The sequence below is a fragment of the Diplotaxodon limnothrissa genome, linkage group LG16, assembly GCF_057381915.1.
Source record: "Diplotaxodon limnothrissa isolate DT_005_m linkage group LG16, D_limnothrissa_male_GT1.1, whole genome shotgun sequence".
Taxonomy (NCBI): domain Eukaryota; kingdom Metazoa; phylum Chordata; class Actinopteri; order Cichliformes; family Cichlidae; genus Diplotaxodon; species Diplotaxodon limnothrissa.
In genome coordinates, this window is record NC_140611.1 from 20648023 (window position 1) to 20792201 (window position 144179).

Sequence of the window (144179 nt, forward strand, 5' to 3'; positions counted from 1 at the left end):
GCTGCTGTGTTTGCTTCGGATTACTCCTCACCGCCCACCCGACCCTGTGGCTTGTCACGTGTTCCATAATGTTGTGCTGTGGACATTTATGTGCTTTTTTGTGCAGAGGAGTTTTTTTGTTTCCTGTTCTCATGCTGTCCTCCCTTTTTTCTGTAACGCTACCGATCTCCGACCTGTATCCCCATGTGATGTCTGTGTTGTGTGTGTAAGGTCGGGGGGGAGGTGTCCTATTTCACTGCAGGGCAACCTGCACGTGGCAAACAAAGCCTTGATTGATTGATTGCTGCTCTGGGAGACTGAGATAACTAATAGTGCTGCCTGTTGTGCATTTAGCTTCCAAAACACGTTATTCATGGTTACATACAATTTTAGACTGATGTGGGCCAAAGCCTAGCATAGCCTGTAACATTATTATGACGGACACATTTTATGAGTTAACTTGGCTTTAAGTGACTTACAGGTTTCTTTGAAAAATACTTTCTTATATCCAGGTTCTTCCTTTTTGCTGCCATCCTCCTCTCCTCCTTGCAGGTCCTCGCAGCGCAGGCTTGCAGCTCCTAAAACTAAATAGAGCTCCCTGAAAGGCACAGCCAATCACATTGGCCATATTTGTCACATGACGTAGGATTATTGGTGGGGACAATTCAATAATCGCTGGATATTGGTGGGGACATGTCCCTTACGTCCATGCCAAATCTACGCCCTTGCATCCTACCTAAGAAGCTTTCACTATTTTCTGTTTACTGAAGGAAAAAATCTAAATACATTATTCCTGCTTTGTAAAACAATTACTCAACAAGGTACCCCTTCCCTATTGGTGTTAGATTTTACCATGCCAGCCAATCTAAAAAATCATATGGCAACATGTGGTACTTGGTTGTTTAGGGAGAAGGGGAAGTTTTAGCAGTGACAAGCGGGCGAGCGAAAGAAAGAGAGAGCGAGTTTTCATATGTGAGACATTAGTGACGTTTAGTGTGTTTGGAGGCTGTAGTTAGTGTGTTGTGTAGTTATTGTTTTGTATTGTGTGTCAGTTATACTGCTGAATGTCACATTTGCTCCAAAAAAGCCACCAAAGGCAGATTCCAGTGTAAACACTGTTCCCACATGGAAAACAGGACTGATGCACCTCCTGTTGTCAGACCTGCAGGGTTTAGGCCTGTGCTGCTCTCCTCTGTCTTATACTGAACACAAACTATTTTTTGGACTGGCACAAATAAATTGTGTGCCTTCTTATTTGATGCAGAACACCTGATTGTTCTGTAAATAGATTTAAATGGTTATATAAAAAATGCCTGAGGCCTTGGCTGCATTTTTAGGTAAATAATACCATATAACTTTGTTGTTTGCAAAACTTGTGCATAATTTTTAGAAACGTACAATTTCTATTTGCATTTCAATTTATGAAAATGATTCGTTAAACATGTTTGTGGGTTTTACAGTAAAAAAAATAACTTTTTTCTATTTGGATTTTGAATTTTTTGTCTGAATTTAGATCAATTGTGCTAATATAGTATACCAAAATGAAAAATAACTAAAATTTCAGATATTTGAGGTTGTGCTGAAAAAAATAATACCAAACAAGGCAAGATAAACAGTTTTTAAAGGTGAACTATAGAGGTAAAATCAAAAGTAGTCAAAAACGGCCAATTATACCCTGGACCCCAGAGGGTTAAACCCTTGTGCAGCACCATGTTTTCTTGACAACAGGACACAGTGGTGTATACTAACCTGAAAATTGCGCCCAGTGTTTTATTCAGATTTCATGTGAGCCCCTCTGTCTGGTTTTCGGGTCCTGTGGTAACCAATTAAGGAAAATCCTGGATGCTCCCCTGAAAACAAACCAAAAAAAAAAACCACTCTTTTCTCAGACAGCAAGGATTTTGGTCCTCCCCGTGATCGCCGTTGTTTTGATGTACATTTAAGGTAAAGCCACGCGTGTTTTCGTCGGTTACGCTGTTTAAAAGGCTGAACAGAAAGCTGCATCCTTAATTCATCTCATGCGTGAAAGGTTTTATTTAGCCCCCCCCCCCTCCTGCTCCTCTCTCTGTGTGTCGCTGTGAGTATCCAGCCATTTTATAGCCCGCCTACTTTCTTTGCTAGACTCCCAACAGAATCATCGGTTCTGTTGTGTTCTAGCATTTTTGGGCTGTGGACTTTTTTTCTCCCGGAAGTTGGAATGCGTAAATATTATGATCAGTGGACAGCGATGATTAGCGGATGGATGGAGCTGCTTCCTATACCGTCCATATGTGACTCTGCGCTGCTACGTGTCCTTCTCGTGATCGTGTCTCTTCTATGTGCTGATGTAGAAGGTATTTTGTAGTGACTAGGCTACGATGAACTGAATTTGAATGTTGTATTTATCCACTGCAGCTCCTTATTATCACATTCACGCTTCAGAGATTTGGCTCACAAGACATGGCGTCAATGTGCGCTGCAGGGTCTTATTATTATTATTATTATTTTTTAAACGACCTTTGTGGTTCATAAAAGTGAATGGTGGTGTATTATCAATTATTATCTATTTGTTACATGTGCATATTTAACTTGAAATTGATGGTTTCTGCTTGTAATTTCAGTTTGTGTTAATACAATAAACAGTAGTTCTTTGTTCATGGACGTGCTGTATAATTAGTAGCACTACTCTCTTCCTCATATGCCCTCAAGAATGTTGCTTATTGTTCATTTTTCATATAATGTTATTTATAAGTCAATGAGAGAACAGATGAATCCAAGCAATGGCCTAACAGGATGGTCACATGTTACTGAACTACAATACAGAGTTTTTATGTAGCTAACTGTAACTGAGACTCTGAAGCAGCTGGTTGATCAACTGAAAAACACCAATGCTGTGTTTGATATTCTCCCATCACGCATTGTTAAGGGCTGCTTTGATGTAATTGGAGCATTCTGTTCTTAATGAATTTTTCTCTACTCTCTGGATCTGTCCCACTGGCCTTTAAGCATGCTGTAGTCCAGCCTATTCTGAAAAAAAAGAATCTTGATTGTTATGATCTTTTGAGCTATAGACCAATCTCTAAGCTTCTGTTTCTGTCCAAGATCCTGGAGCGACTAGTTCTTTCTCAGCTTCAGGCATATTTAGACGCGAACAACATTGCAGAGAAATTTCAGTCTGCCTTTAAGCCACGGCATAGCACTGAAACGGCCTTGCTTAGAGTTCTCAATGACCTTCTTGTAAGCACTCACTCTGGTAGTTCTGTGCTCCTGGTTTTATTGGACCTTTCCTCTGCTTTTGATATGGTCGATCATAACATTCTTCTACTAAGACTTGAGCATACTATGGGTATAAGAGGCACTGCCCTCAACTGGTTTAAATCTTATCTTGCTGACAGGTCTTTCTCGGTTAATTTGGGCAACTTCTCATCTTCCTCGGTACCTGTACGCTGTGGTGTGCCTCAAGGATCTGTATTAGGACCTATTCTCTTCTCACTATATCTGCTCTCTCTTGGAGCAATTTTTGAGAAGTCTAATATTGCCTTTCATTGCTATGCTGATGATATACAGATTTATTTTGAGATTACTGACGATCTTGCTATGTCCTTTCACTATTTTTGTGAATGCATGCGTGAGGTTAAAGATTGGTTCAAGCGTAATTCTCTTGTCCTGAACGAAAAGAAAATGGAGATCGTGGTGTTCGATAGTAAAATCTCCGTGACCAATTGTGTGCTGCTCTGATGCCTTTTGCTAGCTCCCCTTCTGATTATGCCAGTAATTTGGGCATATTACTGGATAGCTCATTTAAATTTGACAAGCAAGTGTCTGCTGTTGTGAAGTCTAGTTTTAATCAGCTGCGCCTCATTTCTAAGGCTAAGCGCTATATTCCACACAATGACCTGGAAAAACTTATTCACGCATTCGTGACTTCCAGGTTGGACTACTGCAACTCTCTTTACATTGGCCTTTCCTCCTCCCTTCTCGTTAGATTGCAGACTGTCCAGAATGCGGCGGCACGCCTTTTGACAGGTAGCAGGAAGTTTTCTTCCATCACTCCTGTTCTTTCTGGCTTGCACTGGCTACCAGTTAAGTACCGTATTCAAGTTAAAATACTACTTTTCACTTACAAAATTATTAATAATTTGGCGCCGAGCTACCTCAATGAGCTTCTCAGGTTACACACTCCTGTCAGAGCACTTAGATCTGCTACCCAACTTCTTCTGGAGCAACCTCGTTCTTGGCTGAAATCTCGCGACGACCGTGCGTTTGCTGTAGCTGCCCCAGTCTTATGGAACAATCTTCCTGTTGATATTCGGGCGTCTGACTCTATGTCACTGTTTAAATCACGGCTGAAGACTTATTTATTTAATCTTGCTTTTCCACCAAGTAACATTTGGTGTGCATTGGTACATTTTTATCCGTTATGCTTGTTAAATACTTTTATATATTATGATTGTCAAGGTTTTATAATTGATACGTGCCAGGTCCTTTCTCTTTTCCCTCCCATCTCCTTTTTCCTATTTTATTTTTTCTCAAGCACCTTGGTATACCCTTGGTTTTTTAGTGTGCTTTATAAATAAAGTTTATTATTATTATTATTATTATTATTAACTATGTAACTATATAAGGGCATGGTGAGGATGCTGGAGAATATTGTTTTCATTCCTCTGTTAAGAGTGGAGGTGGGCGCATGACTACGCACATAACCTTGACTGGCTTACATGGAGTTGAAGAAAATAAGCTGTGTTACGTTACCAGACATCTGTGTATTTTCTTATTTTGATCATTTGATGAACAAAATAAGTTTAAAGCTTGAGTAGATTTAACACCACAGAAACTAGTTATAAATATTTTTCATAGTTATTTTTCAATGTCTAAACAGCTTAATTTCAAAATTTGTTTGAAAGATGAAGCATACACACACACACACACACACGCAAAAACAAAAGAGTTCATCACACTTTGATATGAATGTACTTGGATTCTCTTTTGTTTCTATTTTCAGCTCTGCCTTAATCACGTTTTCTGTTCTTTACAGCTCTCCAGGTGACTGGTGGAAGTGTGACAGTGAAACAAGGAGGTACTGCTATCTTATCGTGTTATGTCACTGGTACCAATGATGACCTGACACAGATTACCTGGCAGAGGAAGACGAGAGAAAAACCTCACAATGACAATTTCCTCACTATCCTACCCAGAGAGGGAGTGCAGTTTGTCAATGGAGGTGATGATCGATTTAAATATATTGGGAATTTTAACAACAATAATGGAACACTCCAGTTATCCAATGTTGCCCTGAAGGATGAAGGCAGCTACACGTGCATCTTCACCTTGTTTCCCAGTGGAAATCAGAAGATTGAGATTCCTCTAAACGTGCTTGGTATATAAAAAAAACAACAACTTTATTTAAAATATTGTGGGTGTTTGTTTGTGAGACAGACATTTTACCATGTTGCTCGCATGTTGACTAATTGTGTGCTGTAACTCTCCTAGTGCCTCCTTTCACAAGCGTCAAGGACAATCTTCCCACTTTGGGCACAGAAGAGGTTTTATTTGCTACCTGCACAGCTGCTGGCTCGAAGCCTCCTGCAGAGGTGAGGTGGCTCACTGGTGCTTTGGGAGACAAAGTGAGGACGACGGCAAACTCCACCCAGTATGACAACGATACAACTACCACTGTCAGCTCGTTGTTTGGTGTTCCTACGAGAGAGATTAACGGTCACCAGGTCCAGTGTGTCATCAGCGGTGACTCTCTGTCTAAAGAAGAGAGTCTGCTCTTCACTATACAGGTCTACTGTGAGTGTCAGCTGCTCATGTAGTTTATTATTTGTCTTCTTTTGTGTTGCCGTTGACTGAAGAACGTTAATTATTTAATCAAATATTAAAAGTACACAGGCACACCCAGGATTAACTGATTAAACTGCAACTGCAACTGCAAAGCAATACTATAGAACTTACTTACTTGTTACCAGTTAATCTTTATTATCTACTAATGCAACAGAAATATTTTCATAAATTATGGATAAAATAAAAGTAATAGCTGCACTTTTTTAAAACTATACCCTGCATCTTTGGTTTGAACAAAAGCAGACATAAACCTCATACTTCTAGGTAGCCTTTAGCGTTAAGAGTTGACATGGTTTTGCTTTTTTTTCTTTGTTCATGAGCTGATTTATTGTTTTCCCAGTATGGATACCAGCTTTATCCTTGTTCTCATGCTACTGTCATTCACTCATGTTGTCACAATAGCTGGATAAAGATTTTGCGAAAGATGAGACGAGTAATGGAACCTGATCTGTGTCCTGAGACAGAACCACCCAGTTCAGCTGAAATGCAGAAAACTCAGTAAAGTTGTGCATCAGTGTGTGTATCAGCACGGCTTTGGTAGGGGAAAAGTAGAACTAAAACGATGTATCTTTAATCAAAGTCCAACTGTGGTTTTTTTTTTTACTTACTAGCAGCTGTATATTCCACATCTACACTGCTTGTGTGAAATAATGTGCATCCCTTTTTGACACCAGTTCGATAATTTGAATCTTGAGAGCATCACAAAATGAATAATGTCTACCCAGAATTTGGATATTTCAGCTGCCTTGAATGAGTTTTGTTCTCGGTAAGAGTGCAGATGTTCAGGTTAAAAATTAACTCTCACCAGTTGAGGCAACACCACGGTGCACAGACCAGCTTAAACCTGTTTGTAAAGCTTAACAATGACTTCATTTGTTTGAGATCCATTCAGCACACATGGGAAATGGCAGAAGGTGAAGCAAAAACACTAGAGACTGTTTTCAAAGCATGCTCTTCCAGTATTGTAGGTTCTTTTTTTAAATGACACAGTTCGTCTGTGGTGTTATATTTCTGGTTGAAATCCTCATAAAGGCCATGCTTTTAAACAGAGCACCAACATGCTTGAATGTGTACAAAATGATCTCTGCTTGAAACTAAGTGTAAAGTACCCAAAATGCATTTCTTTGTTTTGATTCAAATATATATGAAAAGTTGTTTGATCTTATTAAGATGTACTCAGTTAAAAAAAAAAAAAAAAGATGTACTCAGTTAAGAATTAACACAGGTCTCTTGTTCTTTCTTTCTTTTTGCAGTTTCTCCCACAGAAGTGAACATTAGAATGATTTCAGAGGACTCGTTCGAGTGTGTGACAGAAGCCAAACCAAATGCAAACTTTATCTGGAGCAGGTAAAGTAGTTTGAATATTGGTTCCAGTTGAAATATTTAATTTCATGGGAGTGGTAATAATAAAGGCACTGAGTCTTATATAGTGCTTTTCTTCTCTCCTGGAGCATTCAAAGCGCTTTATACTCACTCTTTCACATAAGCACTTTCTTCTATGCTTTTTAAGTGCTCATTAGTTAACATTTACACACCAATGGATGCAACTTGTTAGTATCTGGTCAGTATCTTGCCCAAGGATATCTGGCACTCAGACTGGGGGAGTCAGGGATCAAGTCATCAACCTTCCATTCAGTAGATGACCTTCTCTACCTCCTGAGCTACAGCCAACCCCCAGGAAATAATGTTATCACCAAGCACATGACACGTGCTTGGTGATAAGAAGCACATGTCATGCAAAGCAGTTTCAAAGAGACATGAGGGTTACTTCCAAGTCTCACCTGCATCCATCCACTCAATGTCCTCCTCGACCATAATTTATAAAACATACATGTTTAGCTTTTAGCACAACTCACTTTTTTCTGCCCTCTCTGTACATTTCACGTTCAGGTCTCGTTCATGTTTTTCAGATCTGGCCAGTCTTTGCTGGAGTCTTCTGTCAAAATAGACGGTGCAAAGCTACAACTGCTGAGCCTGACCTCTGATATAAATGGCCTTTATCAGTGTGAAGCATCTAACACATATGGAAGTAAACGTGGTCAGCTCTATGTGCATGTGGCATCAGGTGAGGTCAGCTTGGTTTTAGCTGTGCAGTTTGTCCAAATCTTTTTGAACTGGTTCCTGATTTTGGGGGATTTTAGCTTTTGTGGATGTCGTTTCATTCTGATCTTGTTCTGTTTCATGTTCTGTGGACTTCTTTCAAAAGAAATAAATAGAAACTTAAATATCTACTATGAGAGTAAAATGATGGACTTCTGTAGGCACTCCACCCACATCCAAATTAGAGGTTAGGAATCATTTGTAAGCAAATGGCTTAAAGAAATGATTGCCTTTGTTACGGCCGAGAGGGCCAGGCTGTGGGTGTGGACTCAAATGTGAACACAGTATTTTATATACAGTGCCTAGTTAAATTACAAAGCAGGAAACTATGAATGCTATGAACTGTGAAAGCTATGAACTGAAAACTATGAGGCCAAACTATGAACATGAAACTTACCTTAGAGCCAGCCAGGGGCGGAGCGGGGGTATGGCTTACTGGGCTTAAGCCCGGGTTGTTTTGTCAGAAGCCCGGGGTCTTTTGGAGTGTAATTTTTTCATAGTTAGATGCCTGGCTGACAACTGTATAAAACAAAAACTACACACAATATTCGAAGCACATAGTGCACACTGTGGGAATTTACGACTGTGCGTGAATCCCCCCTGATATTGGTATGATCCGAGCTCAGACACTAAGCGGGGGGCGGGGCAGCTGCTGCCTGCGAGTGCGCTGTTGGAGAAACGCAGCCAGGCAGACAGAGGAGAACTGAAGTTCGACCAGGTACCAAAGCAAATCATTCCTACTGTACAAATAATGTAAATATGACGGTGAATCACGAAAGATTGATATCAAACTGATCACTTGACCAATATTACGTTACTCGCTCTTCAAGTGAATCAACAAATGGCGAAATGAAAAGCCGAACAACAACAAAGCTGTTTCTTTAGAGAGTCTCAGCTTACATGTGTTTATTTCATATTTTCAGTTGTTTCCCTCCACGGCTAAATAAATCGGTTTCAGTAATGCACTGATATACAAGAATGGACATAAGGGGCTTCTTTCAAAGAAAAACTCAGGTAGATGTTATTTTATATATTATGCTTTGTATGTTGTTCAGTATAAAATAAATAAATATTGAAATATCTTTTGAATTAGTTAAATGTCAGAATAAAGAGAGACAGAGCTTCTATTTTTTTTATCACTTTCATCAAATTTAGGAGTACATGTACACTAAGTTTATTGTTAATTAATAAGAAACTGCAGACGATTCCATTCTGAGCTGAAGAAGCTTCTGATAGGTTCGTAGAGTCCATGTGAGTAAACTGGTGGCACAGCTGTGGATGCATACAAGGCAAAACACAGAGCCTGTTTCTGTGACATGGGAACATCAAGAGATGTCAACAAAACACCAGGAAGAGAACTGTGGAGCTCCATAAGTGTGGCTCAGTTTGAATACAATTTGGTGCCATTTGCAATTAAGAAATACAGACAGTTTCTCTCTTTACTCTTAAAGTTAACAAATATGTTTTTATATTTATCAACCTAAAAAAAAATAAACATTTAGTCTAATTTGATGTTACAATTAAAAAAGTGTTTGTGTGTAAATATCTGGTTTCAACTGTATATTTGATGATTGTCAGCACAAAGAAGGAGAGAGGAACACACAGAGAGAGGTGAAACAAGAGCAGGTGAGACTCACATGTTAGTCAAATGGTTGTTTACCAAAAGTATCACCGTATCACAGGACCTCATGTATCTCGTACCTAGTGTTTCTTTTTAGGTTTACTATTTTTCAAATTCTATATTTATTAAGTTCTGCAGGCTTGTTTGCACAACAAGACTAAATAATTATATAAACTTTTCTCAATCTAAATATTGTACTTTGGTAGAATTAAAAAATAAGTGTAGTGCAGGTCTATGATGATTTTTAGTGCTGCTATCATCTAGTTCTGATTCTGGTTCTGTCTTGGTTAAGTCCCAAGTAGTCCTGATTTTGAACTGTTGTAGTCCTGTTTTAATTCCGGATCAGTTCTGGGTCTGGTTGAATTGGGGTTTAGTCCCTGTGTCTTGATACAGCCCTGATTTTGTTCTGCCTTGCTGCTTAATTAAAAACCTAGCTTAAGGTGTCCTGTATATGTGATATATTTTTTTCCTATATGAAGTCATTCTTTTTTGAACAAAACTCAAAACAGAGCCTATTAATCTTTCAGTCATTTCTACCTATTCTACCTATTCTAAAAAAAAAAAAAATCCCACATGCATACTACCCTTTAGGGCTAAGCCCCAGGTGTTTCAAATGTCTGGCTCCGCCTCTGGAGCCAGCATAAAACAGACAAGTAAATGGATGACTAATGCTCCACTCAGTGCAGTACATATTACTCAAGTCAGTTCTAAAATTTAAAACTTAAAGCATGTCTTAAATTAAATATACAGTGGAACCCCAGCTTACGAAGACCCCATTTAATGAAAAATTCAAGTAACGGCAATATTTCTGCCCGTGGCAAAATGCCCACTTAACGAAATAGATAAAATAGAAAATTGTAAAAAATTTAATTAAATTCCATAATGTTATGTACATGTACACGTATGTATGTATGCATGCATACGTATGCTTTCTTCAACCTCTGCCACCTCCTCCTCCACTAGGAACTTTGTCTTCAGCCAGCATCGCCTCACTCAAAAGGCGATGGAAAAAGGTGCTTCGACTTACGAAAATTTTGACTTACGCAAGACCCCCAGGAACGAATTAATTTCGTAAATCGGGGTTCCACTGTATTCTGTTCATGGCCATATAAGTTTCTTATGCCTCAGACTGTGTTAGTCTGAGAGATTTTGAATGTGCAATGGGTGCATGTAGTCTTCTTTCAGCTGCCCTCCTTAGAGAAGCTAAGAAGAAATACTTTAAAGAAAGAAATAAAGTCTGGCTCCTTAAAAATAAACTATAAGGAAATGAGGGTTGGCTCAAGAATTTTGCTTATTTTTTTCAGACCATTTAAATCAAATCAAATCAAATCAAATTCAAATTTTATTTGTCACGTACACAGTCATACACAGTACGATATGTAGTGAAATGCTTGGACAACTGCTCGTGACCTAAAGAAAACAAAAAAGGAAAAGGCTATGAATAAGATTGGAAATAAATATGAAAAATTAAAAAGGGTAAATTTAACTAGGAAGGAATAAAATATAAATTAAGGTTAAAAATGAAATAACTGTACAACACAAATTAGAATGAAGGGTAAATTTAACTGGGAAAGAATAAGATAAAATATATAAATTAAAGTTGAAAATAAAATAACTGTACAACAAAATACACAATACACAATATAGAACTATATAAGAATGTATGAAGAAATCTAAATATAAATAAATATATACACAATAACAGCAGCTGTACAAGTATTAACCGGAAATGAAGAATATAGTGACCAGTGTTGTGCAAAAACAATGTCCAGAATGTCCAGTGTGTGTGTAAGAACCATATGTGTGGGTCAGTACTGTGTGGTGGTGTGATTGAGAAACCGTATCGCCTGCGGGAAGAAGCTCCTCCTCAGTCTCTCTGTGTTGGTCTTCAGGGAGCGGAATCGCTTTCCTGACCTCAGCAGAGAGAACAGTCTGTTGTTGGGATGGCTGAGGTCCTTCACGATCTTCCTGGCCTTGGTCCAGCACCGCCTGCTGTAGATTGAGTGCAGGTCAGGGAGCTCGGAGCGGATGGTGCGCTCAGCTGACCGCACAACCCTCTGTAGAGCTCGTCTGTCCTGCATGGTGCTGTTCCCGAACCAGGTTAAGATGTTTCCCGCCAGGATGCTCTCTATGGTGCACGAGTAAAAGTTCCTGAGCACCTTGGAGGGCAGTTGGAAGTCTCTCAAGCGTCTGAGGTGGTAGAGACGCTGTCGGGCCTTTTTCACCACGGTGTTGATGTGACAGGACCATGACCTGCGTGATGTGAACTCCGAGGTATTTGAAGCTGTCCACTCTCTCCACTGGGCACTCGTTGATGACGGGGGTCTGGTAGTTCCTCTCCTGCTTAGTGCTGAAGTCCACTATCAGCTCCTTTGTCTTACTGACGTTTAGAAGGAGGTTGTTCCTCTGGCACCAGTTCTCCAGATTCTTAATCTCCTTCAGGTAGGCCGTCTCGTTGTTATCAGAGATCAGGCCCACCACGACGGTGTCGTCAGCAAACTTGATGATGGTGGTGGAGCTGGTAGTGGCCACACAGTCATATGTGTACAAAGAGTACAGCAGGGGGCTCAGAACACACCCCTGGGGGGCTCCAGTGCTGAGAGTGGTGGAGGCTGAGACATGTCCGCCCATCCTTACTGCCTGTGGTCTGCCAGTTAGGAAGTTGGAGATCCACTGACACATAGATGAGCTGAGTCCCAGATGCTCCAGCTTGGTGGTGAGTGTGGAGGGAATTATGGTGTTAAATGCAGAGCTGTAGTCTATGAAGAGCATTTTAACATAATTCCCCCTTCTAGTGTCCAAGTGAGTGAGTGATGTGTGGAGGAGATGAGAGATGGCATCGTCTGTGGAACGATTTGGACGGTAAGCGAACTGTAGTGGGTCCAGTGTGTCTGGTAGTGAAGAAATGATGAAGTCTCTGACCAGGCGTTCAAAGCACTTCATCACTACTGAGGTGAGGGCTACAGGGCGATAGTCATTGAGAGAAGCAGGGTGGGGTTTCTTCGGGACAGGAACAATGATGGACTCTTTGAAGCATGTGGGGATCACCGACTGAGATAAAGAGATGTTGAATATCTCAGTGAACACAGGAGCTAGCTGGTATGCGCAGTCTCTTAGGATACGACCTGGGATGCCGTCTGGTCCTGCTGCTTTCCTGGTGTTCACTCTTTTGAAGGCTCTCCTTACTTCATGCTCGGAGATGACGAGCACGTTTCCGGTGCTGGCAGTATCTTCCTGTCTGCAGCCGTTACCGCCGTTAACACTAGCATTGTTGGAGACCTTAGCTGCAGCCTCGAAGCGAGCATAGAAAGTGTTCAGCTCGTCTGCCAGAGTCACGGCCGCGTTCGTCATACCGGTTGTTGGTGCTTTATAGTCCGTTATTGTCCTTAGTCCCCGCCACAGGCTCCTAGAGTCACTCTGTTGGAGTTGTGACTCTAGTTTCCTCCCGTAGCGCTGCTTCGCCTCTTTCACCGCCCTCCGCACGTTATATGACGCGGCTTTGTACGGGTCCATGTCCCCCGTTGTGAGTCCCGTGTTGTAGGCAGCGGTGCGGGATCTCAGAGCGTTGCGGATGGTTTTATCCACCCACGGCTTCTGGTTGGGAAACGTTGTGATAGTCTTTGTCTCCACGGTATCATCCGCTAGTTTCCCGATGAATCCCACAACCGCTTCCGTAAACACGTTGACGTCATCGTCGGAGCTGTTTCTGAACATGCCCCAGTCTGCGTCATCGAGTGCGTCCTGTAACGCGGCCACCGATTGATCCGTCCAGCGCGCGACCTTCCTCTGAACCGGAACTTCCTGTTTCAGCCTTGGTTTGTATTTTGGCATGAGGAAGATGGCGGCGTGATCAGATTTGCCAAACGGAGGGCGGGATTGTGCCTTGTAGCCGTCCTTGACCGTAGTGTAGCAGTGGTCCAGTGTCCTTTCACCCCTGGTGGGGCAGGTGATGTGTTGATAAAAGTTCGGCGCTGCGCGTTTGAGGTTGGCGCTATTAAAGTCCCCCGTCACAATAAGCGCAGCGTCCCGGTGTTGTGTCTGGTGCTGTGTGAGTGCCTCATGCAGCGCGCATAAGGCGGTGACCGTGTCCGCTTGTGGTGGAATATAAACGGCACTTACAATGGCCGATGTAAATTCCCGAGGTAGATAAAAAGGACGACACATGATGGACAGTAGTTCCAGATTTGGTGTGCAGGAGCGTGTGAGAGGAACAACGTTCGCACTGTTGCACCAGTTGTTGTTCACCATTAAACACACGCCGCCTCCCCTTGACTTCCCCGAGTCCCGTGTCCTGTCCATGCGGTGAACCGAGAAGAACTCGGCCGGCTGGATGGCGTGGTCCGGCACCGCTGGGTTCAGCCATGTCTCGGTGAAGCAGAGGAGATTGCAGTCCCGAATGTCTCTCTGGAACTTTATCCTGGCCCTGAGGTCGTCAAGCTTGTTCTCCAGTGACTGGACGTTGGCGAGCAGGATGCTAGGCAGAGGTGTGCGGTGTGCACGAGCTCTCAGCCTGTTCCTGACGCTGGCTCGCTTCCCTCTAGGCCGCCGCAGCTTCCCTTTGTTCTCCCTCGAGATCTCACTCGGCCAGCTCGGATCCGGAGTTAAAAACTTCGAATTGTGAGTACATTGTATACCAATAGAAACAAGAGTGTCACTGTCATACCTAATGTACCCAATGGTGATGATTTTGCCGATTTAGAAACGCTGAAAACTAACTTAAAAAACAAAGACAAAGAAAAAGTGGTCGGAGCAGTCGTGACGGCAGCCGACCTCACCGGCGCCATCTTTTAAAGGCACTAATGATTTAGGGATCATTAGTGTTTCAAATTTGCCTTATGCATTCTCATCTTTCATGCTAACCTCCATGTCCTCTTTTATTACATTCATGAAACGTCAGTGTTTCTCTTTTTCTTCTGCCTGGGAGCTAAATATTCAACATCTAAAATATTCACTCTCCCTCCTCTGCACACACCCAAACATCTTAGTCTCTCTAATTTTGTCTTCAACCTTAGCTTTCCCTCTGATTTACTAATTTCTAGTCCTGTCTATCCTGTTCACTCCTGATGAAAATCTGAGCATCTTCAGCTCAACATCCTGTATTTTTTTTTTCAGTGCCACTATTTGGAAACCATATAGCAGTATCATAGCGGTATCATCTCGTAAACCTTACCTTTCACCCTTGCTGCTGTCCTTCTGTCACAAATCACCCCAATATGTTTATCCACCCACTCCACACAGCCTGCACTCTCTTCTTCACTTCTTTTGTGCATTGTCTGTTGCTTTTGATGCTAGTTTTTACAGCTTCAGTGTTACACCTGTCTTCTTCTCATTTACACACATCACATATTCTTTCTTGCTTCTACTGGCTTTCATATCTTCTCTTCAGTCCGTACCTCCATCTCTTCGAGTTGACTTCCAACTCCTCCCCTGCGTCACTTAGTACAGATCACACTGTTGTCTGCAATGATCACAGTCCAAAAAGACTCCTGTCTGACCTCATCTGTCAGAATATCCATTACCATTGGAAACAAAAAGGGGCTCAGAGCTGATCCCTGATGTATTCCCACAACCACCCTAAACCCATCTGTCATCTCTGTCGCATATCTCACTGTCTCACTGTCCTCATACATGTTCTGCAACACCTTCACATGCTTCTCTGCCACTCCTGACTTCCTCATGCAGTATAAGTTTCTTTCTTGGGTCCCTAACATATCCTTTCTTTAGATCCATAAAGACCCAATGAAACTCCTGCTGGCCTTTTCTGTACTTCTCCATCAACACTCTGAAAGAAAACATCTGTAGTGCTCTTTGGCATGAAGCCATACTGCTGCTCATCTCTCATCTTACTTACTGTCATGCTCCAGGCTGAGGGCAATTGATGGTCATTTTATAGTTCTTCCTTTTCCAAATATTCACACCAGCAGTTGTCACCTTCTCACTGAACTACTTGCTGATAGCCTTGTAATCCATTACAGCAGATCTACAGTCTTTTTTTTTCTTTTTTTTTTCTAAATGACATCAGAAACAGCAGTATGCGACATTACGTGATGGCAGAGCTTCAGTTCATCCTTTGTCATTTTTTTTTTTTTTTTTTTTTTTTTTAATAAATAGGACAGGGGGAATGAATGAGAGAAAGAGGGGGAGAGAAAGAAAGAAAACCAAAGGGGAGAAGAGACGGTGAGAAGGGGGGGGAAGAGAGAGAAAAAAAAAAAGAACTCCTGGGTCACCTGTATGGAGAAAAAAAACAAAAAACAAAAAAAAAAAAAAACAGAGGAGACAGCAAACAACAAAGAGCAACATAATAATAGAGAAAACAAAGCACCATCACAATAAACTAGCTAGTCATAGATATCAATATTTACTAAATAATAAACGATATTGTGCAGCACGCAAGATAGACAGCGCACAGTGTGCTTTGAGGCAGCAGCCAAGAAAGCTTTAGTCCGCGTCTGTGAATACCCATGTGTGCATACCTGTGTGGATCAGCATGCTTGCATTCCAAAGGTTTCTCCATGTAATGATCTGCTAGGGAGTGTGGGGGGGCCACAGCCCCGTCCTCCAGGGTGTGAAGCGGGTATGGAGGAGATCAAAACTCCAGACATCCAGAGGCCCCCAGAACACAAGAGACCATGGAAGACCAACAGAGGGGCAGCCGCGCCACTGTTCCAGTAAGAGCTGAGGAGAGTCCCAGATGAGGGCTCGCCCAGCAGCCGCGGAGCAGAAGTCAGGGGGAGTTGCAGTGACGCGCCCGTGAGCTCCGCCGGCCCCCAGCTGTGCCTGAGTGACCGAGCCCCAGGCCGAGAGGCCGGGGGCACCCCACCTCCAAAGGGGCCCGAGCGAGCCCCAGGCCCCAGGCCCCGACAAGCGGCCGCCAAGGAGTGAGCCGGTGTGTACCCGGACGCCCACCCCCAGACACAAAGAACCACCAACACACCGACACCTGAGGGAGTCCGCCACCGGCAGGGGAAGTGGTGGTGGGTGGAGATAGGCCTCCAAACCTTGGAGGGCCTGAGGTGTCCCCAGAGAGGTGGCGTCTGATACCCAACCTGACATATAGACACAGACATACAGGCACACACAGACACAAACATCCATTCCCACCCTCATGCTCTCATATGCACTTACTCCACACTCAACCAACGTGGAGACAGACATAAAGAGACGCTGTACACACAATCACACTCCCCAAGCGTACTCTACAAACCGGGTCTAGGTACCCTTGCCCCTGGAGGGGGGAATTGCACCCAGACCCAGGTGGTGTTACCCTTTTCCCTGCGGTGGGGAGAGGCAGACCACCCCGACTCCGCAGCAGCAGGGAGGCCCCACACCCCAGACCGCAGTCGGACGGCCAACTCCTCCTACTAGCCCTCCCGCTCCAGCAGGCCGCAGAGAATGGGGGTGGGAGAAGACTCCAAACCTCCCTCCACCCGCTCATTGTAGTGTTGATGCATATGTGTTCTAAGGTGCAATTAAAACCCAGGAGGGCATGGAGCTACCTGCCAAGGAGCAGCAGGTAAGCGCATAGTCCCTCCTGCTAGCCCTCAATGACTAAGTGTATTTAAAATTGAGAGGTGGGCAACGACGTCAGGGGTGAGGTATACACCCTGATGGTAATTTGGACTCCGTGATTGTGCCCACCCCCAAGATCCTATATGTATGTGTAATGAGAGTGTGAATAATGTGAATGTCTAAGTTGTGGGATAAAATTGAGGCAGAGGCAGCCAGAAGGGGACAGGGGGGGGTAGCCTCCTCTGCACCCTGGTGACATACCCCCACTCCAAGGCCCTGCATGTGTGGGTGGTTGTGGAGGAGCGGGAAGAGGGAGGCAGCTGGAGATGGGGAGGGAAGGAAGGGAGGGGCAGGTAACCCCTCCCTGGGGCCAGCTCCCCCGCTGACCCCAGTAGGCACTCCCACCCTTCGCGACCCGCCAGGGAAGGGGGGCCCAGGCCCATCAGACCGGGGCCCAGTGCAGTAGCGCCCTCCGGCTCCACAGAGCCCTGGACAGTCCACCCAACCCCACCACAGAGAAAACTGCACCCACCCCACCATCCACACATCTTCCAGACTACATAAGACGGTAAACGCCCAGGCTGAGATCTTCCTCCACCTCTCCTGTATCTCCCCCTCCTGCAGAGAGTTCCTGAAGAGAAGAAAGCTCCTGCAAGATGTGACCATCCCCCCCACCAGTTGAAGAGCCCCCCAGGCGGCTCGACGCACCGGCGGCACCCTGCTCCAGGGCCGGGCCCCCATGCACCCACCCGCCCACAACCCCGGCAACACACCAACCAGGACCCAAGCCCCCGAGGCCCGGCCCGGGCCCCAGCCCAGAGACGGAGCGCCCCCAGAACCTCACGCCCATCCCGGACCCACCCAGGGGCAGCCAGGTTGCCAGGTCAGTAACCCACGTCCGTCAGCACAGACCCTCCCCTAGCCCCGCTGCACGCAGCCGCGAGGAAACAGTCACCTGAGAGCCAACAGAGCCCCCAACCGGACGTGACCGCTACCCCGGGTTGAGCCCCCCAAGGAAGATGCCTCCGGGGAACCCCCCGACGCCCTAAGCCTGTCCCTACCCCCTCACCAATCACAACAGTGAAGGCGGGACCAAACTATGACCCCCCACCCCCACTAGGTGATGGAGCTGATAAAAGGGGCCCAGAGCAATTGATCTAATGTGGTGGCAGAGGCTGTGTCAAGACTAATGTAATCTAATAGATAATTTCTATATTGGTTAGAATTAAGATTATTTTTATTTTTCCAGTTCATGAGGACTGTTTTCTTGGCTATGCATAGGGCAGTGAAGATCATATGGGCTATATTCTTTTCTGAAGTGACATTATCTAAGCTGCCCAGTAGACACACTAAGGGGGAAGTTGGAATGTTACATTTCAGACACTTTGATAAGTCTTCACATATCTCGCGCCAAAACTTTTGCACTGGTGGACAGAACCAAAGAGCGTGGATGTAATTGTCTGGTGTATTGCCTTGACAGTGTGAGCAGTTGTTGGAAGATGTAAAGCCCATCTTGAACATCCGATGACCTGTATAGTGCACTCTATGAAGTATTTTGTATTGTATTAATTGCAGACTGGGATTTTTAATTAATTTAAAAGTTTTTAAGCAAATCTGAGACCAGAAGTTTTGGTCTAGGTTGACTGATAAATCTGCTTCCCACTTTGCAGTAGGAAGGGATATTGATTCATCTAATTTAGAAAGTGTTCTGTATATTTTAGATAATAATTTGGGGGATTTAAGAGTAAGAAAATGTGCCGCACTTAGTGGTGTTTGTAATTCAACTTGACTGAGGTTAAATTTCTTTTTTACTATGGATTTAATTTGTTGATATTCTAAAAACCTTGTCTTGTTGATCCCATATTGTTCAACTAGTCTGTCAAATGGAATAAATTCTGTTCCCTCTAATATATGTTCTAAGTATTTAATTCCTTTACAACTCCATTCTGGGAAATTAATCATATTATTGTTTTGTAATATGTCAGGGTTATTCCAGATAGGTGTACGTTTGCATGGGATTAATGAAGACTCCGTTATTTTTAGAAACTCCCACCATGCTGTTAGAGAAAAGCTGATGTTGATACTTTTAAAGCATTCATGTCTTTTGATGTTTGAGCTAATAAATGGTAGGTCTGAAATCTCTAGATCCTTGCATAGTGCCTGTTCAACATCTAGCCAGGGCTCAACTAAGAAGGTATGTTTTAACCATTCTGAGATGAACTGAAGCCTGTTGGCTAAGAAGTATTGGTGAAAATTAGGCAGATCTAATCCTCCTCTATCCTTGGTTCTTTGTAGCGTTTTTAAGCTAATACGCGGGGGTTTATCTTTCCAAAGGAATTTGGAAATATATGAATCCAGAGATCTGAACCAATCTTGTGATGGTTTGTTAGGGATCATCAAAAATAAGTAATTTATTTTTGGCAAGATCATCATTTTTATAGTGGCGACCCTTCCCATGAGTGATATGGGTAAAGATTTCCATCTAGTCAGATCGCCTTCTAGTTTCTTTAGAAGTGGGATGTGGTTTAGTTTAGTTAAGTCTGAAAGCTTAGGAGAGACATTAATACCTAAATATTTAATATTTCCGGATTGCAGTGGGGCAGAGGAAGAATTATGGAAGGAGCAGTTAATGGGGAGAACTGTAGATTTTGGCCAGTTAATTGAATAATCTGAAACTCTTGAAAACCAGTTTATTAAAGTAATTACCTCAGAGAGGTTGGATTGTGTGTTTTGCAGAAAAAGCAACACATCATCCGCATAGAGACTGATTTTATGTTCTATGTTCTTACATTTTATGCCCTTAATTGTTGTAGCCTGTCTAAATGCTGCTGCTAGAGGTTCGATAAAAATTGCAAAAAGTGAAGGGGAGAGTGGGCATCCCTGTCTGGTGCCCCTCAGGAGACAGAAGCTGGAGGATGTCTGGTCATTTGTTCTGATACGAGCCGTTGGGGAATTGTATAATATTCTTATCCAGTTTATGAAAGAGTTTCCAAAACCAAATTTGTGTAAAGTTGCGAATAAAAATTTCCAATTAACTCTGTCAAATGCTTTTTCTGCATCTAGAGATAATATTATGGTTTCGATGTTTTTATCGTATGAGTAGTCTATTAAATTAAGTAATCTACGAGTGTTTGTTGAGGAGTGCCGACCTTTTATGAAACCAGTTTGGTCAGGATGAATTAAGAGGGGGGTCATTTTCTCTAATCTCTTTGAGAGAGCTTTGCAGATTATTTTAAGGTCTACATTTAAAAGAGAAATTGGACGATAGCTTGAGGGAAATAAAGGGTCTTTGCCTGGTTTTAGCAGGAGACTAATGTTGGCAGAATTCATATTTGGTGGTAGTCTGCCCTTTTCCTCGATTTCCTGCAACATGCTGTGGAATACTGGTGCCAAAATTGTCCAGAATTCTTTGTAGAATTCTGCAGGGAAGCCGTCTGGACCTGGAGCCTTATTATTGGGCATACTTATCAGGGCTTCCTGGAGTTCACCTGGTGTCAGTGGCGAATCCAGTTCCATTGCTTGACTGTCTAGTAATTTTGGAAGAGTTACGTTGTCAAGAAACAGATCAATTTCATTTTTAGATGGGTTTATTTGTGGTGAGTATAAAGTTTCATAGAAATCCCTAAAAATGTTGTTTATTCTTCCAGGATCATATATTGTGTTCCCCGATAAATCTTTAGCAGATCTACAGTCTTGTCCATGATGTCCTTTGATAGCTCTTTGGTCTTTCCCATGGTGCAGAGTTGGAAAAGAAGGAACCAATTCTGTGGTTTCTTCAGTTCAGGCCGTTGAAACCAGAATTCTGGCTATTTGTTCTGGACTTCAGGTTGATATTTTGTCTCTTACCATTAAAATGAAACTACCATAAAAATTAGAGACAGTTCATTTCTTTTCCCGAACTGTATCAGACAGCTTTCTCACACCTTTCCCATCTTCTCTTCCTTTATCTTCACCCAAGACTAGAAAAGTTTTTGCCAGAACATTTTTGACCAACAGTACCAGAAGTGATCATTGTTAACCTGCCCTCAACCTACACGAGCTACATGTTTGATTTGTGTATGGTATATGTTTAAGTATTGTCTGAGTCATCTCAATATATGAAACATAAAACATAAATGCCAGATAATGTAATTCTCATTATATTCTTCATTCTTGTGTCCCTGCAGGATCGTGCTCTGCTGCATGGGCCTTACTTGGTGTTTTTATATGTGTTTTTTTCCTGAGCATCGTTGGGGCTGCAGTATGGTACTTTTATACACATGAAGATCAAAGGTACTTCATACATTAACTTGCATGTATCCAATATGTAGAATAATATTTAGTAGACCTGGCTTTAAAGCATGTGGACCTACTGTCCAAACTGAAGTATAGTAGAGTATATGTCTTTATTTATATAGGAATGGCCTAATTGGCAATTTTGATACTTTCTGTGGGGCAAAAAAAGTGTACTAGTTAGCGTGTTACAATAGACATTTTAGGCTAGATTTCATTTAGCGAGAGGGAAACGGAAGACTAGTTTGTGAACAATGTTTTTTCCACAGATGAAACTAAGTAAATCTGGTACCAAAATAGTAGAAAGGAAAAGGATGGAAACATAAAAAAGGATAATCTGAGAAGTACATATCCTCTTTAAAACACAGTGAATTTAGTCTCATAAAATGTTAATCTCAATGATTTCAATCAATATGGAGAATATGATTATTTAATGAGTATTGAGTGATGTTTTTTTTTTTTTATTAAAAAAAGTTGTATTGTACTGTCTCAGGTGATGCACCTAAATTACTGCATCGCTCTAAAATCAAAAGTGTTTCCAGACAATACATGATGCACTTCTTCGGACAAGCTCCTCGTTTGCCATTTGTCTTTGTTTTGCATATTTGGGTATCTGTCTTTTAACGTCGGGTTATTCATGCACTTGTTTGTTTTATTTCAAATCTATTGTGGTGGTGTTGGAGGGGAAACTGAACATTTTGAATTATTGTCCCAAAAATTCCAGGCGTAGGTTTACACTTTTTTGGCAGCGTGTCCCAACAAATGAACCAGCTGGTAACAGTGCAGCGCAACAAGAACAACATCAGATGGAGGTCAGTAACAGTTAATTCATTGAAATGTGCCATTGTTGTTTTCATTTCATTTTTGTTCCAGTCAAAATTAAATTTCTCTTTCCAAATATTTTGGCGCTATTTACTTGAATGTAAAATTATGTTATGCAGTTATTGCAGATATATTTGTAGTTTTAGTTTTGTACAAGTAATTTTATTAAATCTGCCCTTCTTCAAAAGTAAATCTTTTTAATTATTAATGTGTGCATTGAGTATTGTAGGAGTTTTTTTTTTTAAATATGCAGATACACTGAAAGTCTTTGCATGTTCAGATGAAATTACATGCCGTTTTAAACAAATTCTCTTATATTGTTTACTTCAGTAATCTCTGTGACAGCTGTGGAAGCAAAGGATGAGCAATATCTGGGCTGAATGCTCGACCAACATGTCATTCTAGAGTCAGCTACTAAATGAACAGATGAAGAACAGGTGGAGGTACTTGGTGTCCGTTTATCTCTCTGCCCCACTTTTGTTTATCATGTCTTAGTTTTTAATGAAGTTTCTTTATTGCTTTTTCTTGTACTGCCATGGCATTTAGGTTCTACCTTGACATACCAGCTCTGGCTAATATGAATGGCAGTTTTTCTGTGACATTTATATCTCCTGATAACACAAGCCGTTAAGCTACTGAGGATTTCAACCCACAGGGCTTCTGTTTAAAACAGTGTTATCAGTGTTATCAGTACACCACAGAGCCTCACACAGATAATAGGTTCAGACGGCACAAACAGTCAAGTGAAGCACACCGTCTGATTACCATATAGTACATAACACTTGAAAAATAGAGCCCCACCCTTGTTAGTGCACGGCAGATGTTTTGCTTGGAAATCTAACATAAAGCAACATACAAAGAAATTTGAAAGAAAAAAAGACGTATTTTAAAAAATCATAGTGAGGTTTTGTTACTGTGTTGAATTATTGGTTGTTTCGTTTTGTTTTTTTAATTAATTTGAAGAAAATCAAAGGTCTTCACCCTTGAAATTTTTTAATTTAACTGTAAAAAGCAGTACGTTATAGCATTTTACAGGAGAGTATAGTTACAAAGGTCACATTTCTCTCATTAATCATTAATCTTAATGACTGTATTAACTTAGATTACATGCTGGTCAATGTTTAATGTGAAACTAGAACAGAACACCAAAGCATACACACTAAAATGCTGGAAATTCTGTGGTGGTACTCAACACACTGCAGTTTAAAAGTCTGCTTCAGCAGGAAAGAAAAGTTTGAGAAAATTAAACAAGCTATTTATGATTTTATAGTATTCACACACGTAATAAGTTATTAGTTCGATGTTATCTTCCTATTTTCGCTCTTTGTCATAATGTGCAGTGTGAGGAATAATAAAAAACAGCGACTGATCAGCAAGAGTAACCAATTGATACAGAAGTAAAAGCAAAGATTTGTCAAGGTGTAGGAAAGAAGTATTCCCTACATCCCCCTTCATGAATCACCACCTTATCGCGGTAAAGGGGTTTGCGTGCCTTTCTGATCCCAGGAGCTGTGTTGTCGGGGACAGTTTGTCCCTGGTAGGGTCTCCCAAGACAATTTGTTCATGGGTAAAGGGCCAGACCAAGTGTGATTCAAAAGAGTTCGATGATGAGAAGTTACTTGACAAAATCTTGGTTACCAGTGCCCCTTCATAAGGCCAAACATGGTCAAGGAGCTATTTTTGGAAACACCCATTATTCATGGGTCCTGGCTGACCCCAGTTACTCCAGTGAACCCATCACCTGCTGGAGGGGCCATAGTGGTCCAGTGTTACGTGGATCAGGTGCTAAAACTGGTTTGTGATATACGGTGATAATCAAGTGTTCCTTTTTGAGCAGTGTACTATGTTGAGTATCATACATAATGAGAAAGGTTTTCTAAAATGTCCACTCAGGCAAAACAAGCTTTGTTAACGATTTGTAACTCCAGCTGCTGTAGGTAGAGAGCAGTGACCAGTCTATAAAGTCACACTTCATACATGGATTTATGAAATTTATTGCTAATTAACAAACATTCATTGTATTATGATTAGATTTTTTTCCCACCAGATTTGTCATAGACTGAAATATTATGTGATAGATCAGAAGGTGGGCGTATTGTGTGAGGATGTTAGCGTGATGTCAAGTTGAAAGTAAAATTTTAATCATATTCCATGTTTTCAAGTGTTAAGTGCTTATTCTAAATTATTATCATTGAATTCGGGGGGGTTGTTTTGTTTTTAATGTTCTAGTGTTGTTGATTCACAGTTGCCATTGTCTCACTGGTCATGATGGTACTTATGTGAATGTTTCAGTATAAAACTTTTTACAGTTTTAAATAGTCAAGCAAACTGCAGCTATTAATGATTGCTACAAAACAATACCTCTTTTTATACTTTTTAGAAGTGTATTCTGGTACTGCCTAAAGTTTTTGTATTAAGCTGCTTCACTTTTGTAAAAGGTTAATTCACATATTTAACTGCTGTTTACAAACAAGCTTGAAGGGGGCCACAGCAGCGTGTTGTTTTATACTATTTATATTTTAGGATAGAAACTGCTGACTCATCTTGTCTGGATCTTGTTGCTAAATCTGTTTTTAGATTTAGTAATGGATGTAAAGATATTCTTTGCCTTTTTCCTGCATACTGCTGAATATTGTAAATTTAGTTACATAAATTTTTCATCCTTGTTAGCATTAGCAACGCTTACATGTGTATTTTAACTCTACATACATATATATTATTCATCAGATTTTTTTCTTTCCTTTAAACCTAAAAATGAAGACATGACACTTTATGGTTTTAAACCTTTTCAGAAAGTAAGATCATTAAAAATGTTTTCATTTTTAAAGTATATCCATGCACCGTACATGATAACAGTGGTTCTCAAGCTGTGGAACATGGCCCCACTCATGAAGCATCATGGAAAAAAAAAATTATTATTATTTTTTTGTAAAGCCTAGTTAATTTCTCTGGAAAGTCGGCTTTTAACCTCCTAGGACCTGGCGTCCACATATGTGGACATCACATTTTGGGTTATTTAGACCAAAATACTAATTTTTGCTCTACAAGGGCCTGATATCCACTTATGAGGACATTATACTGCCACTGTTCTATCAAAATTTTAAACAAATATCCTCATATGTGGCTTTCATTTTTCTTAGAAATAAAAATCAGGTTAAAAAAATATATCTGGTAATTCTTTGTTTTTACATTCATCGGGTCCCAATCAGCCCAAATATCAAAGAGAAATTAAAAATGCATGACGTGGAAGAGTTCGGGTCTTAGGAGGTTAATGCTGACTTTGAACTAAAATTCATCTTGTACCTTTTTGATTTGTTAATGAGTAATTAATTACTTAACTAATTACAAACTCCTTGATGTGGACACTAAACTTTTTTTAATTATTGAATTTCATTCATTTCATTTTTCCTTTGTACAGTGGGGCATGTCAGAAAAAGTTTGACAACCACTGTGCTAAAGCATTACACGGGTAGGTTTCCATGTTGTCAGAAAACTATTTACCACCATTAATTATTAGTATTAGTAGTATTATTATTTAATACTGTATAGCCTGTACGGCTGTCTCAAATGGCTGTCTTAATGCTGACAGGAACATTAACCACCTGGTGTTTTTTTTTAAAGGTTGAATAAACTGAACATTTGAAACAAATTGAATGCATCCAGAGAATGTTAAATCTTTATCCCGATTGCCAGGACAAAAAATTTCTCTGAATTGTGTGAATGAATTGTATTCATCATTTTGATTTGAATTAGTTTCTGTAACAACTGTTTATTATTTGTTCTTTTGTCATTACATTGTTATAACTATTTATAATTTGTATGCTTTAAATAACATGCAGTATACCTACTCTGACAGTCCAGGCTGCATTGATATAAAACTTGATTATTATACAATTAATACACAAGTAAGACAACTGGCAAACTGAATAGGTTTCCTGCAGTAGCATTGTGCTAATAACTCTCACAGATGTTAATGTTGCATTCCTTTCTTTTAGTTCAATAAAAATCAATTAATGCCCAAATGTCCTTTGCTGAAAAGCTGTATCACTGTACCAGCGTCATCCTCTTCACAGCACATTAACTGAAATTGGTTCCCTATAGAGCAAGTGCACAGGAAAAAAATATATTTGTTTGATTTTTTTTCTTTATGTCTGCCTGGCGTGCAGGTAACTGAAGAAATTTTATTAACACAAGTAATGACATAGTTATAGCTGTAATGTAATTATTGTAATTACTTACCACAGTAACATGTTACAAAAATGTCATGTGATTACAGTAAAAGACGAACTAGGACTCCAGAAGAACAGGAACTTGATTTGCTGCAGAGATGTTAGACAAATTTTGTTATGACTCAGATTCTCATTTCTCACAAAGTGTTCTCTGTCATGTCTTTGCTTTTCCATGTTTTGTTTTTTGTTCTTGTTTTTGTTCTTGCTATTCCTTTTTTATGTACTTAAAATTAGGTGTTTTAGGAAGACCTTAAATAAAGTATACAGGACAGACACCACTTTGAGAGGATTAATTAAATCTGTAGCCTCTGATTCTTCTGAAAATGCCTGATGGACTTTAAATATCAAATTGTTTGTGACTGAGATGTTTTGCTGTTTTGTTTTTTATTTATTTTTTAATGAAAATTTAATTGATCATACATTTGGCCGACATGTTTTGGATTAGCCTGGTCTGGATGATCTCTCTTCTTTGGACTGCAACTCTGTGCAGTCCAATTCAATTAAGACAGGGAGATGAAGGCAATTCTATAATTAATAGAGTCGAAGATAACTAAGAAAACAATCACATCATCTACTCGACACAGTAATGTTATATAATGTCCACAAGAGGTCACTGCAGACCATAAATTGGCTAAATGGCACATGCCTTATAAGTGACTAGCAGTGAGGCAAGAAAATGGCAAGCTAGCAACAGCTAAACTAAACAATAAACAATAGAAAAGTCCTTTAAATGCTGGATGTAATCATCATGGGAGATTCTGGCCACTGCTATTAACTGAGTACTAAATAATTAAATAATCCTACAAACATGGTATTAATATGCTGAGGCATAACTTTAACATGCACAAACAACTATAGCCATTATCATACCAATGAATCTGTTCAAGGGAATAACACTTACAGGTTCATTAACACACAATTAATCACACAAAACGGTGTTACAACTGCTATGCTTTGCTGCTGCTCCTTTAGACTCCCACTCTCCCTCTGCGTGCTGAGCACATGGCAGGGCTCGCAAAATCGCTAGCCTGACGTCCCGGAGCTAGCGATTTCTCCGTCGGACGACCAAAATCTATCTCAGCCCCGCCCGTCGGGCTATATGTTAACCTGACTGTGGGTTTCCAGCGTAATGTTATACAATCTGCCATAACCTCATGGCCACTAGATGGCACCCTAAGACCATAAATGAATTTCCGGCTTGTGTATATATATTGGCGAACGCCAGGACTGCCATAATGAATTAATTAAATACACCATTAAATAATTAATTAAATGTGGCAATAATTAATTAAAATTGGAATTAATTAATTAAATAAATAGTTATGACACATGTAATTAATTATTGACACATTTAATTAATTATTTATGTATTTCACATTTTAATTAATTATTGACACATTTAATTAATTAATTATGTATTTCACATTTTAATTAATTATTGACACATTTAATTAATTATTTAATGATATATTTATTTATTTCATTTTGGCAGTCCTGACGCCTGGCTCTCGTCATGAAATAATTTTATCTGTCAGCCTCACCCATCAAACTCAGGGGGCGGGGTTAACGCTGCCCATGCAGCTTCTCTAACATTTGATTGGTTGCCGTGCAAAGTAAGTCAAAACAGGTCGATCCTAGAAAATCGATTGCTTGTGTAGACTTGGGGCAGCCAGTTATCCCAGAATGCAGATCAAATCACAAGCAGCAATGGTGGTGGTGTAGTTTTAAAATACCCCGTTTTTCTGTCACCAGCTACACTTTTAACAGTGTTTTAGCCGCGAATGTCGCGACGTATGTCTGGTCAGGTTGTCAACATAGAACATGTTTGCAAAAGTGCTCAGATGTTTTCAGAGATTTCACTAGCTCTGCTAACAGTTAGCATGCAGAGTGCACCGAGGGGGTTACGTTAACCGGTTTGTTTACATATTCCACTCTCCGTGTTCCACATGTTGCATTCGCAGATTCTCATTTTCACCGAACGATCGTCTCTTTCCGCCTGGTCTTGTGTCTCTGTGCTTCTGTAACATAAAGAACGAGCTGACATTTTTCTCACGAAACCAGCGATCAGCTCAACAGACCCTCAGTTTACCTGCATGCATCCTCCTCCTCATCTGTCAGCTGTTTAACACCTGCTGCTAATTCAAGAAACACGCCTAGTTACCTGGTGATAGTCACAGTTTAACTGGGCAGCCGGTGCTCGATATAACGCAATGTCAGCGCATTTTTCTGCACAAGATAAGTAAATATAGTGTTTTCCCCGAGCGCAGAGCTGCTGGAGCTCGTTTCCTTACAGAGCACTTTATAGGCGAGCCAGCTTTATCAGCGGCTGATGTCCAATCACCGGCACACAGCTTTCAAACCTCAGCTGAGTTTTAGCTCTCAGTGGTTAAACGCTGGACTTCATTCACTCAGGTTCTGTCTGTCGGGTCACGTTTACTTCGCTGTTTTATTTACAACTGAGCAAATCGGTTTGGCTGAGGTTAAAGTTACGTTTCATAACTGCATAGTTTCACAGACGTTTAATGGTTCACTGGCACATGTGTTAGACTGAACTATCATCTAAATATCATCTGTTTTTTAATAGTTATTCAACTGTATTCTAAGCACCAGCTGTCTGTTAGAATGTGATTTTTTTTCTCTCTCTGTTGGCAGAGGTATAAAAATGCGCAGGAAAATCTGACATGCATGGCGAACTTCACCGACGATATTTAGGGAGGAATAAACACACATCAAACATAAATGAACCATTTGTCTGTCTCCATAATTGAGAGAATTTTCTCTTCTTATGTCAACACTCTCTCTCTTTTTTTTTGCTTTTTTTTTGCTTTTTCGGTCATGTTATGTTTACCTGTCAAAGGCTTGTTACAAACTATGAAACACATTGTGCAGACTTCTGGATGTTAGAAGAAAACTAATACTGCTCATGAATGAGACTAAAGGCAGGAAGGTGTCCTTTAAAACTAAACATGTTAATAGGACCTCCCTGTTTATATCATAGTTTATGATATAGCACGTGTATTTCAGTAATAGCCTGCTGAGGCCACTATACGTGCTGGCCTCATATCAAATGTGAAGGCAGACTGAGTCTATGTTTGACGTTTTTTATATCTAATCTTCCTTTTCAAACATTTAAACAGCAGCGAGTCTGCAGCTGAGGGAATACAAATTCAAATTGTCGGAACAGGTTTGCTTGTTTCTTGGATTCATTTGGTGATTTATTAAATGTATAACTGTTATTCTAATCTGCTGCTGAGTCTCTTACACTTTTCTTTATGCTGTATATTTTCACGTCTCTGGAATAGTTGGCAGTTAGATAGTCAGCTGGGAAACTTTGTGTTAACTCATGGAGCTGAGGATATCGTGGATATCGTGGACATGCTGACCTCGCTGCGTGGTGTACAGAGCGAGGTCAGCATGATTAATATTCACAATAAAAATATTAGCCGAACATCATGAAGTCTGTATGTGTTTCATAGTGTCGAACAACCTTTGTACAGTTAAAGCCAGCAGTTACTACATGACGGAAACACCAACGTTATCTCTTTTATGTGTTTATACACAGGTCACGCTGATTACTGAACAAAAACCCAAAGATCAGATGTTAAACAGATTTATTTGCTCTCTCTCCTCCTTAAACATGTTTTTAATGTTAGTTATAATTCAGAATTGGCGACTGAAACACGTAGGACACATAAGAACATCAGGAAATAAAACACCGATAAATATAACCTCAGTAAAAGAAGTCAGCGGGGGTTACTACAGCTGTGTACCGGGGCCTGCGCTTTGTCGGTGGGATTGCTTGCGAGGCGAGCGGGTCTATCCCACGCTTTGCCGTGAGACTGGACAGACATCTCCGAAATCATCGAAACACTTTTGCAAAGAGGCTGTATCTTGACAAACCGACCAGACACATGAAGATTAAACCACTACATTCTCGGCTAAAAAAATATTAAAACGGTATTTGGTAACACACAAACAGGGTTTTTCAAAGCTCAGTTCTGTTAGCTTCCACATGCCGGTTGTTGTGATTAAAATTGTGATATTTAAAAAACACACACTGTTTCTTAAAGAACATAAATTAAGAAATAGATTATATTAGATTTATATTTTAAAGAGCATCCTAACGCACGGCATAACAACATGGTATGCAGGGTGCTCAGCTGCGGACAGGAAAGTACTGCAGAGGGTCATCAACACAGCCCAGAAGATCACTGGCTGCTCTCTGCCCAGCCTGGAGGTCACTGCAAACTCTCGGTACCTCAGCAGAGCTGGCAATATCATCAAGGACCACTCTCACCCCAGCAACCAACTGTTTGAACTATTACCGTCAGGCCGACGGTACAGGTCACATAAAACCAGGACAAACAGATTCAGGGATAGCTTCTTTCCCAGAGCTACCACCGTAGTAAATAAGCACAAAAACAATTGAACCTATTCCATACCGTCACTGTCATTATATTATGCTGCTATTCATACTGTCATTATATTAATGCTGCTATCCTGTATATATTGTACATACTATTGTTTGAGTACTTACAATTGTTTTTTTGTACTTTTTATATTTTACATTTATATTTATTATTGAAACTTGCACCAAGGGAGTGGCACTCCAATTTTGTTGTACTCTGTACAATGACAATAAAGGCTATTCTATTCTATTCTATTCTATTAAATATGACAAAATGCTTACTTTACAGCAGCAAAATTATTTCTCTACAGTTTAAACATTTAATAAACTTTCTGCCTGCACAGAGTGGATATTCAAACATACATTATTTTTTTGTAATTATTATTTACTTTTGTATTCTTTTTAGAATAATAGAATAGAATAGAATAGAATAGAATTCAACTTTATTGTCATTGCACATGCACAGGTACAGGGCAACGAAATGCAGTTTGCATCCATCCAGAAGTGCTTTAGTGATATATTTTTAGCCAGGAAAAACATTTCACTGTATGTTGTACTAGCTATAACTACATGTGACAAATAAATAAAGAATTGAATTGAATTGAGATATATTACAATATATATTAGCAATAATATAGATATGTGAGTATATTACAGAAATGGGTCTATTATGGTATGTTATAATGTACACGGTATGAAGTATGTTGTGAATATTCTATAACTATAAGTATTTACTTTATTATTATAGCACTATAAATAAATAATAAGGGAAGGATTCTGTATCAGCACCGTGATGGAAACTTGTGCCCATAGTATATACAGTATTCTGAAGAAGGTCTAAAATGTCACTGTATGTGTGTGTGTGTTTTATTTGTATAGATTTTTTAAATTCTTACTAATAATATAGCATTGTCCAGACATGCCTGGTAAGGACACGAGGAAACAGTGACAAAAATAGCTGTGTGAGGCTACTAAAAGCAGTGGATCCCTCAGCAGCTGGATTACAAAGAGCACAGGTAACAATAACACATGTACCATGTAACATGAATGTTTTGCTTCTATAACATTTTTCCAACATCATTTAGATTAATTGCAAGAGTTGTTAAGTGTGGATAATTAAATAATAGTTTATTGTAATAGCAGTTTGTGCCTTGTTCTCAGATGGACAGCAAGTTGAGAGTGATAGATGAGATGAGGAAATAGAAGGAGGAAGAGAGGCAAAGTGTGATTCACAGGCAGAGCCTAGTTTATTTCTCTCAGTTTTTTGTTGCCTTATGGTTCCAAGCACTGTCACCTATCTTTGCATGTTATTATTGTTTCATAAAACTTGTTTAATCAGCTACCATCTCTCCTATGGGCTTTTTACAGTCTACAGTCTCAGATCAGATCCGATCAGATCAGGGGCGATCGTGGCTCAAGAGTTGGGAGTTCGCCTTGTAATCGGAAGGTTGCCGGTTCGAGCCCCGGCTTGGACAGTCTCGGTCGTTGTGTCCTTGGGCAAGACACTTCACCCGTTGCCTACTGGTGGTGGTCAGAGGGCCCAGTGGCGCCAGTGTTCGGCAGCCTCGCCTCTGTCAGTGCGCCCCAGGGTGGCTGTGGCTACAATGTAGCTTAGCCTCACCAGTGTGTGAATGTGTGTGTGAATGGGTGGATGACTGGATATGTAAAGCGCTTTGAGGTCCTTAGGGACTAGTAAGGCGCTATATAAATACAGGCCATTTACCATCAGCACAGCCCTGACCCCCAGCAGCAGGAGCAGCAGGAACCCCTCAACAGCAACATTGTACCCATCAGGTAAAACATAGGCTACTTTTACTTTGCAACAAGGCAAAGCAAACGTATAGTATGATGCAATCCCATATTAGATTCTTGAATGTGTGTTGTTGTTATTCAACCTGGTTCAATGTGCCCCTTTTTTAACTTTGAACGTCTTTAAACGTCTCTGCACAGCCCTGCACACACACATCGAAAAAAAAAAGATTGCCTCAACAAAAGGGCACTTTGGTCACCCATCAGGAAAGGGGCAGGTGCTCAAGCCCCTGCTGCCCCCCCCCCCTGCACGTGCCTGCTGGTGGGGCATGCTCAGGCTGTAACGGTTTGGTGGGGGGCACTGACTGAGGCACATGTGGTTCTGGCTGTGATGTAACAGGGGAGAGTAGCTGAGGCATCACAAGAGAAGCAGGAGGCGGTGAAATGGGCAATGCAGGCTGCATTAAAGCAGGAGGTACAGGCTGAGTTGGCAACGGAGGCAAGCAGGCTAAGGGGGCTGTGGATGCGGAGGCAGATATAGGCACGGCTTCTGAAGCAGGTTCCGGGTTTGATGCAGCAGTCTCAAGCTGCACTTGAGGAGTGGGGACTCCTGACTGCTGCTGAATGGTGGGTGCATCTCTTCAACTGGGCCAAGTAAGAGCAGAAATTGTGAACAGTCAGATTTTGTTATACCAAAGAACCCCTGGTGGAGATTTAAATTCACAGAAACAGATGAAAATAAATTAATTTCTGAGATTTTATTGCAATGTATTTTTATTAAAAGAATTATTTTGGTTAAAACCACTGCTGCCTGTCTGAATTCAGTTTATACTTATGGTTTGTTTAGTATGGTATTTAAATGTTTTACTAAGTTCAGGAATGTACAACATGACCATCCTTAAATAAACCAGGGGCAAACATCCTATCTTTTTCTTTTTATTTCTTTTCCATAAAGAATCACAGTCTAATGGTGTTACATTTTAGGCAGCAGTAGCTAGAAGCGCAGCATTTTTTTAACGAATCATTAGCCTCCATCCATCATCAGCAGATGAGCATCAGATTAGATAGATTAGTCCCTCTGAAAACTCTTGGATTTGGCCTCATCCGAGTATCATACAGTTAAAAACATGATTGTGGATAACCATAATGAAAAACAGATTCACACACCTGTCCCTGATGTCCTCACAGACATTTTGGGGAGATCAGTGACCTTCATGAGAAAATGTATATTTTTTTGTATAAACTTAATATAATATAATATAATATAATATAATACATAACTTAATAATATAAGCTATAAACGGTATATGTATAGTTTATAGTTTGCACTGTGCCTGGTTGCAGTGTTGTGTGCCACCCCCCCCCCCCCAAAAAAAAAAACAAAAAACAGAAAACAACGGAAACTCCCAAAGTTTCTCTTCTCGCAGCAGCAGCGGGTGGCCACTTGTTAATCCGTCATCGACTACATTTTGATGAACAACCGGTTCCTACCAGTACCCAGCCAACATTTATATGTGGGGCCCATATGGTTTGGAAATGGGCTGAAAAATGGGCCCCATATAGGATTGTCCGCGGGTTCCGTAATGGCCCCATATTAAATGCCCATATAGGTGTTATGTTAGGAAAATCTGGGAACTAAATGGGCCCCAACTGGGAAAAGTACACAGAAACCCACCTGGGCCCCATCTTTCAAGTTTTTGTGGGTACCATGTAGGTACCACATAGGCTAAAAAGTGGGTTTTAAGTGGGATTGTCCGCAGGTTCCATAATGGCCCCATTTTATAAGCCCATCTCGGTGTTATATTGGTAAAATCTGGGAACTAAATGTGCCCCAACTGGGCAAAGTACACAGAAACCCACCTGGGCCCCATCTTTCAAGTTTTTTGTGGGTACCATGTGGGCACCACATAGGCTAAAAAGTGGGTTTTAAGTGGGATTGTCCGCGGGTTCCATAATGGCCCCATTTTATAAGCCCATCTCGGTGTTATATTGGTAAAATCTGGGAACTAAATGGGCCCCAACTGGGCAAAGGACACAGAAACCCACCCGGGCCCCACCTTTCAAGTTGTTTTGTGGGTACCATGTGAGTACCACATAGGCTAAAAAGTGGGTTTTAAGTGGGATTGTCCGCGGGTTCCATAATGGCCCCATTTTGTAAGCCCATCTCGGTGTTATATTGGTATAATCTGGGAACTAAATGGACCCCAACTGGGCAAAGTACAAAGAAACCCACCCAGGCCCCACCTTTCAAGTTGTTTTGTGGGTACCATGTGAGTACCACATAGGCTAAAAAGTGGGTTTTAAGTGGGATTGTCCGCGGGTTCCATAATGGCCCCATTTTATAAGCCCATCTCGGTGTTATATAGGTAAAATCTGGAAACTAAATGGACCCCAACTGGGCAAAGTACACTGAAACCCACCTAGGCCCCATTTTTCAAGTTCTTAGTGTGTACAACATGAGGAAAACATGAGCTAAAAAGTTGGAATGGCATTAGCAGTGGGTTCTGTATTTGCATCTTATTTCTAGTTTGAATTGACTAAGTTCTGGCACTGAGTGGGCCCCATGTAGTAAAACAGTCACAAAATCAATTTTTCAGACGGCTAATACGGGTTCTGTGACACAAAGACACCAAATATATTAAAGCTGACCGCAAACAAAATCTAGTTTGTAAATAAAACCATTTCAAAAATCACGAGGGTACACAAAACAACATTTTTCACATTTATTTTGTCCAACAACTGTGATTTTACGTAACTGTATTCCAAAGTGCGTAAACGTTTAAAAACTAGAAATGTCAAACTACAGCAAAATTCCTTAGATATTTGGAACTGTAGCAACATGGGGAAAAAGTCAGATGGAAAACTCAAAAGCTTATCTTGAATCAGCAGGGTTTGTTTTTTTACAGAGCCGTAAGTCTATTTTGTACCCTTGCAGCCCTCGGTCCTCCTCTGTCTTTAGCTCCACTGAACCACTTGGACAGAGCCTTCTCTGCTTCTTGCAAGTTGACTTTTGATGTTAAATAATTCTTCAGTGCCTCTGCAAATGAAGAAGAAGAAAAACGGGCAAGCCAAAGTAAAGTTAATCTTAGCTTACTTCATTTGGTGATGATTTTCAAAGAACAATGTTTATTTCACTTTATTGCCTCAAAAAATATATACAAATTGCATGATAACCAATCTCAGTTACACTTTCAAACACTTTATTAAAAAAGTTTAGTTTTCTAAAGTTCAAATGTCTCAAGTGAAACTAACTTACCATACACAACATTAAAAAGACGCAAATCTCTGAACTTTTTTTCCCCATGTCGGCCAAGCATGTTGTACTCCACAGCCAGCTCAGGTGATATGAGGAATTTCATCATCCTTCTTGTGGCATCGTCTACACTTGTTTCCCCTGTATCTGCTACCATGGCAACCTGAGGGGAACATACAAAAAGGACAGATTAGATACTGGCATCTGGTTAGGATGCCTCCCTGGTGAGGTGTTTTGGGCACGTCCCACCAGGAAGAGACCCAGAACACCCAGGACATGCTGGAGGGACTATGTTTTTCGGCTGGCCTGGGAATGCCTTGGGATTCCCCCGGAAGAGCTGGGCCAAGTGCCTGGAGAGAGCGAAGTCTGGGCCTCTCTACTTAGTACCGGATTGGGTCGAGGGGCAGCAGCCTAAGCTTAAGATAATGGACCGGAATGGAGGATAAATGGACGCTTTACATATTACTTAATGTTTACTGTGTGGTGATAAAAAAAAAATGGTAGTAAACACAAGCTAAACTAAAAAAATTAATTGCGCTTCCTTAACCCTTTATCCCCAATAATGTTACGCAGGATAACTGGTAGGTCTGGTAGGTTTTTTCCTCTACTGTATACTATATGAATGTAATCAAGGATTAATAACAGAAAGAAAAAAGAAATTGAAATTTTGCCATTTTTACTAAAGGCAATCAAAATGTACATGAATAAAATATTTAAACTAGTCAATTCAAATTAATAACTCTAAAACACTGAACAAAATTAAGTATTTGACCCTGTGGTTTATTTTCGGACATCTCTTTTCTTCTAAAAGTCCAGGTGTGTTGGGCCCCTGGCAGAGCTCAGGTTTGACGAGACAGGTTTGGAAAAACCTGTCGCTGGCGACTTTTTGGGGGCTAAAGGGTTAAAATAAATAGGAATTGGCCAAAATTTGTATAAACTATGAAATAGCAGAACAAAAGTAAAAAAAAAAAAATCTTTATCTGTTATCACAATCAAATATTTGATTAGAATAAAAAAATTAACTTTCTGGAAGATTTCTCGTTACATCTGTCATAAAAGTAACAACATCTCAGAAAAGAAACATGATAGCAACAGAAAAATATGATAGCAGTGTGATGTGATGGTCCCTGGCCAGATTTTTACACATATTATAAGCCCTGTGACACAAAAACCACAGAACTCTGACACGCACAGACTGTTTTCCTTCGTGCTAATGAAGAAAAATGCTGGTCTGGTATGTAAAAGGGAATTTATTCTTCCAGGACCTGAAGCTCCGTAATGCAGCCCTCCAACAGCCAAACCTATCTGTTCTCTGATTGTCTTGATGCATGCTCAATCATCCAGGTAAGTAAATCTCCAAAAGTTGATTCTGTTCATCTGGACGTAGCGCTTGCAGCATTTTCTCCCACTGAAAATGCTACGTCCAGATGAACAGAATCAACTTCTGGAGATGTTCTCTGATTGGATTGTTTAATTGGTGATTGACATGAAATTGACCAATCAGCTGAAAGGAAGAAAAATAGGGTCAAAATTTGGATGTGTAAGTATAAATCCACACACAGCCAGGAAAGCCGAGCGCAGAGTTGTTTGTAGCACCAATTCAGCCAGAGTGGAGCCAGATGGATTTTCCATCCATCCACACTGTAAAGTCTATAGACCAGCAAGTGATAAATTAACAGTGTTGTTGGTATTTTCTAAAACAGTTGTATGCAATAGGAATTGCTGTTTATAGTCCTCCTGTATATCTGCATGTTCCCTCCCAATTAAAACCTGTGATAATGGAGATTCAAATTCATGTCATACCTATACCAACAGTTATCAAGTATCCAGATCGACCTTTACTGATGTGCTCTGTCAGTGCGCCCCAGGGCAGCTGTGGCTACAATGTAGCTTGCCATCGCCAGTGTGTGATTGTGTGTGTGAATGGGTGAATGACTGAATGTAGTGTGAAGCGCTTTGGGGTCCTTAGGGACTAGAAAAGCGCTATAAAAATGCAGGCCATTTACCATTTAAAGGAAAATTGTTATTTCCATGTATTTTCCTGTTCTGCCTTCAACTTTGAGGACTTCCCCCCACATTTCTAGTTGTGACAGTGCACCTACAACAAAAAAAATCTGCTGTGATTTACATTTGTTGAAAGAGCAATTTTGTAAAATAGTCTATTTTTGTATGCACAGTTTACAAATCTGTCCTGTACAGCATGGACTGATTGCATGCTAAAAAGTTGTTGCTTAAAAATAAAACAATAAATTTTTAATTAATAACATCAGCAGAAAGCCTTGTTATTAATTAGATGTACAATTTCTATAGAATACGAAACAACTCAGTTCATTTTTGATCATATCAATACCAGCATATTACACAACTAGTGATGGGATTTTCGTCTCTTTTTAGAAAGCCGGCTCTTTCGGCTCCCAACCGGCTCTTCAGGTTGTTTTGTTGCTTTAATTAATTTATTATTAACAACAATATAAAATTATGAACAAAAGGAATTACTAATGTAAAAAAAGAAACGTGGTTTTATTTATATATGTTTATATATAAATATATATGGTGGCCCCTAGAGACAAAGCATGTACAAACTCCAAAACACATTTCTAGCGTCAACTGAACTTCCAAAACAGAGCTATCTAGATCACTTAATTTACACAATTGAAATCATATGTGTATTTTTTGTGTATTTATACACAAGCACTCATATATATTCATAAAAAATTCCAAAAGCTGTTCATTTACCTGTTACTACCACACACCAAATCCGGTCGTTGGTACTTCCTGGCTTGTGTAGCCACTAGGTAACAAAATCTCAACACTGTGCCTAGCATCCTGGAGCACTTCTGTTGTGTTTTGTACGTGCTTTGGAGTTTGTACGTGCTATGGAGTTTTTACGTGTTTTGGGGTTTGTACGTGCTTTGTCTCTAGCAGCCACCGTAAATATACTTTTATTTATTCTCTCCACATAAAATGTAATAAATAAATCATATAATACAAAAAAAACAACTATTTACATTTCAACTTTTAACTATTTAAATTTTCAGCTTTTTCCTTTTAAACAAATTTAAAGTGAAACAACACAAAACACTGCAAACCACAACACAATTAAATATAAATTATAATATGAAAACAAACAGAAGATGCACATTCTCTGTCATATGGGCCTGCATGAATAAACTTTCTGAATCCTTTATCATCCGCAATTGAAAATAGTTGTGGATGATTACTATACCTTTGTAATGTGACCTTGTTGTCCCTGGCTCTCTTTCTCTCTCTCTCCCTCCTGCTCTGTTACTGTGCTACTGAGTGTAACAACCGCCCCTCCCCCCTCTTCCCAGCGCAAAGCACAAGGCTCGCGTGCAGAGTGAAGTGGAAAAAAAGTGCGAGAGAGAGGGTGAGAGAGAGAGAAAAAACACGCTTGTGTCGTTCACTTCAAAGAGCCGTTTCGTTTTGACCAACACATCACTAACAACCATGATGAAAAACGCTCATCTGCTTCCATCACCATCAGCTGATTAACATTGAGCTGCTGCAGTCAACACCATCAAACTAATTTAGTGTTTAATGTTATGTTATTGAATGCTTTTATTTTTAAATCTTTACCAGCGCTTAAAGACTGTAGATGTTCACACCTGGTGTTAGAAAACCGAGCTCACAGCAGTATTTTTTTTTATAACAGGAAATTTTAATTTTTATTGGTTACCGTGTTTATTACCACTTTTATCAGTAATGTACTTCCTATAAAATATGGATTTGATAAGTTACCGGTTTATTGAAATCAGCTAGTGAACACATCGATCACTTTATTGAACTACACGCCTTACACTCTTGTGAGCTCTGGTTACTAACAGCAGGTGTGAATGTTTGGAGTCCAAAACGCAGATAAAGATTAGAATAACAAGGCAATGTAAAATCAGTTTAATGCAGTTGACAGTAGCAGCTCAGATGGAAATCAGCCAATTGTGAGGAGAGCAGAGGACCAAAACTGTCAGAGTTGTGGGTCAAGTGAAGAGAACACTGTTGGCATTATTGTTAGCATAAAAGATGAAAATTAAATAAATGTTAAATTTTTAAATAGATCATTGCCTCCTGTGCCTAAATAAATATATATACTTAATACCAATAAAAAAAAAAGGATGCCCCAAAGACCATCACTTTTCAAAAATAATAATAATAATAATAATAATAATAAGTAATACAAATAATATGAAAGTTACTTACATGTCAAAGATGGTGCTTGTGATCTTGAAGAATCTAAACGTGATAAGGAAATGAAAGAAAGTGCATGAGAAAATACAAACATTTTTGTTTTTTCCCAGGATAATTCAATATAAAAGATTCTCTTACTAATGCACAAAATGAACAGTGTAATTAAAAGTTTGAAAGGCACTGCATGTGTTTATATGATAAACTGACTAATTCAAGCAGCAAACACTAGCAGTGCAAAAATGTATCTAACTAGCTGACAGACTTTAAAGTCACAGGAAGATATATCAAAATGGTGACTTATGCCAGAACAAATGACTTGACAGACATAAATCCTAAATTCCTTTAAGTAAAAAAGGAATTACTTTTTTATAAGTGGTCCCTAGTGGTTTTCAAATTATTACATGGCTTGTTAATTTTTTATTAAATTATTAAGAAGCCAGATGAGTTCAAAACATTTACAAATGACTATAAAGCACTATCCAAACTTCAAATCAAGTGGCAAAATCTCCAAATTAAAAGTACTCGCAAACTATAAAAATTTGATTATACTTAAAAATATGCAAAAACTAATTTAGTGGAATTTTTACCTGCTCAAGAATACATTGAACATGCAATATTTAATTGAAAAGAACAAAATTTGTGTACTTTTAGAAAGGATTATTAAATATTTGGGGATACTAGCCATAAAGAGGGTCTCGTACATTTACGGGCATCTAATTTCCTGGATTTAATGGTTTAAAAGTTTAATAGGTCTTTGAAGTTGATAATAAAATTGAGTCCATTATTAGCAAAAAGAATTTAAAAAAAAAAAGAGCAAAAAAATGCTTAATATATAATAATTGTTTTAAACTTAAGCTTTGTAATTGTAGCAGATTTCATTATGTCTGTAATTTTTTATTTAGCCCCACAGTAGTAAAAGCCATAAATGGGAGTTAGATTTATTACTAGTATTTTACACAGCATTCAGCTATAATAACATGTTCTGCATTTTCCTACTTCACCATCTGATCTGAACAGCTGCACTCTCTTAATTAATTAATGACCTAACATTTCTCAGTAACCAATAACTAGATGGAACAGCACAGTATCTAAGAGAGTGATCAGACAGTGTTTGAGCTAAAGACGCTGTGTGTTTCTTTTGGGGGCTTTTTACACACTGATCCACCACCGTTTTCCCATAGTACAATGCATATCTGGTAACATTACCGTATTCAGATCAGAAAACCGTTTCAGCTGCAGGCATCTACTCCTGTAATTTAAACAATCACCTTGCTACACTGCACATGAATATTACGTAACATGGTATGACTAGCTCATGTTCAGACATTTAAGATACTGTTCAGCCATTTTGTTTACTGGGTAGTGCATAATGGCCGAGTTAGCTGAGCAGGAATCCACTAAAGCCAAAAAAATAATATAAATTTTTTAAATTAATTACAAAAACCTTATAGGAAAACCTAAGAAACAGTTGCAGAAGCACAGAAAAAAACTGCCGTGTACGTTATAGTGTGTAAATTCAAAAACTGTATAGAGAGAATGGTGCAATGAAAACAGAATAAGATAAGATGAACTTTATTGAGTAGAATATAGGCAGTAAGAGTTTTTTAATTAACTTTAAATTATGTTTGCCAAAGACAATGCAGCAAATTAACCCAGTTCTACCTGCTAGCTAAAGATGTTATGCTTCTCCCCCTTATACCGTTTAGGACGACTATAGAAAGTTACTAAAATAACCATTGATGAAAACGTATCAAACTTTAAGTATTTACCTTTGTCATAGTTTTCGATTCTTTGGTATCCTTTTGTCCTCCACGTTCTCAAACACCAGGGAGAGAAAAGGCGCAACAGACAAAAGACCGCGAAGACTAGACGCTAGGCGGTGCAATCTGCTCCTCCCTCTTTTTAAACGAGCCAATAGGAGCTGCTCACATTAAAAACAACTTTATTTAAAAAGTCGTTTTACACCTGATACAAAAATTTTAAAAGTCAAACAATGCACAAGTTTAAAAGAACAATTTTATTTTTAAAAGTTTTTTAAGCATAGGGATGGTTAATATGTTTTAAAAAGTAATATATAATATTTATCAAAAAGTGTCACCCAAATCAACATCATAATAAAAATATAATTAATAAAAATATAATAATGATAAGAAGAAGAATAACAGTTTACCTAAAAGCTCTTCTAACATTAGACTGGTTTTGAAAAGTTTCAATAGTGTCAATACACCATAAGGACAAGGGAGTTTCACAGTTGAAGTGTGACTGCTTGAAAGACCCCATTCCCTCTCCTTTCCACTAGTTCAAAGAAAATATAAATTATTTCTGGTTATATAATTTGAGGGCACAAGTTTGAAGAGTAACATTTTAACAGATCGGTAATATACTTCAGGAGCTTTACTGGATCTGATTAACCAAAACTTCCATCTTCCATGTAACTAACTGTCTTTTCTCTAATACAGTAGAGTGTGTCTGATCTACTAAAAATCCTCAACTGCATGTTTGCTCAAGTAAATAGTCTTAATTGTTTGAACAACCAGTAATCCTTAATTTGCAAATGCCAAATCTGGATTTTGTCTGTGTAATTCACTTTTATCTTAGGTTTTTTATTCGTATTTTTTGCTTTTCTTTTTTTCTACTCTTGTGTCCGTTTTAATCACTTATTATTGCTGCTGTGACAAGTGAATTTACCTAAGAAGAATCATGAAGTCCTTATTTTATCTTATCTGAGCCTCACCATGCAGCCTACCATGCAGAGTTCACATTAAGTACATAAAATGAAATCTAAAATTAAAAAGTAACCAGTTTCAAACCAGTTATTTGGAATAGTGTGCAGAGTGTTTTGAGTAACATTGAATGTTCAAAAACACCAAAGTTCCTATAGTCTCACTTGACAGCTGGGTTGTAGTGTCTGATAACACATAACATCTTGAGGTCTCAATGTGGACTTTGAGTACATTTGCTAGCCAAGGCTAAATACTGAGAGGGTCAAAAATGAAGGGTCAAGAACATCTGACTGTACGTAAGGGTAGCAAAAGTGATAGACTGAGGTTGTGCCGAATATGTTAAAGTTAGGGTGATTTCTTAGAGAATGGTACCACATGGGTGCCGTCTGCAGGTTATAAAAGAGAGTTATGTTCATACTTTCTTTTGAGATTATTTTTACAATTTGACTTTCAGAACTCCCTGGGTTGTGCGCAATCTGTGATGGGCTTGTTTGGAATAAATCCTCCTTTATTCAAATAACACTTTCTCAGGCTCTTCACAGAAGAAGAATCCTCACATAAGCATGTGCTACCATTTTGAACCAATGTACACATTTACCATCACTAACCCAACTAGGACCTACATTGGATGCCCACCCATATGGATTTGATGTTAGAAACGCAAGTGGGTCCCATATATACTAAACAATCTTGAGCCCATGTAAAATATATGCCCATATTAATTTAACACAACCCATTTGGGGCCCACATAGACATGTTTTCAGGGTCTGACTTGCATTTGCCCATGTGTGACACATATAGTTTGACCAGGTGGGCCCCACCTATGTCATCAGTACCAAAAAATATATACCGATTACCTCACTTTGCCCCACCTGGGGCACACAGCAAATGCTTTTCTTTAAATGACTGTGTTTGCCCATGTCTAACCCAGGTGAAAAACCCAAGTGGGTCCTACGTGTGTTTCCCATTTTGAAACAAGTGAAGTGTTTCCCATGTTTGACCCAGCCAGGACCTACTATATGTTTCCACTCGGTTTTGCCCATATGGCTTTAATGTGAGAAACCTAAGTGGGTCCCATATATACTAAACAATCTTGAGCCCACATAAAATATATGCCCATATTAACTTAACATAACCCATATGGGGCCCACATAGACATGTTTTCAGGGTCTGACTTGCATTTGCCCATGTGTGACCCATATAGTTTGGCCAGGTAGGCCCCACCTGTGTCATCAGTACTAAAAAATATATACTGATTACCTAACTTTGCCCCACCTGGGGCACACAGCAAACGCTTTTCTTTAAATGACTGTGTTTGCCCATGTCTAACCCAGGTGAAAAACCCAAGTGGGTCCTACGTGTGTTTCCCATTTTGAAACAAGTGAAGTGTTTCCCATGTTTGACCCAGCCAGGACCTACTATATGTTCCCACTTGGTTTTGCCCATATGGCTTTCATGTGAGAAACCCAAGTGGGTCCCATATATACTAAACAATCTTGAGCCCACATAAAATATATGCCCATATTAACTTAACATAACCCATATGGGGCCTACATAGACATGTTTTCAGGGTCTAACTTGCATTTGCCCATGTGTGACCCATATAGTTTGACCAGGTGGGCCCCACCTGTGTCATCAGTGCTAAAAAAATATATTGATTACCTAACTTTGCCCCACCTGGGGCCCACATAGACATGTTTCAGGGTCTGACTTGCATTTGCCCATGTGCGACCCATTTAGTTTGACCAGGTGGGGCCCACCTGTGTCATCGATACTAAAACATATATTGATTACCTAACTTTGCCCCACCTGGGGCACACAACAACAGCCTATCCTTAAATGACTGTGTTTGCCCATGTCTATCCCAGGTGGAAAACCCAAGTGGGTCCTACATGTGTTTCCCATTTTGGACCAAGTTAAGTGTTTCCCATGTTTGACCCAGCTAGGACCTACTAAAAGTGCTCACTTGGGATGGCCCATATGGGTTTAATGTGAAGAACCCAAGTAGGCCCCATACAAAAAGCCCAGTTTGAGCCCATGCCCACATGGTACCCATCCAGCCCGAGCAAAAACCAGGTGGGGCCCATATATACATGTTGGCTGGGTAATTTTTTTATACTTTATAAAAACTGCGCTATCTGTTCATTTACTCACATGAATGTAGCTACAAATTAGACATGCACAGAGCCTATCCTGCATCTTGCTTTATTTCCGTCCTAGTGTTTTAAAGACGCACTAACAAACCTAATCTCTCCCGGAAGTCGATATGTGTGGATATCTTTTTTTTCTTTTTTAATTGATCTACCGAGGATTAGTGGATGGATGACATTTCTCCTTTTTGTGGCAATTACCGCCACAGTTTATCGTCCCGATGTCACTCGATGCTGCGCAGTCTGTTATTTCTGATGGTAGCGCTTCTGCACACAGATGTAATAGGTACGTCGATTAAATTCTTTTCTATTTTGTTGTATTTTTATGTTATTACTGCTTCTTTTGTGGAAGGTAGACTCGTACGAAAAAAGGTGAGGCTTTGTGAAACAGCACCTGCACCGGAACTGGCTGCTTTTGTGATCGTCGCATCTTGATAATGATGTTCACTAACGCAGTGACACAGAAAAGTGTTGCAGAATTCAAAATCTCGTGCAGTGTGATTGTTTAGTCCTCATCACGTGTTTCTGTTGTCCTGCATGCATTTTGTTTATGAGATATTTACAACAGAAGAGGGGGTACAAAAGAGAGGAGCGAGACTCATCTGTCTTGCTAAGAAATTGGTCACATTGAATTAATGTCTGCGCGTGTGTGTGTGTTAACACTATTAGTAGGCTACTCCTTCAGTTTCTGGCTGGGTAATTTCATGAATTCAAACCACAATGAACCGCTGGCTTTGTTGATACAACATTGCAGGTCTTAATGCTCAATTCCGATTTTTTGATCAAATCCGATTTTTTTTTTGTCCGGTTGTTCACACTACAAATAAAAAGCGGCCCGCATGCGCAAAAGAAGACGTCACACACAACGCGCTCTGTTTAGACCCAGACCAAACACTATTGTTTGCCTGATGGCTCTTAATAAAAAGACTTGTTTCGGACTTCACGTTTCCCAATTTTGCTTTAAGTTATAAAATTATTTTGTTATGTACATATTGTAAATGACCTTTAAATTTGGTAAAATCTTCACATATGTTTGGTAAAGGTACGATATGGTAAATGTGCCTTAAGGTGAAAAATATGTACGTTGCCTGTGCAAATTAGTACCAGGCTGACAACTGTACATGGTTTGTTAATGTTTCCTTTAATGGAATTAGTTATGTGCAATCAAAATGTTGTTTAATAGAGTTTATGTGTAGTTGTAAGCTAGTTAGGTGATAGTGAATTAAGTGATGCAAATTTGATGTGCATGCTATATGTGAGCAGGAGAAATTTAAAAAAACTTTTAATGAAATCTCTGTGACGCATTAGTATAAGAGACCATCATTCAGCCAGGGATGCTATGGCCTAAAATTTATCCTTATTGCTGTTTCAGAGAGGAGCGGTGCTTCAAAGGATAGTTGCAGATTTCTGTCAGAATCTGTAGATTATACAGTATAAATAAAATGATCACGTTTCTCCAACGTTGTCTCCCCAACAGTTTCACCAGGAAGCAAAACCGATTTTAATTTAATGCACGTATCAAACAAATGCACAGTAATCTATTATTTTTCTTCAGTAATTAAATAGATTCAACATCTTTCTTCAACAGAATTGCAGACTGCACAGATGGTACATTCCCAAAGGAAAGAATACTATAACTTACTAGGGTATATACTAGACTTAATATTTACTGAATACAATAATGGATTTCTATACATTTTACATCAGATGAAAACTTTGGTTGTAAGATTCAGATAAATATTTATTAAAAGCTAGACATTTTAATTTCTTTGTGCCCCCCTTTTCCCTGTTCATGCTCTCCCTGGGCCCCTGGCAGAACTTTGCTAGAGCCGCCCCTGCACAGTTACCAGCTGTCAGCTACATAAAAAAGGATCCTGGTGTTATTTGTCTCTCAGAAACAGTTCATAACTTCCCTTCAACTCATTCATGTCACCTAAAAGGTAAACCTGTTTCTTCATCACCTGTTCAGCTCTGATGATTCAGTAAGGACATCTCCTGGTTTCATCTTCATGTTTCCCTCTCACCAGGATATCCAAACCGATATCATGACCAGCAGTTTTTACGGCTGTGGCTCCAGCAAACCTCATGTGATACTAGAAATTAATATTAAATAAATTCTTACAACAGCTGATCAAGCTTACAAGCTGCTGTTTTTTTAGCGCGACATCCGTTGGTTTCCAATTTCTTGCGCAGAGAGAAAAGCCGATCAGCTGATCATTGATCAGTTTAATGATTGAATTAGCAACTTTCTAGCTGTAGTACGGGACAAATCGCGTTCCTTTTCACCTCGACTTTAAAGTTCGACCTCCTCGGCTGTAATTGGTCCAGCCCAGAGTCGATCATGACCAACTGGCCAATCCACCACCATTCATTTATACCGTAAAAAAAAAGAAAAGAAATAAAACCCCATCGGCCCATAAAAACGAAAAATCACGAGCGGCCCACCGGGCGAATGCCCGGTATGCCCGATGGCCAGTCCAGCCCTGTCAATCACCAATCTCTATTTCTGTCACTCCCTCTCTCTCGTCTGTGACTAGAATCATTTGAATAAGGTGATATTTCTTTAATTAAACTTTGAATGTTGAGGTTTATGTGAATGGAGACCTGCTGGTTTTCATAACCCATCGCAAAGATAATAGAGAGAGAAGGCCTGTTATTTTCTTTTACACGTGCCTATGTACCTGCTTATAAATGTACGGTCACGTGACATTTGTGTTTCGAAAAATCGGAGCTGAGCTCGATGTCAGTGTCGAGCTTCCCATCCCTGCAGAGAATGTTTATCTCATCCTTTGTGTTTTTATCTTCTTCGAGACTTATGCCCTACAAATTTGTTTCACAGTTAGGTGCCTGACTGACAACTGTATAAAACAAAAACTACACACAGTATTCGAAGCACATAGCGCGCAGTCGTAAATTCCCCCTAATTTTGGTATGATCCGAGCTCAGGCACTAGCCGACTGAGCACAGCAGCTGCTGCCTGCGAATTTGCTGTTGGAGAAACGCAGACAGGCAGACAGAGGAGAGCTTAAGTTTGACCAGGTACCAAAGCAAATCATTCGTACTGTACAAATAATGTGAATATGGCGGTGTATCACAAAAGATTGATATCAAACTGATCACTTGACCCATATTACGTTACTTGCTCTTCCAGTGAATCAACAAATGGCGAAATGAAAAGCCAAACAACAACAATGCTGCAAAACAAGACGAATTTCAATACACAGCAGTATAGTTGAAACCAGATATTTACATACACTTTAGGGAAAAAACATAAAAACATTTTTTTTTACTGTTAAACATCAATTTAGAGTAAACTTGTTTTGTTTTAGGTAAATAAATATTGAAATATCTTTTGAATTAATTAAATGTCAGAATAAAGAGAGAGAGAGCTGTCTATTTTTTATCACGTTTTTATTGTGTCTTGAATTAATAAGAAAACTCCAGACGTTTCCATTCTGAGCTTAAGAAGCTTCTGATAGGTTATTAGAGTCCATGTGAGTAAACTGGTGGCACAGCTGTGGATGCATATAAGGCAAAACACAGAGCCTGTTTCTTTGACATGGGAAAATCAAGAGATATCAACCAAAACACCAGGGAAAGAATTGTGGAGCTCCATAAGTGTGGCTCAATTTTGAATACAATTTGGGTTCCATTTGCAATTAAGAAATACAGATAGTTTCTCTGTAAATATATTGTTTCAACTGTATATTTGATGATATTGGTGTTTGGCTTGATTGTTAGCACAAAGAGAGAGAGAGAGGAACAGAGAGGGGGATGGAGAGGATAATGAGGACAGAACAGAGATGGAACAAGAGCCAGGTGCACTGAAAAAAAGGCCATGTTGGATTTACTTAATTCAATAGTGGACATTGGTTGCACACAAATGTTTTGCTTTGGCAGAAACTTAAACAACTGAGTTAAATCAACACAACTTTTCATATTCAATAAACCTGTGCATTTTGTGTTCATAAAACGCGATTGAAACATGTTTAGATGAAGTAAGGTGAGCTCTTGGAATATTTTAATCCTTCACAATTTTGTCATTTTATTTCAATACTATTCAATAACTTTTTACCCCAGTACTACTTGGTCACTTAAATACTACATGTTGTCTTCATATTACACAATGTTCAACAAAGTCTAGAGTCTGGTTACCATAAAAATTGAATGGATCTACAAAAACTGCCATCATCCTATCTTTATCCTGGTTGCAGGGGTGCTGGGAAATAACCCTGAAGTGATAGGTTACAAGGCAGGGTACACCCTGGACAGCTCACAAGTCTATCACAAACAATCATTTGCACTTACATTGACAGGTAATTTAGAATCACCAATTAACCTAACAACTGAATGACTTTTAACTGTGGGAAGAAACCAGTAGACCCAGAGAGAAGCCAGTGCAAACTAGCCAGGTTGTGGATTTGAACCCAGGACCTGCTTACTGCGAAGGAACAGCACTAACCACCATGCCACCAGATTTAGCAAAAATAGGAAAGCTATGATTTCAAGGCTTGATTCAGAATTTTTTGTGCATTTTTGTCCTTGACTGGTTAAACTGCAATAAATAGCAATAGTATACACATGACGTGTGTGTAGTTGTCTGCCTCTTAGAACTCCAGTGATTCTCCTGCAGTTTGACATCTCGTGCGATCTTGTGAATTTCATGAGTTCAGCAACTAACCACTCTTACTAGATTGTATCATGTCATCTTAACAAGAACAAATTAAGTTGTTGAATTTTGTACAAATCCTTCATGATTTAATTACGTTCATAGAAACATGAAATTATTGTGTTCAAATTACAAGGTAGACTTTTTTAATGTAACAACCACCCAATTTACTTTTTTTGGTATACCGAAAAAAGTAGAGGTGGCTGCTCGACTTGACTGAGATGGATGTCTTCCAGAAACCACTATCCAAAGCACGTAAGACTGAAATCCCGTGCAGTGTCGCAGTAAGTCATTGACTTACTTCACTCGAACAGGACATGAACGATTTAATCTAGCCTCCCTGCATATCATGTAGTTTCTACACTATATAGTTACACTTAACTTTGAAGCATGATTTACGTAAGCATGATGCTTATGTAAATCCAAGAGCTGGCCAATCCCTTTTTTTCAGTGTGAGACAGACCTGTTAGTCAAATGGTTGTTTGCCAAAACTAATTAGAACTTTTGAGGTTTGTTATTTTTCAAATTCTATATTTATTAAGTTATGTAGGTTTGTTTGCACAACAAGGCTAAATAATTATATAAACTTTTCTGAATCTGAATAGTGTACTTTCGTAGAATTAGAAAATAATATGGTACAAACTAGTAACTCATCATATTATCTATTGAAAAGGAATACTTGAATTAATTGAAAATGTCATTGACAGGTTCGCAAAACTCAAGCCTTGAAGATACAGTCTCATGTTACCACAATAAAGAGGTGTTGTCATTGTAGTGCAGGTCTATAATGATTTTCAGTGCTACTAGTTTTGATTCTGGTTCTATTTTGGTTAAGTCCTAAAGTAGTCCTGATTTTGAACTGTTGTAGCCCTGTTTTAATTCCTGATCTGTTCTGGGTCTGGTTGAATTGGGGTTTAGTCCTCGTGTCTTGATACAACCCTAATTTTTTTCTGCCTTGCTGTTGTATTAAAAAACTAGTTTAAGGTGTCCTGCATATGTGATATATATTTTTTTCTTATATGAAGTTATTCTTTTTCAAACAAAACTCAAAACACAGCCTAATAAATCTTCAACTTCACGCCATGTTTTTCAGTCATTTCTACACCCCCCCAATCCCACATGCATGCTACCGTTTAGGGCTAAGCCCCAGGTGTATGCATGCATGACCTTCTTCCTATTTTACGTTGAAGGTCCGCGTCATGTGTCAGTTTTGCGTCTTCCCTGTCTCGTCATGTGTAATTGTCATCAGTCGTGTCTCCTAGCTGTTCCCTCTTTGCCCAGTTCACCTTTTGTATTTATTGCCTGTGCTTGCACCTGTTCGTTGTCGCGTTGCCCCTCATGCTGTGTGCATCTCCCTGTGTTCCCCTAGGTTTCAGAAGCTCAGTTTAGCCTGGTTCTGTTTTGTATCACTTCCTATCCCGCAATGAAGCAGTGTTTAAGTTCATGTTCTGCCTGTTAGTCCTGCATTTTGGGTCCAATTCATGCTTGCCACACAGCTGTAACATAAGTTACTCGCGTAGCCTTGATTCGTTCACATGTAGCAAGGGATTCAGTTGTGTTACTTTTGGCTATTTGATAAACAGATTTCATTTTAAGCTTGAGTCCTTTAAACTCCCAAGAAATTGAGAAATTGTTCAAATATTTATCACTGTCACAGTCATTTTTCATTTATATTTGGAGGCTAAGACCTCTTTGTTATGCCACATTTTTCTTATGCAGGAAAAACACTGCAATTGTATGTCAGCAAGATGCTGCAAAACTGCCTAATTTCAAGATTTGGTGTAGAGACAAAGCACACACCAAAAGTAAGATATAGAAGAAATTGTAATCTGATAGTGTTTCATGCTTTTTACAGCTCTCCAGGTGATTGGTGGAAACGTAACAGTGGTTCAAGGAGGTACTGCTATCCTACCGTGCCATGTCACTGGTACCAATGATGACCTGACACAGATTACCTGGCAGAGGAGGACGAGAGAAAAACCTCGCAATGACAATTTCCTAACTATCCTACCCAGAGAGGGAGTGCAGTTTGTCAATGGAGGTGATGATCGATTTAAATATATCGGGAATTTTAATGACAATAATGGAACTCTCCAGTTATCCAGTGTTGCCCTGAAGGATGAAGGCAGCTACACGTGCATCTTCACCTTGTTTCCCAGTGGAAATCAGAAGACAGAGATACCTCTGAATTTGCTTGGTATACTAAACTTTTTTTATCTTTAAAAAATTCTGTGTGTTCGTATGCGTGATAGAGACAGAGTTACTTTGATCATCCTGTATGCATGTTTATTTATTTGTGTGCTGTAACTCTCCTAGTGCCTCCTTTCACAAGCATCAAGGACAATCTTCCCACTTTGGGCACAGAAGAGGTTTTATTTGCTACCTGCACGGCTGCTGGATCGAAGCCTCCTGCAGAGGTGAGGTGGCTCACTGGTGCTTTGGGAGACAAAATGAGGACGACAACAAACTCCACTCAGTATGACAACGATACGACTACCACAGTCAGCTCTCTGTTTGGTGTTCCTACAAGAGAGATTAATGGTCACCAGGTCCAGTGTGTCATCAGTGGTGACTCCCTGTCTAAAGAAGAAACCCTGCCCTTCACCATACAGGTCTCCTGTGAGTATCAGCTGCTCATGGAGTTCCTATTTAGTGTTTATTTAAGAAGTTTAATTATTTGATCAAATATTAAAAAAGGTATACAGAAATTAAATGACACAGCCTATCCTACAGAGTAGAATGTCAATAACCATGTGCATCTGTTTATCTGTTTCTGGCCTTCCAGTTCCAGGTAAGTGACGGAAGTGAGAGGTAAGTGACGGAAGTGATGTTGTAGGTGACGTCAGACGCCGGAGATTTTGGCGGAGAAAAAGCAAATGGTAGCATAGAGTTTAACAAAGGTTTTCCAAGCTTCAGTATTACCAAATATACTATTCAATTGTCATATAACTAACAACATCTGTTTTATCATCTCTAACACCCTGGAGGACAACGGGGAGAGTTTAGACGCTCTCCAAGATTACATCGACCGCTGTTTTCAAGATTTAGTAATGCATAAGGCCCAGAGTGCATCTTCCCCGGCCAAAATCGAGACGCCGTCATCGAAGAGAAGTCGCCAGGCAGACTCCCCCGGTACAACATCGCCTGCCGGCAAAGACATCGCAGAAATCCTGGAGTCCATCGACAAGCGATTGTCCAGTTTCGATGCGAGGCTGTCCCTGGTGGAGATCTTACACCGGGAATTTAAATCTCTGAGAGAATCCCTGGAATTCAGCCAGCGGCAGGTGGAAACGCTTGCCGCTGAAAATGCCACGCTACGGGAGTCGGTTAAATCTCTCACCGATAACGTGACCCAGCTAAACATTGAAAATAAAAAAATAAAAGAGTCCGTTATCGATTTACAAGCCCGTAGCATGAGAGATAATCTTGTGTTTTCTGGTATTCCAGAAACTGCCGGAGAGGACGCAGAGGCAACGGTGAAAAGCTTCATTAAAATCCACCTGAAGCTGCCGGAGGACACCGTAAAGAACATCGACTTCGATAGAGTACATCGCTTGGGGGGCGCGCGGTCGCGGACCGGGAGACCACGGCCTATTGTGGCCAAATTCAGCCAATTCAAACAAAAGGAACAGGTGAAGAGTCGCGGCAGAGAGCTGAAAGGAACGGACTTCAGCGTGAACGACCAGTTCCCCAAAGAGATCCTGGAACGACGCAAGGTCCTGTTCCCAGTTCGACGTAGCTTTATCCAGAAAGGCTCCCGTGCTGTCATCGCTGTGGACCGGCTCTACGTGGACGGACAGCTGTACCGCGACCCCGGCACCACACCGTGGTTATACTGACTGCACTCCAGATAAGAACCCGCTACACTCTTTTCTTATTCATTCACACTTTCTCCTTTAAAATGTGTTTAACCTAGTAATATCAGTAGGATGTCATAGCAGATATAACACCGTCACCCTCCGTCATTGCTTTAATTGGAATGTTTCCGTTTCGTTTCCTTTTTTTTTTTTTTGGTTGTTGCTCACAGTTCATGTGGTTTCTTTCTTTCTCTTGTCTTTCACTGCTGTGGTCACCTACTTCCCCACTCACCTACAAACAACACCCTCTATTTCTCCATATTTTCACAACACGATCACGCAAACACATCAGCTCAACGGCAGCACATTCACAACAGCCTCACAGCACGCACAGACTTGCAGGACACATAAGCAAGCCACGCTTGTTCATATTAGTGAATATTCACACACATAGTCAGACTTATGGAGTCTCTCACCACACTTCTTTTTCTCTTTCTATTTACAAACAAGGGATGTTTCCATATTCTCTCCACCTGTCTAAACGAAACACCCAGCATACATCATTAAACATACACGCACAATTAAGGGCATGCTGAGGTTTGTCACATGGAATGTAAATGGAGCTGGCACCAGAGGAAAGAGGTTAAAAATATTTAACCAGCTTAAAAAACTACAGGCAGATGTTGTTTTATTACAAGAAACTCACAAACCTGTCACAGGTTTAAATGAACTTAAAACACCTGAGTTTCCTAACGTGTTTGCAGCCGGTTATAATTCTAGACAACGGGGAGTAGCAATTTTAATACATAAAAATGTTAATTTTACAGTACTCGATACAGTTATAGATCCAGAGGGTAGATTTCTAATTATTAAACTATCAATATTGAACAAAAAACTATGTATTGTTAGTATATATGGTCCAAATGTTGATGAACCCTCATTCTTCCACGGTTTTTTTAGTGCACTCTCTGAACACCTTGATTGCACACTCATTCTTGGCGGTGACCTCAACCTTGGACTAAATGAAGAAATGGATAGGCTCAACACAACAGGAACTCAGCGTAATTGGCAGTCCACAAATATAATCAAACAGTATATGAACGACTTTGGTCTTTGCGATGCATGGCGCTCTCTTCACCCCACCAGTAAGGAATATACTTTTTTCTCGCATGTTCATCACTCGTACTCTCGTCTGGATTATTTTTTGGTCAGCAGCTCACTGCTGTGTGACATTTCAGACACTGAGATTCATCCTATAGCTGTCAGCGATCATGCTCCTGTATCTTTAACACTAATGCACAAGAATAATACTACGCCAAGTAAAAACTGGAGATTTAATATATCACTACTTAAAGATGAAGACTTTATTAAATACTTTAAAAAGGAATGGACTTCATATTTAGACTTTAATGACACTCCCGGAATATCTGCTTCTGTTCTATGGGAAGCAGGGAAAGCTGTGATGAGAGGTAAAATAATTTCTTTCTCATCACACAAAAAGAAAGAAGAAAACAAAAATATTCAGGAATTAGAAAAAAACATCAAATCACTAGAAGAAGCCTACGCGTCCCACCAAGATCAGGAAACATTGAACAAAATATGCAAAACAAAACTAGAATTAAATGAAACTATTAATAAAAAAACACAATTCCTTATACAAAGACTTCGCTTGCAGAATTTTGAACACAGTAACAAATCAGGTCGATTTCTAGCTAACCAGCTAAAAATAAATAAAGAAAAAACAACTATATGTGCTGCTAAAGATTTATCGGGGAACACAATATATGATCCTGGAAGAATAAACAACATTTTTAGGGATTTCTATGAAACTTTATACTCACCACAAATAAACCCATCTAAAAATGAAATTGATCTGTTTCTTGACAACGTAACTCTTCCAAAATTACTAGACAGTCAAGCAATGGAATTGGATTCGCCACTGACGCCAAGTGAACTCCAGGAAGCCCTGATAAGTATGCCCAATAATAAGGCTCCAGGTCCAGACGGCTTCCCTGCAGAATTCTACAAAGAATTCTGGACAATTTTGGCACCAGTATTCCACAGCATGTTGCAGGAAATCGAGGAAAAGGGCAGACTACCACCAAATATGAATTCTGCCAACATTAGTCTCCTGCTAAAACCAGGCAAAGACCCTTTATTTCCCTCAAGCTATCGTCCAATTTCTCTTTTAAATGTAGACCTTAAAATAATCTGCAAAGCTCTCTCAAAGAGATTAGAGAAAATGACCCCCCTCTTAATTCATCCTGACCAAACTGGTTTCATAAAAGGTCGGCACTCCTCAACAAACACTCGTAGATTACTTAATTTAATAGACTACTCATACGATAAAAACATCGAAGCCATAATATTATCTCTAGATGCAGAAAAAGCATTTGACAGAGTTAATTGGAAATTTTTATTCGCAACTTTACACAAATTTGGTTTTGGAAACTCTTTCATAAACTGGATAAGAATATTATACAATTCCCCAACGGCTCGTATCAGAACAAATGACCAGACATCCTCCAGCTTCTGTCTCCTGAGGGGCACCAGACAGGGATGCCCACTCTCCCCCTCACTTTTTGCAATTTTTATCGAACCTCTAGCAGCAGCATTTAGACAGGCTACAACAATTAAGGGCATAAAATGTAAGAACATAGAACATAAAATCAGTCTCTATGCGGATGATGTGTTGCTTTTTCTGCAAAACACACAAACCAACCTCTCTGAGGTAATTACTTTAATAAACTGGTTTTCAAGAGTTTCAGATTACTCAATTAACTGGCCAAAATCTACAGTTCTCCCCATTAACTGCTCCTTCCATAATTCTTCCTCTGCCCCACTGCAATCCGGAAATATTAAATATTTAGGTATTAATATCTCTCCTAAGCTTTCAGACTTAACTAAACTAAACCACATCCCACTTCTAAAGAAAGTAGAAGGCGATCTGACTAGATGGAAATCTTTACCCATATCACTCATGGGAAGGGTCGCCACTATAAAAATGATGATCTTGCCAAAAATAAATTACTTATTTTTGATGATCCCTAACAAACCATCACAAGATTGGTTCAGATCTCTGGATTCATATATTTCCAAATTCCTTTGGAAAGATAAACCCCCGCGTATTAGCTTAAAAACGCTACAAAGAACCAAGGATAGAGGAGGATTAGATCTGCCTAATTTTCACCAATACTTCTTAGCCAACAGGCTTCAGTTCATCTCAGAATGGTTAAAACATACCTTCTTAGTTGAGCCCTGGCTAGATGTTGAACAGGCACTATGCAAGGATCTAGAGATTTCAGACCTACCATTTATTAGCTCAAACATCAAAAGACATGAATGCTTTAAAAGTATCAACATCAGCTTTTCTCTAACAGCATGGTGGGAGTTTCTAAAAATAACGGAGTCTTCATTAATCCCATGCAAACGTACACCTATCTGGAATAACCCTGACATATTACAAAACAATAATATGATTAATTTCCCAGAATGGAGTTGCAAAGGAATTAAATACTTAGAACATATATTAGAGGGAACAGAATTTATTCCATTTGACAGACTAGTTAAACAATATGGGATCAACAAGACAAGGTTTTTAGAATATCAACAAATTAAATCCATAGTAAAAAAGAAATTTAACCTCAGTCAAGTTGAATTACAAACACCACTAAGTGCGGCACATTTTCTTACTCTTAAATCCCCCAAATTATTATCTAAAATATACAGAACACTTTCTAAATTAGATGAATCAATATCCCTTCCTACTGCAAAGTGGGAAGCAGATTTATCAGTCAACCTAGACCAAAACTTCTGGTCTCAGATTTGCTTAAAAACTTTTAAATTAATTAAAAATCCCAGTCTGCAATTAATACAATACAAAATACTTCATAGAGTGCACTATACAGGTCATCGGATGTTCAAGATGGGCTTTACATCTTCCAACAACTGCTCACACTGTCAAGGCAATACACCAGACAATTACATCCACGCTCTTTGGTTCTGTCCACCAGTGCAAAAGTTTTGGCGTGAGATATGTGAAGATTTATCAAAATGTCTGAAATGTAACATTCCAACCTCCCCCTTAGTGTGTTTGTTGGGCAGCTTAGATAATGTCACTTCAGAAAAGAATATAGCCCATATGATCTTCACTGCCCTATGCATAGCCAAGAAAACAGTCCTCATGAACTGGAAAAATAAAAATAATCTTAATTCTAACCAATATAGAAATTATCTATTAGATTACATTAGTCTTGACACAGCCTCTGCCACCACATCAGATCAATTGCTCTGGGCCCCTTTTATCAGCTCCATCACCTAGTGGGGGTGGGGGGTCATAGTTTGGTCCCGCCTTCACTGTTGTGATTGGTGAGGGGGTAGGGACAGGCTTAGGGCGTCGGGGGGTTACCCGGAGGCATCTTCCTTGGGGGGCTCAACCCGGGGTAGCGGTCACGTCCGGTTGAGGGCTCTGTTGGCTCTCAGGTGACTGTTTCCTCGCAGCTGCGTGCAGCGGGGCTAGGGGAGGGTCTGTGCTGACGGACGTGGGTTACTGACCTGGCAACCTGGCTGCCCCTGGGTGGGTCCGGGATGGGCGTGAGGTTCTGGGGGTGCTCCGTCTCTGGGCGGGGGCCCGGGCCGGGCCTCGGGGGCTCGGGTCCTGGTTGGTGTGTTGCCGGGGTTGTGGGCGGGTGGGTGCATGGGGGCCCGGCCCTGGAGCAGGGTGCCGCCGGTGCATCGAGCCGCCTGGGGGGCTCTTCAACTGGTGGGGGGGATGGTCACATCTGGCAGGAGCTTTCTTCTCTCAGGAACTCTCTGCAGGAGGGGGAGATACAGGAGAGGTGGAGGAAGATCTCAGCCTGGGCGTTTACCGTCTTATGTAGTCTGGAAGATGTGTGGTTGGTGGGGTGGGTGCAGTTTTCTCTGTGGTGGGGTTGGGTGGACTGTCCAGGGCTCTGTGGAGCCGGGGGGCGCTACTGCACTGGGCCCCGGTCTGATGGGCCTGGGCCCCCCTTCCCTGGCGGGTCGCGGAGGGTGGGAGTGCCTACTGGGGTCAGCGGGGGAGCTGGCCCCAGGGAGGGGTTACCTGCCCCTCCCTTCCTTCCCTCCCCATCTCCAGCTGCCTCCCTCTTCCCGCTCCTCCACAACCACCCACACATGCAGGGCCTTGGAGTGGGGGTATGTCACCAGGGTGCAGAGGAGGCTACCCCCCCCCCCCTGTCCCCTTCTGGCTGCCTCTGCCTCAATTTTATCCCACAACTTAGACATTCACATTATTCACACTCTCATTACACATACATATAGGATCTTGGGGGTGGGCACAATCACGGAGTCCAAATCACCATCAGGGTGTATACCTCACCCCTGACGTCGTTGCCCACCTCTCAATTTTAAATACACTTAGTCATTGAGGGTTAGCAGGAGGGACTATGCGCTTACCTGCTGCTCCTTGGCAGGTAGCTCCATGCCCTCCTGGGTTTTAATTGCACCTTAGAACACATATGCATCAACACTACAATGAGCGGGTGGAGGGAGGTTTGGAGTCTTCTCTCACCCCCATTCTCTGCGGCCTGCTGGAGCGGGAGGGCTAGTAGGAGGAGTTGGCCGTCCGACTGCGGTCTGGGGTGTGGGGCCTCCCTGCTGCTGCGGAGTCGGGGTGGTCTGCCTCTCCCCACCGCAGGGAAAAGGGTAACACCACCTGGGTCTGGGTGCAATTCCCCCCTCCAGGGGCAAGGGTACCTAGACCCGGTTTGTAGAGTACGCTTGGGGAGTGTGATTGTGTGTACAGCGTCTCTTTATGTCTGTCTCCACGTTGGTTGAGTGTGGAGTGAGTGCATATGAGAGCATGAGGGTGGGAATGGATGTTTGTATCTGTGTGTGCCTGTATGTCTGTGTCTATATGTCAGGTTGGGTATCAGACGCCACCTCTCTGGGGACACCTCAGGCCCTCCAAGGTTTGGAGGCCTATCTCCACCCACCACCACTTCCCCTGCCGGTGGCGGACTCCCTCAGGTGTCGGTGTGTTGGTGGTTCTTTGTGTCTGGGGGTGGGCGTCCGGGTACACACCGGCTCACTCCTTGGCGGCCGCTTGTCGGGGCCTGGGGCCTGGGGCTCGCTCGGGCCCCTTTGGGGGTGGGGTGCCCCCGGCCTCTCGGCCTAGGGCTCGGTCACTCAGGCGCAGCTGGGGGCCGGCGGAGCTCACGGGCACGTCACTGCAACCCCCCCTGGCTTCTGCTCCGCGGCTGCTGAGTGAGCCCTCATCTGGGACTCTCCTCAGCTCTTACTGGAACAGTGGCGCGGCTGCCCCTCTGTTGGTCTTCCATGGTCTCTTGTGTTCTGGGGGCCTCTGGATGTCTGGAGTTTTGATCTCCTCCATACCCGCTTCACACCCTGGAGGACGGGGCTGTGGCCCCCCCACACTCCCTAGCAGATCATTACATGGAGAAACCTTTGGAATGCAAGCATGCTGATCCACACAGGTATGCACACATGGGTATTCACAGACGCGGACTAAAGCTTTCTTGGCTGCTGCCTCAAAGCACACTGTGCGCTGTCTATCTTGCGTGCTGCACAATATCGTTTATTACTTAGTAAATACTGATATCTATGACTAGCTAGTTTATTGTGATGGTGCTTTGTTTTCTCTATTATTATGTTGCTCTTTGTTGTTTGCTGTCTCCTCTGTTTGTTTGTTTGTTTGTTTTTTTTTTCTCCATACAGGTGACCCAGGAGTTTTTTTTTTTTTTTTTTTTTTTTTTTTTTTTTTGTCTCTCTTCCCCCCCCTTCTCACCGTCTCTTCTCCCCTTGGGTTTTCTTTCTTTCTCTCCCCCTCTCTCTCTCATTCATTCCCCCTGTCCTATTTATTAAAAAAAAAAAAAAAAAAATGACAAAGGATGAACTGAAGCTCTGCCATCACGTAATGTCGCATACTGCTGTTTCTGATGTCATTTAAAAAAAAAAAAAAAAAAAAAAAAAAAAAGTTCATGTTCTGCCTGTTAGTCCTGCATTTTGGGTCCAATTCATGCTTGCCACACAGCTGTAACATAAGTTACTCGCGTAGCCTTGATTCGTTCACATGTAGCAAGGGATTCAGTTGTGTTACTTTTGGCTATTTGATAAACAGATTTCATTTTAAGCTTGAGTCCTTTAAACTCCCAAGAAATTGAGAAATTGTTCAAATATTTATCACTGTCACAGTCATTTTTCATTTATATTTGGAGGCTAAGACCTCTTTGTTATGCCACATTTTTCTTATGCAGGAAAAACACTGCAATTGTATGTCAGCAAGATGCTGCAAAACTGCCTAATTTCAAGATTTGGTGTAGAGACAAAGCACACACCAAAAGTAAGATATAGAAGAAATTGTAATCTGATAGTGTTTCATGCTTTTTACAGCTCTCCAGGTGATTGGTGGAAACGTAACAGTGGTTCAAGGAGGTACTGCTATCCTACCGTGCCATGTCACTGGTACCAATGATGACCTGACACAGATTACCTGGCAGAGGAGGACGAGAGAAAAACCTCGCAATGACAATTTCCTAACTATCCTACCCAGAGAGGGAGTGCAGTTTGTCAATGGAGGTGATGATCGATTTAAATATATCGGGAATTTTAATGACAATAATGGAACTCTCCAGTTATCCAGTGTTGCCCTGAAGGATGAAGGCAGCTACACGTGCATCTTCACCTTGTTTCCCAGTGGAAATCAGAAGACAGAGATACCTCTGAATTTGCTTGGTATACTAAACTTTTTTTATCTTTAAAAAATTCTGTGTGTTCGTATGCGTGATAGAGACAGAGTTACTTTGATCATCCTGTATGCATGTTTATTTATTTGTGTGCTGTAACTCTCCTAGTGCCTCCTTTCACAAGCATCAAGGACAATCTTCCCACTTTGGGCACAGAAGAGGTTTTATTTGCTACCTGCACGGCTGCTGGATCGAAGCCTCCTGCAGAGGTGAGGTGGCTCACTGGTGCTTTGGGAGACAAAATGAGGACGACAACAAACTCCACTCAGTATGACAACGATACGACTACCACAGTCAGCTCTCTGTTTGGTGTTCCTACAAGAGAGATTAATGGTCACCAGGTCCAGTGTGTCATCAGTGGTGACTCCCTGTCTAAAGAAGAAACCCTGCCCTTCACCATACAGGTCTCCTGTGAGTATCAGCTGCTCATGGAGTTCCTATTTAGTGTTTATTTAAGAAGTTTAATTATTTGATCAAATATTAAAAAAGGTATACAGAAATTAAATGACACAGCCTATCCTACAGAGTAGAATGTCAATAACCATGTGCATCTGTTTATCTGTTTCTGGCCTTCCAGTTCCATCATGATGCCATGCCACAACGTAAAAGAGGTTTCAAACTTTTTTGTCTATCTTAAAAATTCTGTCATTATTCACCCCCCAGTCACAAGATCCATGAAGCACACATGATCAGAGTACGAAGCAAAAACAATTCAGGCTAATTTAAATGTGAAAGCATGCTCCTCCAGTACTGTTTCTTCTTTTAGTGGCATGGTGAAGCTGTTTTTTGGTGGAAGTCCCCAAAATGACCACAGAATTTAATGAGCCTTTTTTTTTAGTCAGCAGTGATTATAAGTGAGCCAGTGATTAACACCCTTGAATGTGCATGAAAGGATCACTCCTTAAAAAGAAAGAAAGAAAAACAACCAAGATTCATGGTTCTGCCTGCCATGATAGGATTCAAAGGTATGTTCACTTTTATTTTGACAGTTTATGATTAACACACTTCTGTTTCTTTTTTTTGCAGTCGCCCCCACAGAAGTGAAGATTAGAGTGATTTCAGAGGACTCGTTTGAGTGTTTGACAGAAGCCAACCCAAACGCAAAATTTGCCTGGAGCAGGTAAAGCAGTTTGAATAATGGTTTCAGTTAATTTAAGTGATTTCATTGATTCTTTAGGTTTGTCTAAGTACACTGTGCTGAAAAAGCCCTGAGAGAGGGCAAGCTTTCGCTGGTATGACATCACCACTTAGGCTACGTTCACACTGCAGGTCTTAATGCTCAATTCCGATTTTTTGATCAAATCCGATGTTTTTGTCTGTTTGTTCACACTACAGATAAAATGTGACAGCAAGCGTGCTCTGGTGTGAACCCTCAAAGCGGCCCGCATGCGCAAAAGAAGACGTCACATACAAAGCGCTTTGTTTAGACCCAGACCAAACAGTATTGTTTGCCTGATGGCCGTTAATATAAAGACTCGTTCTGCACTTTATGTTTCCCAATTTTGCTTTAAGTTGTAAAGTGATTTTGTTATTTACATATGGCCTAATAATGATCCTTATGGCTGTTTCAGAGAGGAGCGGTGCTTCAAAGTATAGTAGCAGATTTCCGTCAGAATCTGCAGATTATACAGTACAAATAAAATGTTCACGTTTCTCCAACGTTGTCTTCACAACAGTTTCACTAAACGTCTACACTGGATGGCCAGGAAGCGTTCATGATGTCTTCTCGGGCGCTTCTCCGGCACTGATAATTGGCATCTGTCTTGTGCCAGTGACGTAAAAGACGGATTTAATGCGACATGACCGTTCAAACATCAGTCGCTTTCTAAAACATCAGATATGTATCGGATTCAGTACCACATACGAAAGTGACCCAGGTTGGGTTTGAAAATATCGGATTTGTGCTGTTCACACTGTCATACCATGATCGGATATGGGTCGCATAGGGTCAAAAAAGTTGGATTTGATGCGCAGGGTCCTCCCCATGCCCCCAACTCAGCATTCTTTCTCCTCCAAACACAACAGGTAGTTTTTACCAAAAAGTTCTATTTTGGTTTCATCTGACCATATGACATTCTCCCATTTTCGTCTGGATCATCCAAATGCTCTCTGGCAAAGTTCAGACGGGCCTGGGCACGTCTTGCACTGCAGGATTTGAGTCTCTGGCAGCGTAATGTGTTACTGATGTTACTTTGGTCCCAGCTCTCTGTAGGCCATTCACTATATCCCCCGTGTGGTTCTGGGATTTTTTGCTCACCGTTCTTGTGATCATTTTGACCCCATGGGGTGAGATCTTGCGTGGAGCCCCAGATCGAGTGATTATTAGTGGTTTTGTATGACTTCCATTTTCTAAAAATTGCTCCCACAGTTGATTTCTTCACACCAAGCTGCTTAACTATTGCAGATTCAGTCTTCCCAGCCTGTTGTTTCTGGTGTCCTTTGACAGCTCTTGCATCGTGGCCATAATAGAGTCTGGAGTGTGACTGTTTGAGGTTGTGGACAGGTGTCTTTTATTTTATTTTCTGGATTTTCTTTTCTTGTTTAGTCTCTCATAGCTGAGGAATACCAATGATGAAAATTACAGGCCTCTCTCATCTTTTTAAGTGGGAGAACTTGCACAATTGGTGGCTAATTAAATAGTTTTTCACCCCACTGTAGATCATGTATTTTGGTTTAATTTCAAGAACATAGCAACATTTATGTGAGCAAGGAAAATGACTAACACAACTAACAAACTAATAGCTGAAATTCATTGGAATTTTAGCACAACTCACTTTTTTTTTTGCCCTGTCGTGCATTTCACAATAAACCTCATTCATGTTTTTCCAGATCTGGCCAGTCTTTGCTGCAGTCTGCCGTCAAAGTAGACGGTGCAAAGCTACAACTGCTGAGTCGGACCTCTGATCTAAACGGCCTCTATCAGTGTGAAGCATCTAATGCATATGGAAGAAAACACAGTCAGCTGTATGTGCATGTGGCATCAGGTGAGGTCAGCTTGGATTTAGCTGTGCAGTTTGTCCAAATCTTTCTCAATTTGTTTCTGATTTCCAAACTTTTGTGCAGATTGTATCATTCTGAAGTTATTCTGTTCTATTTTTTTGTGGACCACAATCAAAGGAAATAAATAGAAACTTGAACATTTACACTTGGAGTAAAATGATGGACTCTCCATATGAAGGGATAAACATACAAGTGAATGAATGAATGAATGAATGATAGATAGATAACTGATGCTCCAGTCATCCAGTACATTATATTATTCAAGTCAGTTCCAAAACCTAAAATTTAGAGCATGTCCTGACTTGTGATAGGTTCTGTTCATGGTCGTATCAAGTTTGTCTCATTTATTTTTGTGCCCTAGAACTTGTCAGAATGACACGTTTTTGAATGTGTACAGGTGCAGGTATTACATGGTGTTTGAATGCTGTCCAAGTCATCCAAATGTAAAATTGGAAAAGTCAAATATTCTTAATTCTTGTGTCCATGTAGGAGCATGCTCTGCGGCTTGGGCCTTATTTGGTGTTTTGGTTTTCCTGAATGTCACTGGGGCTGCAGCATGGTGCTTTTATAAACATGGATTTCTGATAAGGTACTTCTAACATTTACCTGCTTGTCTGTATGTTGGAAAATATAAAGTTTATCTCATTTTAAAGCATATGTGCTTTAAAGGGTGCTGATAAAAATTTATTTTTTATTTCTTCATAAATGAAAGAAGTAAAACATATAGCAGGGATCCAAGTGTAGTGTTTGCAATTTGTGAGTGTTAACCTAAAACATGCGGTCAAATGAGTTCTCAGTGCAAGTTAAACAGGTCGTACATATGCTGTAAAAAAAAGGGAAAGAAAGCACATATATTACCTACTTAACCCTTCTCTGGAGTATGGACCTTTGATGAGGATCCTCAGAAATGCTCAGTCTTGAGCCATTTTCTCAATCTGATGGCAAATGTATTCTTTTTGAGATCTCTTTACCATATATTCTTGGCCTTCTTCTTTGTCTCTTCCCCTCTGAGTTTCAGAGCTTGTCTGGTGAGGTTGTTGCCTGGTTTCCTCAGTGCATATCCTGTCCATTTCCATTATCTTCTTTATATATTTTCCTCCGAATGTACCCGCCTTGCGTTTTTCCAACAGGTTATGACTGTGGATCTTGTTTGGCCAGTAAATCTTCAAGATTTCCTTGGGAAGCTGTTGATGAAGGCAAAAATGAAAAAGAATACGATCAACAAGGTGTAAAGATAATATCTAACAAAGTTCAACAGTAGATCAACAAAATAAGTGGAAATTCCCATATGCACACTCTGTTAAAAGCACTAAAAGTCCACTTGAAAGTGACACGAGCAGTCAGCATCTCAACACTTGAAAATGTTGAGATGTACTGACAGTGTTTCCTCTGATGTTAGAACAGTTTCTCACATGTACTTTCTCATGTGCATCTTTGGGTTTTGTTTGGTTGTTTGTTGGTTTTTTAACCACAAATAATGACAGGGAGCATGTCCTACTGTTTTCTTAGGAGACCAGAAAACACACCAGATAATGACAACACGCCAGAGAGTGAGCATGTTCCACTGAGACCTAGCAGTGCAGTAGATGATCCCGGGCCACATGATGTTCCACCATCTTCCAGAAGTGCACATGATGATGATGGACTATCTAAGAGAACAGAATGATGATCATGGACAAGAAGATGACAGAAGACATGGATCACTGTCGACTAGCAGTGCTGGAGGTGATCAAGGACCACATAATGTCTCACCCTCCCCCAGGAGAGCAGTGTGATCATAATAATAATAATAATGGATTTGATTTATATAGCGCTTTTCAAGGCACCCAGAGCGCTTTACAATTCACAGTCACTCTCACATTCACACACTGGTGGAGGCAGTTGTAGCCACAGCTGCCCTGGGACTGACAGAAGCGAGGCTGCCATATCGCGCCATCGGCCCCTCTGGCCAACACCAGTAGGCAGTAGGGTAAAGTGTCTTGCCCAAGGACATAATGACCAGGACAGAGAGCCCGGGGATCGAACCGGCAACCTTCCGGTTACAGATGCGCTTCCCAGCCCCCAGCGCCACGGTCGCTGGGGGTTGGGCTACATGATGACAGACAGTGGGACAGACAGCATGTCCCACTATCTCCCAGGAGTGCACATGATGATCACGGGCCATCTAGGAGAACAGATGATGATCATGTACCAGAAGATGATGGAAGGCATTGTTGCCTTACAGTGCTGTGTAATTACTGCTTTAAACAGTTTTTTTATTTTATAAAGAGATATGATTAAATAGGAGTAAAGAGAGTGAGTAAATAAGTCAAACGAGTACACTGACTGATGCCATCATGCAGCTTTTACAAAGTGTGGGTAAGCTGCGAGTCACAGGTGGACTATTTAAAGCACTCACGGATGTTGCACAAGGCACAGAGATAAATTGAGAAACAACTTGAGTGGTTTTACTTCACTGTCATGGAAATTGTTTCATCATTACAGTAAAGACAGAAACAGAATGTAACTAATCTGACTGATCAGATTACTTCTGCAAAACTTATGCTGCCTCTAGTTTTTGTTGCCACTGTCCAAAATGTGATAAGAGTGCACAGCTCAAAGAAATTGGGGAACACTTGTTGTCAGATTATAACACAAAATCTGTGAAACTTCAGGGATATGAGATGAAAGTGGCAACAGGTGTGTTGGACATGCAACACTAACACAACGCCTTAAACAGGAATAGGTATTAAACTGCACGGTGGCTTGTGAGCACAAATCTCACTAAATGATTTGTGCTCACAACATGCCACTATCATGCAGTCTGAGTCTGACAGTTTGGTCAGAAATATGCACATATATTCTCCACATTCTTGAGACTGTGCTCAGAGACACAGCAAGCTTTCTTGCAAGAGCATGTGTGGATTTGCCATCCTGGAGTAGCTGGATTATCTGTGTGACCTGAAAGGCTTGCAGCTACCATCTCATGCTACCAGCAAAACTAGAGAACGGTAAGGAGAGAAAAACATTTTGTGGAAATCCCCTCGTATAACCATTCATCTTCCTGGGGATTGCCTAGAACTAGAAACAGAAAGAATATCTAACTCTGCTCTTTTGGTTTCATTTTACAGAAGAAAAATAAATGTTGTGACTCAAACAATGGGAATCGATAGATCTGGGTACCAGTGATGGACATTAGATCAACTGCAAAAGTGGATGCAGTTCCTCGCTCCAATCCAAACCCAAACAACCATTGTCTTCATGCGGCCTCCCCTCACGAGCTGGAAGCTCCAAGACTGAAGATGGAACAACAAATCTCAGATTACAAGACTGTGTTGACTCTCTGCCTTATCCTCCTACTTCTTCGAGATCACTTGTGTCAGCTAGGGGATTGTTGACTTCTGTTTAAAACAGGGTGTAAGGACACTCTGTCTCTCAAGTTGGACACAGGATACACATGTACACAGACACAGACATACAATCACCCTTTTTCTGTTGTCTAACTGCTCTCCTAAGCTCAGTCTGAGTAAAGTTCTTTTTTCTCCTCTTGTCCCCGGATGTTGTGAATTTCATTGTTTTCTAACCATGCAATTTCTCTCTGACCTGTCTTCCCAATGTGATATTTGTGCAATGTTTGTATGGTTGAAATGGGTCCAATGGGTTTTTTGGTATCATTATAATGAATCTTAATTCACACCTATGGGCAATTTAGTGCTACTAATTGAACTGCAATGCACTACTATGAAGACCCATGACTGAATGTTTCCTGTCATAGGATTGCAGTGTTTTCTCTTTCAGAAAACACTCTAGATGAGAAACTGCTTTTAGTGACTTGTACATGGTTATTTTTATTTCTTAAGCATCCGCCACACACATAACAGATAACTGATAAACTTTTCTGTGTTCTACTCAGTCATGGAAACTCTGCTCTATTCTTTGTGCTTTAATTCTACTAACTATTTTCTACTAACTTATGATTGTTGTATTCAGTCATATTTATTCATAACTTTAAACTGCAGTAGTCAGTGATTGATTGACTAGCACCACTCACATATAAGTGTTTTCGTGACGGGTGCACTGTGAAGTGTGATTAAAGAGTGATATATATAGACACACACACACAAAAACAGGATATGACATTATGCCCATAGAAAATAGTGGTGTTACTGCAAGTAAGAATAATTTAGTGTCACTGCTGAGTGCCTGCAACACAATGCATCTTTTGATGCAACCTATAAAACAGATTAAGACAAACTGGAACAAATTAGTGGCCCAAGTCAGCTTTAAATACCATCAGGTGCTTAAAGCTGACGTCTCACAGATTCCCAAATTCCAGGTTTCGACACTCTGTGACCAAAGTTCACTGAACCAACAGCAAAAGACGACCAAAACTATGCTTCATGTTTGAAAAACATTGTAATGATTTCCCTTTTATTTTGGCTCTCTTGCTTCCATCATAATAAAATTGCACTTCCTATCTCTGTGTGTGTATATATATATCACCCTTAATCACACAGTGCACCCTGAGAGAGGTGCTTTACAAACACTGACTACTGCAGTCTAAAGTTATGAATAAATATGACTGAATACAACAATCATAAGGTAGTAGAAAATAGTACGTTGTGATGATTTCACTTTTATTTCGGCTCTCTTGCTTCCACCATAATAAAATTGCACTTCCTATTTATGTGTGCTTCAAGACCAATTTTCCATCAAAAACCCTATTTTCTGCCTTATTCGCTTGCTCATTATGTACACTAAAAAGCCACATTTCTGCTATTAAATACACGAGAAATATCAATGTCTCTAATAAACCTCTGTAACTGAAAAATAGAAAGCTTATGTTTTTCACTAAAGAAATCTTCAAAAAGAGCTTATATTGGTTGGTTTATAGCAGATTTACTTACACAAGCAATTTGATGTTAATTAGCAAACATTTAACGCAAAAAAATAGGTCTTAATTTTTTGCACTTGATATTAATATTAGTTTAGATGGAAGCACATCTTTTATAAATCACTCTTAAACTAACCACGACTATGAGCGCTATTTAATGATAGTGCACGTTTTGTTTTTTGCTTCACGATTGTGTAAATATGGCCCCAAAAGGCTGTGCAGGAACAGGAAATGTGGTACTTTTATGAGGCTGCGGTCGGAAGTGCGTTTTACGTCAGAAAATATAACAAAATGTGCTCAAAAACGGGTGCAGTGAAGAGATTACAGCACTTGGAGCTGACTAAACTTAAAATTAACCTGCAATGGATCTTGTGGAAATCTATCGTTGTTTCATTGTAACATGAGCCCTGCCAGGGCTGGACTGGGACAAAAAAATCAACCCAGGCATTTTGACTAGAGTCCGACCCACCAGGAATTATAGGAAAAACCTTTGAATAAAAACAAATGCTGTTGTGACAGTGATGTACACTATCTTGTTGGTAAATAGGTATCAATCTAATAAACTTAAACCTATACTATCCTTTAAACAGTACTTACCGGAAATGTCAATATCAATGCGATAAACAAACAAGAGAAACGGGACTTGCGACAGAAAAGCCGATCAGCTGATCATTGATAAGTTTCATGATTGAAGTAGCAACACGAGAGGGAGGGAGAGACAATGACAGAAGAAGAGGCAGCTGACAGCGTCAAGACACAGAATAACTCCAGCTTTGTGTCTTTTTTTTTTCATTCTAGCTGAAGTACGGGACAAATCGCGTTCCTTTTCACCTCAATACAGAACTTTAAAGTTCAACCTCATCGGCTGTAATTGGTCCAGCCCAGAGTCGATCATGACCAATTAGCCAATCCACCGCCTTTAATTGCTTATACTGTTACAAAACAAACAAACATCATCAAACTGTAAATTATAAATTTTAAATTGTTATTGATCCCTTTACCCCTAGTCCTAAAGTGTATATTTATTTTGTTACTCTTCTCATATTTATTGTTGTTTACTTGCACTGCTGTAACCGGAGCCTCGTCGGCTCGTCTCTCTATACTGGACTGTATGTAGCGGAGATTACAATAAAGTTTACTTTGACTTCAGCAGCGAGCAGGCGCACCGAGGGCTCTCGCGCTCACTTTTCGCGCGTAGAATTTCGTGTTTGTTGGTTTGTTTTTACTTTCTTTTATTTTGCTCCAGCCAGGGGCGGAGCGGGGGGGTGGCTTACGGGGCTTAAGCCCGGGTTGTTTTGTCAGAAGCCCGGGGTATTTTGGAGTGTAATTTTTTCATAGTTAGATGCCTGGCTGACAACTGTATAAAACAAAAAGTACACACAATATTCGAAGCACATAGTGCACACTGTGGGAATTTACGACTGTGCGTGAATCCCCCCCTGATATTGGTATGATCCAAGCTCAGGCACTAAGCGACTGAGCGAGGGGGCGGGGCAGCTGCTGCCCGTGAGTGCGCTGTTGGAGAGACGGAGCCAGCCATACTAAGGAGAGCTTAAGTTTGACCAGGTACCAAAGCAAATCATTCGTACCGTACAAATAATGTAAATATGACGGTGCATCACGAAAGATTGATATGAAACTGATCACTTGACCAATATTACGTTACTTGCTCTTCAAGTGAATCAACAAATGGCAAAATGAAAAGCCGAACAAATGCTATTTTTTTTAGAGTCTTAGCTTACGTGTGTTTATTTCATATTTTCAGTTCTTACCCTCCCGACTAAATCGGTTTCAGTTATGTACTGAAACATAAGAATGGACATTCGAGGGTTCTTTCAAAGAAAAAACTCAGGTAAATGTTATTTTATATATTATGCTTTGTATGTTGTTCAGTATATTTCTATGCAAAACAAGAGGGATTTCAGTACACAGCAGGATATTCACATTTGTAACCAGATATTTACATACACTTTAGGGAGAAAACATAAAACATTTTTACTGTACAACATCAATTTAGAGTAAATTTTTGTTTTAGATAAATATTGAAATATATTTTGAATTAGTTAAATTTCAGAATAAAGAGAGACAGAGCTATTTTTATCACTTTCATCAAATTTAGGAGTACATGTACACTAAATTTATTGTTAATTAATAAGAAAACTCCAGACGATTCCATTCTGAGCTGAAGAAGCTTCTGATAGGTTAGTAGAGTCCATGTGAGTAAACTGGTGGCACAGCTGTGGATGCATATAAGGCAAAACACAGAGCCTGTTTCTTTGACATGGGAAAATCAAGAGATATCAACCAAAACACCAGGAAAAGAACTGTGGAGCTCCATAAGTGTGGCTCAAGTTTGAATACAATTTGGTGCCATTTGCAATTAAGAAATACAGATAGTTTCTCTCTTTACTCTTAAAGTTAACAAATATGTTTTTATATTTATCAATCTAAAAAAATAAACATTTAGTCTGATTTGATGTTACAATTAAAAAAGTGTTTTTATCTGAAGAGTAAATATCTGGTTTCAACTGTATATTTGATGATTGTCAGCACAAAGAGGGAGAGAGAGGAGAACGAGGACAGACAGGTCCTCATGTATCTCGTACCTAGTGTTTCTTTTTAGGTTTGTTATTTTTCAAATTCTGTATTTATTAAGTTCTGCAGGCTTGTTTGCACAACAAGGCTAAATAATTATATAAACTTTTCTCAATCTAAATAGTGGACTTTGGTAGAATTAAAAAAATAAGTGTAGTGCAGGTCTATGATGATTTTTAGTGCTATCATCTAGTTCTGATTCTGGTTCTGTCTTGGTTAAGTCCTCAGTAGTCCTGATTTTGAACTGTTGTAGTCCTGTTTTAATTCTGGATCAGTTCTGGGTCTGGTTGAATTGGGGTTTAGTCCTCGTGTCTTGATGCAGCCCTGACCTTGTTCTGCCTTGCCGCTTAATTAAAAAACTAGTTTAAGGTGTCCTGCACATGTGATATATATTTTTCCCTATATGAAGTCATTCTTTTTTGAACAGAGCCTATTAATCTTTCAGTCATTTCTACACCCCCCCCCCCCCCCCCCCCCCAAAAAAAAAAAAAAAAAAAGCCCACATGCATACTACTCTTTGGGCTAAGCCCCGGGTGTTTCAAATGTCTGGCTCCGCCTCTGGCTCCAGCCAGCCAGAGGATCCCCCGCCGCCCCGCCCTCTCCTCCCTGTGTAAGCAGCAGGCGCACCTCGCAAACGGAGGGCGCCCTTACTCCCAGCAAATGGGTGATAGAAAACCGATCGATGCCTGTACCATTCCCACTATGCGATGGCCTGACGTAGGGGCAGAATGAGTACGAGCATTTTTTTTATTGCCGATGCCCATGATGCCGCCCCGGGCAACCGCCCATCGCCCGTATCAAAAACCGCTACTGGTTGTAGGTACTAACTAAGGTACCTTCCTAATGTCACTTCGCTGCAACAGAAAATCTTTGCCTAATGATTTGTTTCTCCGTAAAGTTGGTTTATGTGAATATCATTTTAACTCTATCAAGATCAGTGGATGGAAGTTATTGCGACTCCATGAGCAGTCTGCTGCTCCCGATGGTGGTGCTTCAGTGCACATATGTAGTAGAAAATATTATCCATATTTGGAAAGGTCAGCAGGTTTATTGTATGTCTTGTCTTTTGTGTCTTAAGAGACCTCTTGGTTGGACGACTTGTAGACTTTCTAATGGTTAACCAATGGATTTGCTCACCTGTGTTTGTGCCTGACATGTGCGCCCTGTGAGGTTTAATTCTAGGTTCTAGGTTTAAACTTTTAGGTGTGCTCAGCTCAAAAGCCCAGTCATTTTAATATCATACACGTCATGCCTTGTAAAACATCCTTCATAGTTAACGTAAAATTCTCAACAGAGTCCTCTTCTAGCTCATAAACTGTACGTGTGTAGTATTCCATAGCTAACTGTTCCAATATGCCTAAGAAAATACACAATATTTCATCTGATATTTCATAATGTCACAAATTACCAAAGGAGTGAGAAGTCAAAGGAGAGACATGATCAGCATCATCCTCTTCCTCCTCGCCTAAAGCCTCCTCTACTGTCTGGGCTTTAACAGATGAAAACATAAACCTGCTTATTTATTCTGGATATTGTCACAATTACTTATTTTCAGAAGATTAGAGCTTGATCACAAATTAGGCTACATTCTCGACCAATCGATCGATCAATCAATCAATGTATTTATAAGCACATTTATAAAACAACACAAGTTGAACAAGTTTTGTTACTTTGTACAGCACGTACAAAGTAACAAAACAAAACAAAAAAACAAGCACCAAAAAAGTAACAGAAATGTTACTTTTGTCCAGCAATATTATATCCACTTCAGAGAAGGTTTCACTTATGCTGGCTGTAGCTTCCACCCAGAGAAAGCTTAAGCCTCAACTCATAGCCTCTGTTGTTTATTTCAGCAGCTTCACTCATTACAATCACAAACCAACACAAGAGCTTGTTGCCATTTTTCAGCTGAAACTAAACTCATCTTTTACTCTCCCAGTTTCTCCTTATTTCTCTCCTAGTGATCTTTAGCTTTGTTTCTGTTACACCACAATTAAATCCATATCGCTTCTTTCAAAATAACACATCCCCCTTTATAGGAAGTAAGTAAATAGAATTTATTTATATAGCACTTTTCACAGATAAAAATCATAAGGACTTCACAATAAAAGCAGAAATATATATAAATAATAATATGAAACAATGAAAAAATAAATTAAAAGCTTGTTTGCATAGAAATGTCTTCAGCTGCTTTTTAAAAGAGTCAGTGGAGTTTGTACAGGATAAAGAAAACAGAAGAGAATTACACAACCCTCGTGCCACTGCCTGAAAAGCCTAATCCCCACATGAACCCAGTACGTGGGACCAACAGTAACCTCTAACCTGAAAATCTGAGGTCTAAAGCATGAGATTTTAACAGGTCAGAGATATATTGGGGAGCTTCTCTGTGTAGAGCACGGAAGTTGTTTTTTTTTTTTTTAAATAAAACCTAAACTGGACTGGCAACCACTGAAGAGAAGCCTGGAGTATTAACTGGAGTAGTATGTGACGTCTTATTAGTGCCAGGTAAAGTCTTGCCACAGTATTCTGTACACTCTGAACGCGATCCAAAGCTGATCAGTTGAAGTAAGTAACCTATTCAATAAAACCTATTCATGAATGAAAGAAACCTATAGACATCTAGTAGTGAGATTTTACACATTCTAACTTGTACTTGTATTTTTACATTGTTGTGTTGTTTTGTTTTGTTTTACTTGTGGATTGTAGCTCTTTGTTAATGAGTGGTGAGGAGAGTTTTTGAGGAGCCTTGTTCACTGAAGTTCACTGTATATAAAATTTTATCATGAAAAGAATAAATGAAAGATGAATTCAAGCAGTGACCCCAAGATATGAATCCTTCATTCGACTGGTCACATGTTCCTTAATTTCTATACAACAGGGCAGAGTTTTTATGTAACTAACTGAAAGACTTTAAATTGTTTAGCTTTTTGATTATCCATCCAAACTGCAACCAGGATCTGGTTTTACATTGTTTTGAGCACATGTATTTGCTTATGACTTCAAACTGAAAGCATGGGAATCAAGCTGCAGATTATTGTTTTCACATTCCTCTGTCATGGAGATTTAAGGTGGGGTATGTTTTCAAAGTCATTTTCCCAGGCCACTAGAGCATGCAACCTTGAGTGTTTCACATGTTGTTAAGGACATGAGTTGTTACCTTACTTGACAGATTTCAGTGTATGTTCTTGTTATTTTGATCATTTAATAAACAAAAGTAATATTAATCTTGAGTAGATTAAACACCTAAGAAAATGGTTAAAAACATTAGAAAAACCAAACCTGCAGAGAGGTTTTGTCATGCCTGCAGTTCATTTGTCATTACTCTGTAATCAGTGGTGATTAGAACATAATTCCATCAAGTATACCAATTTTTGTCACTGTTAAGTTACAGATGACTAACATACATTGGATGTGACACAGGAAGAAGATGCACACAGAGAACATAACATAAAATGTTACAATAATTATGAAATAAACAATCTTTATGGAAAAACAAATAATTTAATGACTTTTTAACATATAGATGGTAATAATTTCTGGCCGTGTCACAGTGTTTTGCAAAGTTTTGTTCAGGTCGACCTATTGGTTAGGGAGCAGGAAGGATACATACAAGCATATATACATGCTATGATACATATAGTAAGAACATTATCACTATCCTAGGGATTTATCCTTTAGTTGAAGGCAGAATTTTTATTATGGGAGGAAAACGCTGTATTTGTCTGAAACGAACTACCAAACATAAGTTCAAGATTTAGCGAAGAAATCAAGCACACACAAAGAAAGAAAAGTTTGGTTTACCCTTCTTAGAGACTCTTTTTTTCCTTTCTACTTTTATTTGGCCTGATCTTTAATAGTATTTCACTTTCCAGCTCTTCAGGTGATTGGTGGAAGTGTGACAGTGGTTCAAGGAGGTACTGCTATCCTACCATGCCATGTCACTGGTACCGATGATGACCTGACACAGATTACCTGGCAGAGGAGGACAAGAGAAAAACCTCACAATGACAATTTCCTAACTATCCTACCCAGAGAGGGAGTGCAGTTTGTCAATGGAGGTGATGATCGATTTAAATATATCGGGAATTTTAACAACAAAAATGGAACACTCCAGTTATCCAATGTTGCCCTGAAGGATGAAGGCAGCTACACGTGCATCTTCACCCTGTTTCCCAGTGGAAATCAGAAGACTGAGATACTTCTAATAGTGATTGGTATGTACAAAATATTCCCAAAATTCTGGGCGTTTGTATGTGAGGCAGAGACAGAGTTACTTTTACCATTCTTCTTGCATGTTGACCTACTTCTGTGCTGTAACTCTCCTAGTGCCTCCTTTCACAAACATCAAGGACAATCTTCCCACTTTGGGCAAAGAAGAGGTTTTATTTGCTACCTGCACGGCTGCTGGATCGAAGCCTCCTGCAGAGGTGAGGTGGCTCACTGATGCTTTGGGAGACAAAGTGAGGACGACAACAAACTCCACACAGTATGACAACGATACAACTACCACAGTCAGCTCTCTGTTTGGTGTTCCTACGAGTGAGATTAACGGTCACCAGGTCCAGTGTGTCATCAGCAGTGACGCCATGTCTAAAGAAGAAACCCTGCCCTTCAGCATACAGATCTACTGTGAGTATCAGCTGTTAATAGAGTTTATTATTTGTCTTTTGTGTCATTTTTAATAAAGATTTTTTTTATTTGACCATAAAAATGTATATTAAAATGATATACAGATATAAACAGCCATAGATTGAACTGAAAAAAAGAAGTTGAACTGAATCAGGAAAAGCCCCGTAAGGCAGTATCAAATACTCTTTACCAGTCAATTTGTACTGTCTAGATATTTCAGCTGCCTCAAATGAGTTTTGTTCACATGAGCGCAGGTATCAACTTACCAATATTCATCATTTAATAATTTTTCAGTTGTATGTATATGTTCAGGTCAGAATTAACTTACAGCAGCTAAAGTCAGAAAATGGCTCAGCAATCCAGTTGTTTTAAAGCAGAGGTACCATTTATGATTTTGGGGGCACACCACTATCCTGCAAAGTAAAGCTGCTGACGATGTCTGTTTTTAGCCATGCCTATTTTGTTTGTTTCTGGTCTACTACTTCCAGCATGACAAAACACCATGTGACAAAGTCTGCCTAAAACTTGTTTGTGAAGCCTGACAATCAGTCCATTATTTTCACTGATCTCCACAGTCATAAGATCCATTCAGTACACATGAGGAATGGCAGAGGATGAAGCAAAACTAATAGAGGCTTGTTTTGAAACTGAACACAGGTTCCTCTGGTTTTGTCCGGTGTTATGTATCTGGTGGAAGTCCCTGAGAAGAACACAAAATTTAATATCCTCAAAACTTTCCATAAAAAAAAAAAATTTAATATCCTTTTTTCAGACAAGGTGATTGTAAGTGAGCCCTTGGCAACCTTCAATGTGTAGCATAGGATCACTCCTTCAAACTAAATAAAAGAAACCAGAATTTATGGTTTTGTGTTACATGATAGGATTCCGGCAAATGTGAAATATTACTTTGACACCATTAGTATTTCCTCATTTCAGAATTAACACTGTTCTCTTTCTGTTTATGCAGTCCCTCCCACAGAAGTGAACATTAGAGCAATTTCTGAGAACTCATTTGAGTGTGTGACAGAAGCCAACCCAAGCGCAAACTTTACCTGGAGCAGGTAAAGTAGTTTGAATAATGATTTAAGCTGAAACTTTAATTTGCTTCTTTTTGTTTGTCTTGTGCAACCTGTTTTTAAAAAGCCCCGAGGAACAAAAAGATGTATTGTATTTAGTGATATACAGTATAACACATAATAAAGTTGTTGGGAGTGAATTGTGGAAAATTAAAGAAGGCAACATTTAAACTTTAGCTGATGGGTGTTTCCTGAACATGCACGCTTTAGGAACAGACTGTGGTTAAACTGTAGGTTCTGAAAAAAATAAAATAATTTAAGGTAAATATATACATCTACAAGTAGAGAAGTTTGGGGTATTATTGTTTTTAGATGTTTTACTAAGTTTTTGAGGTTTTGTTCTTTTTGTCTTCCAGATATTCCTCCTTAGCTGTAGTTAAAAATACATTAACATGGAAAGTTATGCTATGACGAGGCATCTGCCACGTGTTTGTCTTTTCACAATTCACAACAGTCTCTACTCCTAGAATATTGCTCATATTTTAGTGAAATATTCACAAAATTATCACATAATGGGTCTTCACTCAAACTGGGGTCAAGGTCATAACTCTCATTTTATGGGCACTTTTCTATGTTCACAAGAATTACTCATCAAATTTTAGTGAAATTAGATAAATGTGACCTGGATATGACAGTTTGGGAGTTTTCTTGACTTGAGTGGATGTGAATTCTCATTGGTGTGTGCAATACAGCCAACCAGTGTCAATTGAACTTATAACTTTGTGAACATATCACGGCACTGGGTCCATCTGTCTGAAAGCCCCCACCATCATTCCCATCCCCCAAAGGACTGGAATAGACAGCCTCAGTGACTGCAGAATCATACTCCTCATGTCTTGTGGTCATGAAGTGTTTCTTGTGGATAGTGTCTCAGCACATCACAAACATCACAAACCTCCTTCCTCCCTGTCTCAACCCCCACCAATTTACAGTTTACAGCACAAATTTACCATCACCCTTCACAGAACGCGAAGCCATCTAGAGAACAGGAAGAGCTATGTGAGTATGCTCTAGCGTTCAACACCATAATCTTATCATCACCTTCAGATGCCCCTCCCACCTGGTCCTGGATCATAGGTTCCATCACCACCTGGCCTCAATCAGTCAGACAGCCCCCATCCAAGTCTGTCTCCAACTTCAGGTTTCTGGGCACCCACATCTCTGCCAACCTCACTTGGACCCACAACACCATTGCCCTGGTAAAGAAGGTCAAGCAGTAGCTGCACTTGTTCCATATCCTGAGGAAGAATAACTTTGAACCAGTAGCTAAAACTGGTCTTCTATTTCTCCTTAGAGGAGAGCGTGCTCTCCTACTGGCTGGGTGGTAGGCTGCACAAGGGGGAATTAACACTACCTGAAAAATCATTGGTTGCCCTCTGCCACCCATGGAGGCCTTTGCCAGATCCTCCTGTCTCAGGAGAACAAAGTCCATCACAGGCGCTCTGGACGGCGCCTCATGTTATTAATCAGGTTCCAAACATCCAGACTCACAAACAGCTTCTTCCCCAGGGCTATTTAGACTGTAAACAAACACTATCCCCCACATAGTATGTGCCTTTGTATTGTATACCTCTTTATTTGTATATATTCTCTCTTATCTGTTGATTATTCCTGCTGCATTACTATTTATATTTGGCCTGGTGCAACCACAATTTATGTACATATGTACACTGACAATAAACAGCTATTCTATTCTATTGAGGGATTAGCTTACTCAGCTTAAGTAGATGCTATAATAAGTCATGGTTGGTTCTTCAGATAACAATCAACAAAACAAACATTTAAGGTATTTATTTAAGCTGTTTAGTTTTTAGCAGTTACTGTCAGCAGTTTCACATTTTACTGTATTCCCTCTGGCAAAAACTGTCATTACTGCAGGCGTAATGCTTGCTGTAATGTTTTTTTTAGCTTCACTGAACAGATTTAGTGAAGCTTGAAACACCCCAAGGTTTTACTCTAGTTGTTTTTGCATTTTTACTTCAAGTGCATTTTGTTCAGGAGTTTCCCTATCGTGATTTTAAGACCAAAATTCATGATTCATTTCTCATTTGTAAATGGCCTGTATTTGTATAGCACTTTACTTAGTCCCTAAGGACCACAAAGCGTTTTACACTACATTCAGACTTTCACCCATTCACACACACATTCACTCACTGGTGATAGCAAGCTACATTGTAGCCACAGGTACCCTGGGGCGCACTGACAGAGGCGAGGCTACCGGACACTGGCGCCACCGGGCCCTCTGACCACCACCAGTAGGCAACGGGTGAAGTGTCTTGCCCAAGGACACAATGACCGAGACTGTCCAAGACGGGGCTCGAACTGGCAACCTTCTGATTACAAGATGAACTGACAACTCTTGAGCCACGACCACCCCATTGGCCCTATTTGTGTGTGTGTATATATAGATATATATGTAGATTTCCTGTACACAATTAGGTACAAACGGGCCACAAGTGAAGGTTAATTGTGTGTAAAATGTAAACTACTTCATGAAACTGTATTTCTTTTTGGGTAAATCACTGTGGCGACTTATGTCAAACTCATAACATTGTCTTACTTTTAGTGTTGTATTTTATGTTCTTTTGAGATTTTTCATTATTAACTGATAACAGCTGATTGGAGTAGGTGGCGTAGGGAATCATTTCCTGTTGAAAAAGAGTCACATGACCAAATTTATGTGAGGACACATGAAGTCTGAAGCATAAAGCCCAGCAGACAGAGAAAGTAGATGAACACTATTATGGTAACCTTCATCTCCAACATGGGTTTTAGGTTTTGTTAAACCAGCTAATAAAAAGAAAGCCTGACTGCATTGAACTTGGTTTGTGGATTACCCCTTTGGGCAGTACTTCGTACCTGTGCTGTCCTGGTGCTCCAGGAACCCTGGAGGGTTGTGTAAGCTGGTTTAGCTCAGCAGACAAAAGCTAAAAAGAGTTTTGAAAGATGGTTTCATTTAATTACTCTCAAATCAAAACCAATCGGTCATTTCTCGTTCAACTATGAGGGTAACACGTTCACTCAGACATGATCAAATGGGACTTATTTATGGGTATAAAACAGTGGGCACTAAATATATAACTATTTGGTCAGGTGTGATACAGACTTGCCTGTTTTTCAGGGCAGGTTATTTCCATGATGTGTGCACAGTTCATATTGAACATAAGGACATAGTTAAATGAAATGCTGATTCATGAAAAAGAAACATCCATCCATCCATTTTCTTCCACCTATCTGGGGCTGTGTTGCTGGGGCATCCGCCTAAACAGAGAAGCTGAGCCTGCCTTACCACAGCAACCTCCCTCTAGCTTGTCAAGGGGAATGCCAAGGCGTTCCCGACCAGCTGAGAGATATTATCGCCCCAGCGTGTTCCACATTTTGCCTCCTTCCAGTGGGACATAGCCGGAACACTTTGCCCTGGAGGCATCCTTGTCAGATGCCTGAATCACCTCAACTGGCACCTTTTGATGTGTAGCAGAGTAGCAGCACTACTCTGAACCTCTACCAAATAGCTGATGTCCTTGCCGTATCTAAGGGAGAGGCCAGCCACCCTTAATTTCCTCCACTTGTATCTGCAATCTGTTCTTTCAAAACAACAACGCTAAAGTCCAGACATTACAAATGACATAAACATTTTTTTTCACATTGCAAAACAGTCTTTTTACACTAAATATTTCATTATGCATATTCACCAGTGTGACTCAGCAGTGCTTGGCTTCTCTCTCTCCAGTTCACTACTTATACATTACATGTGAGGAATTCCTGGTAAATGCATTCATGTTTTTCCAGATCTGCCCAGTCTTTCCTGCGCGCTCAACACAGACAGCATCGTCAGAAGGAAAATTGATAAAATAAATTACAAATGTTGTATTGTTCGATACATATGCGTACCGAACCGAAAGCACTGTATCGAACGGTTCAATATCGATACGAATATCGTTGCACCCCTAATATATATATATATATATATATATATATATATATATATATATATATATATATATATATATATATATAAAAAACACCCAGCACGCCCCTGCGGGCGGTTTATCCTTCGGGTCCTCTACCAGAGGCCTGGGAGCTTGAGGGTCCTGCGCAGTATCTTAGCTGTTCCCAGGACTGCGCTCTTCTGGACAGAGATCTCCGATGTTATTCCCGGGATCTGCTGGAGCCACTCGCCTAGCTTGGGAGTCACCGCACCTAGTGCTCCGATTACCACGGGGACCACCATTACCTTCACCCTCCACATCCTCTCGAGCTCTTCTCTGAGCCCTTGGTATTTCTCCAGCTTCTCGTGTTCCTTCTTCCTGATATTGCTGTCATTCGGAACCGCTACATCGATCACTACGGCCGTCTTCTTCTGTTTGTCTACCACCACTATGTCCGGTTGGTTAGCCACCACCATTTTGTCCGTCTGTATCTGGAAGTCCCACAGGATCTTAGCTCGGTCATTCTCCACCACCCTTGGGGGCATCTCCCATTTTGACCTCGGGACTTCCAGGTTATACTCGGCACAGATGTTCCTGTACACTATGCCGGCCACTTGGTTATGGCGTTCCATGTATGCCTTGCCTGCTAGCATCTTGCACCCTGCTGTTATGTGCTGGATTGTCTCTGGGGCATCTTTACACAGCCTGCACCTGGGGTCTTGCCTGGTGTGATAGACCCCAGCCTCTATGGATCTTGTACTCAGAGCTTGTTCTTGTGCTGCCATGATTAGTGCCTCTGTGCTGTCTTTCAGTCCAGCTTTGTCCAGCCACTGGTAGGATTTCTGGATATCAGCCACCTCCTCTATCTGCCGGTGGTACATACCGTGCAGGGGCCTGTCCTTCCATGATGGTTCCTCGTCTCCCTCCTCTTTCTTGGGTTTCTGCTGCCTGAGGTATTCACTGAGCACTCGGTCAGTTGGGGCCAAATTCCCAATGTATTCTTGGATGTTCGTTGTCTCATCCTGGACTGTGGTGCTGACACTCACCAGTCCCCGGCCCCCTTCCTTCCGCTTAGCGTACAGCCTCAGGGTGCTGGACTTGGGGTGAAACCCTCCATGCATGGTAAGGAGCTTTCTTGTCTTTATGTCAGTGGCTTCTATCTCCTCCTTTGGCCAGCCTATTACCCCAGCAGGGTACCTGATCACGGGCAGGGCGTACGTGTTGATGGCCCGGATCTTGTTCTTACCATTCAGCTGACTCCTCAGGACTTGCCTGACCCTCTGCAGGTACTTGGTGGTTGCAGCCATTTTAGCCTCCATGTTTAGCATGACAGACATTTGGTAAGGGAGAAAATCTGGATGAAACTATTTCTCTTTAATCCAGGCGGTGATGTGCTCCTTCATTTGCTGACAAGTGACAATACATTATCTGCAATGCTTGTGTGCAATATATACATTATATATTGATACATGAATTAAGTTGTTCAAAACACTTAGTTGTTTGTGGTCTGGGGAATTGTGCTTGTAATAGCTCCTTTTTGTCAAAACCGACTAAATAGAAACATGAGATAAATTTAACAGTTTCAACTGCAAAGAGCATTACTGTTGGAGTTATTTTTGGATTCTTGAAAGCAGCGTGGAATTAGCGATGCCCATTGAGGTCAACATACCCAGAAAACCCAGATAAGCTTTGTTCAGCTGAGCTAAAGTGTCAGTAAGAGTATTTCTTGATATTCAGTCATTTCTCAGAGGAATGCAGTCCAAGGTAATCCAACAATCCAGGGTAAGCGTAGTGAAATAGAAGCACCACTCAACTATGATTTGAGTAACACAGCCTATCTTGCAGACTAGAATGTTTCTAATCTGGATCTATTTATTCATTTTTGACCTTCTACTTCCAACATGACTAAACACCACGTCAAGACGTAAAGGCTGTTTCAAATTAATTTATCAAGCTTCAAAATTACTTCATTGGGCTTCATTCATCTCCCTCAGTCATAAGATCCATGGTGTGCACAGAGAATAGCAGATGAGGAAAAGGTTTGTGGGTGATCTGGTGACAACCTTGAAAGCATATGAAAGAATCGCTCCCTGAAACTAAATGAAAAGTAACTAAAACAGTGGCTTTGACAAGATTCAGGCAAATTTGAAACATTATAGTGATATGATTTAATATTTTCCAACTTCAGGATTAACACGTGTGTTTCTTTGTCTTTTCTCAGTTTCTCCCACAGAAGTGAACATTAAGAAGATTTCCGAGGACTCGTTTGAGTGTGTGACAGAAGCCAACATTCTGTATGAAGTTACGTTTGCTCACCACAGAGTGTGTGAACAGGGCAAAAGTGTAGTAATAACGTTGATGCCAGTTATAAAGGCGATATGGTTAATGAAAGAGCGGATAAGATGGCTAAAGTTATTAAAAGAGTAGACGTAGATGTTCAGATACCATTATCTAAATCTGAAGGAAAGTGTATAGTTTGGAAAGAAAGTAAGAAGTTATGGAAAATGGAATGATGAAACTAGAGGGAGACAATTTTACTGGGTACAAAATACAGTAGAAGTAAAAAGAAATAAAGGAATGAATAGGCAGGAGGAGATTGTTATATGAGTAGAATAAGATCAGGGCATTGTTGCCTGAATGGTCTTTTAAGGATGGGGAAACAATTGAGGGGTTATGTAATTGGTGTGGTGTTATGGAAACTGTTGAACATGTTTTTATTAAGTGCAGGAGATATGGTAACTATAGGAGAATGATGAGGGTAGAAATGGGAAATACGGGGGAATTGAAATTTGAAAAGGCGGTTGATTGGTTAGGATGTCAAGAAGGGAAAGGAGTGGTTCTTCAGTTTCTGAGAAATACAGGATTATTTAAGAGGATTTAAAGAGTTAGATGTGATATAAGTAAACTCCAGGGGGTAGCAGTAATGCAACATCTATGGATGCAAGCTGCCGTTAAAATGGTAGAAGAAGAAGAAGAAGATCGTGCAGGAAATGAATGGTGATTCGAGCATATTGACCGGATTGAAACCAAATGCAAAAAAGTTATTAATGTTATGAGGTGTGTAGCTGGGAAGGATTGGGGAGCGAGCTCTTCTGCGTTGAAAAGACTTGAAAAGGTCTAACTGAAGAATTTGTTTCATATTTAATACTCTTAAGTTATGAACCTATATAGAAGACTGTAAACATGTGAGTTACCTGGGCTATGCAAAGTAGGTTGAAATTAAAGAATACATCGTCTTGGTGTGCGTAAGCAAATGGTTAGCTCAAAAAGCTAATAACTGAAGCTCTTTCATATTTTTCCAGATCTGGCCAGCTTTTGCCACAGCCTGGTGTCAAAGCAGATGGTGCAAAGCTACAACTGCTGAGTCTGACCTCTGATCTAAATGGCCTCTATCAGTGTGAAGCATCTAACAGATATGGAAAAAAATATGGTCAGCTCTATGTGCATGTGGCATCAGGTGAGGTCAGCTTAGATTTAGCTGTGCAGTGAATTTGTTTCTGATTTTTAGATTTGACCTTTTGAGGACGTTGTGTCTTTCTGATATGCTATTTGATCTTTTAAGCTTAAAGAAGTGGTTGTGTCACGCCAGCTCCACCATTTGAAACTCAGAGCAGGTCCCAGCTTGTGATAGGTTCATTTCACAGTCATATCAACTTATCTCATTTACTTTCATGCTTCAGAACTTGTCAGTACAACAAAGTTGTTATATATGAGAGAGAGAGAGATAGAGACAGAGAGAGACAGAGACAGACTGGGGTCTACTACACCAGGCAAGACTCCACAAGAGGGGGGAAGGGGAGTGTTCGCCAAGGGCACCAAACAGGCTAGGACCGCTTCTGTCTACTACCATCTGTCCTTCTGCAATTCTCTTCTCAACGCCGTACCTACTAAACACTTCAACATGTGTTCCCTTCACCTACATGAATACCCACTGTCTCCCCCACTTCTGCCTTACCTTCTCTCTCACTCCAACACACCTTTCACCTTCCCACTTTCTTTGTTTTTCACAGTAGTAGCACAATTACCACCGGCAAAAAGCACCAGAGGCATTTATTTGGCTCCAACCAAGCTGGTCTGTGAATTGTGTTCTTTGTGGTCTGCTATGTTTGGTTTGTGTTGGGTACATGTTGTTTGAAAAGTGCCTGAATCACCTAAATGTGAATTATAAAACTAAATAGTGCAAAAATGAGAATGAATAATATGTTAATGTTAATAATATTCTTCATTATTTTGTCTCTGTAGCAGCATCCGCTGCTGCTTGGGCGTTATTTGGTGTTTTGCTTTCCTTGAATGTTGTTGGGGATGCAGTATGGTACTTTTATAAACTTCAAAGGTACGTCAAACATTAACTTGCACGTAACTAATATGCAGAATTATATGTTATTCCTCTGATGTCAAAGCATATGCAGTTATTCAAATTGAAAACTCTTCAGTTCAAAAATTTTGAAAAAATATGTTTTATTTTTTATGCAGTCTTTATTTTGAGGCGCTCCAAATTCTTTCAGCAATTTTCTCAAAAGCTGTTTGGACTGTTTCTGGGTTATTTCTTCATAAATTTAACAGGTAGAAAGTATGGAGAGGAATCTACGTGTGGCATTTGCAATCTGAAAGTTGTTTGGAAGTTGCAGATGTTGTCAAAGAAACTCTAAGAAGTTGATACATTCTGTAAAAACAAAGTGCACTACTTAGCTAAGTACAATAGACTTGACTTCATCCAGGAAGGAGAAATAAAAGGGATATTCATAAGCAATATTCTATGTACAGATCAAACAAAATTTTCCAGCATCAAAATTATGTTTAAAAAAACTGAATGTATAAAACATTTGGAATAGCTCAACATTTAATTCTACTAACAAAATTCAATTTCATATACTGGGGTCAGTGTTTCTACATGATCATGGCCAACATGATAATCAGTTATTTTGATTTATTTTGAGATAATAATCATTCATGACAATTATTCATTGATTTTATTAACAAAAATGTTATTGTACTGTTACATAATTGTGAATAACTTGTGAAGGCCTAACTGTACATACTGTGTCATTCTTTTATATTTTATTTTTTTGAACAGCAAATTATGAGCAACAAGAACATGGACAACAACAACAACAAGAACAACAGCAGGTCCTCTTTTGTTTCACTCAAAGTTAAATATGTCTCAAAATATTCTTGTACTAATTAATTTATTTAATGTAAAACTGTCTGTTATGAAAATACTGAAGATATATTTATTTTTACAAAAACTTTTAAAAACATTGCTCTTAAATAAAATAAGCAGCTCAGGAATAAAACTGATCTTTTTCATTGTGTGTTGAATACTAAATTATTTTATATAAAACATCTTTAAAGATTTGAAATTAAATGTAAATTTAAACAAATCTTCTGAATTGTCTGCCTCAGCAATCTGACAGCTGTGGAAGAAAAGAATAAACGGCTCCACCGACAGACCTGAAGAACAGGTGTAGGTACAGTTTGAAATCTGTACTTGTGTTTCCACCAACAGCTTAAACTGCTTTCATCAGCAGTTGAAAGTGCTTGCAGCAGTATTGAACATGTAGTCATTGTAATTTTATAATTGCTTGTTTCCACATCTGCTTATTAGAAGAAAGTCTGGAAAGCTAAGTTGAGCTCTTTACTGTGATGTGTTATTCAGTGATGCACATACCATGGTGATAAATATAAGTAAAAATAATAAAAATACTAATTTTGCTCCCTACAGTCCTTCCTTCTGGGTAACGATGGAAGTATTTAAGTTTATAATATCCAGTTAATCGATATTGAAGTTAATTTCTCATCTGTTGTTGCCCTATGGAATTATATTCATGTCATAACATCCGCAAGCAAAAATATAATCCGAGCAAATTATTCAATTTCATTTCTGGAAGCTGTACCCAACCTAGACACAAAGGGAAGTGCTACTTTGACGACATATTATTTAAACCTTTAATTTAACAGCTTTCTCCTCACTGACTAACAAACTACCCCTTTTCTACTTTATATTTCAGTTCCCCAGTTGTCTGCACCAGTTAGGCCACAAACTGTCTTTTTTTTGTTCGTGTTAGGGAGCAGGTGAGGGCTCGAATTCACTTCATTGTTTCTTATAGAAAATGTAACGATTGAGTGCAGGATGCAGACTGAGTTTTTTTTTTTTAAAAGAAAAAAAAAAACATCCACAAATGTCCTGCTTTCCAACAATTTCATCTCCTCCACTAAATTCTGTTCTGCGAGGTAAAGTGTAATGTCTTTACTATATTAGTAAATAGACTATAGTCAGCAGAATTTATGAAAGGGGTTATATATAAAATAAAGAAAACGCCAGTTTTGCAAATAACTTTATGACTCTGGATTATTGTGCCTACATAAAATCATCCAGTGTGTTTTGGCCACATACATTATCTTTATAGAACTATTATATTTATTTGTCTGCTGCCCAATTGGCCAGAGCTGTCTTTTTTTAAGACATTTTTAGACTTTTCAGCTGGATAAATAAAGGAGATACAAAAGTCACTTTGCCAAAAACTGACTGGAGCTTCTACCGTCTGTCTGTGGCTCAAACTGGCTTTATATCATTCATGAGAAATATGTTTGAGATATGCTTCACAGATTATAGGATAACAAGTCATTTATAACAGTTTAAATACGGGCAACATAGCTGGACTGGCCATCGGGCATACCGGGCATTTGCCCGGTGGGCCGCTGGCGATTTTTTGTTTTTATGGGCCGATGGATTTTTTTTAAAATTTTTTTTATTTTTAGGGTGTATATAATGAAAGGTGTTGGATTGGCCAATTGGTCATGATCGACTCTGGGCTGGACCAATTACAGCCAAGGAGGCCGGATGCACCCTCCCCCTTGTTTAGCAATCACGTGATTTTCGCGCATTGCATGCCGGGAACTCGTGGCAAAACAATCCAAGTACCGCATCAAATGCAAGCATTTGCAGCACCGCAAAACGTTCAGTCTCCGGTTCCAATACCTTCTTGTATGGAAGCCCGTTTCCGCCACTAAAAAAAAAAAAAAAAAGATCCATAACTCAAAATTTCGAGTTATCTTTCTCGAAATTTCGACTTATTTTCTCGAAATTTCGACTTATTTTCTCGAAATTTCGACTTATTTTCTCGAAATTTCGACTTAGCAACTCGAAATTTCGACTTAATAACTCGAAATTATGAGAAAAATAACTCGAAATTTTGAGTTATTTTCTCATAATTTCGAGTTAGCTCTGCCAATCAGTAATCTATGTGAATGACGTCATTTCCGTGTTACCCGGAAGCTGAAGCCCTCAGCTACAAATGCTACAGAAATGCTAATTATAGATACGGATCATGAATTCACAAATTGCTGAGTATTTTAAGCGTGGCTTCACAAATGAGGAGATTCTTGCGTTATTAGCTGAATCACATGGCATTACTATCAGCCTCCGTACACTTGAAAGGATTTTACACAACAACCGACTTTGGCGCAGAAAGAACAAAACAGAGGTGGGAGAGGTGGCAGCTTTTATACAAGCACAATTGGCAACCTCAGGACAGTGTCATGGGTATCGTTGGATGCACCAGAAGTGTTGGATGAATGGCATTGTTACTGACAGAGAAACCGTTCGTCTTCTGCTCCGTTTATTCGATGGAGAAGGTGTGGATTTGAGGTCACGTAGACGACTGCGGAGGCGAGTGTATCATAGCAGAGGCCCCAACTATGTGTGGCATATCGACGGCTACGATAAACTGAAGCCATTTGGGATTGCAATCAGTGGATGCATTGACGGATTTTCAAGGAGTATAATATGGCTAGACGCTTACAAGACAAATAATGACCCGAGAGTAATTGCTGGCTACTTCATGGATGCCGTGATTCAACAAGGTGGTTGCCCTGATCGAGTGAGATTAGATCTAGGAACAGAAAACGTCCATGTGGCTCACATGCAACGATTTTTGCACTTTACAGACAATGAACCAGAAAGAGAGCACGTCATATTTGGAGCAAGTACAGGAAATCAACGCATTGAAAGATGGTGGCTAATCTTACGAAGCCAGTGTATCCAGTACTGGATTGAACTATTTGACAAACTAAGAGAGGATGGCCACTTCTCAGACTCTTTCTTGGACAAATCATTGGTCCAGTTCTGTTTTCTTCACATTATACAGGTGAGTTTACATAGATGATTGTGTAAACGACATGTATTGTAACTGTTTAATTTGTAACAACTCACACGGCCTTTGTATATTATAGAAACATCAGATATATTAAAGTACACGTGAAAAGTAGTGCTTTTTTTTTTTTTTTTTTTTAAACTGTTTTGTTAAAAAAAAAATTCCACATATATATCAAGGAACACAATTATACATTATAACACATTGATTATTTATGTGTTTAGGCCTCTCTCTGTACTCGGTTAGCATTTTTGGTGGGTCAAAACTAAGTAAATAAGTATCTGTCTGTTCATGATGTGTGTGTGTGTGTGTGTGTGTGTGTGTATAGGTATGTGTGTGTGTATATATACGGATATATATCATTAATGTAGCTCAAAGCTAAATTAATGGTGTGTAAGCTAAGAAAATCAATGTAGAAGTTAGTTGTGCTTTTGTACATTAACATTTTCATATTGTATGCCTGAAAATGTTTCTTTTGTTCATTTTGTTTTCATCTAGGAAGAATTAAATGAAGTTGCTTTGGCCTGGAATGACCACAGAATGCGCCCAGTCCACAACTCCCGAAGTCCTCATGGCCGACCATCTTTTATGTATGCCCTCCCAGACATTTATGGCGCGAGGGACTGTCTCAAACATGTCAATATGGACAAAGTTGAAGCCTGCCTTGAAGAATGCGTGTTCAAAGACTTTCCATGTGAAGAGGATGTCTTTCATCTCTGTGTAGAACTCATGTCAGAACATAACCTGGACTTCTCAGATGATGTGTTTCATACAGTGGATCTGTATGTAAAGCTAAGGCAGTTGATGCTTACTGAGTTGGAGCTTTTGCCTTAAAGGTTAGACATCGTTATGCATTTTTAATTCTGTATTTTCATATTTAAATTGTAAACTTTTATGAGTTATTAATTTTTGGATGGTTGTCGTTTTTGGGGCACACATACATGGGTTTTGAGGGCCTGAAAATGTATTTCACGAACAGGGCCAATTGAAAAAGGCTATAAAAATTGTATTTAATTTTTGGAGGGTTGTTTTTTTTTTTTGGATGGTTTATTTCAATTAACAAACCAATTTTTTGTTTTAAAAGCCTTATTATTAAAACATATGTAAACATAATGTCTGTTAGACCTGCTATTTGGAGGATATGCAGCGCATGTCACCTTGGAATTATGATTTCAACTTTTTGTAAATATGCTTTTTCATCTTTCTTTTTATTTGAGTAATTATTGATGTTTTGAAATATCTGGTTATGTAGCAGTAAAAAAAATTTTCACTGTCATTTTTTTCACTGCTGAGACTTTTTATATATACTGACTGTTTTCCTGATTATGGGCAGTATAATTATATATTTTTTAGCATATGGATAACCTGAGTGAGATTTATGGACCTTTTTTTTTTTTCGGATTGCGCCTCAGAATAATAAAAACCCAGAAATTACCAAAATTAAAGATGTAATTTGTCTCATTGAACACTTTATTATAAAACACAGATCTTTTGCCATCATCTTGTCTTAAAACAAAATAACTGTACTGTATTTACAGTAACACAAAAAACCTTAAAGTATTCTTATAAAAAGCTAATTGCAAGCACAAGACTTGGAAAAAGTACGATAATACACTCAACAAAAATATGCAATATGTTTTGCAAAAGTTCAATTATTATTAAAAATACAAAAAGAATGGGACAATAAAAAGAGATTGAGGATAATATGGCAAGATCTGATAACAATATCCTACAATTAAAGAATAAGAACGTGTGGTCTAAAACCACTATGAAGCAAATACATTAGGCTCAAACATGAAAACAGAAATATAGGAAAATATCTTTTAAATAACTACCCCATCGGCTATGTAGTTTTGAAAAAGGGGGCTATGATACAGGGTTTTTTTTCCATTACAAAAATCAGGAAAAGCCAACCAAAAATCAACCTTCAGCTAAGCAATTGCTGATTTCACAGAAATCCAAAATAAAAGCATATAGGTGTGCCTTATGGCCATTCAATTTAGCAAAAGTCACCATAACCCAGATGGCTAAACAGAACTGTACAAACATAACTGTAATAAAATACAATGATAAAGTAAAACCTGACTTGTAAACTGTAAAATGTGTGCACGATGATAAAACATGTAGGAGATATTGCATATATCTCCTACATGTACTATACACTACATATTGCAGGGGTCTCAATCTCTAATTTTCTGGTGAACCACTACAATACATGTCATCTTTTGACATTACATTAATAAAATTTGACAAATTAAAATTAACCTAATGCATTTTTTAAAGTTGATTTTGGATTCAAATAATAGAAAAAATGAATAAAAGGTGGAAAAACTGCTTTCATTGTTCACATGCACACATGCTGACTGAGGAAATGGGAATGCTTATAAATGGTCTCCAGACTGCCACTCTGAGACCTCTGCAGAAATGCATTTCACAAGTGTTTAGAAAAATATTGCCTCAGTTGTAATAGGAAAACACAGAAACACAAAGAAGTACCTCAAATTGCATTACAGTGGTATTTCACCAAATACTTTTTCTTGGAACTCAGTTTTTAAACACCTGAAACCTTTGCTGTGACATTCACATGGGAACACTTTAGTCTTAGTTCACAACTCAAATATAATCTGTTGTAAAACAACAATGGCTTTTAAGCCATTGTCCGTGAATCAAACCTTTAGATAATGTCCATAACCCACACATTTGATTCCAACACACTGTTCATCTCCGATCTGAAGTCAGGATAGCTGTCATAATTTATCGACAGCTCCAGTACACACCCACATGTGTGTGCCACAGGTCGTCTCTGGAAACCTTTCAGTTCGTTAAACCCAATGATGATGTTCTTTCCCAGATGTAAATCTGAACCTGTGCAAAACCTGAGGAACAAACACAAATGTTCCTTCTCAGCATTCTTCACATATGTAGTTAGATATTTCTGAATCAGCTTCTGGTGAGCCGTCATTGTTTCAGGGAAAGTGAGACACTTGAGAACTTTTCTCACAGTTGGTTGGAGGGTTTCATAAACTGAAGATAGATCACAAAGGCTTTCCCATGCAGTGCTGAGTGTTCTTGCCCACTGTTCAATAACATAGGCAGGCTCTTGGACAAGTGTTTTGTGTGCAAGCTCCAATAGGACTTCAGTGGCATTGCAGGCTGTTGGTATCTTTCTGCAGCTGTGGTTATCAAGTATGTCTATAAGTTCTTCTTGGTCCACGGTGCTAAAGTCTGATCGCCACGCCTCTAACACTGTACGCTCAGAGTCAGGCATGAACTTAAGGAAATTCTCCACAATATCACTCTTTACATATCCAAAGGCAGCTTGTTCCAGAATGGCAGGTGCAATTTTCACAGGCAGATATTTCTCTCTAACCCATCCAAATGCAATGATTCTGCCCACACTCTCCCACTCCGGTTGCCCAAGATCATGCCTTAAGAAGGGCACTTTGTAAACGTTTCCAGTGGTGCACTGGTCATAGAATTCTTTCCAGAATTCTGAAAGACAGTCTCTCACAACTCCCCCATCGTCATGGGCCATTTCAGGTGTTCCATCAGGCAGTAAGACCTGGATTTTGATGTCGACATCTTCAAGGTCCTTATCACTAAAATGTGAAATGAGCTCTGACATTACCTGCCCTCTGTGGACCACCACTACTCTCCTCACTCTCTCACTGGATGGACCAGGTTGTGGAGAAAAAATCAGGGTGTCATCCAAATTTATTGGCTCACTGTCAGAAAAGGGGCCAACAAAAATAATGTCACTGCTGTGAGAAGTGTTAGCGCTTAGAGACTGCGTGGAAGATTGTGGAAGGTTATCGTTTGGAGTGTCTTCAATGTATGTCACATCATGGCTGATTGTTTCAAATGGAGCAGATGTTTGGACTGTAGTGACAGTAAAAGAAGAGGTTTGGTTTTGAGGACTCGCTTCAATTTCTGAAGATGGATGCAAACCTGGGTTGGAGCTCTGAAGGCTGTCATTTTGTTTTTTCTTTGTGGTGAGGTAGAACCTGAGGATATTAAGTTTTGTGACATGATAAAGTTCTCCTACTGTCAATGCATCATCGACTATCATCTCTTGATAATCCTTCAGATCACAGTCAAAATCTGTTAAGGGCCCCTGAATGTTTCCTCCATCTGGAAAGAACAGGCCTGTTGCAACCTGTAATATGTCCCTTTTCTTGGCATCCTTGCAGATGTCTATTTTTCTTGTTCCTCCTCCTCGTCTAGCTCTAACCTGCTTGAAAACCTCAGTGTCTTCATCATAATGCATCCATCCTATTTCTATTTTTCTATTTCTCTTCAGAGCATTTCTTTTATGGGTTGTTTGGGAATGTTCTTCTTGCCGTGTGCTACTGCCATCCTCTTCAGATAATTTTCTTTTGGACAGTTTGGATTTCAGCCGTTCAAAAAGCGCTGACTTGCGGCTGCTGCCCCTCCGTCTGCAAAATCCAAATACTGCTAGACGATCACCGTATGATGGCAAATAAGTCTTCAGCTCCTCATCTGTCATTAGACTTATGACACTGGCATCAATCTAAAGATGGAAAAATAATTTAATTTATTGAAACAACCAGCCTTGAAAATACAATTCTATTTTTAACTTAAGAACAATGAGGAAAAGTTGCATTTCAACCAGTATCTTGTTGGAATTAAGTACCTTCTCATTCTCCAAGGTCTGTATAATTTCCTCAGAGACTTCTCTTTGTTTCAAGAATTCAGTCAAGTCTCCCATGCTGTAAGGAAGGATGTAAATTAAAATTACAAAATTAAAATAAAGCCACCATATTATCGTCAAAGTATCTGTGCCTACCTACATTATGAGCTCTGACTATGGTGGAGAAGTGGGAACTGCATTTTTAAGTGTCCATTTGCACTGTAACTACAATCAGCATCACAATACAGTCAATCCCACATTTTCTCAGTTGTCTGGTTACAGTTTTATTGGTTTTGTTCCTTATTTATATAGTTGTCAGTCATATTCCCTGTTTTGGGTGATTTGTGATTTTGTTTTATACAGTGCTGTATACTTATTACGCATGCTTTCAGCAAAACGTCTGTTTCATCAGACGTAACAGGTGTCATTAGCGTGTAACAGAAACCTTATAGGTACCTTTGGTTAACCCTGACGTTGCATTCTATTCAACTTTGTATGTAACAATCGCTGTCACACTGTTTTTATATACCTTTTATCCAGTTATCATTTGTAGGAAGGCATTCAAAACTGAAGAACCTGGCGCCATTTGTTGTTAATACAGCAGCTCACGACACGATCCAGTTTTGAGTGCGCACCCCTTTGCGCCATATCCTTCCGGGTAACAAGGAAATGACATCAGCCACGTAGATTTCTTATTGGCAGCGCTAACTCGAAATTTCGAGTTATTTTCTCAAAATTTCGAGTTAATAACTCGAAATTTCGAGTTAATAAGTCCGAATTTTGAGAAAATAAGTCGAAATTTCGAGAAAATAAGTCGAAATTTCGAGAAAGATAACTCGAAATTTCGAGTTATGGATCTTTTTTTTTTTTTTTTTTAGTGGCGGAAACGGGCTTCCATACAGTCCAGCCTTGACGGGCAATAATGTTTTTTGGCAAATACTAAGTCTTGGCTTCCTGTCAAAAAGTGATGAAAAGTGTCGTGCCATGGCGCACTGGCAGGGAGAGCGGATCCAATTAACTTCGCCTCCATTCCAACCAACTAAAGGTGAAAGTAGCAATGTGTAACTTGGTGAAAAAGTGAAAATCATCGTTTACATTAATTCAATTCAATTCAATTTTATTTATATAGCGCCAAATCACAACAAAAGTCGTCTCAAGGCGCTTCATAGATACAGAGAAAAACCCAACAATCATATGACCCCCTATGAGCAAGCACTTTGGCGACAGTGGGAAGGAAAAACTCCTTTTTAACAGGAAGAAACCTCTGGCAGAACCAGGCTCAGGGAGGGGCGGCCATCTGCTGCGACCGTTGGGGTGAGAGAAGGAAGACAGTATAAAGACATGCTGTGGAAGAGAGACAGAGGTTAATAACAGATATGATTCAATGCAGAGAGGTCTATTAACACATAGTGAGTGAGAAAGACTGGAAAGGAAATTACATTAGATTAGTTTGTAGGTTATGATATAAAAATTATATGTTTATTGTTCTCAAGTGATGATTATTGTTATTATTATTATTTAAAAAGAGGACGTTTTGCCTGATAGGAGTAGAATCATGCCTGTGTGATTCATATAAGCTTTACCCCTCAATATAACATTAACATGTTCTCAACAAGATAACGGCTCTGTGTTTGTTTTCAGACGTCATATAAAAATAATATTTGCTCTGATTGTTGCATGTCGCTAAAAGTTATGTCTGCTGGAACCAAAAATACACCTTTCTGAGTGCATCAATTAAAACAATTTTCTATTTTATTGTTGTAAAACACATGTAGCTGAAACACTAGCCTTCTGTTTGTTCATGGACAGGGGGTCAGATTGTGGCAGGGTCAGCCTGATATTATTTGTATTCCCTGTAACTTTAAAATTTTTGACCCTCTTAGAGGCGACTTTTTATTAAAATACTTTAATAATTTTACAACGCAGCGCTGTCTCACCCATCAGTCTCTTTGTATGTTTCTCGTATGACGGCAATTATTCCAATAAGCCGTCATTTATGTAATTACACTTTGGATCTGACTGTAAAAATGAATGTCTTCACAATCCAAAGCAGAAATAATAATGAGAAAAGGGGAATTATTCCCTTTTCATAATTATAAGACCCAGCACAAGTGTCCCAGGGGCCGATCCATTTTACGTGACTTAAGTAAAGCCTACCTTACCGTGTCCATTATGCCATTTCTGTTTTTTCTTCCTCTGAGAGCAGCCACGAGGTAACGGCAAGATATGGGCGAATGGATGGAACTGCTACTTTCGTTTGTGTTTTTATGGCCAACTGCTGCGATAAGTCATGCCACGCTATTTTTCCGCGATAACCGCGTGTTTTTGCTAATATCTGCGCTCCTGCTGACCAGAGAAGCTGACGGTATGTCGAAAGTTTTCTTTTTTTGTTGTTTATGCTTGGATTTGCTTGGGCTGAAATGAGATAAAATGGCAGGTGTTAACTGATTGTTGTCAAAATCTGACAGGGAAGAATGTGGGGATTTTGAAGCGGATGACTGAAATTATGTTTTTGTATTATATTAGTGTTGTCCAAATGTATTTATTATTATTATTATTATTATTTAATATTATTATTATTATAAGGAGACATACTCAGAAGATGCTCAGGACCTGTGACCTTAAAGCTTTAAAAAATTGTGTATTTTATTATCTTTACCCAGTAGCGGTTTTTGATACGGGCAACACGGGCGGTTGCCCGGGTCGGCATCGTGGTGGGGGGCGGCATCACGGGAAAAAAATAAAAATAAAAAATTACTCGTACTCATGCTGCTCCGACATCATGCCAGCGCATATTGGGAATGGCATAGGCACCGATCGGTTTTCTATCGCCCGTTTGCTGGGAGTAAGAGCGCCCTCCGTTTGCGAGGTGTTGATGCTGCTTGCGGCCGGGGCGGCGGGGGATTCTCTGGCTTGCTGGAGCAGCATCTAATAACCAACTCGCAAAATAAAAAAAAAATAAAATAAAAAAAAAACAACAAACACGAAAACACTAGACATTATGATACAGATTTATAATTTGCACCGATGTTTTTTCGAAATTCTATAAAGTGAGAGCGAGAGCCCTCGGTGCGCCTGCTCGCTGCTGAAATCAAAGTAAACTTTATTGTCATCTCCGCTACATACAGTCCAGTATTTACCCATATGACTGGAGCAGAATGGGCAGGAATCTTTGGTTTCTACAAGCTGAAAAAAACCCCTTGAGATTTTGTTTTAAATGTTTTTATTGAGATGCATGTATAATACAAATTATAATTTTTAGGTTGATTTAATGTACTCATCCAGATTAATCCAGGAAGCTTCACAGTGTAGGAAAAAGCTGTTATTGCCACTTGCAGGCATAAAGTTTGTGCAAACGTTTTCAGTATCAGCCATATTCATTTAATTGTGTAAAACTAAAATCAAGATTCATATTTGATTAATTGTGAAGCCCAAAAATTCTTGGAGACGCTTTTTTTTTTTTTTTTTTACTTTTTTTCTGCTCTTTAACAGTATTTCACTTTACAGCTCTCCAGGTGATTAGTGGAAATGTGACAGTGGTTCAAGGAGGTACCGCTATTTTACCGTGCCATGTCATTGATACCAATGATGACCTGACACAGATTACCTGGCAGAGGAAGACGAGAGAAAAACCTCACAATGACAATTTCCTCACTATCCTACCCAAAGAGGGAGTGCAGTTTGTCAATGGAGGTGATGATCGATTTAAATATATCGGGAATTTTAACAACAAAAATGGAACACTCCAGTTATCCAATGTTGCACTGAAGGATGAAGGCAGCTACACGTGTATCTTCACCTTGTTTCCAAGTGGAAATCAGAAGACTGAGATACCTCTGAACTTGCTCGGTATGAAAAGATACTTTATTTCAAATATTCTAATATTCTTGTACGTGAGACGGAGTTACTTCCACCATCCTTCTTGCATGTTGATTTATTTTAGTGCTGTACCTCTCCTAGTGCCTCCTTTCACAAATGTGAAGGACAATCTTCCCACTTTGGGCACAGAAGAGGTTTTATTTGCTACCTGCACGGCTGCTGGATCGAAGCCTCCTGCAGAGGTGAGATGGCTCACTGGTGCTTTGGGAGACAAAGTGAGGATGACAACAAACTCCACACAGTATGACAACGATACAACTACCACTGTCAGCTCGTTGTTTGGTGTTCCTACGAGAGAGATTAACGGTCACCAGGTCCAGTGTGTCATCAGTGGTGACTCCCTGTCTAAAGAAGAAGTCCTGCCCTTTAACATACAAGTCTACTGTGAGTGCCACAAACCACAAAAATCTTTAACAATTAAGTTTTATAACTTGAAATGCAAATATGAATTGTTAGATTTAACAGAAAATTATTGACAAATTTAGCAAACGCCAAAGTTCTATAACAGCATTTGACATGCAAACAATGCCTCAATTTTTTTTCATTACACTACATACTAATGATTCACTAAAACTATACACTCTGTTAAATGTCCCAAATTTATCAAATTCCAAAACTTATTGATATCACTCTCTCTTTCACCACTGTCACTTCAACAATGTCCCCATATTTACACACACATGCACACACAGCAGATAAGTATTGAACACATCACCAATTTTTCTAAGTTAACATATTTCTAAAGGTGCCACTGAAATGGAATTCTCATCAAATGTCATTAACAACCCATCTAATTCACACGTGCAAGGAACCATAACATGCCATACCATCAAAACCATTGATGTCAATAATACACCAAGTCACAGCAAAAGCTGTTTCAGATTTGTTTGTCAAGCATAAAGGTTATTTGTGACCGACATGCTTAACGTTAAGATAAATGTAATTTATCTTTCCAGTCGTAAGTCATTGAATATAAATGGGAAATGGCAGAGGAGGAGGTTTGCTGGTCACACCATCAGCAAAAATAATGGAAGTTGCAATGAAAGTAAAAAGCAGGCTTATTCAGAAGTGCATTATTGTTATTGATATGGTACAACTGTGGGGTCCTGTTTCTGGTGGATTTTCCATGTAATGTAATATTCTTTTTTCCATCATCAAGGTGATTATAAATTAGCCAGTCACAACCTTGTTACTGTTTTTGTCTTGAAAAGATTGACTGTTTTGTCTGATGCAATGAGACCCAAACATTTGTGAAACATTATTTCGATATTATTATTATGTCCTCAATTCAGGATTAACACAGTTTTCTGTCTTTTTTTTTTTGCAGTCTCTCCCACAGAAGTGAATATTAGAGTGATTACACAAGACTCATTTGAGTGTGTGACAGAAGCCAACCCAAGTGCCAACTTTATCTGGAGTAGGTAAAGTAATTAAGAGAAGAAAAACTGCGTATGTGTGTGTGTGTGTGTGCATACTATATATATATATATATATATATATATATATATATATATATATATATATATATATATATATATATATATATGTATATGTATATGTATATATATATATATATGTATATATACATATATATGCATATATGTATATATACACACATATACATATGTGTGTATATATATATATATATACATATGTATGTATATATGTATATATATATATATATATATATATATATATATATATATATATATATATATATATATATATATATAGTTCATGTTGAGCCTTGTTCATGTTTTTCCAGATCTGGCCAGACTCTGCTGCAGTCTTCTATCAAAGTCGACGGTGCAGAGCTACAACTGCTGAGCCTGACCTCTGATCTAAATGGCCTCTATCAGTGTGAAGCATCTAATGCATATGGAACTAAACATGGTCAGCTCTATGTGCATGTGGCATCAGGTGAGGGCAGCTTGGATTTAGCTGTGCAGTTTGTCCAAATCTTTCTGAATTTTAATTTGAGCCTTTGCTGGTGTTGCTTCATTCTAATGTTTTTCTGAAAACCAGCCAGCTTAAAGAGGTGGTTGGTTTAAGACATCTCCGGCATAAAACGTAGTGTTAATGAATGGATGACTGAAGCTCCACACAGAGCAAAAATGATATTAAAGTCAGCTCCATCACTGCAAGAACATGTCCTAGCAAATAGTTCTTTTCATGGTCATTTGTCTCAGAACCTTTCAGAGCATAAAAGTTTTAGAATGTTTGGTACAAGTGCTGCATGGTGTTTGAACAATGTCTGAAAAGACTAAACACCATGAAGGAGAGAAAGGATTACCTCATTCACACAATATTCTTTTTTTCCATGTGTGTCTGTAGATGCATGCTCTGCTGTTTGGGCCCTAGTTGGTGTTTTGTTTTTCCTGAATGTTGTTGTTGCTGCAATATGGTACCTTAATAAATCCAGACAACTTCAAAGGTACTTCAAACACACACACACTCTCTCACACACACACAGACACAATTTGACAGGTCACTGAAAAACTGTGTAAACTGCTTGGTTATTTCTTTAAAAATTCCAAATTGCATTTGCCGCAAAGTTCAACACTAACGATTCAACAGGGCACTGGTTTCTCTCTTACATTTCACTATAATCCTCAAATTAAAATGTATTTGCAGACAAAGTGTTCATTCACTGGGACACATTGACAGACTGTACAGGTTTGCTTTTATTGATATTGAGTTATGATTTTGGTTTTCTTGGCTTTCGTACATTCATCTTAGTTTGTGGCGAGTTTTCAGGTGGTTCAGTTAGTTGTGTTGCTGTGTGGTGCCAACACAACTCTACAGCAACATTTGTTTATAATTTGTTCTTAGTTAATGTCATTTGTCCCAAATACAAAGTAGTTCCAGCCAGTGGATGATGATCCACTTCTGGGGATAAGCTCCTCGTGTTCTGCTTTGTCTGACATTTCATCTTTGTTTCATTTTTTAATGCCGCAAAATTTCCAGGCTTAACTGTAAGCCATGCATACTGTCTTATTTTTCTCTGGCATTAGGTGTTTTCCATCACATGGTGATGGGCCTAGAGACCCACCATCTCCCAGGAGTGCAGGAGATGATCAAAGACGAGAGCAAGAACAACTGCAGGAAGTGAGCGAGGTCACCAACGGTTAATTTGTAGAGATGTTAAAGTCAAAATTAATTATGTTAAATATAAATTAATTAATATGTCTCTCAATATTTTGGTGCTAATGACTTAACTTACAGTTTTTCTCAATTGCTTCTGTGCAATTCTCACAGCAGAAAAGTCATTCAAACCACTCTTTATGCAATTCTCAAAACAGAGCATTTTTCATAACAGAGTCTCTTGTGCAAAAGGAACTACTACAATCAAAACCTTTCTTACATTGTTCAAAAAACGAATAGTCAGTCAGTCACTTTATCTCTGTGATGAATGAATAGAAACCTTTCACCACCCTTTAAAGGCGTAGTCATCAAATTGTTTAGTTTTTTTTCCTCAAAACCTTAAATGACTTTAGAAGTATTGCAAAAATGTAGGCCTAATGTAGTGTACACATATTTCAGAAACAAAAGTGAAATCCGAAGGATTTTAATATTTATTTTATAAAACTGATGAAATTGAGAAAAGCAAAATAATAATCTTTAAACTATATGCAAAAGAAAACAGACAAAAATAGAATAGTGAGACTGACTTTTCTGCTCTGAGAACTGGGCCAAAGCGATCGAAAAAAAAATGTAATGCAAAACTCTCTGATATGGTGGAGATATGTTTATATTTTTTTTTATTATTTTATTAAATCCGCCCTTCTTTTTTTAATAGTGTGTTGAATATTACAGAAGTATTACTATTCTTTGTAAAATCTGCAGATACACAGAGTCTTTGCGTGTTTGTTTTAAATTCAATGCAGGTTTTTAAACAATTGTTCTGAATTCTCTGCCTCAGCAATCCCTCTGACAGTTGTGGAAGCCAAAGATGGAAAATATCTCAACTGAAGTTTCTACCAACATATTATTCTAGAGTTAGCTTAGTCTTTTTTAAAAAGGCCATGTTGTGAAACAACTTCACATGTAACTGGAACAACTGTTAGGATGTGGTTTTAACTGCCTGGTCCTCTATTGTCATGAAAAGCTTTAACTATATTTGCCATCTGTTCTTGTGTTTCCACCAACTTGTCAAAAGCTTTCATCATCAGTGAAAACTGTTGACAGCTATAGTAATGTGGTTACTGTAAATTCAGGAATGAAAAATCCACCTGCCTTCAGTAACACCCTTCCCTAAGGGTAACAATAGAAGTATTTAAGGTTATAATGTACAATACTGGCCAATTGTGGACACATCAACCATTCATATGGAATTACATGTTTTCCTTTTTTGTTTGTGCCTATAAAAGCACCATAACAGTATCCAGTCAGTATGCTAGCACAGCTGCAGCAGGTGTGTCTGCATTGAAGCTCTGGCTGATGTTCTTTATTCCTCCTGATAACACGAGTCATTAAGCTGCAGTTTATAAAACCCACAGTGTTTGTATCAGAAACACTAAATGAATTACCAGTACAATACAAAAACTCACACAGAGAATAGCTTCACTGCACACTGTGAATGGTGCTAAATTTCTCTTGTGCATGATGATGGTGCACACACTTACTCCCCTCCAGTAAAACTACTACATAAAACTATAATAAAACAGGCCTGCACTTGTCTGTACTTGCCATGAATGTACAAGTTTTGCTCTAATAAAACAAAACTTACACATGCAAGTAAAAAAAAATCTTAATCTTCATTCATGTATTTACTTAAATGAATGTGCTGATCAACGGTTAATAAGAAACTTGAACAGAAAGCCCAAGTATATGAACCGATTTCTTATAAACTTATGGGAGTATGATTAAATACTCATTTTTAGGTAATGATAAAATACTAAAAATGGTAAATTTAAAATTTAATATTATATGAATACAAGACTACATAGTGCATTAAGTAACAAATGCTAAGTTACACAAATGCAAATGCACTCTCTTAATTTCTTATCTTTTGTTGTTCTGGTTCAGACCTTTAACTCCATCCGTTCAGCCGAGCTGACTTATTTAAAACATAGACGGGTCTAATAAGTGTGCTGACTGATAAAGAGCTGTTTTTACTTCACTGTTATGAAAAGTGTGTCATCATAAAGACGGAAACTGACTGTAACTGATAATTCTGTTCGACATTGGCTTACGTATTTCTGCAAAGCTTATGATGCCTGTATTTTCCCAGGAGCTATCACTTGGATCTCTGTTTCCAGAGAGCCAGACTCGCTCTACAGTGTTTGCTGTAAGCTGCTTCACTTTCCAAAATGGTGAAAGGCATGTTTAACTTCTGTTGACACACAAACTTATCAAGTAATGTCAGTGAAACTCTTTGATCATCTGTTTTGTGCCGACTTTTTGTTATGAGTATACAAGCTAACGACAGGAGGCAAAGTCAGCAAAAACAGAATATGTGACATGGGCAGTTTCTAAGGTCAAATTTAAGTTCTGTATTACATGCACTACAGAAAAGCAGTGAAATACTGTGAAAAACAATGTCAACCTTCAAAATGCACTCTCAGCTGCTAATCTGACTTTTCCTTGACCAGTTTAAGAAAAGAAATGGCTTGATAGTAGGTCGATAGACCATTTTTCACAAAACTGTATTCGGTATATGAAGCTAAAATTTCACAGCATGTGTGTTTAAACTTTGGCCCATAATTTTTACCCCCAGACATAAAAAGGCTGATGGAGTATTTTGACCAGTTAGTTAACCAATCAACTATTTGCTGCCAAGTTTGTGTGTCAAATGAAGATATGTTTGTATTTTAATTGTGTAGGTTACATTTAGCTAAATTCATCTTAATCCTTTATAGCAATAGTTACACTAGTACGCGTTTTTTAACTCTAAACTTTAAATCTCTAAACTTGTTTATTGAAAGAGTCAGCATTAATGAATAAACTGTGCCTTGTCTTTTCTCTCATTTACACATGTACACAGGGGATATTTGTGAGAGCCATTTGATAACATGTCCTTACACTACACATTAAAACAGTCTTCTCAAACTGTGGAGCTGGTGGTGCGACTACTGTAGGGAATAATTGGCTGACATTTCAGAGAAAGCTGGAGAATTACTTTGTTAAAGCATTACACAGTCAGGGTTCCCTGCTTTTGGAAAGCTATACATCATATCAAATCATATATCATACACCTGTGTCTCAGATGGTTGTACTTTTCAATTTATTTAGGTTTTTGTGTGGCAGCTTTTTTTAAGCATTCAATCACTAAAGTGTGTTGTTTGATCTGTATTCTTGACCAATTATAAATCATTTGGTGTGCTTGCTTTATATCTTGTGTTTTTTATTGTTTGCTTAAAATGAAACTTTGTTTTGTAATTGCTTTTATAACATGTTACACTGCTGAAATACTTTTTGTTATCATTTTTCTTCAAAAGTAAATAATCATGCATAAAATCAGTACGTTCCTCTCCCTCAGTATACATGTGTATATACATTCAGGTGTGTAAACCCCATCTGTGATCCTTGATATTGAATTCCAGTTGGACGTTTTGGTCTTGTGGAGAGAAGAAATCCAATGTGGAATTTTCTGGCATCTGTAAAACATGGTGGAGGTTCTGTCATGGTATGGAGCTGCATATCAGTCAGTCGTGTTGGCGATCATGTCAAAATTAATGGAGTTATGAACAAACAAAAGCACCATCAGTTTTAGATCCACCATGAAATTACATCTGAAAAGAACCTGACAGACAATGGATTCCCAAATGGACTCCCAGTGCATTAAAAGCACACCTGGATAGAAAACTACACAATGGAATATTATCAGTGTATTCACCTGTCTGAGGGAGAAAGAGCTCTGTTGTCTCAGTAGAGTGGGATGAAGTGGGAGAGAAGGATTCACCATGATGGAGTTTGGTTGCTTTCTCACAATACCACCAAAATATCATCCAGGTGACAGCGAGCACACTGCATCAGCTAGTAGCTCATGCCATCTCCCGAACTGACCAGTGGTCACAAACGTATACAAGCCGGGGTTTCAGACAGGAAGATGGGATTGGTGGGGTTATAAGAATCAGAATACTTTATGAATCAATAAGGAAATTATAGGTAATTATGAGCAGTTGACGACCCTCCTTTCATTTAGTATTCAGGTCAGTGGTGATCCAGGGCTTGTTGTTGGAATTATGGTTCATATATTTACATAGGCAGTGATCTCAGTGATGCAGTCTATGATGCTGTTTATGCCATCCTCACGTGGATCCTAGTCCTTCAGGCACTCACTGACTTCCTGACTCTTTCTCCTCACAGACTGTAGCCAGAGGGAGTCTTTGAACTGCAGGGACAACATGATGATTCCTCTTAAACACATTATCTCAATGACACAAGGACAACATGCCCACCATAATTAAATTACTTTGACAGAAACAGGCATTTAAACTGATTAAAATCGACTCAGCCTATAGTACCGGTACATGTATCTGGACAATGTATCTTTTGTTTTTCAGAAAGTGTATGATGTGCTTTTCAAACAGATTATTACTTGAGACATTTTGTTTTATTTTTCAAATAATAATCTAAAACATCAAACCTGGATTTAACATACTTTACATTTATGTTTCTTTTCTGTATATGCCTCTCCTCTGTTCTGTCTCTCCTCTTTGTTCAGGATTTGAACCTTGACTTGAAAATTATAGTAGCCAGCAGATGGTGATAGTTTAACATATGTTATGCCTAAATTGAATACTTGTTAGGTCAACCTTTTTAAGTGTGACTGTAAGAAGTCAAATTACTATACTGATGGTTGCAAATGTGTGAGAGCTGAAACAAATTGTAGAAAAACAAAAAAGCAACAGCAACAACAGAGAAAATCCAAGGAAGAAGAAAATATTGAGGCAGAAACACAGTTAAGGAAAGGCTCAGCAAAGAAGGTCGGGATAAAACAGATGGAGGCCCCAGATGGAGCTCCCACAGGCAAGGGTGGTGGCGATAACTAATTTAGCTTAAGAAGTAATAACACGTGACTGGAAAAAAGTGGTAAATTTCCTATTTGAGATATCCGCAGACAACAATATGATTTTGATAATGTTAATGAGAATAAAGCATATAGAGGGGCCATGTAAGGTCAGATACCCCCAAAAGTTGATTCTGTTCTTCTGGACGTAGCGTTTTCAGTGGGAGAAACGTTTCATCACCGACTTCTTCAGTCTCAGCTGACTGCAGGTTTCCCCAATAAACAGTACATTTGCATAATGACTGAAACTAGCAACACTGAAGGAACAATGGGCTGGGAGGTCAATTCCTTCATTATTAATATGCAAATTCTCATGACCATTTATCAACAACCACTAATCAAAGACCACTGCTCAATGGCCATGAGTCCCATTCACAGAGAGATGGGGAATGGTTGCAATCACAGCATTGTAAGATGGTGAAAGATGTACCCTTAGATACCCTCCTAGATTTAAAGATGGTCTTTCCCTTTTCACCTAAAAGGGAAAGACCATCAAATATAGAAAATAGAGAAAGAGCTCCACATAGTGGCTGTAATGTTGTACTAATCTGTCCAAGCTACAGGATCTGTATGTATCAAGCTCCTGCAGGAGGAAATGCAGCTACTCTAATTCAACTGATGCTCAAAGTTGGCATTTACATGTACAGATGACTCCTGGCTGCTGTTGCAGTATTTAAAGGACACTGTGTGCTCTGGATTTTGCTTGATTCATCACTTTTAGGTGGAAAGCAGTTGATTTGGTGCAATCTTTAGCTGCGAAATATTTGACTACAAAAGTTTAAATTAGATACACTTTAACAAATGCTTACTGCAGACTGGCCACCCCAGGTGCCACCCCGAAGCTAAAACAATAAAATTTAATGAAATATCAAATGTACGATTATGGTTTCACAGTGAAGCTCAGATATCCGAGGGTAAGTGAATGCAGCACCGGCTTTAACAAATGCTTACTGCAGACTGGCCACCCCAGGTGCCACCCCGAAGCTAAAACAATAAAATTTAATGAAATATCAAATGTACGATTATGGTTTCACAGTGAAGCTCAGATATCCGAGGGTAAGTGAATGCAGCACCGGCTTCTGCACTATGCGCATCATGTTAGCAAAGGTAGGAGAGCCAAGCACGAAAGACGGCACCGCAGAAAACATTTTTTCGGGGAAAGATTAACAAGTTAACATAGCTGGACTAGCCATCGGACGTTTGCATGGTGGGCTGATGACTTTTTTTTTTTTTTTTTTTTTGTAACGGCATGAACAATGAGAGGTGGTGGATTGGCCAGATGCTGGCCGATGTGTAAAAATAACTCAGTTGTTTGGTGGTGGCTATGGCGGAGCTTCCACAGAGGCAACAGGTGGATGAGGGAAGGTGAGGCAGGAGGAGAGACCCGAGGCGGCCGCCGGTCCGAATGTCAGGTGAACTGAACTTCAGGTAAGAAGTTATGACCTGCAGTCTATCTGGGTCAGATATAAACCAAGTTTAGGTGCAGTTTATTTTCGTTGTGCTGACTTTTTACAGTCAGTTACAATACCTCATACTGCGTGAGCTAGCATGACGAGTTTATATAGCTGTTCGGTTGCTATGATGTTACTGATAGTGAACTTTATTTTATTCATAAGGTTAGTTAGTAGAGTTGCCAACAGCTCCTTAAAAAATGGAATGGTCCCTCATTCAGAGAAAATATTACGCGTTTCGTATTGAGCTGAGAAGAGACGCAGTTTGTCCCGTACTTCAGCTAGGATGGAAAAATACACAAAGCTGGAGTTATTCTGTCTTTACAGCTGCCTCTTCTCTTATCTCCCCTCCCTCTTCTATTGCTACTTCAATCATGAAACTGATCAATGATCAGCTGATCGTCTCTCTTGTTTGTTTATCGCCCACTTTGCGCCAGAAACAGGAAACCAGCGGATGTCGCGCTAAACAACAGCAGCACGTTTAAGCTTGATCAGCTGTTGTTAGAATTTATTTAATATTACTTTCTAGTATCAGCTGATGTTTTCTGGAGCCACAGCTGTAAAGCTGCTGGTCATGATGTCGGTTTGGATATGTGGTGAGAGGGAAACATGAGGATGAAACCAGGAGATGTCCTTACTGAATTATCAGAGCTGTGATGGAGAAACAGGTTTACCTTTTAGGTGACAGGAATGAGTTGAAGGGAAGTGATGAACTGTTTCTGAGAGACAAATAACACCAGTATCCTTTTTTTATGTAGCTGACAGCTGGTAACTGTGCAGGGGCGGGTCTAGCAAAGTGTTTCCAGGGGGCCAGGTAGGGCATTAACAGGGAGAGGAGGGCACAAAGAAATACTTTTCTTTTTTATTCTCATTTAAAATATCTAGCTTTTATTAAATAATTATCTGAATCTTGCGAACAAAGTTTTTATCTGACGTAAAATGTATAGAAATCATACATATACCAAAAAGACAGCGTACATCACTGTCACAACAGCATTTGTTTTCATTCAAAGGCTTTATGGCTTTAATACCTGGGCCCTGTTTCAGGAAGCCGGTTTAGAAAACTCAGAGTGAAAAACGATACACAGGGTTGAGTAACCCCGAACTGTCCAACTCGGAATATTCGGTTTCAGAAAGGCTGATAACAAGTAGTTCAGTCAACGCGGAGTTGCTTTAACCCCAAGTGAAGCGCGCGGACGAGGATACATAAAGCCCTGATCAGTGGAGCACAGATTAAGCGAGTCACCATGGAGACGGAGGGAAAGAAGGCGCGGTCAATGTATTTTACAGCGCTTGAGGCCGAAATTCTGATGGCAGCATATGCCGATAACATGCAAATTCCGCGGAAAAAAGTAACACAGCGACAGCTGCAAAAGAAAGTGAGCATGCATGGCAAAACATAGCCGACAGAGTCAATGCGTGAGTGTTAATTTAAACATTGATCTAGGGATTTCCACCCATTTAACACGTTATTTTATCATATGTTATTTTATTTGTTATTTTATACATTTTATTTTGTGACGTGATGTGAGCGCAGGTGCAACCCAACAGGCCCCAAACGTTCCTGGCAGCAAGTAAAAATGAAATATAAAAATATAGTCCAAACAGGTAAGGTGTAATTGTATTATGAGCCATAGTGCTTGGTCTGTTTGTCCGATGTAAATCAATTGCAGTTAGAGGCTACATTAATTTTCTGTCTGTAAGCACTTATTGAAATTATCTGAGCACATTACAAGTACATATTTGCTCACTCTGTATGCTCAAATGTGACCCGTTATAGCCAACAGAAAAAAAGCGGAGGCCCGAAAAACAGGTGGGGTCCTCCACCACCACCACTCACAGAGGCTGAGCAGTTGGCCCTCAGCCAAAACAGTGGGCGCCCTGTGGCCGAAGGCATCTCTGCGGGGACATCCTCTGAGTCAATAACCCCGCAAGACACAAGTGCCTACATAGGGGGTAAATTCAAAATAATACATGATGTGCATACATCCTTTCTTCACAGTCACCTTTGCAGTGCTACTCATTCATTTGATAAACTCTTTACCATAATGGATTATTTTGTAGTGAAGTTATTTTCCTACTGATTTTGCCTTCCCTCAGTCTTGGTTGTCTTTGAGAGCACAATGACAATGAAGTGTAAGGTGATTGGTATGTTTGTTAATTGCCATTTGGTCCCTTGTAAGTTATAAGTGACCTGTATAAACCTCATATTCTATCAGTTGATGGTGATGGTGTACTGCATCTGGTGCAGCCTCCTGTTGAGCCAGACCAACATGCAGTTGTGAGTAATACTCCACAGATTATGAGTTTACAGTAGAACAGCAATGTTGTTTATTTCTTTACTACAGGAAAATAATGAAGAAACATTGACAGCTGTTACAGAGGAGGAAGCAACAGAGACACTTTATGAGGTTTACATCTTTTAATACTTTGTGTACAGGAAACACAGGTGACCAATAAAGCCAGTTGAACAAAAAATCTGTTTATTCTTCTTTCAACATGTTGAGGTGATGGGTCAAAGGAAATGATTGTGACATATGGTTTCTCTGACTGCTCTTCCATCTTGTATGTCCGTGGGAGGGTCAGGATGTTCATGGTTTGGATCACTGCTGTTTGGTTCAGAAGGACAGTGTTCTCCTCTAATTGTGGCAATGTTGTGAAGAATCACACATGCCACAATAATGTCACATGCCCTTTCTGGGGTGACCCTGAGTCTTTGCAGGCACTGGAACCGGGCCTTAAGCATTCCGATAGTCATTTCAACTCTGGCTCTTGTCCTGCAATTAGCCAGATTATATCGCTGCTGTGGGCCCGGTTCAGGGTCAGAGTAAGGGGTAAGCAAATAGGGTAAACATGGATACCCCCTATCACCAAGCAAGTAGCCAGTGAACTCTCCTAAGACAGAAGGATACACTTCAGTTCAAATGTCCCTGAAGCAATTGGTCTTTATATATTTTAAAGTATTTTCAACTCACCATGTCCAAATTTTGTGCTATTTGTGAGTCATGGACAGAGCCTGGCCACTTGGCTTCCACATTTGTGATAATGTTGGCAGCATCACATATGATCTTCACAGTGCAGAGAACACAAATTAGCATCCATTACTATGATGAAATAATTTGTTAGTTTGAAATGCTACAGGGAACTATGTACCTGTACATTAATGCTGTGGAAAGACTTCCTGTTCACATAGTCTCCTTCATTTACTGAAGGAGCAATGATTGGAATGTGAGTACCATCTATACAGCCAATCACGCCTGGGAACCCTGAAAATAAATGTAAAATTTAAGTAGTAGTTCAAGTATCACCACATCATAAATTAAGTTTTGGTCATCCTGCTACCTGCAATTTTGTGGCATCCCTCTTTGATGAATCTTGTGGGTCTATGACCGGGGAACACCACAAACGGGTACAGGAGACGTTTCAGTGCAACTGTAACATTCCTGACTGCCCGACAGACGGTAGCCTTGGAAACGTGCTCAGCGTCACCAATATTATACAGAAAGCTCCCGTTTGCAAAAAACCGAAGTGCGATACAAATAATGTGCAATGAACTGAGAGAATGTCCGCGATGTGTCACATGAGCAATATTAGGCCTGAGGATGTTATCCAAATAAATTATAGATTGTGCTGAGAAACGGTAACGTTCACACAGAAAATCATCAGGAAATGATAAAATGTCCAAACGCGCTCTGATCACTCTCTCCCGGCGGAGAGCTCTGCGGAGAATTTGGGCTTCACGATCTACTGGCTCTTCAAGGAAGGGACACGCCATGTCTGACACTTCCTACTGTCAGGTTTCCGACAAAGGGGCGGAGACAGTCAGGGTTAGTTGAAGTAAACCTGCTAGGGGGCAGGTTAGCTTCACGGCGTGTGTCGTCATAGTGACTCACTCAGGCTTCAGCTGAACTCGCTTTGTGAAACCGAAAACCCAGAGTTTTCGTTAACTCAGGGTATACTTACTCAGTTTTTCCACTAAACCGGCTTCCTGAAACAGGGCCCTGGTGGGCCAATCTGTAGTGAAAATGCCCAATTTTTTGTCCCAGTCCAGCCCTGCAGGTTAATACTGGCAGTGTCACCATGCCAGCTGACTGCATTTCATCATCAGCCAGTGTTGTTCTCAATATTACCAAAGTTTAACAAAAGGCAGCATAGAAAGTATTTACTTGCTTTCAGGTTTTATTCAAATGTTAGTCTTTTCATTTGTTTCCCCACTTTTTTCCTGTTTCAAAATCAAACACCAGTTTGTGAGAAGATTATCTTCTTTTTTTTTTAAAACAGGCATTGGTTTTGCATTGACATTGGCTAATTTGCCAATTGTATGTTAAAAATGTTCGTATTTTAATATTCAAAAATGTTTTTGCCCAAAACATATGTGCACTACATGTCAGTAAAAATACTATGCAAATATTGATGTCCTTGAATGCTGAGTAAACACTGACAAAGCACTGATTGTATCTCTTGTACTTTATCAACGCAGTATCTAAAAACTTTGCACCGTAGTGGTTAAAATCCCATTCTAATAAGAGTTAAAAGCGCATTCGGTTATTAGGTTCGTAGGGTTATTGAATTATGGTTAACGGTTGGTAGAATTGTTTTTAACATTATCTGCCAATTACATCGGCCACCCTTCTCCAAATCTGTGCCCCTACCTGGCCCCCCCAACAAAAATTTTCTAGACACGCCACTGGCTTACTGTCACATACACAAAATCACTTTAGTTTCTTGACAGAGCCAAGTAAAGTTAATTTGATACACTCAGAGGCAGGGGCGGAGCGTGGGGGTGGCTTACTGGGCTTAAGCCCGGGTTGTTTTGTCAGAAGCCCGGGGTCTTTTGGAGTGTAATTTTTTCATAGTTAGATGCCTGGCTGACAACTGTATAAAACAAAAAGTACACACAATATTCGAAGCACATAGTGCACACTGTGGGAATTTACGACTGTGCGTGAATCCCCCCTGATATTGGTATGATCCGAGCTCAGTCACTAAGCGACTGAGCGAGGGGGCGGGGCAGCTGCTACCTGTGAGTGCACTGTTGGAGAAACGGAGCCAGCCATACTAAGGAGAGCTTAAGTTTGAGCAGGTACCAAAGCAAATCATTCGTACCGTACAAATAATGTAAATATGACGGTGCATCACGAAAGATTGATATCAAACTGATCACTTGACCAATATTACGTTACTTGCTCTTCAAGTGAATCAACAAATGGCGAAATGAAAAGCCGAACAAATGCCATTTTCTTTTAGTCTTAGCTTACGTGTGTTTATTTCATATTTTCAGTTCTTACCCTCCCCGACTAAATCGGTTTCAGTTATGTACTGAAATATAAGAATGGACATTAGAGGCTTCTTTCAAAGAAAAAACTCAGGTAAATGTTATTTTATATATTATGCTTTGTATGTTGTTCAGTATATTTCTATGCAAAACAAGGCTACGTCCACACGTACCCGGGTATTTTTGAAAACGCAGATTTTTCTATGCATTTGCACCTTTCGTCCACACGTAAACGGCGTTTTTGGTCACTGAAAACGGAGATTTTTAAAAACTCCGGGCAGGGTGGATATTTTCTAAAACTCCGTTTTTGCATTTACGTGTGGACGAGAAAAACGCAGCGTCAAAGATGTGCGCCTTTTTTGACGTCACACTGTGCGCCACGTTATTGTTTCGGTGAAATGAATTTCTACAATACTGTTACTGTTAATTGTACTCTCTGCTGTGTTTAAATGCTTACATATACACACAGTTACTGTCCCTCCACACATACCACTCGGTTCTGCTTCTATGCCCCAGCTTTGTTTACTTTTTCCCACCGAGGCTTCTAGACTTCTGATTGGCCAACATTTCTACACGGTTAGGAATATAGCGCCACCTGCTGCTTTGGCATGTTCATAGCAGCGTTTTCTTTCATTTCTGCCTTTACGTGTGGACGGGATTATTTTTTAAAACGAAAACGGAAAATCTCCGTTTTCAAAAATACCCGTGTACGTGTGGACGTAGCCCAAGAGGGATTTCAGTACACAGCAGGATATTTACATTTGTAACCAGATATTTACATACACTTTAGGGAGAAAACATAAAACATTTTTACTGTACAACATCAATTTAGAGTAAACTTTTGTTTTAGATAAATATTGAAATATATTTTGAATTAGTTAAATGTCAGAATAAAGAGAGACAGAGCTTTCTGTTTTTTATCACTTTCATCAAATTTAGGAGTACATATACACTAAGTTTATTGTTAATTAATAAGAAACTCCAGACAATTCCATTCTGAGCTGAAGAAGCTTCTGATAGGTTAGTAGAGTCCATGTGAGTAAATTGGTGGCACACCTGTGGATGCATATAAGGCAAAACACAGAGCCTGTTTCTTTGAAATGGGAAAATCAAGAGATGTCAACCAAAACACCAGGAAAAGAACTGTGGAGCTCCATAAGTGTGGCTCAGTTTGAATACAATTTGGTGCCATTTGCAATTAAGAAATACAGATAGTTTCTCTCTTTACTCTTAAAGTTAACAAATATGTTTTTTATATTTATCAATCAAAAAAAATAAACATTTAGTCTGATTTGATGTTACAATTAAAAAAGTGTTTGTGTTTTGATCTGAAGAGTTTGTAAATATCTGTATATTTGATGATTGTCAGCACAAAGAGAGGGAGATGGAGAATGAGGACAGAACAGAGATGAACAAGAGCAGGTGAGACACACATGTTAGTCAAATGGTCGTTTACCAAAAGTATCACCGTATCATAGGTCCTCATGTATCTCGTACCTAGTGTTTCTTTTTAGGTTTGTTATTTTTCAAATTCTATATTTATTAAGTTATGCAGGCTTGTTTGCACAACAAGGCTAAATAATTATATAAACTTTTCTCAATCTAAATATTGTACTTTGGTAGAATTAAAAAATAAGTGTAGTGCAGGTCTATGATGATTTGTAGTGCTACTATCATCTAGTTCTGATTCTGGTTCTGTCTTGGTTAAGTCCTCAGTAGTCCTGATTTTGAACTGTTGTAGACCTGTTTAATTCTGGATCAGTTCTGGGTCTGGTTGAATTGGGGTTTAGACCTCGTGTCTTGATACAGCCCTGATTTTGTTCTGCCTTGATGCTTAATTAAAAAACTAGTTTAAGGTGTCCTGCACATGTGACATATATTTTTCCCTATATGAAGTCATTCTTTTTTGAACAAAACTCAAAACAGAGCCAATTAATCTTTCAGTCATTTCCACATGCATACTACCCTTTTGGGCTAAGCCCCAGGTGTTTCAAATGTCTGACTCCGCCTCTGCTCAGAGGGTGTTCTGTTCACATTGATCACATTGAACACCTCAAAGACGAAGGAAATGATAACAGATTTCCGAAGATTCAGGCCTCCCTCAGCTTGTGAAAGTGTGTAGGGCAGACACAGAGGTGGTAATGAAATATAAATATCTAGGTTTACACCTAGATAACAAACTAGACTACCTGTAATGATAAGTAGGTTTTTCTGATGCTGCAGTCTGCTGGGGATGAAGCATAAGAAACAAGGATGCAAGGAGACTGGACAAACCAGTGAAGAAAACTGGCTCTTTAATTGGAGCCAGAATGGACACGCTAGGGGAGATGGTAGAAAGATGCACATGAAGGATGATAGAAGCCATCTTGAATAACTGTGGTCGCCAACTTTACGGCATTTTTATGAAACAGAGTTGCAGAAAAGCATTCCCTCCCACGGCTATTTAAATTCTCATAAAAATAGCAGATGAGCTTTGTTATGTGAATTTCCCTTTGAGATCAATAAAGTTATTTTAATTCGTATTTTTATTTACTAGCTGCAAATTCAGTCCTTGTAATCTCGGTTGCAGAATCAGTGCTATTTAAGGGTTTCAGAGTAAAAATGAAAAAAACAAACAAAAAAAAAGATTTTGCAGGAATGGTGAATTTTCTAGAGACTTGATTGGTCAGTAGGCAGTGATTTCATACTTGTTGATCTATAAGCAGATGTAGTATAAATTACCATAGCGATTATCGCAGTAACATCCCAGAACCATCTTTGTGGTACAAAAAAACAAGGTCAACCCTGAAATTACCTGGATAAGCCAAAGTCCTGCTTTGTAACGATCTCTGGTTTTGGATGTTGCAGTAAGTTAAGGGCAAACAGTTTTTAACCATGCTCTGGTTTTTGTGACGTCCTTCTTTGTCATTGAAAAGACTTGAATGGAGCTGTATCTTTGTTTAGATTTTTATCAGTGAGAGTTCAGATTAATTAGAATACTGAATTTTGGTCATTATATGATCATTTGTCATTATTATCTGAAGACAGCAAGTATATCCATACAGGCCAGGTGCACAGAAAGATGGGGGAGGCAGATTTAAATCCAAGCCTGCAGTAAAAGTGAAGAAATGAGCGAAAAAGGAAAGTGAGCAGCATCTGCCTACATTTCAATGATATTGGAGACTCCAAATCTGAGTTCAGTATTTATGAAACTGGCTAACGTAATACCGTTTTTATTTTCAGCCATTTTCCATTTTTAATGACAAAATGTTTCAAATTTATCCAGGCCTTAAACCTCACATGTTTTCTCCCTAGTAGTAGCAAATTGCAAAAAAATTAAGGCCTTTATGACAACACTGAATAACAAATATCTTCCTTAAAAAAGCCTAAATTTACAGTTCAGTATTAAATATTACTTAAAATTGATTGTATACAAAGTGTGTTTAAATGGCAGAGATGCAGAAATGTCTGCATGTAGCACAGAGCCATGGTTTATGTTTGGATGAGTCTCACAGGCATGAATGTGCACTTAAAGCCATTTATAACAATAACAAATTAACTTGCTGCTCACCACAAACACGCACAAGCACACATTTTGTTTTACTGCATTTTCTTAAATTTTACAGCTTTTCTTACTGATAAAAACCTTATGGCCATTCTACTTATAGCAATTAACCAATAAATAATTAACTCGTTAAACCCCCAATACTGGAGGCAAATATGCTCAAATTATAAGTTTTCACAATTTATTATGAAATGGTTAGCGTCATGGACCTGAGTCTCTCTCTGGCTCCCACACACAGGCAGTAAGCATTTTTATTGCATGTGGTAATCCTGTCAGGCATGTAGAAAGTTAGAGAATGGGGAAGGAGTGGAAGAACATTCCCTACCATTTACAGCCCTGTTGCAGATATCACAACCTCTATCCACATTCCTGAGAGGGGTCATAGTCTTGTATCTGTTAGTACCACAGTGTAACAGTCTACATCCAAAACTTATTCTACAATACTTATTTTGTGTGCAGTAAGGGATAAAACAAATATGTGATGCTAATGAGGTATACAGCCTTAAAGATAAAAAATAAATTGCAACAGTGGTACCTACAGAAACAGAATCTCAGCTGAATGTGACAAAACTATTTCAACAACCTCCAATCAGCTAAACCAGGAAACGAATTAAGAGCAGATAAACAGATTCCACAAGAAGTTGTAAAGACAAAGCCTGGATCCCACAGTCATGTACGCGCACATCCGTCAGGTGCTGTAAACTGAGATTACCAACTGCAGGCTTCATCACTCTGTGACCAAAATTCACTGAACCAGCAGCAAAACCACAGGGAACTGTGCTGTCCCCTCTTCTCTTCACCCTGTACACCTGACTTCTGCTATAACTCTGAATCATGCCATATTCAGAAGTTTGCGGACGGCACGGCCATCATGGGGTGTTTCTGGGATGATCAGGAAGAGTACAGGAGTCTGGTGAGGAACTTCGTCACATGGAGTCACACAAAACACCTGCAACTCAAAACCTCAAAGACCAAGGAACTGGTTGTTGACTTCGGGAGGTCCACCAGGTCCACTGCCAGTTCAGATAGAGGGAGAGGAGGTGGAGGAGGTCAACACCTGTACCTCAGGCTGTGGGTGGACAACAAACTGGACTGGTCATGCAACACCTGTATAAGAAAGGCCCAAGTAGACTGTATTTCCTCAGGAGGCTGAGGTCTTTTAACATCTGCAGGAAGCTCCTGAGGATGTTTTACCAGTCGGTGATTGCTGGAGTAATGTTCTATGCGGTGGTGTACTGGGGGAGTGTGAAGTAGTCAGACTCAAATGTCAAGGAAGGTGGTAGGGAAGCAGACTATGCAGACATTTCAGGTTTCCAAGGTGAGCAATTTATTTACAGTGAACTTAATTAACTTCCCCACCCCCAAATAAACTCTATTACCAAAACGTGACGTGGCTCACTTCTCTCTCCTGCATCTGGTAGAGACTGGCTTTAAATAGGGCCATCAATTTCCCTCCAATTGCCCAGCCAGTACCACTCACTCAACTGAGGGATCTAAGACTCTACACAGATTATCCAAAAACACAAAACCTCTACACACTTCTAACATGCACATTTACACAACTAAATGGCAGTATTAACGAAAGGAAAAACATTCAACAAATCCCTTTAAACCTTAACACAAACAAAAGGAAGCATCTCTATGGAAAAAGAAACCCCTCCACTTGTTTTGAGGAAATGCCATGCGGGCGTTTCCCCACACCTGACCCTTATGACGACTGAAAAGACAAACAAAGTAAGTATGAACAAATGACTTAATCTGTAACATAATAAAATATAAAGAAACATAACTTAGTATTTGTCTTAATTTGCAGAATGTTTGATTTGCCGGCAACAGAACGCTTACACAAACGAACCCGGGATAGTGAGTGAAGCAATGTTACTTGACAAATAGCAAATCATAGCAAATACATAGAAACAGAATAATGTGTATAATGTGCAAAAAAAGGTAAACACATATGGGACAAATGGAGAGCATTGCAACTGCTCCTCCACTTTGTCACAGGGAGCAGCACAGCAAAGGAGGACTCATCCAGGCTGGAAAAACGAATCAAAAACTGGCTCTGTGGTTGGCAAAGCTGGACACTCTGGTGACAGTGGCACAGAAGAGGACATTAGAGAAACTGTTGGACATTATGAACAATGTTGGGCATTCTCTGCACACGGCCATAAACAACCAGAGGAGTCTGTTCAATGACAGGTTGCTTCTCCCCAAGTCAAGAACCAACAGACTCAAAAACTCCTTTGTCCCACACGCCATCAAACTGTTTAACTCCTCACTGGAGGGGAGAGGGAGGGGAAACAGGCGGACAAAGGAGGGCAGGAAGAACTAAGCTGTAGTTACCTTTTCACTGTGCAATGTTTTTCTATACTCAACGGTGTAATAGACTAAAAATAGTCGAAATGTGCAATTCCCTGGTATTTTATCACCAGAGGCGGAGCCAGACATTTGAAACACCCGGGGCTTAGCCCAAAAGGGTAGTATGCATGTGGGATTTTTTTTTTTTTGGGGGGGTGGGGTTAGAAATGACTGAAAGATTAATAGGCTCTGTTTTGAGTTTTGTTCAAAAAAGAATGACTTCATATAGGGAAAAATATATATCACACATGCAGGACACCTTAAACTAGTTTTTTAATTAAGCAGCAAGACAGAACGAAGTCGGGGCTGTATCAAGACACAGGGACTAAACCCCAATTCAACCAGACGCAGAACTGATCCAGAATTAAAACAGGACTACAACAGTTCAAAATCAGGACTACTGAGGACTTAACCAAGACAGAACCAGAATCAGAACTAGATGATAGTAGCACTAAAAATCATCATAGACCTGCACTACACTTATTTTTTTAAATCTACCAAAGTCCACTATTTAGATTGAGAAAAGTTTATATAATTATTTAGCCTTGTTGTGCAAACAAGCCTGCATAACTTAATAAATATAGAATTTGAAAAATAGCAAACCTAAAAAGAAACACTAGGTACGAGATACATGAGTACCTATGATACAGTGATACTTTTAGTAAGCAACCATTTGACTAACATGTGTGTCTCACCTGCTCTTGTTCATCTGTTCTGTCCTCATTCTGCTCTCTCTCTCTGCTCCTCTCTCTCTCTCTTTGTGCTGACAATCATCAAATATACAGTTGAAACCAGATATTTACAAACTCTTCAGATCAAAACAAACACTTTTTTAATTGTAACATCAAATCAGACTAAATGTTTATTTTTTTAGATTGATAAATATAAAAACATATTTGTTAACTTTAAGAGTAAAGAGAGAAACTATCTGTATTTCTTAATTGCAAATGGCACCAAATTGTATTCAAACTGAGCCACACTTATGGAGCTCCACAGTTCTTTTCCTGGTGTTTTGGTTGACATCTCTTGATTTTCCCATGTCACAGAAACAGGCTTTGTGTTTTGCCTTATATGCATCCACAGGTGTGCCACCAGTTTACTCACATGGACTCTACTAACCTATCAGAAGCTTCTTCAGCTCAGAATGGAATCGTCTGGAGTTTTCTTATTAATTAACAAACTTAGTGTATATGTACTCCTAAATTTGATGAAAGTGATAATAAATAGACAGATCTCTCTCTCTTTATTCTGACATTTAACTAATTCAAAAGATATTTCAATATTTATCTAAAACAAAAGTTTACTCTAAATTGATGTTGTACAGTAAAAATGTTTTATGTTTTCTCCATAAAGTGTATGTAAATATCTGGTTACAAATGTAAATATCCTGCTGTGTACTGAAATCCCTCTTGTTTTGCATAGAAATATACTGAACAACATACAAAGCATAATATATAAAATAACATTTACCTGAGTTTTTTCTTTGAAAGAAGCCTCTAATGTCCATTCTTATATTTCAGTACATAACTGAAACCGATTTAGTCGGGGAGGGTAAGAACTGAAAATATGAAATAAACACACGTAAGCTAAGACTCTAAAAAATAGCATTTGTTCGGCTTTTCATTTCGCCATTTGTTGATTCACTTGAAGAGCAAGTAACGTAATATTGGTCAAGTGATCAGTTTCATATCAATCTTTCGTGATGCACCGTCATATTTACATTATTTGTACGGTACGAATGATTTGCTTTGGTACCTGGTCAAACTTAAGCTCTCCTTAGTATGGCTGGCTCTGTTTCTCCAACAGCGCACTAACAGGTAGCAGCTGCCCCGCCCCCTCGCTCAGTCGCTTAGTGCCTGAGCTCGGATCATACCAATATCAGGGGGGATTCACGCACAGTCGTAAATTCCCACAGTGTGCACTATGTGCTTCGAATATTGTGTGTACTTTTTGTTTTATACAGTTGTCAGCCAGGCATCTAACTATGAAAAAATTACACTCCAAAAGACCCCGGGCTTCTGACAAAACAACCCGGGCTTAAGCCCAGTAAGCCACCCCCACGCTCCGCCCCTGTTTATCACTATTATATACTCTGTATTTATTTATGTCTCTGTATTTATACATGTGTATATATGGTATATTTCTATTTCTGCATACATTCTTTTGCAATTTCTGTCAGTGCTGTGCTACTGGAAACAGAATTTCTCAGAGGAACCCACCCGAGGGATTAATAAAGTTTTATCTAATCTAATCAAAAGACCAAAGCTAGGCTGCTGGTTAGAAAAAACATTCTAATGATTTCCCTCTTACACTGACTGCACACACACACACACACACACACACACACACACACACACACACACACACACACACACACACACACACACACACCTCATTTCTGCCTCATTGGCTCGCTTATTACGCTTATTACAAGTCTGCAGTTTAATGGGGTTTTTTACCCCCCAAAATGACCTCTGACAAGAAATTGACTGTGCAGAAGAAATTTCAGCTCAAACTCCAAGGAGTCATGCAGACAGACTTCTTTGTCACAGCAGCTTTGTCCTTATCATATAAAAACCAGTACACTGACAGAAAATGGAGTTTCACCAATTCTGATCAAAATGGGCAGTATGTGGCCCGTGATGCAAAATGAGTTTGACACCCCTGGGCTCTAATATTGACCAGTAAGAAACCACCACACTCCGGCCTGGAATCCAAGGCCCAAAGCTGCCGCAGGTTGTTAGAGTTGTTAGCCTGGTTACAAACAGGGAAAGGTGGTCACTCAGAAGAACAAGCACCCAAAAACATATCAATCTTGCATCTTCCTGAGAAAGGCTTTCCACCCACCTTATTAGACCTGGCGTTGTTAGAGTGTGGGTCTCTACACAAGATCCTGGAGCTTCTGTTCTTGAGCTCAAACTTCTCTACATTTTGACTAGTTTCCTTGGGCACACAAGGTCTCCAAACTAGTATTTTTATCCCAGCAGATCCACATGAATCCTAATTAAAACGAGTCCTCCCTCCAACATTATCAGATTATTTTAAAAGCAAACCCAGGCCAGGTTAAAAATCCTTCCCTTTAAAATGTACACTTTTTATCCTGGCGTCTCCAAAGTCAACTTCTCTGCTGCAACAATGTCCTACTAAAAACAACAACACCCCTCCAGTTTCCTCTCCTCTTTATAAAGAAGGGCTAAAATCCTTCCCAATCAACTGCTTCCTGTAGCTTCCAAATAGCTAGCAGCTGGACTAGAGTAGAATCTCAACTCCCCCATTGGTGTGACTCACCTCACACAAGACACAAAAACATCTAAGCATGCAGTTAGCAAAAAAATGAAAAGCAATTCCAACCCAAATGTTTAGTGGAAGATTCTTTCAATTCTTTTCCACCATGCTACACTCAGCAACACATAAATTGCTCCATCTTAATTCATATAATTATTCTAACTGAAGAGAAGATAAGGTAAGATATTTTTTTTACTTGTTTTCACCTGGACCTGGGGCTGTAAACTCACCTAAACTTGCAATCCTGCAATCTTTTTTATTTTTTATTTGCAGTCATAAAAATCTCAGAAGAGTTTTTATGGTTGCTTTTAAATAGCACAAAGAATCACGTATTCCAAAGCCATCCCCTCCTAGGATTGTAGAGCAAATAGCCAAACTCCTCCTCTCCCAGTAGATCAAAGAGGTAGTAGATTTTTCTGTGAGATTCCTTTTTGCCCTAACAGATTTTGTAAGACTTATCTCTTAATAACTCACTAACTGTTGCTGGCACATCACTTATCTCTTGTGGAAACAGTCATGAGTTTTTTTCCTGGAAATTCCAGCCACTTTTCTGTGAAACTCTTTGGTTTGGTGCTTATCTCTTTGCTCCTGTTCACCAGCGATGCTGACGGTATGTAGCCTTGTCTTTGCTCTAATGCGTCCGTTTCGTGCGGATTTCACTACGAATCATATCTAAACCTGTACTTTTGTAAATTAAGTTTAAAAAAAAAGACTGCGGTCATTGTAAAAATCGCAGACACTGCTTACTGACAGCAGTGGAAGGTAATTGGCTGCGCTGTGAACAGAAATCCATGTTGTTGTTGTTGTTTTAAATTGTGATATAAAAGCAGTTTTAAATCTACGACCTAATGAGATTGATATTACAAACCACTCTTTTTGACCCACAATGAATTTAGATATGATCTTCCTAACTTTTAAATGTGTTTAAAATACACCCATGGACTAAGAAACTAACAGTGTGCTAGTGTACATACAAATATAAAGGCAATTCATTTCAGTAAACCTGCCAATTACAGGACAGTTTTTCTCAAAAAACAAAGTGGCAGTTTTTTTTTTTTTATAAATGAGAGGCTGAGGAAGAATCTGCATGGTTTTCTATAAGGCAGAACCCATCTGTTAGAAAGAGCTGGGACTGTTTGGTGCCCTGGGCGAACACCCCCTCTGTGCTGTTGCATGCTGGGGCAGCAGGTTGAGGGTCACAGATGCCAACAAACTAAATAAACTGGTCCATATGGCCAGTAATGTGTTGGGGATGGAGTTGGACTCCGTTAGGGTGGTGTCTGAGAGGCAGATGTTGTCCAAGATAAGGCCAGTCATGGAAAATACCTCCCACCCACTCCATGATGTACTGGCTAGTCACAGGAGCACGTTCAGTGAGAGACTGAGATTACCAAAAAGCAGGAAATCATTCCCGCCTTTGGTCATCTCCCTGTACAACTCCTCCTCAACTGGAAGGTGATATTACTGAACTGAACTCAAATATTATTAACGAATTCCAAAAGAGGCTTTGGAAAGAGTCATTTTTTTCATTCCCAAAACATGGAAAAATCATTTCAGCAGTTTCCACTGCCAAGGAGCCTTAGCATGGGGGTTACTTTTTGGACAGTGCAAAATAATTAATGCAATCTGTTGAGTTCAATATACACCTAGAATTTTGAGTTTTTAGGCTTCGAATCAGTTTTAGATTTTTTTTAGAGCCATGCAGATTTACAGGTTAGTGGACCTGACCTGTGTTGGGAATACTGGGTAATTCTGATGAAGTACCAGTCAGTGACGACTGTAATGATGCAGCCTGTCTGGCAGAGTAATGTTGCTGACCAATTTTGATTGTTTTTCTTTTTCCGGTCCACTACTTACTGCATGAAGAGATGTTATGTCATACAGGAAAAGCAGTTTCAAAAGCTGTTCATTATACTTCACCAATCTCCTCAGTCATAAGATCCATGCAGCACACATGGGAAGCGGTAGAAGTTTGTCGTCTACAATTTAAGCTACAATAGTCTGGGGCTGCTTAGCTGCTTCAGGACCTGGACGGCCTTCCATAACTGATGGAAACAGGACTTCTGATCAAAATCATGATGGGGAATGTCCGCCCATCATAATCCACATTTGGATTATCCAGCAAGGCACCAGCAAGTCCACCTGTGTATGGTGAAAAAACTCTCACGTGTGGCTGAATTAAAATAATTATGTACATTGATGTGAAGCACTGGATTGCAGTATTTGCGACAAGGTTTGCACAAGAGGAAAATTTGAAAAATATCACTTCCAGACATCATTAGTATTTCTGCCACCCAGAACTAACACAGTTCTCTCTCTGTTTTTGCAGTCTCTCCCACCAAAGTGAACATTAGAGCAATTTCAGAGGACTCATTCGAGTGTGTGACAGAAGAGAGCCCAAATGCAAACGTTACCTGGTACAGGTAAAGTAGTTTATATAATGATTTCAGCTCAAACATGTTCTGGAAAAGCCTTTAGAGAGATAGAGTGACATTGTATTTAGAGCTATATTACCTGTAACAGAGGTCAGTTCAATTTTAGGAGGAGGGAGGAGGAGGGAGACAGGGCAAAAGACAGACAGAAAATAAACTGTAGAAACAATAATATCAGATTAAATCTCAGTGTGAACACTTCAAGCACATAAGCTGCAGTCTGATCAGATGGCCAGCCAATTTAAAAATACAACATTTAAACTTTAGCTGACAGTGTTTTCAGAAAATATCAGCACTGGGAGCAGCGTGTGAGCAAGCTGTATATTCAGAAAATAAATGACATATATTTATACACGTATAAAAATACTGCACATAGTATATACTGCTAAGGTTTTGGTCTTCCAACAAAGGAAACATCATTTGGATGCTGACAACAAGTGTTTTACAGCCCAAATCTTTGTATAGCAATCAACATGCAGATACAAAATCAGTTACAAAAAATATTGAGACAATGTGTAAATAAAAACAGAATGCATTGATCTGAAAAAATGTTGCTTTTTATTAATAGTAGAACACAGCAAACATATAAAATGTTCAATCAGAACTTTTTTTTCTGGTTAACTTTTAACTTGAAACAATACATCTAAAAACAAGTCAGGACATGACCGTGTTTACTACTGTGTACTCTTATGTCTTTATTTAATAACATTCCATAACCTATAACCTGACGATACTAGCTGCAAATGTGGTGAAAGGTCTGGAGAGTTCAGACTCTGGACTCTTCTGCTATGAAGCCAGACTCTTGAATACCACAGTGTGCAGTTTAGCATTGCTAACAAAGAGCTAATAACTGAAATTCTTTTGACTTTTGGCACAACTCACATTGTACTGCCCTCTCTGTAAAATTTCATGTAGAGTCTCGTTCATGTTTTTCCAGATCTGGCCAGTCTTTGCTGCAGTCTGCTGTCAAAGTAAAGGGTGCAAAGCTACAACTGCTGAGTCTGAGCTCTGACCTAAATGGCCTCTATCAGTGTGAAGCATATGGAAGAAAACACAGTCAGCTGTATGTGCATGTGGCATCAGGTGAAGTGAACTTGTATTTAGCTGTGCAGTTTGTCAAAATCTTCTGAATTGTTTTTGTGATTTCTGAGCTTTTGTGTGTTGTTATTCTGTTTTCTTTTTTGTCCATTCCTGTCAAAGGAAACTCGAACATCTAGACAGATTTCTTTGGTAAGCAGCTAGTTTAGAGAAGTGGTTGCCTTACCCTAAAGTCAGCACAAAACAGACAAGTTAATGGATAATGGATGCCTTACCCAGTGCAGTATATGATCATATTCAGTTCAATATTCGTTTTGGATTTGACCTTTTGTAGATGTTTTCATTGTGATGTTGTTCAGTTTTCTTCTTTGTTGACTTCTGTCAAGGATTGAAAGAGAAACATTTGCTTCCAGATTTAAAGTAAAACTATTCCAACCATCCTGAAACAACAGGTTAGAATTCCTTGATAAACAGATATTTTAATGAAGTGGTTGACTTAAACCGCAGCCAGCACCACATACAAGTTTCAGTTCAGATTTATTTATATAGCAGCAAATCACAACAACAGTTGCCTCAAGGCGCTTTATATTATAAGGTAAAGACCCTACAATAGTATACAGAACACAGAAAACCCCAACAATCATGATGCCCTATGAGCAAGCACTTTGGCGAGAGTGGGAAGGGAAAATTCCCTTTTAACAGGAAGAAACCTCCAGAACCAGGCTCATCTGCTCCAACCGGCTCCAAGATAAAGACATGCTTTTGGATGAGTTTGAATGGGATGGTGCATCCAGTGCAACACATTATTATTCAAGTCAGTTTCACCTCAGAGGATGTTCAAGCTACTGATTGTTGTTTTCTAGGTCATACGTTGGGTACAGGTGTTTGAATACTGTTTGATTCATCCAAATGTGAAATTCAAAACTAAATGCAATGAAAGTGTAAACAACACATCCCAATCTCATTATATTCTTCCTTCTTGTGTCCCTGTAGAAGCATGCTGTGCTGTTTGGGTCTTATTTGGTGCTCTGCTTTCTCTGAATGTTGTTGGAGCTGCAGCGTGGTACTTCTATAGATGCAGACATTTTCAAAGGTACTTAGAACCATAACCCAGCATACACTTAATATGTAGCATAATATGGAAAACTCCTTATATCAAAGCTTATCATAAACCTTGACAGAAATATCTGATGCATTTAGTCACTGATGTTTATTTGAAATTTCACAAAAAAACAAAACAAAAACCAAATACAACCAAATACAATAAAGTTAAAGTCCAGCCTAGGAAGTTCTGAAGTAGTTGAAAATTCAGATTTCACACTAATCTGCATCTTACTGTGCCGCACATCACCTAAGCCCTTTAATTCAGTCTTCTTTTCTTTGTTTGTTTTTTCTAAAAAACAATCATGGTTTTGATGCTATTTTTTGAGCTCTTAAACAAATGTTTCTTCAGAGAAATGCTGTCCTCACAGGACAGTCATACTGGATTTTATTAAATATGATGATTGCTGGGGTGACTGTGGCTCAGGGGGTTGGGAAGCTCATCTGTAACCAGAAGGTTGCCGGTTCGATCCCCCTGCTCTCTGTCCTGGTGGTTGTGTCCTTGGGCAAAACACTTTACCCTACCGCCTACTGGTGTTGGCTAGAAGGGCCAATGGCGCGATATGGCAGCGATATGGCAGCCAGTTGCAGCTGTAGCTTTCTGTAGAATAATTACTTTTACTTGACATCACCTACATACGCGTTGTCAGTAACTCGTTTGTATTAAGCACATTGAGTTTACATATAACTAAAAGTGCTTTATAAATACACTTGTCAATCATACAGATTTATGTGGAGTAGTGTGTTTTCAGTGTTTTATTGCTATTTTAGGAATGGTTCAAAAAAATTATTCGACCACTCGTCATTGTCAGCTAATAGTAAATTAGTAGTAGTAGTAGTAGTAGTAGTAGTAGTAAGTAAAATATTTTATAATTCTTCAGCCAGGAAGATGTCCAGTGCAGCAAGCTCCAGAAGGTGATCAGTATATTTAAAAGAAGAAAAAAAGAGGCAGCACAAAAGGTATGTTTAAACAATGGGAAAGATGGGTGTGTGCGTGTGTTGGGGGCGAATAATGACTTAATGTCTGTATGTGTTATGTATGCCATACTTTATAGCTTTAGTTATGCACAATATTTCTTTTTAATTATTGTAACTGCCTTTTTGAGAGAGCAGTTGAGCAATAAATGTATTAACTTATCATTTTTTCATTACTATTATGTGTGTTGACTACTTAGAACATTTAAATTAAAATCTTTTTCTAAAATCTGCAGAAACACTGAAAGTCTTTTTATGTTCAGTTAAATTTAAACACAGCTTTAAACAATGTGTCTGAATTCTCTGCCTCAGGAGTGTCTCTGGCAGTTGTGGAAGACATTTGGACTGAAGGCGCCACCATCCTTTTGTTCCAGACTCGACTACTAAATAGGATGAAAAATGGATGAAGATTCTTGGTTCTCATCTATATCCCCATCTGCCTGTCATTGCCATTTGGGTTTCATCAGCAATAAAACTGGTTGCAGCAGTTTTATTGTTTTCCACCCGCTTATTAGTATTAGAACCACCAGCACAAAAACATGTTACCACTGCAAAGATTATCCACAGCTATAAAAATGTATTCATTCAGCACCATGTCTCTTTATACTCTAAATGCACCTTGATGTCATGTACTGTGTTTTCTTTAAGCTGCTTTCCATTTCAAAATGTAAAAGGCTAAGTAGAATATTTCACTGCTGTCTTCACACAAAGTAATCTCAATGAAACCCTCTGATCATCTTTTTTGTGTTGACTTCATGGTATAAATATACTTGCTTGAGATAGAAACCAAATTCAGCTACAATGGATTGAATTAATGGTTTTTCTTTATTTTCGTGCCTATTTACATTATAGATTCTCACTGAAGACATCAAAACTATGAATGAACACTTGTACAGACCAGCTGCAGGAGAACAGACTGTTCTCCAGCACACCTCAGTCTACTGAGAGGAGTACTTGCGGTTTTAATAAAAATGATGTTCTTGTTTAAAGTCCATTTTGCCAACATTAAGCTTGACATATTTGCATGTTTTGAAGTGTCTTGATCTGCCATCTTTTGGAAAAGATTTGAATGCACAGGATGAATTTACCTGAAATGATTCATCGGCATGTAATGAGGTGAAATAACCAGCAGATGGCACTTCATTATCTATTATGCTAGTGGTACCCGAAGTGGGGGCACGGTATGGATTAAAAAAAAAAAAAAGAATGCTTGGACACTGCTAGCATAATGGACAGGTTTTTTGACAGGGCTCCCACACAAACGCAAAGCAGAGGTTGAAGCATTGCCAGATATGCTTCAAAACAAACGTCCTTCCAAGCCAAAGACTAGAAAATACGATCTTAGTGCAGGCTCAATCGTCCAGGTAAGTAAATCTTCAAAAGTTGATTCTGTTAATCTGGAAATCAGGGTTTTCAGTGGGAGAAACGTTTCATCACTCATCCAAGTGACTTCTTCAGTCTCAGCTGACTGCAGTTTCCCCAATCTTATAAACAGTGCATTTGCATAATGACTGAAACCAGCACCTTTTCACCTAAAAGGGAAAGACCATCCAGGTGCTCACTGTCACTTGGATGATATTTTGATGAGTGACAAAACATCTTCTTGAAAATGCTACTTCAAGAAGAACAGAATCAACTTTTGTGGATTTTCTTACCTGGATGATTGAGCATTCATCAAGAAGGTCAGATACCATTCATGCTGCATGATTTAAAATGAAGGCAACAGGCAGAGGATTACAGGCATAGCGCTAAAGAATGTAGCATCATGGGCAGTGTAGTCCGTGCTGCAGGGAGAATGGACTGCCATATCCGTTATGTGTCTGTGAGCGCGAGGGAGGGAGAAAAATACGAGTTGTCATCGAGCAGATACGGGAGCTGGAAGCATGTAAATATAATAATAACCACTGCAGCCAATAAGAGAGCCTGACGAGCCCAGTTGTGTAGGCTATTAAGACTCGACTGTACACTGTGTTCCTGTTTTCCTCCGAAACAATAAGTTCCGTTGGAGCAGCCTTTCAACGCCTCTCTCTGCCTCTCGCCTCTCTCGCAAGCAAAGTTGACCCACACAACAAAGTGAAGCTATTTTTCGGCTACGAACCCGCCGTATTAGCCAGAGGTCCCTTTACTACGGTTCGGAGCCGCGGACCTTCAGTAATAGTAATAAATCACACAGCAATAGTACATTCATGCAGTTGTAAAAAGCATGATAATATATTAAGTAATCCAAAGTATTCAGAATACGTTACTCTCATTGAGTAACGTAAAGGAATACGTTACAAAATACATTTTGGGGCATATATTCTGTAATAATAATAATAATACATTTTATTTGAGGGCGCCTTTCAGAAACCCAAGGTCACCTTACGGGGCAGACCCAGGACACGCTGGAGAGATTATATCTCTCGGCTGGCCTGGGAACGCCTTGGTGTTCCCCCGGACAAGCTGGAGAGGGAGGTCTGGGCCTCTTTGCTTAGGCTGCTGCCCCCGCGACCCGGCCTCGGATAAAGCGGATGAAGATGGATGGATGGAAGTTAAAATTACAAAACAGAGCGTGACAACAGATAAAATCAGCATTAAAGCGAATAAGCCAGTTTAAACAGATGTGTTTTGAGCTGTGTCTTAAATACGGAGAGGGAGTCAATATTTCTTAGTGCAGGAGGAAGAGAGTTCCAGAGCCGGGGAGCAGAGCGACTGAAAGCTCTGCTCCCCATAGTAATAAGGTGTGAGAACGGAACAGGAAGATGAATAGCAGATGATGATCTGTAGTGGAATACATTTTAAAAGTAACCTCCCCAACCATGACCATGGACCTCTCGTCCTAGGTCAGCTGGCTTAGACTCATGCTTATCCCGTGTCTTTCATTTCTGTGTGATCATAGCAAAACAAGCGGCACCTTCCGAAAACAACGAAAAGAATGTAAAACATCATATGATGTTTGTCAAATTTGACTAAGTATCCCCCCCCCCATTCCTACATTTGACTTTGAAAGTAACCTTTGCTTCCTGTTTGAACCAGAGGGCGTGGATAGCCGCAGCAGCAATGAGCAAATCACAAGAAAGAAGACCAAATGAAGCGGATAGAGTTGCATGTTTTGTTTATGTTTTCACGGACAATTACTATGACAAGTCAGTGCCACTCCATGTTTTCCGTGATACCCTGTCGTTTGGTGATTATATCTGCGTTCCTGCTGACCAGAGAAGCTGCTGACGGTATGTTGAAAGTTTTTTGTACACGCTTGGATCGGCTTGGGCTGAAGTGAGATAAACTTGCATGTGTCACAACGGACGGACAGGGAAACGTGAAAATGAAAAAAAGTAACTGCTCATTACCAATGCGGGTCCTGGTGGTGGTGATGTAGAAACATCAAAATGATGGGATATCTGGTGGATTAAGAGTGTGTACAGATTATAGCTCTACAGTTTAAATATGTACAGTTCTATTTCTTTTTCATTTTCAGGACAGTTCATATAAACTAATAAATTCCCACTTATGCGTGATTTCCCCCCCCCCCCCCCTCACTTCACCCACAGTTCATAAAATAAAACAAAAAAGTATGGTTGAGTTTTGTTTTGTTTTTTGTGAGAGGATTTTTCACATGAGATAAGATACCCAGTGAATTGCTATATATAGCAATTCACTGGGTAGTAACAGAATTTAGATATAACTTGAAAGATCTTCATGGTGGTGGATGATGTTACAAAATTATGTCATTCTTACATTATCAGCTCAGTACACAGCCAGGGCCTGTTGGTTTTACCTTGAGTACACAAGGACGTGGGAAACTAGCAAAATGTTTTCATTTACCTTTCAGTAGCTTGTCTGTCAGCAAAGTCACACACAAAGAAGGCAATCATCTAGTCTCCTGGAGTTGCATAAATGAGAATTTTAAGATTCTTCTTTTTCAATCTGCTGTGAAAATTTAAGCAATAGTAAGGGTGTGTTTACTAAGTCAATAGCTGGAGCAAAGTATAATCCAGCTAGTCTACTTATTTTAGTAATATAGCCATGATTTTGGACTGCCTGTATTCAGATTACTTAATACCTAAGGTGTGCTTTATGTTAAACGTGATATAAGAAACAGATGCCAAGCTACAGCAGACTAAAACAAGACCTGAAGTCAAGACCTGTAAAATTTATGATTTGAAAGGCACCTAATATCATTTATATTATATAGTTTCTGTAAATAGCACAAGTTTTGTTCATGTTTATTTCTTGTCAGGTCAGTGGACTGAATGTGAAAAAGAAATTTAGCACTAAAGACCGTCTTTAGTAGCACTTTTTTTTTTCGATTTTGAAATAAAGACATTTAATACTACCTCATGTTCCCCTCAAAATCTGAAAAGCATTTCCATATTTTCAGTGTATGTTTGAATTATTGCATCCTTATCATGATAAAGTATGTGAGGTGAACATGGTTGGGGATGAAATAATTTCTGTCTTTCTAATGAGATCTTCAATGAAGTAGCTGTTAATATCAAATTTAGTATAATTAATTGAGGACCTTTTATTTTGCGTAAATTCCCATGTTTTTTTCTATTAGGCCCATCTATGGCCACTAAATAATCATAGTAGGAATATTCATTCATCGGTGTGTGTGAAACAGATTAACTCTGCTTTTTGGTTCATATAAGCTTTCTCCTCATTTCTTCTCTTGGAAGCATAAATACTCTCCTCTCTTACTCTCACTCACTGTGTTTGCACAGCTGGCTGCACATCTACATCTGTTTGTTGTTTCTTTACGCTTGCCCACTCCCTGATCTCTTATTCTTTTGCATGTTTCTCACACTTGCATATTTCAGATGTCAGACAAAAATAACCTGAAGAAACGCATAATGCAGTGTTATTTTCAATTCAATTTCAGTTCTTGTTGCCAAGAGTGGCATAGGGGAAAATATGATCAGGTAGGTTTGGACAACTTTTTTCCCTTAATAAATAAAATCAGCATTTCAAAGCTGTATTCTTTTTTTATTCATTTGGGTTATTCTTATTTAATATCTGAAATATTTAACGTGACAAATATGCAAAATAACTAAGAAATCAGGAAAGCAGCAATTTCTTTGTCATAGCACTGTATTTCTGTAATTGACATAGTGTTACTCATTCAGACTAATCCAAAACAGCTGACTGGCACATCCTGGCACATGGTCAGGGAGAGCTTGGTCTGCTTTTGCTTTGTTTTCTATTTCTATTCTCACTCAGGCAGTTTTATTTAATTGTTGAAAGTCAAAATAATAAACAGTCAATTAAGTGTGTGGTTTAAGTGTGAAAATCTTCTTGGATGCTCTTTTGTTTTTACTTTTTCATCTGTGATCTGATTTTTCATGTACTTTCCAGCTCTCCGGGTGATTGGTGGAAGTGTGACAGTGGAACAAGGAGGTACTGCTATCTTACCGTGCCATGTCATTGATACCAACGATGACCTGACACAGATTACCTGGCAGAGGAAGACGAGAGAAAAACCTCGCAATGACAATTTCCTCACTATCCTACCCAGAGAGGGAGTGCAGTTTGTCAATGGACGTGATGATCGATTTAAATATATCGGGAATTTTAACAACAAAAATGGAACACTCCAGTTATCCAATGTTACCCTGAAGGATGAAGGCAGCTACACGTGCATCTTCACCTTGTTTCCCAGTGGAAATCAGAAGACAGAGATACCTCTGAACTTGCTTGGTATGAAAAAACACTTTATTTAAAATATTCTGGGTGTTTGTGTGTGAGACAGAGACAGAGTTACTTCGACCATCCTGTATGCATGTTTATTTATTTGTGTGCTGTAACTCTCCTAGTGCCTCCTTTCACAAACATCAAGGACAACCTTCCAACTTTGGGCACTGAAGAGGTTTTATTTGCTACCTGCACGGCTGCTGGCTCGAAGCCTCCTGCAGAGGTGAGGTGGCTCACTGATGCTTTGGGAGACAAAGTGAGGACGACAACAAATTCCACCCAGTATGACAACGATACGACTACCACAGTCAGCTCTCTGTTTGGCGTTCCTACGAGTGAGATTAACGGTCACCAGGTCCAGTGTGTCATCAGTGGTGACTCCCTGACTAAAGAAGAAAGTCTGCCCTTCACCATACAGGTCTACTGTGAGTATCAGCTGCGGATGTAGTTTATTATTTGTCTTTTGTTGTGTCACTGTTGATTTTAGAATTTTAATTGTTTAACCAAGTTGTAGCATGTCTGCCACTATGAAACCCCCCCCCCCCCCCCCCCCCCACACACACACACACATGCACCTTGCACACGCCGTTTCTTTATCACAGTGTTTTTATTTACATTTTCTACACTGTTATTTGCTTTACAGCACTGTCCCCCAACTCTGTCTATGCTGTCCTCTCCCTGTCCGCTCAGCGTTTTGTCCCAATGCACCATTTTGCTGTGTAGAAACAGGGGAGGTATAATTAGATATTGGCTGTCAACTGTTCCATCCTGCCTCCTCTGGCACTGCAGCTATGTCCAGTCTTACTTTTTTTTCTTTCTTCATATGCGATTGTGACATTTCCCCTGCTCTCATGACTTTGTCTCCTGGTTGTGGCAGTCAATATTATGTCACAACAGATTAAGAAAGAATTTCTGAAAGATAAGTAGAGCAAAAGTCAAGACAAAATGAGGATATCTAGGTTGATACAAAGGCTATTGTTACGCCATTAGTGTTAAAGACTAAATAATACTTAATGTGGGTGTTTTGTTTTTTGGACTGTCAGATGAAAGACAAAATACCAAGTACCAAAATAATTGATCTTTACTGAGGTCAATATACCTCAATTTGGAGTTTTTGGCTACCTTGAGTGAGCTTAGTTTACCTGAACTGAGGCATCGAAAAAAGTCAAAACTTAACACTCATTTTGTCAGAGACATGCTGGCTGTCAGTAGCTACAGTTAATGGACTGAGCTGTGCCAGAAATCCAAGGTAATGCCGGTGATGACATAGAGGAATGCTCTCTCAGCAGACCTTCATCCCTCAATACCAATCCATGACCATTTCAGTGACACAGCACTGTCCTGCAGTGTTGCCAACCTTCAGTTTTTTTAGTTGAAGGTGTTTGTAATTGAGTCAGTGACATATTTATATCACTATGAAGGGATCACTCCTTGATCTAAATGACAAGTAACCAAGATTTATGGATTTGCGTGCCATAATAGGATTCAAACATATGTGAAATCATTAATATTTCCTTAGTTCAGGATTAACACACTTTTCTCTATATCTTCTGCAGTCTCACCCACAGAAGTGAACATTAGAGTGATTTCAGAGGACTCGTTTGAGTGTGTGACAGAAGCCAACCCAAATGCAATATTTAACTGGAGCAGGTAAAGTCATTTGAATAATTACTGTGTGTGTGTGTGTGTGTGTGTGTGTGTGTGTGTGTGTGTGTGTGTGTGTGTGTGGGGTGAGTGGCAGGTCAGGCAGGACCCAAACACAAAGGGAAGTGGAAGAGGCAGCTCAAAACTAAACGGTACAGGCCAGGAGGAAACCAGGACTCTAGGAACTAGAAAACAGAGCAGAAACACAGCAAATGGGAACAAATCGACAAGGAACACACATTACGCATGACGAGAGGATGGGCAACAGGTCATAACGAGCGATCGTGGCTCAGGAGTTGGCAGTTCGCCTTGTAATCGGAAGGTTGCCGGTTTGAGCCCTGGCATGAACAATGTCGGTCATTGTGTCCTTGGGCAAAACACTTCACCCGTTGCCTACTGGTGGTGGTCCGGCAGCCTCGCCTCTGTCAGTGTGTCCCGGGATGGCTGTGGCTACAATGTAGCCTGCCATCATGTGTGAATGTGTGTATGAATGGATGGATGACTGGATGTGTAAAGCGCTTTGGGGGTCCTTAGGGACTAGCGCTATACAAATACAGGCCATTTACCATAACACAGCTGTACTAAAGAAGGAAATAGGAAATAGGAAAAAGGACTGTAAAAACTAAAACAGGAAGTAGGATAACACAGAGACTATGTCACAAAGGCTTGGCAGAGGAACCAGGGAGAAACAAGCATGGGGACATGACTGACTGGAGAGACAGAAATGGAACAGCAAACACTGAGACAAGAGAAAAACAAATGTGAAGATGAGACTGACTAAACACAGGAGAAGACAATGAGGAAGAAAAACTCAAAAATCACACAAAACGGAAGACTAAGAGAAACATACTTAATAGATGACATACTAATAACCACAAACCTAAGAATCACATAAACTGTACAAAAACTGGTCACGTGTAAGAGTTATTCTCATGTCAAACTGCTTCTAATGCAGCTGTGTAAGATTATTTCCATAAATGCAGCAACTGTCAAATTTGATGTAGCCTACTCCCATGGAAAAGATCACAAAGTAAATAAAAATTCTGTTAAAGCTGGGCAAAGTTGGATACTATTGCTCAGAGAATTCTAGTCTTCAGCATAAACTATAGGAATCCCAAAGGCATGGCTGTTAATGTGTGGATGGTCCGAACTGAGTGAATATTTTTTTGTAAAGTTACACAAAAAAAAAAGCGGAGGCCAAAAATCCAGAAAGCTTCAACAACAAGAAAATCCAATGATTGAGAATGAACATTGTGTTGAAAGTCAAGCTAGCAACCCAACCAAGAGTACAACTCCCCTTGCTCACTAGTCCCATGACAGGCCTACCTGTATCACTCAAACTCATCAGCTGTTGTTGGTTAACTAACATTTATTGACAACCTCTGACAACATGCAAAAAAGAAGTACAACAAAATGTCTACAACCTAGACTATAAAACAAGCCTATAATTGAAGACTGCTACTACTAATCATTCTGTGGTTTAAAAGCAAAAATAAAAATAGTGGTTCAACCCTCCTTTTGATGATATCCAGTTAAACATATCTGATCATCTTTTCTACTCAAGTCAATGTGCAGTGACAGGATAGGAAAACTGCATTCAAAAAGCCACATAAAATGATCTGCTGTAGCCTATTGCAATTGTTGTGCAATAGTCAAGAGACATTGTGACTTGACAGAAAAAAATGTTGCAAATAAAAAGAAAAGTGTTTTGTCATTGGAACTCTGGAGGATTGCACAGGCCGTTTTAGATCAGCAGACAGAAGCTGAAAGACTGTTGACACATAGTGATGAAAGATTTTTAATTTTGCTTAGTCGTAGCTTCATTTAAAGGAAGAAGAGGTTGTGAATTGGAGCCAACACAGGAAGAGAGATTGCCATATGTGTAAGAGGAATGCGGTGACATCCGGTTTTAAACAGACAGACTGGCGCTCTCCCTCTCTTTCTCTCCTTTTATGGGAATGTCTGCATTTCTATACATACCAAGTTATCTCCTATTTCAGCTGACAAGCGAACAGTCTCTCCTTTTATGGAAATGTTTTTGCCAATCCTACTTCCTTGAAAGCTCGTTTTAAGTATAAATAAAGGACGTTCTGGATGCCCTGGGCGGTTTTTCCTCTGTCTCATTTCTGTCCTGCACACATCTGGTGCAAGATGGATTGGGCGGTGAGGAACAATCGTCCATGTGTGCACATGTAAAAGATATCTTGAGTCTGAGTTCCTTTGCCTTCTACAATTTCTCCTCACACATAGTTTCACTTATCATTGTCCACTTATCTAGTTCAGGGTCATGCGTGTCGGGGCTGGGGCCTGTCCTAGTTGTTATAATGGTAAGAGGCGTGTCACCAGCTTACTAAAACAGAGAACCAGTAACTGCATGTCTTTGCCTTGTGGGAAGAAGCTGGAGTAGCTGGTGAACCCGTCAACTCGTGCAAATATGAGAATAACAAACAAACTCCCCATAGAAAGGCTGGACAGAGATATTTAAAAAAAATAGAAACTAAATAATGAATCATCTGGTCACGTGGTGTACTCAAAATCCAAATTAAGTGATTTTTAACTGCCTGTGCCAGAAACTAATATTAAAAAAAAGGTTTTTGTGCTTTTGTTTAATATTACTTTTGGCTTATTTAGTGCTTTTCTGTTATCATTTTGCTTTCAGTTGTGTTGTGTTAAGTCTTGTATATGTCAGGGCTCTAGACTAACATTCTTCTTAGGTGCACCAGCACAAAAGTTAGGTGCACCCAAGTCTTTCTACCGCATCGCTTAACACTGCAGTTTTAAATGTTCACTTTTTTTTTTTTTGAAAATTGCTATCCATGCAGACAATATTGATTTGTAAATAATTAACTAACAATCTTGTCAACACAAAGTTCTTTATTTGGAGCACAGTTCTACAAGAAAGATAAGTTACTGAAAAAGTGCTAGTGTTTAAAATTTAAACTTCAAACACCTCAAGATGTATTAAATAAAAAGAAAATCTAAATTAAAAGGGCCTTAAAGTGTCTCAAAGGCTTCAAACCGAACATCTCAATATCTGAACATCTGAACAGCTTGATATCTTATGGACTGTCCTCCATTGCAGTCCTTAGGTGGCCAACTTGAATGTGTCTGCGATGACACCTATAAACTGGGTGCATGCAACATCATTACTGTACGATGGGTTTACGTTAAAGCCATTTTCTTGTGAAGAATTTTTTTGGACTTGAACTTAGTGAACAGAATTTCTTCTTTGGCAATATTGTAGGCAATGTTAAACGTAATCATCATCTCGGCTTCCTCTGACGACCTGTTTACTGCTGCCTGCCACTGAAAGGCAGTGGGGAGAGGGGACACTGGGGCAGTGCATTTATCGCAGCATATAATCTGTTTTCTGGATACACTGTGCTTTTTCAGCATTTCAGTCTGAAACGTATTAGCAACAGTCACAAATGCAGTATTGCTGGTGTTCTGACAAACCATACTACTTTGGCAAAACCTCCTACCTTATGTACTTTATGCACATGCGCAGAAACAATGGGTATGATAGTTTGTCAGGTAGGATGGATTCCCAGAACATCCGGCCATGGTCTTTCCACACTCACGACAGTAAATGCAGTGCATCACGTTGTCAGCTTTACTGTATCTTAGCCAGGGAAACTGGTCAAGCCACTCTGTTTGAAATTTATACACTTTCCCCCTTTTACTTTCAGTGGGCTCTGGCTCGGAGTCAATCGTATGTGGCTCATTATCTGATGCCCCCCTGGACTAGTGTTAGACATAACCTAAGAGCTTGATGGTTCCGTGTCAGAACACTGGCTATGAATTTCAGACGGATCAGGCCTTAACAAAAAAGTTATAATTCGTTGTCTTCATCTTTTCTCATTACCCACAGTTATATCAACTTCTATCGGGCCTAGGCTACTCACCTCTCTCTATCCGCCTGCACTTTCAAACGTACACATGCAGGCCTATAGGAATATCTGTACCACGGCCAATCAGAGAGGTCCCGCCCTTGACTATCTCTGATTGGTTTAGAGCACGATATAGGCATATTGTGTCTGTTGTTGACCACACGGAGACTTTTTTTTCTTACTCAAGCAGCTGGTTGCATTGGTGCCATTGAGAAATTAGAGCCCTGCATGTTTTCTATCCTTTCCCAGTGTTTCCCTCAATGTTAAGTTGGTATATGTAGGTTTTTATTTAACCTTTGTATTAGTTACTTACTGTTTTATTTTGATACTCATTTTTTCTGAGCTTTGTGTTACTTCACTGTGTTTGTGTCTGTTGTGTCCATCTGTGTTTAGTCTTTCTACCTACCAGGGCTGGACTGGTAATCTGGCATACCAGGCATTTTCCCAGTGTGCCAGGACATTTCTGGGCCGATGGGTCAATATCATTTTTTTTCTTTGTCGTCAATATCATTTTATAGCCTACAGGCTGGCTAGTGGTCCACTGCCACTAGCCCTACAAGCACTGACTGCCACTCATTTATTCTTTTTCATTACTGACACTGGATTGCCTGATCAAATCTCTTAACAAGACCGGCCGGTCTCCTACCATCCACCTTGTAGAACAGAAGTTTACTGTGTAAGAAACCTTTGATAAAGATGGACAACCAAAAGTGAAAAGGTGGAGCTTTAAATGCTATGACAGAAAAAGAAAAAAGAAACTAGAAATTAAAATGTATCAAATTAACTAAAATGTTAGCTGCTGCACCATCAATCCTATTACAAGCAGTGACTATTATAAAGCCTTGGTAGTCACATAAAGGTGTTGTTGCTAGCACTGTCCATGGAGAAATGCATGACAAGGGACAGTAGTCCCAAAAATGGAAGGAGAAAGAAAGAGAGGAAGATGTAATTATGGTGGTAAGAAAACAGTTGGAGGGAATTAATTAGGAAGTTAAAAATTTAAGTAAACCCATCACCATGAGCCACTGCTAATAGCTAAATACACATGTATACATGAGTAAAATTAATTATTTTTTCCTTTTTGTTGTGTTTCAGTATTTGGATCTTTATTCTGCAATCAGTAATGGCTGTATGAAGTTTCATGAAGCATTAAAGCTTTTCATCCACTTGGTAAACTCATGGGCCAAAGCTGCATTGTGCTTCACTTGCTCTACTGTGCCAACAAGTGGACAATAAATGTAAAACAGAGTGAATATAATAAGATGGTGTTGATTTGAGTAAATGAATGATCTTTGTTGTGCCCAAACATGAATTCTAAGCTTAATAATATGGTGTTTATTTTTATGATATAATGGTGGGATCAAAAGGGAAAATGGAAACAATTGGGAGAGGGTTGTGATGTGAATGTGCCTGGCTGCCTCTACCCCCTCGGATCTTGTTTTTCAGGGAGTCATGTAATTAGGTAAAAATTAAATAATGCAATGTTTTGGTGTGAGCAAGGAAAGTGCAACACAAAAAGCTAATGACTAAAATTAATTTGCATTTTTGCAAAACTCACATTTTTTTTCCTTCTGTGTACATTTCATGTAGAGTCTTGTTCGTGTTTTTTCCAGATCTGGACAGACTTTGTCACAGCCTGGTGTCAAAGTAGACGGTGCAAAGCTACAACTGCTGAGTCTGACCTCTGATCTAAATGGCCTCTATCAGTGTGAAGCATCTAACGCATATGGACGTAAACATGGTCAGCTCTATGTGCGTGTTGCAGTAGGTGAGGTCAGCTTGGATTTAGCTGTGCAGTTTGTCCAAATCTTTCTGGATTTGTTTCTGAGTTTTTATTTGAGCTTTTGCTGGTGTTGCTTCATTCTGATCTTGTTCTGAACACAAACTAGCTTGAAGAGGTTGGCTTAAAGTATAAACAGCATGAAACTGACAAGTGAATGAATGGATGACTCAAGCGCCACTCAGTGCAATACATCGTTTTAACTCAGGCCACCATTACAAGCCCAAAACATGTACCAGCTTGCATTGTTGGGAAGGTTACTTTTAAAATGTATTCCACTACAGATTACAGAATACATGCCCGGAAATGTATTTCGTAACATATTTCGTTACCTTACTCAATGAGAGTAGCGTATTCTGAATACGTTGGATTATTTAATATATTAGCAAGCTTTTTACAACTACATGAATGTACTATTGCTGTGTGATTTATTACTATTGCTGAAGGTTACTCGCATACCAATACCAACTAGATTTTTAAATCTTAACATAAAATGAGTAACGGTAGGGTGGACATTAGTTTTTTGCAGCGATCTCCTATAGAAAAATATTCTGTGTGTATATAAAACAGGTCCGCAGCTCCGAACCGTAGTAAACGGACCTCTGGCTAATACGTCGGGTTCCGTGTCGGGCTCATAGCCGAAAACTTTACTTTGTTGTCTGGGTCAACTTTGCCAGTGAGAGACATTGAAAGGCTGCTCCAATAGAAGAAAGAAGGAGAAAAACATGAACACAGTGTACATTCGAGTCTGAATAGCTTACTTACAACTGGGCTACACTGACCATGAGGCTACATTCTTTAGGGCTATGCCTGTAACACTCTGCCTATTGCCTTCATATTAAATAATTTTTTGAACAATATTTTTTTAAATATTTCTTTGCGTCATTATGCGGGCTGCAGGTAGAGTTGACATGGGCCGCGAGATTGAGACCCAGGCATTAGAGCCTCTTAATGCGTGTTTTATTTGGGTTTCCACTGGCATGGAATTACCAAAAATAGAGAGGGGACAGCCTAACATATGAAACAGGAAAAGACCTCCGTGTAATCCCTTTATGTCAACAAAGTAACTGTATTCGGAATACTACCTTTTTAAACGGTAACTGTAACAGAATACAGTTACCCATATTTTGTATTTTAAATACGTAACGCCGGTACATGTATTCTGTTACTCCCAAAAACTGCCAGCTTGCTTCTTTCACGGTCATATTAAGTTTGTCTTTTATTTTTGTGCCTCACCTGCCAGCAGATGGAAGTTTTTAAATATGTTGAGTCCAGGTGTAGAATGATTTTGGAATATAGCCAAGCCACCTGAGGTGTCCTATTGCTAGACTTGTAGTCAAGACCGCCTAATCCGAGACCAAGACAAGACCAAGACCAGAGGGTATCGAGACCAAGACCGAGACCAAGACCAGAGGGTATCGAGACCAAGACCAAGACCAAGTTGAGACGAGACCAAGACCGAGACAAAAAAAGTCTTTAAACTGCAGCCAGATGCTATTCTATATACATATGCAGGACACCTTAAACTAGTTTTTTAATTAAGCAGCAAGGCAGAACAAAGTCGGGCCTGTATCAAGACACAGGGACTAAACCCCAATTCAACCAGACCCAGAACTGATCCGGAATTAAAACAGGACTACAACAGTAACCAAGACAGAACCAGAATCAGAACTAGATGATAGTAGCACTAAAAATCATCATAGACCTGCACTACACTTATTTTTTAATTCTACCAAAGTACAATATTTAGATTGAGAAAGGTTTATATAATTATTTAGCCTTGTTGTGCAAACAAGCCTGCATAACTTAATAAATATAGAATTTGAAAAGGAACAAATGGTATCTAAAAAGAAACACTAGGTACGAGATACATGTTCTGATGAGTTTTGGCAAACAACCATTTGACTAACATGTGTGTCTCACCTGCTCTTGTTCCATCTCTGTTCTGTCGTCATTCTCTCTCTCCCTCTCTGCTCCTCTCTCTCCCTCTCTGCTCCTCTCTCTCCCTCTTTGTGCTGACAATCAAGCCAAACACCAACATCATCAAATATACAGTTGAAACCAGATATTTATGTACTCTTCAGATAAAAACACAAACACTTTTTAATTGTAACATCAAATCAGACTAAATGTTTATTTTTTTAGATTGATAAATATAAAAAACATATTTGTTAACTTTGAGAGTAAAGAGAGAAACTATCTGTATTTCTTAATTGCAAATGGCACCAAATTGTATTCAAACTGAGCCACACTTATGGAGCTCCACAGTTCTTTTCCTGGTGTTTTGGTTGACATCTCTTGATTTTCCCATGTCACAGAAACAGGCTCTGTGTTTTGCCTTATATGCATCCACAGCTGTGCCACCAATTTACTCACATGGACTCTACGAACCTATCAGAAGCTTCTTCAGCTCAGAATCGAATCGTCTGGAGTTTTCTTATTAATTAACAATAAACTTAGTGTACATGTGCTCCTACATTTGATCAAAGTGATTAAAATAGACAGCTCCCTCTTTTTATTCTGACATTTAACTAATTCAAAAGATATTTCAACATTTATTTATCTAAAACAAAAGTTTACTCTAAATTGATGTTTAACAGTAAAAAAAAGTTTATGTTTTCTCCATAAAGTGTATGTAAATATCTGGTTTCAGCTGTGAATATACTGCTGTGTATTGAAATTCCTCTTGTTTTGCATAGATATACTAAACAACATCCAAAGCATAATATATAAAATAACATCTACCTGAGTTTTTTCTTTGAAAGAAGCTCCTTATGTCCATTGTTGTGTTCATCAGTACACAATTGAAACCGATTTAGAGAGTTTGTTTAGCCGTGGAGGGTAACAACTAAAAATATGAAATGTAAGCTAAGACTCTCTAAAAAATCAGCATTGCTGTTCGGCTTTTTATTTATCCATTTGTTGATTCACTCGAAGAGCAAGTAACGCAACCAAGTGATCAGTTTGATATCAATCTTTTGTGATACACCGTCATATTTACATTATTAGTTCAGTACGAATGATTTGCTTTGGTACCTGGGCCCTATTTCAGGAAGCCGGTTTAGAAAACTCAGAGTGAAAAACGATACTCAGGGTTGAGTAACCCCGAACTGTCCAACTCGGAATATTCGGTTTCAGAAAGGCTGATAACAATTAGTTCAATCAACGCGGAGTTGCGTCAACCGCAAGTTAAGTGCGCGCACGAGGATACATAAAGCCCTGATTAGTGGAGCACAGATTAAGCGAGTCACCATGGAGACGGAGGGAAAGAAGGCGCGGTCAATGTATTTTACAGCGCTTGAGGCCGAAATTCTGATGGCAGCATATGCTGATAACATGCAAATTTTGCGGGAAAAAGGTAACACAGCCTCAGCTGCAAAAGAAAGTGAGCATGCATGGCAAAACATAGCCGACAGAGTCAATGCGTGAGTGTTAATTTAAACATTGATCTAGGGATTTCCACCCATTTAACACGTTATTTATTATATTTTATTTCATTTTTTATTTTATACATTTTATTTTGTGACGTGATGTGAGCGCAGGTGCAACCCAACAGGCCCCAAACGTGCCTGGCAGCAAGTAAAAATGAAATATAAAAATATAGTCCAAACAGGTATTGTATTATGAGCCATAGTGCTTGGTCTGTTTGTCCTATGTAAATCAATTGCAGTTAGAGGCTACATTAATTTTCTTTCTGTGAGCACTTATTGAAATTATCTGAGCACATTACAAGTACATATTTGCTTACTCTGTATGCTCAAATGTGACCCGTTATAGCCAACAGAAAAAAAGCAGAGGCCCGAAAAACAGGTGGGGTCCTCCACCACCACCACTCACAGAGGCTGAGCAGTTGGCTTCCACATTTGTGATAATGTTGGCAGCATC

At 39.6% G+C, this 144179-nt stretch overlaps 7 protein-coding genes and 1 long non-coding RNA gene across 10 annotated transcripts in view; 6 read left to right on the plus strand and 2 right to left on the minus strand.

The window, feature by feature from the left end:
* Positions 1-2089: 2089 nt before the first annotated feature.
* On the plus strand, positions 2090-23024 carry LOC146616095 (nectin-4-like). Of its 3 annotated transcripts, XM_085375057.1 has the most exons (8): positions 2090-2312; positions 4994-5335; positions 5449-5751; positions 7056-7149; positions 7713-7867; positions 21199-21304; positions 22029-22116; positions 22457-23024. In XM_085375057.1, the coding sequence occupies exons 1-8, from the start codon at positions 2177-2179 to the stop codon at positions 22457-22459; spliced, it is 1227 nt and encodes a 408-aa protein (XP_085231183.1). In that variant the 5' UTR covers positions 2090-2176; the 3' UTR covers positions 22460-23024. The 3 variants fall into 3 exon arrangements, with proteins under 3 accessions (XP_085231183.1, XP_085231182.1, XP_085231184.1); XM_085375056.1 differs by lacking the exons at positions 21199-21304; positions 22029-22116; positions 22457-23024 and having other exon boundaries at positions 7713-8305; XM_085375058.1 differs by lacking the exons at positions 21199-21304; positions 22029-22116; positions 22457-23024 and having other exon boundaries at positions 4994-5179; positions 7713-8305.
* On the plus strand, positions 22560-65718 carry LOC146616096 (poliovirus receptor-like; the record flags this gene model as incomplete). The annotated part of the gene is made up of 10 exons (XM_085374282.1): positions 22560-22569; positions 51366-51707; positions 51827-52129; positions 52296-52301; positions 60700-61041; positions 61161-61463; positions 62079-62172; positions 63882-64036; positions 64542-64641; positions 65562-65718. Coding segments are annotated over 10 exons (1812 nt in total), but the record flags the coding sequence as incomplete, so codon positions are not given.
* LOC146616097 (uncharacterized) lies at positions 34989-41786 on the minus strand. Its single transcript, XR_014906955.1, has 4 exons — positions 41738-41786; positions 39981-40013; positions 35769-35928; positions 34989-35549 (listed from the first exon to the last, which is right to left on the minus strand). It is a non-coding gene; the product is annotated as an uncharacterized LOC146616097 (long non-coding RNA).
* A 5-nt stretch (positions 65719-65723) lies between the features above and the next one.
* On the plus strand, positions 65724-78445 carry LOC146616098 (nectin-2-like). Its single transcript, XM_085374283.1, has 4 exons — positions 65724-65823; positions 75393-75734; positions 75847-76149; positions 78273-78445. The coding sequence occupies exons 1-4, from the start codon at positions 65724-65726 to the stop codon at positions 78443-78445; spliced, it is 918 nt and encodes a 305-aa protein (XP_085230409.1).
* Positions 78446-88393: 9948 nt separating this feature from the next.
* Positions 88394-90455, plus strand: LOC146616099 (uncharacterized). The gene is made up of 2 exons (XM_085374816.1): positions 88394-89301; positions 89806-90455. The coding sequence occupies exons 1-2, from the start codon at positions 88483-88485 to the stop codon at positions 90139-90141; spliced, it is 1155 nt and encodes a 384-aa protein (XP_085230942.1). The 5' UTR covers positions 88394-88482; the 3' UTR covers positions 90142-90455.
* A 1238-nt stretch (positions 90456-91693) lies between these two features.
* LOC146616100 (uncharacterized) lies at positions 91694-94517 on the minus strand. The gene is made up of 3 exons (XM_085374442.1): positions 94488-94517; positions 93962-94037; positions 91694-93838 (listed from the first exon to the last, which is right to left on the minus strand). Exons 2-3 carry the CDS (start codon positions 94034-94036, stop codon positions 91982-91984), a joined length of 1932 nt encoding a protein of 643 aa, XP_085230568.1. The 5' UTR covers position 94037; positions 94488-94517; the 3' UTR covers positions 91694-91981.
* A 1667-nt stretch (positions 94518-96184) lies between these two features.
* On the plus strand, positions 96185-100969 carry LOC146616101 (nectin-3-like). Its single transcript, XM_085374503.1, has 7 exons — positions 96185-96323; positions 97466-97807; positions 97919-98221; positions 99165-99258; positions 99603-99757; positions 100172-100271; positions 100852-100969. The coding sequence occupies exons 1-7, from the start codon at positions 96185-96187 to the stop codon at positions 100967-100969; spliced, it is 1251 nt and encodes a 416-aa protein (XP_085230629.1).
* A 29459-nt stretch (positions 100970-130428) lies between these two features.
* Positions 130429-144179, plus strand: part of LOC146616102 (poliovirus receptor-like) — a 15371-nt gene continuing 1620 nt past the window's right edge. The window contains exons 1-5 of the mRNA XM_085374284.1: positions 130429-130519; positions 132645-132986; positions 133103-133405; positions 134537-134630; positions 140128-140282. Of these exons, the coding sequence (XP_085230410.1) occupies positions 130429-130519; positions 132645-132986; positions 133103-133405; positions 134537-134630; positions 140128-140282 (985 nt within the window). The remainder of the gene's footprint in view (positions 130520-132644; positions 132987-133102; positions 133406-134536; positions 134631-140127; positions 140283-144179) is intronic.

Bases quoted from the DNA above. Each gene is read 5' to 3' on its own strand.
- LOC146616095 (XM_085375056.1), top strand. From the start codon at position 2,177: ATGCGTAAATATTATGATCAGTGGACAGCGATGATTAGCGGATGGATG. The intron at 5,336-5,448 runs GTATATAAAAAA...TAACTCTCCTAG, and splicing joins GATTCCTCTAAACGTGCTTG to TGCCTCCTTTCACAAGCGTC. The intron at 5,752-7,055 runs GTGAGTGTCAGC...TTCTTTTTGCAG, and splicing joins CTTCACTATACAGGTCTACT to TTTCTCCCACAGAAGTGAAC.
- LOC146616098 (XM_085374283.1), top strand. From the start codon at position 65,724: ATGGACAAGAAGATGACAGAAGACATGGATCACTGTCGACTAGCAGTG. The intron at 75,735-75,846 runs GTATGTACAAAA...TAACTCTCCTAG, and splicing joins GATACTTCTAATAGTGATTG to TGCCTCCTTTCACAAACATC. The intron at 76,150-78,272 runs GTGAGTATCAGC...CATCACCTTCAG, and splicing joins CTTCAGCATACAGATCTACT to ATGCCCCTCCCACCTGGTCC.
- LOC146616099 (XM_085374816.1), top strand. From the start codon at position 88,483: ATGAATTCACAAATTGCTGAGTATTTTAAGCGTGGCTTCACAAATGAG. The intron at 89,302-89,805 runs GTGAGTTTACAT...GTTTTCATCTAG, and splicing joins GTTTTCTTCACATTATACAG to GAAGAATTAAATGAAGTTGC.
- LOC146616100 (XM_085374442.1), bottom strand. From the start codon at position 94,036: ATGGGAGACTTGACTGAATTCTTGAAACAAAGAGAAGTCTCTGAGGAA. The intron at 93,839-93,961 runs GTACTTAATTCC...TTCCATCTTTAG, and splicing joins AGACCTTGGAGAATGAGAAG to ATTGATGCCAGTGTCATAAG.
- LOC146616101 (XM_085374503.1), top strand. From the start codon at position 96,185: ATGGGCGAATGGATGGAACTGCTACTTTCGTTTGTGTTTTTATGGCCA. The intron at 98,222-99,164 runs GTGAGTGCCACA...TTTTTTTTGCAG, and splicing joins CTTTAACATACAAGTCTACT to TCTCTCCCACAGAAGTGAAT. The intron at 100,272-100,851 runs GTACTTCAAACA...CTCTGGCATTAG, and splicing joins AAATCCAGACAACTTCAAAG to GTGTTTTCCATCACATGGTG.